The sequence below is a fragment of the Podarcis vaucheri genome (assembly GCF_965113315.1).
Source record: "Podarcis vaucheri genome assembly, chromosome: 6".
NCBI classification, from domain to species: Eukaryota; Metazoa; Chordata; class Lepidosauria; order Squamata; family Lacertidae; genus Podarcis; species Podarcis vaucheri.
In genome coordinates this window covers 54,529,913-54,651,808 of record NC_138764.1, presented here as the reverse complement: position 1 = coordinate 54,651,808, position 121,896 = coordinate 54,529,913, and the positions used below count along the sequence as shown (strand labels likewise).

The 121,896-nt window shown below is 42.5% G+C and overlaps 7 protein-coding genes and 1 long non-coding RNA gene across 14 annotated transcripts in view; 4 read left to right on the top strand and 4 right to left on the bottom strand.

The window, feature by feature from the left end:
- Positions 1 to 2,472: 2,472 nt before the first annotated feature.
- Positions 2,473 to 15,577, top strand: BEST4 (bestrophin 4). Its single transcript, XM_082226766.1, has 10 exons — positions 2,473 to 2,536; positions 4,328 to 4,512; positions 5,879 to 5,973; positions 7,869 to 8,102; positions 8,292 to 8,446; positions 8,518 to 8,595; positions 9,042 to 9,215; positions 10,558 to 10,638; positions 11,923 to 12,077; positions 12,576 to 15,577. Exons 2-10 carry the CDS (start codon positions 4,361 to 4,363, stop codon positions 12,994 to 12,996), a joined length of 1,545 nt encoding a protein of 514 aa, XP_082082892.1. The 5' UTR covers positions 2,473 to 2,536; positions 4,328 to 4,360; the 3' UTR covers positions 12,997 to 15,577.
- RPS8 (ribosomal protein S8) lies at positions 15,451 to 20,466 on the bottom strand. Its single transcript, XM_082226808.1, has 6 exons — positions 20,319 to 20,466; positions 19,726 to 19,832; positions 18,721 to 18,820; positions 17,189 to 17,364; positions 16,233 to 16,362; positions 15,451 to 15,612 (listed from the first exon to the last, which is right to left on the bottom strand). Exons 1-6 carry the CDS (start codon positions 20,320 to 20,322, stop codon positions 15,503 to 15,505), a joined length of 627 nt encoding a protein of 208 aa, XP_082082934.1. The 5' UTR covers positions 20,323 to 20,466; the 3' UTR covers positions 15,451 to 15,502.
- A 16-nt stretch (positions 20,467 to 20,482) lies between these two features.
- Positions 20,483 to 56,435, top strand: TMEM69 (transmembrane protein 69). Of its 4 annotated transcripts, XM_082226795.1 has the most exons (4): positions 20,483 to 20,724; positions 27,414 to 27,554; positions 53,902 to 53,957; positions 54,597 to 56,435. In XM_082226795.1, exons 3-4 carry the CDS (start codon positions 53,913 to 53,915, stop codon positions 55,305 to 55,307), a joined length of 756 nt encoding a protein of 251 aa, XP_082082921.1. In that variant the 5' UTR covers positions 20,483 to 20,724; positions 27,414 to 27,554; positions 53,902 to 53,912; the 3' UTR covers positions 55,308 to 56,435. The 4 variants fall into 4 exon arrangements, 3 of the variants coding, with proteins under 3 accessions (XP_082082921.1, XP_082082922.1, XP_082082920.1); XR_014220770.1 differs by lacking the exons at positions 53,902 to 53,957; positions 54,597 to 56,435 and adding an exon at positions 30,202 to 30,296; XM_082226796.1 differs by lacking the exons at positions 20,483 to 20,724; positions 27,414 to 27,554 and adding an exon at positions 48,523 to 48,576.
- On the bottom strand, positions 22,861 to 48,237 carry GPBP1L1 (GC-rich promoter binding protein 1 like 1). Of its 3 annotated transcripts, none has more exons than XM_082226770.1 (12): positions 48,102 to 48,237; positions 34,507 to 35,343; positions 33,076 to 33,191; positions 31,384 to 31,513; positions 30,140 to 30,420; positions 29,453 to 29,525; positions 28,144 to 28,337; positions 27,130 to 27,270; positions 26,795 to 26,953; positions 25,644 to 25,765; positions 24,227 to 24,329; positions 22,861 to 23,768 (listed from the first exon to the last, which is right to left on the bottom strand). In XM_082226770.1, the coding sequence occupies exons 3-12, from the start codon at positions 33,133 to 33,135 to the stop codon at positions 23,619 to 23,621; spliced, it is 1,413 nt and encodes a 470-aa protein (XP_082082896.1). In that variant the 5' UTR covers positions 33,136 to 33,191; positions 34,507 to 35,343; positions 48,102 to 48,237; the 3' UTR covers positions 22,861 to 23,618. The 3 variants fall into 3 exon arrangements, with proteins under 3 accessions (XP_082082896.1, XP_082082895.1, XP_082082897.1); XM_082226769.1 differs by lacking the exon at positions 48,102 to 48,237 and adding an exon at positions 47,833 to 48,031; XM_082226771.1 differs by lacking the exon at positions 48,102 to 48,237 and adding an exon at positions 46,793 to 47,180.
- Positions 56,436 to 58,618: 2,183 nt separating the features above from the next.
- On the bottom strand, positions 58,619 to 69,921 carry IPP (intracisternal A particle-promoted polypeptide). The gene is made up of 9 exons (XM_082226749.1): positions 69,750 to 69,921; positions 68,728 to 69,073; positions 67,600 to 68,031; positions 65,554 to 65,709; positions 65,262 to 65,429; positions 63,248 to 63,385; positions 61,985 to 62,107; positions 60,864 to 61,084; positions 58,619 to 59,361 (listed from the first exon to the last, which is right to left on the bottom strand). Exons 2-9 carry the CDS (start codon positions 69,017 to 69,019, stop codon positions 59,137 to 59,139), a joined length of 1,755 nt encoding a protein of 584 aa, XP_082082875.1. The 5' UTR covers positions 69,020 to 69,073; positions 69,750 to 69,921; the 3' UTR covers positions 58,619 to 59,136.
- A 6,265-nt stretch (positions 69,922 to 76,186) lies between these two features.
- LOC309534568 lies at positions 76,187 to 84,200 on the top strand. 2 transcript variants are annotated; one of them, XR_014220778.1, is made up of 3 exons: positions 76,187 to 76,473; positions 82,451 to 83,147; positions 83,993 to 84,200. It is a non-coding gene; the product is annotated as an uncharacterized lncRNA (long non-coding RNA). The 2 variants fall into 2 exon arrangements; XR_014220779.1 differs by having other exon boundaries at positions 82,451 to 83,596.
- Positions 77,840 to 88,490, bottom strand: LOC309534552 (riboflavin-binding protein-like). The gene is made up of 5 exons (XM_082226799.1): positions 88,308 to 88,490; positions 87,353 to 87,452; positions 85,531 to 85,659; positions 79,529 to 79,640; positions 77,840 to 78,240 (listed from the first exon to the last, which is right to left on the bottom strand). The coding sequence occupies exons 1-5, from the start codon at positions 88,447 to 88,449 to the stop codon at positions 77,995 to 77,997; spliced, it is 729 nt and encodes a 242-aa protein (XP_082082925.1). The 5' UTR covers positions 88,450 to 88,490; the 3' UTR covers positions 77,840 to 77,994.
- Positions 88,491 to 91,602: 3,112 nt separating this feature from the next.
- Positions 91,603 to 121,896, top strand: part of MAST2 (microtubule associated serine/threonine kinase 2) — a 150,027-nt gene continuing 119,733 nt past the window's right edge. Inside the window, exons 1-3 of the mRNA XM_082226711.1 lie at positions 91,603 to 91,960; positions 102,623 to 102,770; positions 103,029 to 103,171. Coding sequence (XP_082082837.1) covers positions 91,796 to 91,960; positions 102,623 to 102,770; positions 103,029 to 103,171 — 456 coding nt within the window. The 5' untranslated portion in view covers positions 91,603 to 91,795. The remainder of the gene's footprint in view (positions 91,961 to 102,622; positions 102,771 to 103,028; positions 103,172 to 121,896) is intronic.

Genomic DNA, 121,896 nt, shown 5'->3' with positions numbered 1-121,896 from the left:
AAAGATGTACAACTATGGAATATGCTCTGTCCTACCAGGCAGTTGGCACTGTGGGTTAAACCACAGAGCCTAGGACTTGCCGATCAGAAGGTCGGCAGTTCAAATCCCCGGGATGGGGTAAGCTCCCATTGCTCAGTCCCTGCTCCTGCCAACCTAGCAGTTCAAAAGCACCTCAAAGTGCAAGTAGATAAATAGGTACCGCTCTGGCGGGAAAGTAAACGGCGTTTCTGTGCGCTGCTCTAGTTCACCAGAAGCGGCTTAGTCATGCTGGCCACATGACCGGGAAGCTGTACGCCGGCTCCCTCGGTCAATAAAGTGAGATGAGTTCCGCAACCCAGAGTTGGCCACGACTGGATCTAATGGTCGGGGGTCCCTTTACCTTTTTACCAGGCAATACCACCCACCCACCACAACTTAGCCTAATGCAATCCAAACCACATTTGTGTCACAACTTTTGTGGATGTAATTTGGTCAGCTCTGCTTTAATGCTTCCTCTTACTACACTCCCCCCCCCCACACACACACCGGAACTGGCTGGGGTAAATAATTCATTGTAATTTTGAAAGGCATTACTTAAATTATCCAACAATCTTCAGATAGCTGAACTCCGAAACAAGAGGGACAGGTGGGAAACAGGTGAGTTTGCTTTAATCCTGAAGAAGAACTGATAAATTAGATTTAGATCAGCAACATTCTGCTTATGACAAATACTGCCTTGTACAGAGTCAAGCCATTTGTCTATCTAGCTCAGTACTGTCCATGCTGGCTGGCAGTGGCTTTCCATGGTTTCAGGAAAGGAACAATTGCAGCCCTACCTGGAGATGCTGTGGATTGAACCTTGGGACCTTCTGCCTGAACTCTGCTACTGAACTATGACCCTTCCCTAAAGCAAATGAGAAAGCTCTCTTGAAGGATGGATTTACAAGCAGCAATAACCATTGCCATCCAAGCCTACATCCCCGTGGGATAAATTACTTCTTTATGACACCGCAGAGCTGTAAATTCATTATCTGTGTAAAGTCCAGCAATGTTTCCCAGGGGAATTTTCACAGAGGATATATTTCATCCATTCTTCAGAGACAACTGTTAGCAACAAGTTACTATGACAGGGTGTGAAATGGGAATCAATGAACAGTGATGTAGGTCTCCTGCAGGCAGGTGTTTCTGAGCTAATGCTCCTTGCTCACTCCTGTTCTCTGTTTCTGGCACCAGGCTGTCTGAAGCAGGTTAATCCACAGCCCTTTTGTAGATGTCCAGTGAGTGAGCTGGGGATGAGGGAGGAACTGTGATCAGATCCGCTGTGTCTTCCCTTTCTGCTATTATTTTATTATGGTCCCCCCCCCATCTTTTCATCAAAACAAAAATGCCTTTAGTGCTGAAACCATAAGGAACATTAACATTCTTTGGCTGAAACCCTGGTCACTCATTAATGGAGATCCAGAAAAGCTAAGGTCACAGCAATGCACTGGCAATGCACACCTATTTATGTGGCTATGTTCTTTATACACATAGACACATGCTCATCCTGTAAAGTGTGATGAGTGCCTAAGGCTGCACCCAGAGATCAGCTTCTCACAATGACGGCTGCGTTAGTTTGGAATTGTGAAAACCTTACAAGAATGAACACAGCACATGATTGCATGATCTGTACAGACAAGAGCACACATGGCTTGGAGTAGTATTGATGTGATATACATTACAGACATACCTGGTGTCTTGAAGCATCAGTAGTCTTTAAGGTTTTCGTTTGTTTACTTATTTATTTAACATAATTCATATACTGCTTGATTGTCATAAAACATCAAGTGAGTTTACAAAAAAATAATTAAAAATTTAAGTTAAAAGCTGTTTTTTTAAAATGTTCAAAAACTACTTTAAAGCAGCAAAAACTAAACAACAATGAAAACATGTGAAACTTCTACACGTCTGCATAAGCTTGCCTAAACAAAAATGTTTTAAGCAGGCATTGGAAAGAGGACAGTGAAAGTCCCTGCCTGGTGTCAATAGTCAGGGAATTCCAAAGTGCCACACTAAAAGATCGGTTTCTTAGAGAATGAGTACTGTATGGCAGATATAGCAGTGCCAGTTCTGCAGAGCAAAGCACTCAACTGGGCATATATAGGGTAAGGTGACCCCGCAAGTAAACTAGTCCCAACTTGCTAAGTTCTAATAGTAACACATTGAACTTGGTCCGATTTAGAGGCAGGCCTGCTGTAAAAGTGGGGGAAGGGAGAAGAGAACACTCCCTTAAGCTCTTTAGAAAAAAAAGGTGAGGTGTAAATGTAATAAATAAATTAGAATGGAATTTTCATCTAAGGCTTAATTTTCACAAAAGTAAATTATAACCATGAACATCACATAGGCATTTACACAGTTCCCTGTTCTTGGGCTACTAACAGCCCCACCATCGATCATTCTGAGCAGTCTAGTTTATTTACCATAAGTAAGATATTTAAAGGAAGTGGGTAACAGCTTTTCTTCTTTCTCTGCATTAGTGAGACAGTTATAACCAGCCTCAGCTGAGCTCCCAGGACAGGTAAGAAGTTCTAGCTTCTTTTCATCAGGGAGGTATTGTCACTTTGCGGTTGCCACTCCACCCTTCCACTCTGCCCTAAGCAAAGCTCCTGTGCCTTTATTGACCAAATGGCAGTGGAAACCTAACAGTGACAGCAATAGTTTTCTCTAATGCTGCTCACGCCAAAGGTAGAGGAGCTCTCTCTCACACGCAGCAGCTCTAGCACTGGGCTGGCCATGCAAGTAGCCTTTCATCTCTCCATGTGTCCTGAAAAGCCTCTCTTGTCTCATGCAGGAGGCTCTAATTACTGCTTTCTTCTCCTCATTTCTTTTAATTGTAGTGAAATCTAGCCTCACATGGGAAGCACTCAGTTCAGTAGTGTTTTATTGACACCTTTATTGGCTGTATACTTTTTTATTGGGCACATGCCACCTCCAGGATCTGACATCCCCCCCCCCTTGCCTATGCATACCAGTTTCTGGGGAACAACCCTGAGAGAGGACTGTTGCTCTCATGTCTTGCTTCTGGGCCTCCCATGAGCATGTTTGGGAAACGGAACAGTGGACTAGATGGGCCATTTGCCTGATCCTGCAGGACTCTGATTATGTTCCTATCACAGTAAAAATACAGGTCCTTGATCTTGTTTAGTTCTTATGCCTATTATGTCTATTCTATTCTATTCTATTCTTTTTATATATACTTTTATTGTGCTTTAAACAGATAAATATAAATAACCAAAATTACAAAAGAAAAATCCTTAATAATAATAATGGAAAAAGCTAAAAAAAAACCTACAAAAAATATCAAAGTACATGGCATAAAACATAAGCTATTGTGGGAAATAAAAAAGGAAATTTCCTCTAGGAAGGGGCCACTCACATGTTGCACACATGCCAACACTCTCTGGAAAGATTGCAAAATATGTTGTGCGGTGGGACTCCTTTTCCTGTATAATTCTGCTGCTAGGCCATGGAGAACAGCCATTTATTTGGATCACCAGAAAAGAACTGTTGCCCCTCAAGCTGATGGGTAATTGTGAAAATGGAAAGATCTGTGGCTAGAAAAAGGTTAGATTATCTGGATGTAAGTAATGGGTACAGTTAGTGGCCCTTGAATAAGTCCCTTGAATAAGGCAAGCACACACTATCAAAACAGCTTGTGCACAGCCAGGGCTTTTTCAGCAGGAACTTGCCGGAACTCTGTTTCTGCACCTCTCAGGTGGGTGCCAGAAAACAAAGGAGGCAGGTGTGGTGAGTTCCAGCCACCTCTTTTTCTGGAAAAATAGCACTGTGCAAAACCATGGTGAAGTAAATGACCTTTCTGATATGTGATTGATTCTTTGTGCCGGCTACCAACTTTTAAGCAGGGCCAGCTTGACAAACTACTGTGTAAAATCACCCAAAACCTTAGATGTCTTCGAGTGATGTAAAATGCTAACTTCACTTGCCCCTGCTGTATAAAAGTGACAGCAGCACTAGGACCCACCTGGATGGCCTGTCCCACAATGCCACATTCTGAGGGAAGACCCCTTCCTCAGACTGAGGTCCAGGGTGCTCACACTGCCACCACTTTGTCAACAATGAATGGGTGAGCGAGAACCCCGCTGGCTAACCAATCATTCACAGGCAGCTCTATGGGCGGGAGATTTGGCCCACGATTCACCGCCTCTCCCAATTTGTTGCCTGAGCCCTGTGGCTCAATGCAGCTCCTGGTAGGTCCAGCCCTGCACTTAGCTTCCCATAATCAAGGTGGCAGGAGAGAAAAGGGAAGTGATATTTTCCTCCCTGGGTGTTATTTCTCTCTGTGTCTCAGCTGGTGCCTGCATGAGGCACAGACAAGGCAGCCATGACAGTCTCCTACACCTTGAAAGTGGCCAATGCTCGCTTTGGGGGCTTCTCCAAGCTACTTTTTCGTTGGAAAGGGAGCATCTACAAGCTGCTCTACAAGGAGTTCATTGTCTTCGTCTTGCTTTATGGAACACTAAGTGTCATCTACCGGTAAGTTGGCAATATCCTGTTTAATGGAATGAAACCTCTCCAGGGGGACATAGTTAAAGACGTCTGAAATGGTTGAAGAACGTAAAATTGCTGTTCTTTTTTCAGGAGCATTCAATGTTGTGGTACTTTTGCTCTCAACTTTCAGAGCTTCATTACCAATCTGCTTGCCCCCCTTTAAACCAACCTCAGAATTAGACTGTTTAGTGGGGAGGAAGGCTCCCAGGGCTGACTTTCTTGCTGGGCCTTTCTCTCCATTACAATTGCATTCCACGCAGCCCACCAGGTCATTTACATGGGGATGGCTCTCCAGGCTTTCTTCCCATCACAATCATGCTCTTTCCAGACCACCAAATGGGCTGGAAGGAGACCAAATACATGGTGCTCCCCACCCCCCTGCCAGCCCTGGAGCAAAATTTGGCAGTGTGCAAGGGGCAAATTTGGCTGTGGGAGGCAGACTGAATACCTGCAGTGGGCTGCACAGATAGCCTGCAAAGGGCTATGGGTTGCCCTCATGTGTTTTAAATATTTTGTTTTTAATATTTTGTTGGGAGCCACCCAGACTGGGCCAACCCAGTCAGATGGGAGACATATAAATAAAATAATAGTAATAGTAATGGTAATAATTCAAGTAAATAAATCAAATTGTTCTAACATTCAGGAGAATCTGTTTCCCCTGAACATCATTAGTTGGCCAGGATGGGTGAGTGGGGTATTGTTGGATTCTGCTGAGAAGGGTAGAGCTACAGAGACTGCCACATTCATGCCTAGAGTCTCATGCCTTGCAACCCATAAATGACTTAAGCCCCAAATATCTGAAAAATCACCACTGTCCCTACACTTGATGGAGTGTTTAAATCAGCAGAGTCCTCTTGGTAGGGCTTTGAGGGGTGCCACCTTCCCAAGAAGGCATTATCTGTAGCAGCCCCTAAGATGTGGAGGTCCCACCCCACAGCGGTGTGTCTGGCATGTTCTTTATATAGCTCTTAGCAAGTGCTGAAGATACACCTCTGTACCTGGTCTTTGATACCAGTGCTGTGTATTTTTGGGACCTACCCTATTCCCGTGACTGCAATTTGTTTTAGTTGTTTTTAATACAGAATTTTAAATAGTTGTAACAAGCCCTGGGACCTGCTGGTGAAATCTATTGGAGGTGGTATTAGTGTTGTGTTGTTGTTGTTGTCTTAATATTCCTTGTATCCTTGAAAGAATCCTATTGTTTGCCATAGTGACAGTTATTTTGGTACTTAACCAAGCAGAGGGATTGCTTTGGCAGGGACAGAGAAGAGCCCTGGCTCCTGTTTGATTGAAGAAGAATGTTTATACCATGAGAGAGTTCAAGCCTGTTATTCTTCCCCATCTTCTGTAGGCACCTTCTGAATGTGGATCAGAAACGTCTCTTTGCAAAGGTGGCTGAATACTGCAACCGCTCAACTGACCTCATCCCTCTGTCCTTTGTCCTAGGTATGATTATGTACCTGCTCTTGATAGGAGGCCTTGTTGCTATGGTTTCTTGATTGCTTGCTTTAATTAAGGCCAGATGCATGCATTTGGTAAAAGCCCCTTTAATCTTCCGATTGCACAGAATCCCAAATTATTTCCCATTGGGAGGTACCACAAATCAGTGGCAGAGCTCATGGTATGCATCCAGGAGTGAATGAGGAGTCAGATGATCTGAAGGACTCTTGCTATAGACCACTCTAAAAGTCTTGCTCTGAATTACTGCAGAGGCTGACCCTGATGTTTGTGTGTGTGCGTGTGTGAAAGTGAGATTGATGCAGCAAAGACCACATCACGAAAAAAGAAATGTGAGTGGTGTCACAAAACAAAAAAAGGGAAGTTAAAAAGTAGGAGGTGGATAATTCAAATGAAAAAGGAAGTGACAGCTTGACAGGTGAGAGAGTTTATGTCTAAATGACGTACAGCTAGGGCTGCAAAAATGCACAATGAACTTGCCTGATTCTCCTGAGTAAACAGACCTAGTTTTCACATTAGAAGTCTATATCAGAAATGCAGGCCTAAATAGATCTGCTTAAAAATGATTCCCTTGTGAATTTTCATTGCCTTTGCAAAACTTTACTGTAAGAAGGTCAACTGAAGTAAAATTGCAGTTCTTCCTAGCCTGAATTAGGTGTGGACTTGCTATTCCTAGAAGGAAGGCATTGGAAGGAGTAAACAATGACTCTCCACGTAGGCCATATGTTCTTTTGAGCTTCCAAGAAGCCGATATCATGCCATAGCAAGCATTGGAAGGGAAGCGTAAGATGGGATATTAGGCAGATGGGGCACCTGCCCCAGGCAGAAGATGCAGAGGTGAGGTGTTGGAAGGCAGAGATCTGTGTGTACCATGGGGCCTGCCCTGCACTTCCTAAGCTAGCCTTCAGGCATGGTTGAGGTTGCTGGCACATCAGTACTGTTGTCAACTCTGTTTCTGTACATGCAATATGCAGGTGGGGTGGGAAGAGGAAACCTTTTGTTATTTGCCTGGATGGGAAACATACCATTTTTCTCCCTCATAGGAAAGCTTCAAGAAGGGAAAATGGGAGGGCTGGCAGGAAACCCAGTGGTTTTGAATGTGTTGATCTTTTGTTAATATGTGCAAATATAGATAAGAGCAAGGGTTGGTTTTGCCTCCATGCCTGCCAGAATCCCTGAATATTGATAAATATAACTCTTTGCACTTCCCTGTTTTGTATGGCTGCTGTTTGGTTTTTTATTCAGCCACAGCCTGAAAAATGCTCTTATTTCTTTCCAAGAATGTTAACTCTTTTAAAAAGAGTGAAATTTCAGCAGATAAGATCGGTACTCAATTGAAGATTATGACAAATCCTAAGCACCCTGGCAATTTCCCAGAGAAATGGTTCCCACCATTAACATGTGTGGACTCTTTGAAGAATTTTTGTAAACAAACTGCCTCTAAATTGTGATTGCAGACTTCTGCACTAAGTATTAAAGAATTTTATTTGCCTAACAAGAAATAGCAAGCTCTGAGGTACACAGTATACTGAAACTTTTCATTACCAAATTCTAAATGTAAAAAATAATTTGACAACTTCATAAATCTTTAGTTTTGTAGCTTTCATAAATGTTTTTGCTTCTTTTGTAAAGATGACCAACCAACAAAAAGGGGAATGAAATTTTGTCTTCTGTCATACAGATAACTTCTTTAACAATTCCTTAACAAAATTATTTGACAAGTTAACCAACTCCTAGAGCTCAAATGGGTAGAATGTTTCTGCTCTCAGTGCCAATGTGCTAAAATGGCAGCAGTTCATTATGCCTGATGACCTTGCCTCATGCTCTCTCACTGTTTCCAAGTCCTCATCCCTCATCCCTCTTCCACCTCTCTCTCCTGGCAGGTTTCTATGTCACACTGATCGTGAACCGCTGGTGGGCGCAGTATACCAGCATTCCTCTGCCAGACCAGCTCATGTGCGTCATTTCCAGCAATGTGCATGGGAAGGATGACAAGGGCCGCATCTTGCGCCGCACTCTCATCCGTTACGCCAACCTCTCCTCTGTGCTCATCCTGCGCTCGGTCAGCGCTAGAGTCCTTAAGAGATTCCCCACTATGGACCACTTAGTTGAAGCTGGTGAGTTTAACTTGGGGAAATGAACAGGATGGTCTGGGAGTCTACTTTTATTAGTCTTTCTAAGGTGCCACAGGGATCAAGAGATTATTCCACCAGAACCTATTACTGACTGGTGGCCCCTGAAGCTCTTCCCAGTATCAAGGAGCAGATGGAGAGGCAGTGCTCCAACTTTCCCTTGCTCTCTTGCAGGCTTCATGACACAAGATGAGCGCAAGAAGTATGAGAGTCACCACTCAGACTTCAACAAGTATTGGATCCCTTGTGTGTGGTTCACTAATCTAGCAGCCCAAGCCAGGCGGGAAGGAAGGATCCGGGATGACGTGGCGCTCAGATTGCTCATAGATGTAAGTATTGCAGTGAAATTGCTTGACCAGCTATGCAAATGTGAAATAACCACCTGTCTTTCTCTGTCCAGGAACTGAACCTCTACCGCTCCAAATGCAGCATGCTTTTCCACTATGACTGGATAAGCATTCCCTTGGTCTACACACAGGTGAGCAAGCAGCACTCCACACCCTCTGGATACTCTTGCACGTCTCAATGCTCATCTCTCAGTAGCAGTTTTGTTCCTGCAAGTGGACTAAAGGTTACTTTTCCCATACACTTTCTCAATCTCTCTTGGTGCATCTCCACAGCACAACTCTACTTAGTTTTATTTAGCATCTCATTTTTTTATTGCACATGAAAGGAACAAGTTTCCAGCTCCAAAATATTTGATGTTCGTTGGGAAACAGCTGACTAACAAGCTAGGAAATAGATCAGTTTGTGAAAGTGCCAGTTTAATTGTTTTTGAATTGGTAGGGTGCACAGGACATGCTAGCGCATAATGTGCAGACCTCCTGTACTGTAGGAGAATGTTTTGGTTCCTGCAATGAAAAACATAGTTCCGTGATGCTCTCTTGAAACCCTGGCAAATGTTTAACAGCCACTTCTCCACAGGTGGTCACCATCGCTGTCTATTCCTTCTTTGCTTTGTGTGTGATTGGGCGTCAGTTCCTACAACCTGTGGACCCAAGTCAAAACAAAACAATGACAAAAAAAGATGAGGACCTAGATCTGTATGTTCCCTTACCCACTCTTCTACAGTTCTTCTTCTATGCTGGTTGGCTGAAGGTGAGGATGTTGGCTCCCATTTTCCATGCAGATGGCTTCATTGACTTGATCTTCAGTCTTCAAATTACAGTGGTACCTCAGGTTAAGTACTTAATTCGTTCCGGAGATCCATTCTTAACCTGAAACTGTTCTTAACCTGAGGTACCACTTTAGCTAATGGGGCCTCCCGCTGCTGCCACGCTGCCAGAGCACAATTTCTGTTCTCATCCTGAAGCAAAGTTCTTAACCCGAGGTACTATTTCTGGGTTAGCGGAGTCTGTAACCTGAAGTGTATGTAACCTGAAGCGTATGTAACTCAAGGTACCACTGTATAAGATATGGGGTGCTGAGACAGAGTTGGTGTGAGCACCAATGAGTCCCATGCATTCTTTGAACCAGATGGGAAGATTCAGGGGCTCAAGAGGCTGTCACCATCCGCAGATTCTGTCCCTTCTGGATTTTACAGTACTGTAAAGAGAAGTGGGCTGTGGGTGTTCTTCCACTCCAGCCTCGATTCCACTCTCCCTGCCATTGAGTCAGCATCCTGACTGAGCATGTGCAATCCTCGTTGGGCTGGTTTATTGTGGTTCCTCCCCTTATGGTCCCTACTCTGAAGGTCTTTTAAACCTTTGCACATTGTAAGGTTCCCCCAGCCTGCTATTACCTCTCCTTGTAGCAGGGTGGTAATGATTCGCCTACATAAACAACACTCACAGCCTAAATGCTGGAAATAAAGGGAGCAAAGACTTGCAACAGAAGGTGCAAGCCAGATGCTCACCTGAAGAAGTAAACTGTTCTGATTGTGGATGCTCAGTCCCCAGCCTTTCTGTTGAGTGCAGAAGGTTTGCAGAGGACTTCTTGTGCCCACTGGACTAGAATCCTCCATAAGACCAAGGGCCCCAGTAAATCGTAATGGGGGAGGTTTCGTGCACATGGGAATGCTAAAGGGTTGCATGTGCAACATGCCACCCACCCCATTCACAGTTTGAACATTGGTGTGTTCAGGCATGAACATGGCTAAAATACAGCAGCTTCACTGTTCTGGATTGCAAGCACTGTTTTGTGTGTGCGTGCACACTGTCATTTTGGATAGGAACCAGCACCCAAAGAACTAGCAAGCGTATTAGTATGCAACACAGCAGCTCAGCTACCTAATACTTTTTAATCACATCAAAGCAGAATGCTTTGCAATGTTTCTCAGTTTTCCAGAGAATGCCATTGGCAATGAAGACAAGCTAGATGACACTGTGTTTAGAAGGGCTGCCTGCTAAAATTTACAAAAAAGGATAGCTCTAATGGCACTCAGTTGCCTCCCAAATTCAAATATGGAATATTCATATGCTATACCTTTCTTTTCCTATAGGTGGCAGAGCAGATAATTAATCCCTTCGGAGAGGATGACGACGACTTTGAAACTAACAAATTGATAGACAGGAACCTTCAAGTGAGTCTTAAAACAAAGGCCTAGTCACACTTCACACAGGTATATCCAGCATACAACTTAGCGTCCTGGGTGTTTGGGTATTTTTAAATATGCTTAATTACCTCCATGCTGGCCTGAAGAATCTGGTAAGCTATTTGTCATCTATACTGTTCTACCTCTGTGTATACCACCTTTCCCATTTCTGCTATCCACAGTCCAAACCTTTATCTTTCTCTAAACGTTTTATGCAAAGCAATGGATGCAGAATAGACCAGTGTTTCCCAACCGGTGTTCCGCGGCACACGAGTGTGCCGTGAGACATCGGCTGGTGTGCCGCGAGATACCTGGAGGGAGGCGGGCGAGTCGGGCGGCGAGAGGTCGCGCCTCCTGCTGCTGCCTGGCGCTCCTCCTCGCAGCCGGCAGCGCTGCCTGGGCGCCTCCGCGCGACTCTGCCTCGCTGGGTTTGGTCTCCCAGCAGAGACGGGTCACACGCGCCCCTCCCTCCCTCCCTCAGCCTGCGCGGAGGGAGAGCCAGAGAGAGGCATCGCTCCTGCGCTCCGAGGCGGATTGAGCGCAGCTGAGAGGAGCTGCCGAGGGAAAAAACTTTCACTTTTGTGCGTCCCTCCCGGCGTGACGCTGCGCGCTGACGTCACGGGGCGGGGCTTTAATGGTGGTGTGCCGCGAGATTTTTTTTCAGTAAACAGGTGTGCCGTTGCCCAAAAACGTTTGGGAAACACTGGAATAGACCATATATCAAAGAATCAATTGTCTTTACTCACATGCTGAATATAGCGCCCTGAATATTCATTTGTCTATTAATGCTCCCCTTCCCACACTTTTGACAGGATACTTTCTTTGATAGTACACACGATCCCCTTGTAGGCTTGGACATAACCCAGTTCACCTTTTATTGGGACAACAAATTGCTTACTTCAAATCTCTAGTAACACACAGAAAAAGTGGCACTTTTGTGAGGCAATTTGTCCTTTTTGTAGTATCATGAAGAGCATTCTAAGATCTTGTTAATTGGATCTTCTTTCTCCCTGGTTATTAAATGATTTTTGTTTTACAGATCTGCAAGTCACTTTGAGACTTTTGTACAAAGCAATGAATAAATGTAATCAATCGATCTGAAACAGAAGCATTTTTATTTAGCTGCCTCTTATATTGCTGGTGTTCTTTGATACTTTTTCCTATTGAGAACCTTGTGTTTAACGCACAACTGTAACTAAAGCACAATTGTAATTAAAGCAATTACAAGTCTTATGCAGGTCTTTGATGAGAAATATTCCTTTGTCTGCTCAGGTGTCTTTGCTTTCAGTGGATGACATGTATCAGAACTTACCACCAACTGGAAAAGACAAATACTGGAATGAATCTACAGCTCAGCCCCCGTACACAATGGCTACAGTGGCAGAGACGTTGAAACCTTCCTTCATGGGTTCTACCTTTGACATGCGGTAAGTTCAGCTATGTTGCCATGGCAAAAGGCTGACAACCTGAGCCTGGCCACTTTGCCAGATACAATCTCTTCCATCAGCTATAAGGGATGGGACCATTTTCCTGGATTGCATTTTACCACCTCAGCCTTTACTTTATAGAGTTTTTACAATTAGCCCTGAATCCAGTGTTAAGAAAGAATATTTGCACAATGCATAATGAACACAGGATGCATCCTGTGAGCCACACAGAGCCACATCCAAAAATGGCAAAGTGGCCTAATCCAAATCCTGATTAGGTAACGGGCCCGACCACTTTTTAGAGATACAAGAACCTACAACAATATCAGATCATTTGGTATGTCATATCAGATCATTTGAATGAATGCATCCACCCCACTGTCGCATCATTTTCCTTTGAATTTCATAGTAGGAAATCTGACCATTCTGAAGGTATGGACCAATTTCAGTGCTACAATCAGGTGTGTTTACTTCACCCAGTCTGTTCCCCTTCTGCAGGATGAGTGATGATCCAGAGCAGAGCCAGCAGGTGGAAGCATCGCCCAGCATGAGCCGCATTCAGACTCCCCTGCTCAACCGCTTCCTCACTGCAGCTGCCTCTCCTGCAGTCAGCCTCAAAAATTTTGGCAAGGGCAGTCGGATTCAGCATCCCCAGCTACTGCGCCTAAGGACTGAGGGCACCTTCCCCTCTTCCAGCCCCAGCTTCTATCGCAGGGAAGATCCTGAAGCAGTTGGTCGCATCGACGAAGAAGACATGGAGGATGAAGAGACCAGGCTTAGTGAAACCTCCTCCCCTGGCTGCCACTTCAAAGTCCCCCATAAGAACACAAACGCTGAGAATTTGAGAAAAGAGCTGCCCAGCATTACAGTGGTGGAGCCCCCAGATGAGATCAGTATCAGTGACCAGCCATCTAGCTAAGGCCCAATCCTTTTAAGGCAGAATTTAGCCACACGGGTCCAGTACATACAAGAGAAACTTGCCCTATCTAAGCATGCATACATTAAGGGATAAAAACACTAACGCCAAAGATTTGCAGCTGCCCATTCGCATATTGAAAGCCAAGCACTCGATAAATAACTCGCCTATGGGTAGGAACAATCGAAGGATTTCAAATTTGTTTAGCCCAACCACATGCTGCGAAACAGTGTTTCCACACTGAAGTTACCTTGTGGGCCCTGAAATAGGAAGAAAAGTACTGACATATGCACACACATAAAAACATCATCCTTTTACCTAGCAGGGTTGTCCTTGAACAGGTAAAAAAAGCTTGAATAAACAGGTACTTGCAGTGATGCAGCTTTTTGGAATCAGCACTCAGTTGAAGATTTAATTTAGTTTAGTTTATTTATCGAACAATTCTAAGAAATGTTAATTTTACATGCTGTATAAATAGCTGAAAGGTTTTTTTCAATAGAGAAATGTGTGTGGTTAAACTGAAATATTGAAGGAAATTCTAGGGAAGCACAATGAAACAAATTCAATGCTTACTTTCAAAATGTTTATTGTAAGGCTGCAATCCTATACTTATTTACCTGAGTTAATGAACTCAAAATAATTTACTTCTGAGTAAGCATGTACAGGATTACTCTCCCCCTCCTCATATTAGTATAAATATGCATATTTATTAGTAAATAGGTCAATGGGGCTTACTTCTTGGTAAGCATATTTGAAAGTGCAGCCTGAGAAGGGGCTATGAATGAAGGCATTGAAATCTGACCATATGAGCATTCTTAGAGCTATACACACAAAATAACTTTCTTAGGATAATCTCCTGAATAAAAGTTAACTCCAACTTTGATTTTAGACTATTACTGTAAAGTTTTAGTAGTGGGATGAGCACTGTATCTAGCTGCATATGCTTTCTGTAAAGTTATGTGGAAGTCTGGAGATTTGCTATCTGTCCAAACCCATATAAGCAAGCCATTTATTTGTCTGGTATGTTCTTAAGAGATCCATGCTCCCATTCATAGAACTTGTCCTTACCCTCTCAAACTGATGAAAATGTATCTTGTTAGAAGATAGTATTGTTCCCAGCCTTCGAAAGGACCAGACTTTTGGAAAGAGGCCTGGCCCTTCTGCTAGAAGGGAGTTAATCTTGCACTGGAATGAGACCAGAATGTCACGAAGAAGACAATCTAGACACTTAGCAGTGCACCAGTTGTTTTGTCGCTAAATGTAGTAATAATAATGTAAAAAAATCAACTAACAGCTTCCAATTTGGGCAGTTCAGCTGCCAACAACAAACGCATTAATAATTTTCTCAGCTTCCATTCATTAATACCCTGTGCACATACCTAATCATTAGAAATATATGCTATGCATTGGAAGAGGATGAAGACTCTGAAAATTTGTTCTCCATGGGGCCACCAAAAACAGGATATTTTGAAGTGTACACTACAAAGCTCATGATGCAAGGGGACTGGGAGAACAAATAGAAGACAACACACCTGTGCTGCTGACATTTATAGCACCATACTGTATAATGAGAGTTCATCATACCTAAGTATAGAGCTTCAACCCTATTCAGGGAAACTTAAGTTATTAGCTTTAAGAATTGGGCAATTTAGCAAAGAAGTAAATGCAAAGCAAAACTTTACTGACATTGCTGCTGTTATACTACAGAATACTCAACAAATGAAACAGCCATGGCAGATTGATGGTCATTAAGTCCTTAGTTACTTAGTTAATATTTACTATTCTAAACAAAAGTGAGCGCACACCCCCTCAATGCATGTTGGAGGGAGTAGTATTAGTAGGCATGCCTGATGGCAGATGAAAACCACCAATTCTACACCGTGAAGTATGCGGTTCAGCAATCCTGCCTGCCAAAATCACAGCTCCAAGGGTGGCATTTTAGTATAGTGGTAAGGAAAAGCCTGACCCTACCATTAAAACAGTGTGTGCTTTTTAACGCGGATAACACTTCCAAGTCAAACAACTTTCACTCATTTTTTAAAAAAAACTTCCATACAAGCATACTTAGTGTGAATGCACTAGCTTCCAAACAGGAGGTTGCAACTGTTCCCTGGGCTTTAAATATCAATGTAGAACAGCAGCTAAGCAAATGTCTGGCTTAGTATTTTGTCCAAACCCAGAATCCTGGTTAATGTCTCTCCTCCTTAACCACAACCTGTAACCACAGGACAAACCTTGGCTACAGATCATGGTTAAGGAGAAACCCTAACCAGGATCTCAGGTTCAGAAGACATATTAAGACAAACCTTGCATTAGCTTTCATCCCATAGCACTTAAAAATCCTGGGGGAAAGCAAAGTAGGTGTGAGCTCCTCGCCAGCAACCAACACGTTCACATGGTCACAGTAAACTATACTCAAGTCTTTGCCTCACTGTCCATAAATAATCACATCAATCATTTATACAAGACTCTGTAGGTATTTATTCAGCACATTAGATACAGTGACTGTTCATTTGCCTTTCCTGGCTTTGATCTTCCTCAGGTAGAATTCTAGTTCCTTGCCTTCCAGAAGGTATCCATCTGCTCGACCACACTGCCCAGGCCGGGAGGCAATACAAGCTGCAAAACGAAATCATATTAGAAATGGGGAAGTATCAAGTAAGAAGAACTCGGCTGCTTTTCCCTGTGTAATGTACTTCTTGCCAGTCTTTCATGCCAAGACATCATCGCTAACCTCTTGAGACAAAGCAATTTAATGCTAATGAACCCATCTTTTTTCCAAATTGGGGTGGGTGGGAGGATCATACCATCTCCCCTCCCCAAGTTGCAAAGTCTAAGGAACCACCAAAACCATCCTGATGAAGTCACCTTCAGAATTTGAATTGTCACCACTTGCATTCAGCAGCAGAACTGGACAAAGTTTTCGTCACAAGGCCAACTTCAAAACACCAGGGAACACAATGTTGCCTGCCACTTGAATGACTTTACACATGTGGCAATCGTGGTTGAGAAAAGCCTGTAACACTTTTCTAGTAGAGTCTCTCAGCTTTTGCCAAGAGTTGAATGAGCAAATCAGCAATGCAAAGTCAGATTTGCTGAATTAGTACCGCAGGGTTTCCTGAAATCCAGAAGGTAATAAAATGCAATTTTATAATAACTATAAGACAAAACAGCATCCACCCACCACAGCACCTAGGCTACTGGCAAACACAGCACCCTTTTCTGTTTCAGAGTCTCACCAAGTAGCTTCCCTTGCTGGAACTGCTCCTCCAGAAGACTACTGATCTTCGCATTCTTTTTTCTTTCATCATACTTCTTCTGAATTTTCTTTGAACGCTTCTTGTTTAAGATTTCTTCTTCCTCAGGAGTCTGGAACAAGAGCAGAAGCATGTGAAGGAGTTCAACTGATAGTCAGTTCCCATAATTTCACCCATTTAATGTTTATGTAATTGGTTTTTGTAACCAACGTAGAAGTCTCATTTGGCATTAAGCAGTATATAATTTACTAACAAGTGATTGAAGGAGCTTGAATGAGCTGGGTATGTTTAGCCTGGAAAAGAGGAGACTGAGAGGACATAGCCATCTTCAAGTATTTTAAGGGCTGTCACATGGAAGGAGCATGCTTGTTTTCTCCTGCTCTGGAGAAACCAATGGCTTCAAGTTCCAAGAAAGGAGATTCTGACTAAACATTTGTAAAAGCTTTCTGGTGGACTCTCCGTCCTTGGAGGTTTTTAAAAAGAGGTTGGATGGCCATCTGTCATGGATGCTTTAGCTGAGATTCCTGCATTGCAGGGGGCTGGACGAGATGACCCTTGGGGTCCCTTCCAACTCTTAAGATTCTATGATTATAATATTGAGGATCTGAACCTGGCCAAGTGACAAGTAACAGAATGAGCCAGTACCAGCACTGTGTACATTAAGAATTCATTTAACTTTCTGCATTTTTAATTCAAAGCTTCTGTGCCCGTATCAGCGAAGAGATGCTGTAACTGGACAAGAACCAACAATGGAGGGTGGTCAGATGTCTTCTTCAGATTAATGTCTGTCATCGCTCTCCATTCAGAAGCAGAACTGGACAAAGGTATCCTCACCAGAAGACAGAAGAACCCTAAACTCTAGGGCAAAGTGGCTGAACGCTTAACAATTAAAAAGCACAGAACAATCATCTGCCTCTGCAGGCCCACTTAATACATACCAACTTAGCACCCTTTTTGCGCCCGAGTGGCAAGGCATAGTGGGCTTCATACCACTGTCGGTATGGTGTGCTGTCAATGAGGACAATGCAATTTTTGACCAGGGTCTTTGTGCGCACCAATTCATTGTTAGACGCATTGTACACTACGTCAATGATTCTGGTTTTGCGGGTACAGCCTGTAAAAACAAGAGACCATGTTACAAATTCCAAGAGCAAAATACAAATCCATGGCAAAAGAGCCTCTCATGTACATAAAAACCATAGGCCCCGAAATCCCCTTGGAGGTTGAAGTTTGCAGGATCTGTACAGCTTCTGCTTTAAAAATACAGTTGTGAAGTTTCTATTACATCTACTTTTAAAACACCCACTTAAAGATCATGAGGAAAATTGGAATTTGCGTACAATTTGGAAAGAATTTCCCCAGACCCTAGGTTAACCAACCCACTCTTTCTGCAAACCTCAACTTTTAAAAAATATAATCTGTTACAGAGCAGCACCATAGGGAAGGTGCATTTTCTGCACTTACTACTATAAGATAAAATAATAGCATAGAAGCGGTCCTAGAAATGTGCACTATTTCCCGATTTCAGTAGAACTTATCCCTTTCTGTGAAAGGCAAATGCTTTACAAACAACTCCGTGTCTGTGAATGGGTTGCGTTCTGGGCCTTCACACGTTGGCAGAGTGCACATAAGCCCACCCTGCCCCCTTCCAGGTCGAAACAACCCACGTGTTCCAGGTTCCACGTCAACTGAACGTGTGCCTGTACCTTGTTTTCAAATTTATGATTACCTTTTGCCTTTGGAAGATAGTCTGGAATATTGGTCATAAGCCAATGGTCTACAACCAATTAATGAAAAGGTGTGTTCCAATTGCCCATCTGCACAAAATTTTAATGATCAAGTTCAATATTAAATATGGAATGGTGGAAATACAGAATCTGCAATCAAGTGAATAATCTCCACCAAATTAGAAAAAAATAGTAACAAGATTGTAATCTGACACTTCCATAAAGTAAGAAACTTTGGGCAGACTAACCCAAATAGGCACTCTAAGGCACCAATAAGGAATCACACTCAATGTACACTCAGTATTTGATTTTTGCAGCAGGGGATTTTCTTTGCCTATTACTGTCTCTGTAGCCACAAAATGTTTAGACCAGGCCTCCTCCCTTCTTGTCCCTTGGCAACAGAATTGAAGTTTTTCAATCCATCTTTAACATCTCACAGCATTACTCAATGTTTAACAGCACCTGTGATTAAAATCAATTCACACAATAAAATTCTTGGGAAAATACACCTCAAATGTAGTATACAAACAATTTTGTTTCCCCTTTAAATTTACATAACTGCCCTTGAAGCAACAATGCACTCACTCAGGGTAACTATGACACTACCATCACAGAGTGTTTAGGAATTCACCAAAACTCTCTTAAGGTCAAAGTTATCATCACTGTTCTCTTGTTTTAGCTTCCAGATCACTAGTATGTACAATCCTAGCTAATGCCACACAGAGGAGCCATTTTGCACTTACATTCAGACCCCCAAGAGAAGTTTCCAACATCGAGACGCAGAGCACGGTATTTTTTATTCCCTCCACGTACCCTTACTGTGTGAATTCTCCTAGGGCCAATCTACAACAAAACAGAACAGACTAGGTCAAACCACACGCGTACACATCACTAAAATCTTCTTACAAATACTCAAACCACATGGCAACATGGTCAGTGTAACTATGACAACCCCTAGCATTGGTGAGTGCAACAATGACCAAAACGGTCTCGCACCCACCTAAGGTGTAGCTCTCATCACTCCAGTTGCCTCCCATTCCAAATATAATGGTTCAGATCTACTTATTTATGCAACTAATCCAGCACACCAGACTTTGGACTTGTGTTTAACTCCTCATACTGCACTATAGTCTAAGGGGAAATTCAGATGCAATTTGTGACATGGCACATTTGTGGTGTGCCTCAGTTGCTTGAAGTCAAGCATCCCACCAAGAGTGCCCCTGTACTTGAATGCACACAAAGGAGATTGGATCCTGGTTCATACATAGAAGTACAAGAAAGGAATCGCTGCATGCTACTCACAGTCAGAAAAATAAACTGGAGAACAGTTACTACTGGGAAATTCAAGGGCACACTTTTATTAAGTTATAATTTATGAGTTCTACTCTGAAAATAATCTAATTTTTGCACATTCATGCTGCTTCCAGGTCAAGCACTCAAAAATAGATTAATATATTTTATAACATGAACCTCCTTTACAGCATGAACCTTTGATGACTCTAAACTAGGATAATCCCATACGATCAGCATTTTAAAATGTGCTCTTTCAGGTTACTCAAGAACAAAGAACCCCTGCAACGAATACTGAGGGGTCCTGAGCAGTGCGCGGAGGTCTCAAGTACTCCAAGAAACATATATATGCTTTCTAATTTAAACAGGGATTTTGCAGTCATAAGCTGAGCATCAAAAAGACAAAGAGGCAGCTAGCTGCACAAGTAATTATCCACTAGAGAGCTACAAGCACATACTTTGGTATTGGCAGGGGGTCGCCCCAATTCATACTTCCTCTTCTTGTGGTAGGGCTTTCGCTTCCCCCCGGTCTTGCGGCGCTTGTGCCAGTTGTCCCTGGAGATACCTGAGCGGACAGAACAAAAGCCAAATGGTGAAGACGAGCGCGCGGCACAGAGCAGGGCCTTTTCACCTCAGCCGACTGCAAGAGTTCCTTATGCCCAGAGTTACTCAGCTCTCCAAGGTAAAAAATGTCTCCGCACGGCATTCTCGGTGGAAGATGCTTCATCACAGCAACACGGGGCAAAGGAACGCGAAGGGGGCCCTTGGCTCAACGCCAGTGGGAGGCCGCTTCCCGCAGACCCTTCCTCCAGGGTCGGCAGCCAACGCGTCAAAATGGCAAAGGCACGCAGGCCCAGGCACAACCTGCGGCCGAGGCGGGGCCCAACCATGAAAGCGGCAAAAAGGAGCCACCGGCCCAAATAGACCCTGCACTGAATCGTGCAAACGCCCCTGTCCCTCATTACTTGAGCTGCATCCCCGCTGGATCGACCACCTGGCCGGATGGGAACGGATGGAAGGACCTCACCCTCCAGCTTCCCAAGCTACTCACCCATCCTTCTCCGGAGGCGCCGACTGCAAAGAGAAAGCCGCAAAGCACCACGGGGCGGTTTGTTGCCCGTCAAATCTCGCGATGGCTTCTGCGTGATCTCAGCGCGTCCTCTGTGCGTCTGAACGTCATCGAAGTGAGACGCGCCTGCGCGGTCGGCGAAGGAATGCGACCGCGGCAAAGACAAGAACCGAAGTGTGTCCGATGGCAGGTGTGCGCGGAAGGGAGCGAGCTATTTGTACACAGCCATGGATGACCGCTCCACGCCGCATTAGTGCTTCAGTGCTTTGCTACTCTGCGCAGGTCTGTTACTCGCCCCATGCAATCGCGTAGGAAGGTTTCTCCACTTGCAGTAGCTGTAGAAAAGGGAGCTTCTCGCACGTTTTCCGCAGTTCTGCAGCCATGACAGGTAAGCTAAGCCTGCTAATGTTCCCTCTCCTGCATGACCGTTAAAAAGGTACACGGCTCTTGTAAAATAATCGTATCCGGTAGTTTTAAAAAATACGCACGCAACGAAACGGAAAGGCAGATTAACACAAAATTTAGGTGGTACCAACTACGCCTGTCCTTCACATATGACATTGGCGACAATGGCATACAGTGAAGGGTTGTAACTGTCTGAGAAAGATGGAAACCAGAACATTTGGAATAGGCTAGTGCTGATCTCATTATCCCCCACGACAGGTGCTAAATTAGATACGAAGGAAACATCAGTTACAACTCTTATGATAAGGGTATCTTCTATAAATTTGGGCTTTGCATAGATATGTCAAAAACCCACTGCACTCCATATATACATTCACACACACATTGAAGACAATTCTTTATACATCTAACAAATGGGCTCTAGTTTATGAAAGCATGTACCACAATAAATCTGCTTTAGACTTTAAGGTGTCAATGCAGGAAAGCCAGTATTTCAGCATAGAATCAGAGTTGGATGGGACCTTGAAGTTCAACTCTTTGCTGATGCAGAAAATCTACAAAATCCCAAATAGGAGACCAGGATTTGGTTAGGAAAAAACCCGATACCCCATTCTAATCCTCCACTGTGCATCAAAACTGACATAAGCCAGATTCTTCACAGATATCACCTGTCTTACCAAGCATAGTCATATCCCCAGCTGAGAGTCTAGTCATATCAATACAGCTCTAGGAAGGTTCCAGATTTTACTATGCAATGCTTGCAACCTAGTTGAAATTAATTTGAAAGGAGTTGATAAATGTTTAAGTACATGTGAACCTATATAGCCATCCTACAAGTTCAGCTAAGTTTATTTATTACAGTAGTTCAGAGTCACAATAAATGTTATCCTTTGGTGAGTCAGCATTCCTCTGCTGTTACCTGAACATGTGATTGAGAGTACTTGCAGCAGATGATTTCTGCATATTGGTGAGCAGATACAGTCTCCTATGCTAGCTGTGTATATATAAGTTGCCCGTAGTATGTTGATTCATAATATATTCCTGCTATTTCTGTAAATTAAATATTTTGGTTGTTCATGTTGAGTCTGATGCAAAGGCCCTCTTAGGATTACACATTCCTAGTGAGGTTTTGTTGTTGAATAGCAGGTTCCCATGCTGTATAATTCATTGCTTTTAGAAGTGATTTGCCATGTAGCAATGAGAATGTTGTTCAGGAAGCTTCAAGCCCAAGGAACTGCTGAGCATAAGGAACTAAGTTCTTTGGGTGCAATAATTGTGTCTTTGAATTTTATGAATTGAAGCTGTTTCTAGAGCCTGTGGATTATTATATTTATTTCCCACTTTCCCCCAAGGAACTCAATATAGCATATTGGAGGGGGGGTTATTGGGTTGCTTTGTATTTTGTGATTTTATATTGTAACCACCCCAAGACCTGCTGGTATAGGGCGGTATACAAATTAAATAAATTATGTGTGTGTATGCTTGGTTCCCTGCCCCGTTTTATCCTCAGAACAACTCTGTGAGTTAGTCTAGGTTGAGACTGACAATGAGTATCAAATTAAAGTATTTGAAGTCTCTATATTTTCTTCAGTGTATAAACATTAGCATTTCAACTTAGCCTCTCTCCCTCACTTTACACTCAGATGTTAATTTATGTTCAGTTCTGATAATCTGCATTGTAATGTAAAATTGCTCTGCACAGAGAGAAAGAGAAGCACAACTATTCAACTGGTAAGGTAAAGGTAAGGGGACCCCTGACCGACTCTGGGGTTGCGGTGCTCATCTCGCTTTATTGGCCGAGGGAGCTGGCGTACAGCTTCCGGGTCATGTGGCCAGCATGACTAAGCCACTTTTGGCGAACCAGAGCAGTGCACGGAAACGCCGTTTACCTTCCCGTCGGAGCAGTACCCATTTACCTACTTGCACTTTGACGTGCTTTCGAACTGCTAGGTTGGCAGGAGCAGGGACCCCTTGCTTAAAAACCAAATCAGGATTTATTCAAGTTACTCAATAGTTTTCTTTAAAGCAGGTTCTGTTATATGAAGGCCACAATAACACAAAATAAGGATAGCCAAGTTGCCTTACTTCTATAGTATTTCATGAGAAATGAGACACAGAATTGGCAAACTGATGCAAAATATTTATTCCAAGTTAGTTATCTTTGTTGCAGTAGTTTTCCCCCTCATACAGACTCAATGTGATAGTCACTTTTTTAAATCTGTAAATAATGTTATCAAAATAATCTTAATCTTTGAAGTCCCACAAAAATTTATATTTTACAATCCACCCTGAATATCAAGGTTGCAAGAACACAAACAATTCCTATATCCAAATATTTTACAGCTGTACCCCCAAAAAAGGAAAAAAAACCCCAAACACGCCTGGTTAAGTGATGAAGCTCCCCGAGCCGCCAAAAAACAAAATAAAAAAGTTCCATGTTATTAGCATTAATTTAACACAATTAGAACTTCCATAGCCATTTTGTCATTGACAATGATTGTTTTAGCACATTATTGCCGCACAGCATTTTGCTATGTGGACGGCAGTATGAGAAGCATGTGGCTGCCCAACTCAGTCCCTTACATCCTGCTGCTGATGAGACTGAAACTATGCCTTGCACCAGAAGGCCATGAGTCACCCATCTGCATGGACTGTTCTCTATGAAGCATAGAAGGGCAAAACCAAAAATAAGCCAATAGCTTTCATCTTTGGGATATAATTCTTTCCCTTGTGCATGAAGTTTTCAACAATAAAAAGAAACTGAACAGACTTGAGACAGAATAAACTCTGCTTCATTTGAACCCCAAACATTTATGTGCTGAACTACAAACTGAGTTTGCTGGGTTGTTTTGTACTGTGGGTTTTTTGTGCCTATTTTCAGGCATCATCGTCTGAAGTTTCACTGCTACTTGTTTCTGTATCTGACTCCTCAAACTCTGTCTTAAAAGTGCTTCTCCAGTGGGAGAATAGTTGACTGTTGCCACGGCCTTGAAGAAATCCATTCTTCCTAAAGCCGTTTCTTCTTAGCTGCAGGAAAGAAAGAAAAATGAATTCATTTTTGTTTCCCTTTTCCATTCAGAGCTCAAAGCAGAGTACACTCTAATACTATGTACATATAAAACAAAGTCTATATAGGCTTGTCAACATGCAAAAAAACCCTGAGTAGACGCTTTTGCAATCATCATCTCACAGGTTTTATGAAATAAAACTAAGAAACGACCAATGCTAAAAGACTGATAATAATGCAGTGGTACCTCGGGTTAAGTACTTAATTGGTTCCGGAGGTCCATACTTAACCTGAAACTGTACTTAACCTGAAGCACCACTTTAGCTAATGGGGCCTCCTGCTGCCGGAGCATGATTTCTGTTCTCATCCTGAAGCAAAGTTCTTGACCTGAAGCACTATTTTTGGGTTAGCGGAGTGTGTAACTTGAAGCGTATGTAACCCAAGGTACCACTGTATTAAGCACAAAAGCTAAACATACCTGCTCTGACTTTATTTGGAACTCTTTGAGCTCATCCTCTGTGAGGGGAAGGCAATTCTCATCATTTTCAGGGTACTCTTGCCACCCCATTGCTTTCAATAACCTAGCAATTTAAAGGAGATGGGATGGGTTGAGAAAGAGAGGTTGGATTAACAATGGAAGAAAGACCCACCCCCACATAACAATGCATACAAAATTGACACGTTTTCTATACTCACCACTGATTTTTACATGAATTAGTTAAGTTCTATTTAACAAGCATTGTTAACAATGCTTGTTAAATAATGTTAAATAATTGTTAACAATTATTTAACAAGTATTCTTCAGCTGCAAAGGAGCATGGGGTGACTTTATGAAGAAGGACCTAGGTAATGAAAGTAAATGATGTGGTTATGAGGGACTGGGGAATGAAAAAGGAATATGGCAGGAATCCTGAGGGTTAATGTGAGAAAGAACTGGACCAGTGATGGCTGGAGCTAGAAGCCAAGTGGATGGGGTTGACCCCTTTTCCCTCTCAGGTTATAACTGAGTAGAATACACCTCTTGTATTCATTATTCATTAGTAAGAAAGTAACTATTCTTGAGGAATAGTTTTTCTGTGTATGCATGCTGACATGCATGTATTAGGTGCTTGTCAGCATGTCAAAATCTGAGGGGTGATTTGACTGAAAAATAGAAAGTCCTTTATAAGCAAAATAATTGTGTCATCTGCCTCTTCCAGAGCAAATGGGAGAAAATGTCTCTTCCCCAACTCACTCTACCTTGTGGCAGCAACATCACTGCCAACAGGGACTCTGTGACAAATGATGGCAAATACACCTTGCTCCCTACTCCTGTTATGAATCATAGAACTGTAGAGTTGGAAGCTATCCCAAGGGTTATCTAGTCCAACTCCCTGCAATGCAGGAATCACAACTAAAGCATCCCTAACAGATAAGGAGCCATTACTCCTATGCCTGCTCTGAGGGAGCAGCACTGCAGCATCAGAGGTTGAGCAATTACTGGGCTGAGGTTTATGCAGGCCTGATCTAGCCGTGACATTAAGTAGCTACTGTTGTGCTCAAACAGCTGGGGTAGCGTCAGAAGACTTAATGATTTATTCCACAAAAACATTCTGGTCTTATGTGTGATAGATAGCTGTTAGGGAGTTACCCTTGCCATCACCTTTGAAATAATATGCCTCTGTGCAAAGACCCTCCCAGTATATGAGCACCCACTGCAGGATAGCAAAATGGTACACTACACTGCAAGAACAGCATGATCAAACAATAGAAGCAAAAACTGACAATATCTTGTGGTTGGTGATAGAACTTTAAGAAGTTTCAGGTTCTACTTTTACTTCTGACTCTTATTCCACTAATTTATCTACAGTGCTGGTAGAAAAAGATTTTCCTTAGCAGTCTGTCTTCCCTCTCACCTGTGTTCTGCTTCTAATGAGTGAGAAAGGTTCTCCCCTTCTTCTAAAGGCAGAGAAAGACCATTCTGGTGACAATTCTCTTCCCAGTTTTCCTTTGGTTCTGGTGTGCTGCCATCCTCCATCTGGCAAGGGAGAAAAAAATAAGTCAAATTGCCTGGTGAAGGCTGCTGAGCTATGATATACAAGGCCTACCTAGGCCTTTAGATCATAGCATCAAACAACCACTCTTGTACTGCTATCTATCCAATCAAAACCACACTTGCTATGAAATAAGCCCAGGAAGACTTCAAACATGCACAAATTGCTCTGTAAGGAGTTTACTTTTGGAAAAATAATCAATATATACCCAGCCTTCCTGGCCATAATTAATACTAACAAATTACATTGTAAAAATATTCTTTTTTTCAAGATCCCTCTATCTAGAAGCTGTAGTTTCTAGAATGTCCAGCAAAATAAAAACACATGTGCAACAGGGTGCTATGTGTGCAATTTTCGAGCCTTGATGAATCCTACAATCAGGATTGTGAATGGGTTCCCAACAAATAACTTAAGCATGTATTCTGCACACATTGGGTCTGGTCCCACAGACATCTGACAAAATGCTTAGTTATAACCTTATTGTAACCAATAAGGTCTTTTGCTTCAGTACTCTTTAATACCTCTATCACCTTTTATTTCCCAAAAGTAAAGAGACTTTAAAAGCTTTCAATTACCTTAATGTGCTAGTCCAGCACAATTATTTGGGGAGTGGGGGAATGAAAATGTCTATACTGTTTTGTGTTATGCACTTTACATTTCTAAAAAATTCAGCTTTGTTTTATTTGTTGAAAAAACTAATATATATAGATTAAAAATGAATTTCTGCAGGGGTTATTCGCTAAATGGACATACTGTGCATGAAGAGGACACATATTTTGTTTATGTGAAAACTCACTCCTTTAACTATCATTTACCACCTATCTGCACAAGTCAAAGAACAGAACAAAAATTCAAATTCCCATAAAAAGTAGGTGATTACCAGACAAGTCAAGCACTTAGAATAGTTGGAAAATACCAGCTCTGCCATACCTTTAACACAGCATTTCATTTCACACTCAAAAATCCCTATCGTTTTAATACTCTAGAAAGAAAAATCGGAGCTGCACCCTTACATCCTCCAATTTGTTGCTCTCATGGCGCTCTGGCAACTCCCCATTCCGGTCATCCTTCAAGGCCTTCAAGAACTCACTCTTCTTATCTGTGGTGCGGCGCATCAGCTTTGTCAAGCGAGAGGAGTTTATTTCAATGGGAGGGGTGATGCTGGAAGGACTCTGTAGAGAGAATAAAAGTGCTGCAAATCTTCCAGAGTTACCTTTTTACCAGAGGGATCCTGTCCTCCCTACCCCATTTCTATTTGTGTCATTTAAGCTGGGTGATCATAAGTGTATGTTCACTGATGTTCAAATACTTTCAAATCCAGTTTTTTAATTCAACCTTTCAAGCTTACCTCTTTAGAAGAGGTGAGAACAGAGCCACTGGCCAGTACAGCAGGTTTGGTTACAGACACTGGACTTGTAAAAGCAGAATCACGGCTGGAGGAGAGCGAGCCTGGTTTATGTTCACTTCTGTTAGCTTTCCATTGGCTTGGCTACCATGAGAAGAGAACAAATACAGTAACATTAGGGAGCAAGAAACTGCATAAAAGCAACATCAATAATTAACCTAGTAACTTAATTTTTTATCTTGCTTAGAACTAGTCACCTTGATTACTATTTATATTTTTGTCGGCAGGCTGAAAAAACTGGCACCAGCCCCATCACGGATCCAGGAAAAGAAAAGGAAAGGAAAGTGGTCGGAGTAATGTAGAAAGTTTCCCATCACCATTTCTACTTGTGACGGGCTTTGGCAGGCCTTGCTTATTCCTACAAAGAGGTGAGAAGGTGCAACAGTGGGCAATTAGAATTCCCCTGAATGTGTGCAAATAGAGGGGGCTGCATTTATCCTACGACACATGTTGTGCATGGTGACTATATGGTAACACCCTGTGTGAAACATTTAAACTGGAGACGAAGCACTAAGAGTTGAAGACAGGGAATGCAAAAGTAGAAGCCAGGAACAGCTGGGGAGAAAGCATGCAGAACTGGAGTAACGAGGGAACCTGGCACGTGTCCCTAAGTCACAAGTAAATAGAGATTGTTGAGAGCTTAATACCAAATGTTCCTGTGTCTACTGGTTGTCATAATGCAGCCCTTCTCAGCAAAGGAGAGAGGGCACACCCTCACATTGGGGAGCAGGAAGAAAAGAGAAAAGGAGGGAAGTGCACCAACTCAAGAAAACCAGTTTTTTTAAAAAAAAAACTCTTAACCTTCAACATGAACCCTTTATTTCCATTTACATTGTAATAGTATTTTATAGGTTTAGTACAGCACAATTTAATATTTCCTTTAGGTTAGTCAACAGAATGTTAAAACTTCCCCTGCAGTGGTACCTTTACCTTTTATCTGAGTGAACCTATGCATACCTTGGAAGGGGGTGTTGCAGGCTTGGGAACCAGATTTTTGTAGACACTTGGGACAATGGTAGTTGCCTTGTTGCCATTTGAAAGCTGAGGCCCTGGTGACGTAAATGCAGCTGAGAAGGCAGCAGCAGGATCTTCTTTTGAAACCTTTTTGATGACCAGCATCTTGGTAGGTTGCTTGGCACTAGGAGGGTTTTCTAGTAAAAGGGGTGGGGAAGAGAAACACACCAAATTTTCATTAAAAATGCAGTTCATCCCTAGTTCAAATGGGAATAGATGGTTTTACAGACACTACTTGTTACAGGAAGGCAGAAACAGTCCTCTTTTCTACAAAATTCACTCTTTTCTCAGCCCAGTTATTTTAGCACCTGCTCAAACGGGAAATATTTGGAGACAGCTCATCATATAGGACAGAATCTGAGAAGGACTAGTCTGGAAATGTAGTTAACAAATAGATTTATTTTAGGTTTTCAACCAAAATGGATATTCAGTTCAAATAAAGCCCAATTCTAAAGGACAACGCTTTATATAATTGCAATCTGATGAAACAAGTTATATTCACTATTCTTCCATGAGCGTCTTTGGAGGAAACAAACCTGGACCAGTAGGAATTATCAGTTGTGCTGATATTGTTACAAGCTCATCTTTAGGCCCAATATAGTTTAGATGAGCACTAAGATGCAAATAGCTATGCTTATCTTAGGCCTCTCACAAAAAGTCTTGATTTTCAATTAGTATGTTCCATTCTGGCTATATATCTGTAACCTGTGGTATGCATAGGGCCTAACAATCTTAAGGACTACTTTGGATGTTACATGGCTGAACATTGGTACAGTAGATGTGTGATTAATGGTTAGTAGATAACATGGGCTGCTTTGGGCATTAAAAAGGATCCATAACTCATTGAATCAAGTCCTTCCTTTACTATGTGGCTTCTTAAGGCTCAGGGCTCAAGCACCAATCTCTTGCTTGAGCCATGGGTCTGGTGGTTTGGATGAGGGATGGGAAACACAGCACTTTCCACATTGCTGGAAAGAATTGGAGAAGTGCTCTAGATACTGAATGGGCAAAATTTAAATGTCTAGGATGCTGAATGTCAAATATGATGGGGGTGGGGGGAGAAGAGAAGAGAACACAGACATTTCTTGGTGAGACCCAAGGACTCTACAACTCTACCACTAAATATCCAAGGCATCTTTGAAAATACTAAGATTCAGCTCAATCTGCTTCAGAATTCTTGGGATTGAAAATGGAAAGACAATTTATATCTATTTCTAAGAAGATGGATGTTCCATGATGCCTCAATACCTACCCCAAACACCAGATGGCGTCCCAACTGGTTTACTCTGGCTGTTCTGTTTTCCAGCTTCTGGATTCAATGATGGCTAGAAAACAAAAAGAAAAACGTATGTCTTACTATGATACAAAATTTTATTAACTCCATTTTCAAGTTACTTAGCTAGGACTAAGTTTTAAAAACTTAATAATTGTATTTAAATTCAACATTATTCTCTCACAATTTATATACCAACATCTTGACAATGTTCCTTTGCTGTTGTACTTAATTACTCTGCAAACCAGTGTGAGCAAATAGCAAGTTTATTAAAGAGCTAGGTTGAAGATACAAATAGGTTTAAGTGAAGCAGATGTACTGCATGAAAAGAAGATTTAATTTTTTATATAGTCTAAACATGGAATAATCAGTATGTCTAATCAGCATCTAGCCTTAGGGAAAGCTGTGAGTTGGAAGGAGGAAGAAACTAAAATGATACTGGTTGCCCAACTGGCACATGGTAGGAACTTCCCATTTATATCCAAAGAAAGGAGTTTTCCTTTGAACATGTAAGTGGACACATGTTCTGGATACATCTCTGGGGGCAGAGCCTTCACACATTATGCAGTTTGGGGAAACACAGAGATGCATGAAAGCATAGAAGAAACCAGTGCTTGTGAAAAATCAGCAGGAAACCTTGTTGAAAACACAATACTGTACACTTACAAAGTCTTCCTCCTCAAATTGCAGTTTCTCCTTTTCTTCCTTTTCCTCCCTCGTCTCAGCAGGTGGCTTTTCCTGAAAGGCCGAACCCTTTCGGGAGTGGAAATTGCCATTCCAGTGGCGATGGGATCCAGTTCCTCCTCCTCCTCTTTGATTCATGCCATCATGGCCTCGTGAAGAACCATACCAGCCAGGCTGATTGCCAGCTAGCCCAACATGAACTCCTTTAGAAGCACCAGAGTCCACAGAATCATGACGGTGCAGGGAAGGCTGATGCCAGCAGTCTGCATGAGAGGAAGATTGTTGTATGAATAAAAATAGTCAGTACCTAAAATATCTGCCATAGTACAGATCTCTAATGAAGCCAGCATGCAGCAACAATGCACTTTGTCAGGGGTTGGGAACCTCTGGTGCAGCAGCCAATTTGGACCTACAATGCACCCCAGCTATTTCTGGCAAATCACACCTATCTATTCCCCTCCCCCCAATGCCATATGCAGCTATTGAAGTGGCTTCAAAGGAACAACTGGAAGCAAGCTCATCATTGTTCCCTTGCTGAAGCAGGGCACACTCTAATCATCCATCAGTTGATTTTTATGGAAACAACTGCTCAAAAGGAGGGAAAATTCTTCACTTTAGCAGGGCAGTCAGTGCAAACACCATAGCAATCCTAGAGCAAACCTCTTTGAAGGCATACTGGGAGTGCTCTTTTATAGAGGCACATCACCTCATTGTGATATTGGGTGATTGACAGGTGGAAGACTCTGCCTAAATTTGGCCTGAAAAGTGTAGGGCAGAAACAGATTTGGCCCACCTGGGGGAAAAGTCCCCCATCCCTGCTCTATGTCAGTTCAGAATATCATCTTTACTACTCCAACCAGATCTTGGGATTACAGCCTTTATTGTGAAGCCCAAGTGAACAATATACCCTAACCATTCTCCGTTACAAGCAATGACATTATAGTCTTCTATCACAGCTGTCTTCTTGACGTTTGCTTAAGTATGCCAACAGACTCCTAGCACATCATGAAAAATCAGAATACCACCTACTTTTTATAAGGTGGGGTGCTCACAATTTACTCTCTCATAGGAAACAATTGTTACAAAGCCCTGGGTAAGTTGAAAACCTCCACACTTTTATCTCAGACAATCAGGTTTTTCAAGCATTTAAATGTTTGCAGCATCTAACTGAGTAATAAAACCTAAGACCAGTGTGTACAAGTTCTAGTATGAGCCTTTTTATATACCTCCTGCAGTTCTGAGGGGACCATTATTAAAAAAGCCATCAGAAGAGTTGTGGCGTCTCCGGCTTACGCCAAAGCGGCCCTCTCCCCGAGGAAGATGCTCTCCGTGCTTCTCAAGAGTGGTTCCAGGGGCCTATTAAGGAAAAAATAATAATCAAAACATGCAAAGGCTCTGGAATTATGAGCTCCGCATGAGTTTTCAGGAGTTTATCAACAGATTGTTTCCTACTTTGTTCAAAAGTGATATTCCAGTGACCACCAGAACCAACCAACAAAGCTATATTTAGTATATATGTACCAGCTTCAGCCACACGTTTGCAATTGTGTAGAATCTGTTCCTTCCTTGACTCCTTTTAAATACACTGTGACAGCAAGTTGTCTTGCTATTATTTCAGGGTAACAGACTGATCAACTGTCAAACAGTTTAGGACCCATATTGGAAAATGGCATTTAGATTCTTCATTTATAAGAAGCCACTGAAAGTGCACATTGAGTGCATTATAATAGTTCTATGCATTATGATAATCCAATCTGGATATTGTCGTTAATTATTGCTACCAGGTCTGTCCTAACCAGGAACGGGAACTGCTGGTGCACCTATCAAAACTAGCAAAAAGCACTTCTGGCTATAGCTGCTACTGGGCACACAGGAGCAATGCCACACCCCCATGCTGCACATTTGAATCTTAATGGTAAATACAACCCTATCCAAATTATATATACAGTGGTACCTCTAGATACGAACGGGATCCGTTCCGGAGCCTCGTTCGTATCTAGAAGTAAACGTAACAAGCGACAGCGCCTCTGCGCATGCCGCTTTTCGCCACTTCTGCGCATGCACGTGATGTCATTTTGAGCGTCTGCGCAAGCGGCGAAACCCGGAAGTAACGCGCTCCGTTACTTCTGGGTTGCCGAGGAGCGCAACTCGAACACGCTCAACTGGAAGCGTCTTCAACCCGAGGTATGACTGTATACTCTTACAAGGGGCTCCCAGTAGTCTGGCTTCCAGGACAACAACAGCTTAGCTTCAGTCATATTGTAGCATTTGTTGTTCCCAGAACATCCACTTTGTCTCTCAGGGCACATACTTTGCCCACATATTAATTAACAATTTTGTGTGTTACTGTAATGGTAAATGTTTATATTTTCTCTGTGCATGACTTTGAGAGACTGGCTGTTCCAAACCAGGGGTAGAGAACCTTTTTCAACCCGAGGTCAACATTCCCTGGGAACCTTCCAGGAGATGCATGCCAGTGGTGGGAGGGGCCAGAGGCAAAAGTGCATGGATCAATTAATGTAACTAGAATAGGCTACATTGCAGCCACACAAAGCGCAAGAGTTTAAACCAACCCTTCCCAATGAAGCAAAAAACAGTTTGAAGAGGGCACTGGTTACATTTAAGTTTTGCAGCTTTTTCCATGTCATGACAACACATCATTAGTGACAAATTGTCCAAAAATGCAATTTGTATGTTAGTTTTGTTAATGCAAGCATTAGTTTGACAAATGGGCTATCAATTCTGGTAGCGATGTCCTACCATTTTATTGTTGATGCACTTTTAATGCGGGCTCAATATGGCCAATATAACTTAACTGTTTTACAAAGCCATGTATGCATTTCATAATCAAATAGGCAACCTGGCCATAACTTGTCTAAATGTTATTGAAGAGTTTGATCCAAGATTCAGTCGTTTACCTTAGCAGACTGTGGTGTAGAGAAGTTAAGCCAGGCAGGAACAAAGTCATGCTGCGCCATTTAGGTCCAGTGTCTCTCCTTCAATAAAGCGAGGCATCAAACCTCATGGCCAGGATCTAAGACAAGATGAACAACACACATCCACTGTCAGCCCTCCCCAGAGCAAAGACAACACAGCAAAGACAGGACTAGGCCAGCCCCCAGCAGCTTGGACAGCAACTCAGTATCTTTCCAAGAGCTAATTGAAGGATATACAACTTGACATAGATCCATTCTGAACTATTGTAGTTCAATGGCTCCTGTTGATTTCCACCCTCCATGCTCAATTCAAACCAATAAAACTAGAAACTGAGCTCCATCAACCTCTATAGTTTCTGCTGGGAACTAGAAAAAGTTGATGAAGAATTCAGTATTAATTTCCCCTCCAGCCTATTAGTATTTCACTCTGGACACTATAAATCACAGGTAGGCAAACTAAGGCCCGGGGGCTGGATCCGGCCCAATCGCCTTCTAAATCCGGCCCGCGGACGGTCCAGGAATCAGCATATTTTTACATGAGTAGAATGTGTGCTTTTATTTAAAATGGGTTATTTGTGGGGCATAGGAATTCATCCCCCCAAAAAAATTATAGTCTGGCCCCCCACAAAGTTTGAGGGACAGTGGACTGGCCCCCTGATGAAAAAGTTTGCTGACCCCTGCTATAAATCTTTCACAATAAGCATGTTTGAACGGTATCATGGCTTTTCCATGAGCACATAACAAGAAATCCACAGTCAACATCCCATTTCCCATTTTGTCTGAACTGGGAAACTCTTTAAACTTCTTCAGTTATCTAAAGGACTGTCACGTGGAAGATGGAGCAAGCTTGTTTTCTCCTGTCCCAGAGGCTAGGACCCAAACCAAAGAATTCAAGTTACAAGAAAGGTGATACTGACTAAACATCAGGAAGAACTTTCTGACAGTAGGGCTCTTCAACAGTGGAAAAGACTCTCTTGTAAGGTGGTGCATTCTCCTTCATTGGAGGTTTTTAAGCAGAGGTTGGATGGTCTTCTGTCATGCTTTACTTAAGATTCCTGCACTGCAGGGGGTTGAACTTTATGACTCTTGGGCCCCTTCCAACTTATGATTCTATGCTTCTAGACACCATCTGAAGGCAACCTCAAGCCATGGCTTCAAATACCAGTTCCAAAGCTACTAAACAGGATATTATTTTTAACTAAAGACTTCCCTGTTCTTTGCCACCTCATGCAAAGACAGGAAAGGAGCAGCTGCATGTGGGTGCACAAGACTTCTTATTTCTTCTTATTAAATCAAGATATGATCATTTGAACATACCTGTTGTGAAATATCACAAACAGAGATGGAAATGAAGGCGCAAAGGTTGTGTATTTTCATATAGCAGTAAACAAAGGAAGTCCCACAATGACTTACCTAGTCCGGCCTCTGCAGTCCACCACTCTCACTTTTAGCACTTCTCTTGGTTCTCCAGATTTCTTCCTTCTCCAGGGTGCACCTATGCCAGCTTTGCGGCAAGGGTGAGTCCCAAAGGAAGCACGAGAAGCCGCACTTCGTGCCGACTGCACCCCTCACCCCTCTAGCTGCTCATCTTAATTGCTCTCTGCACTTATATGAGAAAAAAAATACCTAAAAGGGAGTGTGCATTTTTGAAAAGCCACAACTACATTCACCTCATTAATTTTGCTGTTGTTGTTACAATGCTATGCAACTCAGCTTTTACATTACAACAGTACTTATCAGATATGCACAGCATTCAGAAAGACACCATGATTAATGGTGAACTCCACAAATCCACTCTGTTCATCTTCTGCAACAACTTGATTTGGAATGGGGGCGGGGAGGTGGGTGGCAGGACCATGAAGGATCCTGCAAATTCTGAAAATGTGTGTTAAAACGTATATTTGTAGAAGTTCTAAAATGCAAGACTCATCCTCACCACTTTTATAGTTGCTTAAAAAGTTGTTAGCATTCTTAAAACTATCTTGAAAGGATTTTCACATAATGTAACTTAAATTTCCTTGCTGAGGAACTAAAAGCAACTTGATGAAGAGGTAAGATTCACAATGATTTCTGTCCTATTGTTGCTATGAATGCATTCAATTAAAGCTAAAAGTAAGGGGCTAAGCCAGAAAATAATCTCTCCCTGAACTAATTTAGTTGAGTTGTTGCTTTAAAAAAAGAGAAAGTTGGTGTATTATAATGAATTTGGGTGACGATCTTCTGAAAAGTGTAGAATTCACGAAGTATTCTCTGAAAGAAAGACAGTATTACCTATCAGTAAATGAAGCAAAAAGGATCTAAAAGCTCAATAATATATAAGTTTTCCATGTCTTCTTCAGTTTCTACTGAAATCATGAAGCAAGCCAGTTTTTAAGTTACCTGTGATTATTTTCAATCAACACCCTATTTCAGCATTTTTACCTTGAAAGTTATCCTATTTGTACCCCATCCATCCATGTATTACCTTATTTTGTCTTCATAAAATAGCTTCATGAAGTAGGTTAGGCTGAGAGACTTTACCACCCACGGTGGCTGGGGCAACCCAGTCAGATAAGCGGGGTACAAATTATTATTATTATTATTATTATTATTATTATTATTATTATTATTATTATTACCACCATCAAAGCTACCTTGTGAGCTTCATGAATAAGGATTTGAACTCCAACACTCCACACATACCTACTTTGCAGGTGCCGCCATGTTCAAACACAGGTCTGCCAACATGCACTATCAACAGAGGATACAAATAACACTCTCTAATTGCAAATTCACTGAATACCGACAAAAGCCCCCCAAAAGGGCCAGAAATAAACAAAAGGAAAGTTGTCTGCCTGCTCAGAGGGAACCTTGATGCTTGCAGATATATATAAAAACACTTTACAAGGCGGCAAAACCCCCAAAGTCAACCAAAAGAGGACTGAGCACAGTCAATACTATGCAATGCTGAATATGTAAATGTAGCTAAGAAAAACTCTTATGAAAGGTTTAGATTTTATTACCTACCAAACAACCCTCACTAATACTGTGTCTATAATTAATCAACCCTAACAACTACTAAGCTATGACTTATTTGAAATTGGACACACACACCACAGAACACTAGCACATCACTAAGGATGCTATGCATTTTAGAATTTAAAAATTCCACGTTCCATTGATTTATCACCATGGCAGAAATTATAGGCCTAGAATCACGAAAGGTAAATTATGGAAGGTTTCCTACTGGTCAAAAAGAAACCCCAGAACAGCAGCATTTAAGGAATTCTGCAAGGCATTCATTTCTTTAAGTCCTGAATTTCTCTTTGATACATACTTCCTGTAAAGTTATATTTGACTGGAGAACTGGGCCCAGGCTAACAAAATGAACTTCAATAGGGACAAATCTAAGGTTCTGCACTTAGGCAGGAAGAACCAGATGCACAAATATAGGATGGGGGACACCTGGACTACTAGTAGTAACTGTGAAAAGGATCTAGGGGTCTTGGTGGACCACAAGCTTAACATGAGTCATCAGCTAACACTATTCTAGGCTGCATCAACAAGTACAGTGTCCAAGTGAAGTAATAGTACCATTCTATTCTGCCTTGGCCAGACCACACCTGGAATACTGTGTCCAAATTCTGGGCACCACAATTTAAGAAGGAAGTTGACAAGCTGGAACATGTGCAGAGGGCAACCAAGATGATTAAGGATCTGGAAACTAAGGCTTACAAGGAGCGCTTGAAGGAGCTGGGTATGTTTAGCCCGGAAAAGAGGATAGGAGATATGGTAGCCATCCTCAAATATCTTAAAGACTGTCACATGGAAGAGGGAACATGCTTGTTTTCTCCCTCTCTGGAGGGTAGGACTTGAACCAATGCCTTCAAGTTGTCAGGAGATTCCGAATAAACATTTGGAAAAAACTTTCTGATAGTAAGAGCTATTCGGCAGTGGAACAGACTCCCACAAGAGCTAGTGGACTCTCCTTCCTTGGAGGTTTTTAAGCAGAGGTTGAATGGCCACCTGTCCTGGGTGCTTTAGCTGAGATTCCTGCATTGCAGGGGTTAGACTAGATGACCCTTGCATCCCTTCCAACTCTAAGATTCTATGATCTCATAAAGCTCAATGTGGAACTATAATCCTGGCAAAGAAGTTTATATTCTCTAGTCCAGCCTTTTCCAGCCTGATGCTCTCACGACATTTTGGTCTACAATTGCCATCATCCCTAATCATTAGCTATGCTAGCTGGAGCTGTAGTTGGGGGTGGAGGGGGCTCCAAGTCAGGGAAAGCTGCTCTACCCTGATTCAAAAAGTTCTATGTCAAGATTGGTACATTATTTTTAAAAGAATCACCGATTTAATATACTGGCCCCATAATTACTATGCTGGGAATGGGAAATCTCTGGTTCTCCAGATTTTACTGAACTCCAACTCCCATCAGTGCAGCCAGCATGGCCAGGAACTGTGGTCCTCTAGCAACACCTGCTCATGCAAGTCCCCAGTGAAGTGATAATGTTTCTTTTCCTTTTTGGGGCAGGGAGGGAGGTTAATGATCCATTCACAACCTGGAAATTGAACTCCATATCTCCTAGATGAGAATTCAACATTATTTGGCAAGAGACATTAACACACACACAAAAGCCTTCTCAAGATTCAACTCAAACCAGAAATGCTGATTTCCTGGAACATATCCTGATGCCCTAAGTTGAATAGATTCCAATTTAACATTTCTGACTTATTAAAGTAAACAAAACTAAAAAGATAGGTTACTTTTACCTAATGAAGTATCTCAAAAAATAATAATAATAAAGAAGATGAACCCTGCTGAATGAGACCAAAGGTTCATCTACACACCATTCTGCTCCCAAGAGTATTTGAACTTAAATAGATGATGGGGTTAGAGGGAATCAAAACACTAAATGTGATTTCAATGTTATATCCAAACAAATGCAAAGCTTTTCAGATTTTTGTTACAATACTTATATTTTTGATATGACAGCACACTGTAGTTCACACATCACACTGCATACTTAATGTTTTATTGTGAACATGTTTTGCTGGGCTGTTGTGTTCTCTCTGCTAGCACAAGTAGAAACAAAGCATAATTCACAAACCATGGTCTGTTTGGAAGTGAAATAAATAATAATTCCCAATTCAGATGCAATACTAAGCCAGGGATCATAATTTGCTTCCACTGTGCCCTAGAAGGGAAATGGTAACAGCCCAGAAAGCTATACTCACAGTAAATCATTAAGTATACCATTAAGTATGCCATTTACCAAGGCAAGAACATAAGGCCAGCAGCACTTCCCTTATACCAGGCATCCCCAGACTTGGCCCTGCAGCTGTTTTGGGACTACAATTCCCATCATCCCTAGCTAACAGAACCAGTGGTCAAGGATGATGGGAACTGTAGTTCCAAAACAGCTGAAGGGCCAAGTTTGGGGATGCCTGCCTTATACAGTTTAAATTTTAATTAAAAAATGAACTGAACATGTAACTTGATTTTAGCATACTCAAAAGCCTGTGGATGGAACTCAGTTATATTTTACTCACAGTAGACCTGTTTGGCTAAGTAGTTCTGCTAGCTAGCAGGAGCCAACACAAGGGTTTCTGCTAGTGCAATGAGGCTTACCCACTCTCATCCACCTGCACCACCCTTACAATCATTCAATCATGGAAGCAGAGATGCCCATTACTCTGCATTTAGAATAACTAGTCACAGTTGCTATATTACCTCAGCATCAGAGGCAGAATGCCTCTAAAAACCAGTTGGGTGGATCACAAGTGGGAGTGCATCATAGCACTCGTGTCCTGTTGGCCACTTTGAGAACACAAAGCTGGATTAGATAGACCCCTGGTCTGATCCGACAGGGCTCCTCCTATGGTTTAAATGTGCTGCGTAGAGCAAAGCATTTGGTGTCAAGACTAGGACCCAGCTGAAAGCCCGGATTGGAATGTTGGATTTGGTATGCAAGGAGTGGGTGAGCTACAAGACGCAGCAAACTTTTAAATTGTTTGAAAAAAATACAGAACCCTTTTCTAGATTCTGATTAGTCATCTCCTGATCTATGTTACACATAAGCATCTCCCCCACCTCTTTTTCCCATACTGAGTGTAGCTTAAGTGCCGCAAGATAAGGTTTTATCCCAACTTCAACTTTTCCTTCAGAAGTGAGGATCCTTTGAAGGAGAACAAAGACAAGTAGAATGTATACCATGTATCTTTAGATTCGATTATACCATACTTTTTTCTTGCTTCCATTCCTAAAGTTAGGTTGTTTTTGTACTATTGTTCAATTATTGTGTTTCTGGGTGTGTACTTGTATTTTAGTTGTTCAAAAATGTCAGTATTATTAATAGAAAAGCACATTGCAGGGCTGTGGCATCTATCACTACAGCTCTCCAGCAGAAACAGATGCATGGTGTCAGCTGGGTGCTCATCCATGGATAACTAGTATTTACGCTTCTAGCAAGTAACAATTGAGAATGAATGGCGTAATATACTTGTCTAAACTAAAAGTGAAAGTTAATACACAGTATAATTCAGGAATTTAACATTACAACTCTTGGGAGGAAAAGTTATTCACTTAACTCAAATACTAAAATTATTTTCGTTTCAGCAAAGTTGTAACTGGGTTCTATTTTGGGATAAAAGTTCAAAACTATTGCTCAGCTTACTAGAGGTTTACCTAAGAAGCAAAGCAGAGAAGGGTTGAATTAACACAATGCAGTTACATGTAAATCTGCAAATACCTGTGTATTTATTAAAGACCTAACAGATGTTACCATAGACACTGAATAACCAATAGAATTGAGAACAAAAAAAAGGGTAATCTCCATAGAAGAGCCCTTACTTGTAATGTTTTTAGTACTGTTCCTTTCTAAAGAGTTTTAAAATGGCTATTTGCATGTCTGGCGGCTTTGCAATTTATATCTAGTGAAACACTATGAAATCATGTCCCCTTCAAAAACATAAACATATATAATATTGCAAGTTTGTGTGCCACATCCATATTATAGTGGTCAAAATCTTGTATGTAAATGTTTAAATCAAAGGAACCTACTGTCCCAGGGAGCCTCTCAACAATCTGATGGATAACAATTCATCTATCTCATTACCTCCTCAAGTGTCTTACTTCAATGCTTCAAAGGTTTGTCAAACCACAACTTCACAGGAAACTGTGACTTAAGTGCAACTAATAAACCAATATGGCAAACAGCTGAGTGTGCAGAAGAGCCTAGTTTACTCTAGAAAACTGCATGTTTTATGCATTCAGCTTTCTAATCACTGATGCATACAGTTACAGCTCAATGTTTGTTAGGTATAGGTACGGTATACACAAATTACTGAGTGATTCACATGGGATTTACTATCTAACCTTAAACAGAAATCTGCAAAAAAACAACAACACAGTCCAGATTCCATTAATTCTACCCAATCATGATTAGTTACTATGTTCTCAATTAAAAACATAGTTCATCCTACTTCTTCCGAAACCTAATTTGCTCCATACATCTCTTGATTGCATAACTTCCAACGCCATGTGTAGTAGTTCTTTGCTAGTTGGTGCTACATTGCATTTTCCCATATAAATGCATTTTGAGCAATGGAATTCTGTATTGGAAGACACTGGTAGGCAAAAACACTTGGATGGCTGTTCAGCCACATACTAAGACTTACTGGCCCATAGGTCACAAGCAGCACTAGCATCTGGACCCTCAGAACTTGAAGGATTGAACTTATTCCCACACCAAAGAAAACATCTTCATATATTAAAATTTTGAATTTGATCTTTCGGTTTAGTATGGCAGAATGTATTTATGATGAACCAGTATAATCAACTAACACTGCTTCAGTCTAAAAACTAGTCTATTTTCAAGCACAGAAAAAGGAGCAACAGCAGTCTGGCCCAACTCATGTAGAACAGAGTACAAACATTTCACACCACATCTTTTCACCCTTCTACAAAAGCGAACAACAGCCCTTACTTCCATCCTTAGGATGACAAAATTCAAACTGGTATGGTCAACCCTGATCAATAAAAATTTCAAAAAGTATGTGATTAATATAACCTGCAGAGCAGAGGCAGTGACTGAAGGCCAAACTAAATGTTAGGAGGGGAATATAGGATTCATCAGATCATTATGCGATTGTTCGCCTAATGAGTGATTTTCTAGGAACGCATTATGTTCAGATAATGGGATCTGCATGTATTACTTCTGAGAAAGCTTCAAATCAAGTAACTGTCATGTTAAATCTGAAATTTGAAGCCATGTACTGGAGGAGATGGTTCTTCCACCTTCATTTCCTTCCACCGAAACCTTGAATATGGTTGATTAGATGGAAGAAGGTGATTTGGCAGGATGTTCTTAGGCGGTTCAGACAACTGCTGCAGTGCTTATGATTTACACCAGTGGTTTTCAGATTTTTATTTTATGGGACCTCATTCTGCACCAACTTATCTGCTGAGGAACTCCTGTGTCCTATAAAGGGTTATGGGGCTTTTGACACCCAGCTCTGTCAATTCCTGATGAAGCACTGCTGTCTTGGTACTTGGCAGAGAACCAATAAATTGTAACTAGATGGAAGTGCTGTTGGTGGGCGGTTCATCTGCCCAGGAAGGTGCTGTTCAACCAGTTCTGAAAAGGATTTCACTCTCCCTGAAGGATCAGGTGTGCATCCTGTGGGTGCTTATGGATTCAACTTTGCCATTTCAACATGTGATTGCTTCAGTGGCATGTAGTGCATTTTATCAGCTATGCCTGATATGCTGACTGCAACCTTTTCTTGACAAGAGACAGCCTGGCCATGGCTGGTTAATTTCTAGACTGGAATAATGCAATGAGCTTTTCAAGGGGTTGTTTTTGAAGACATTTTGGAAACTGCAGTTTAGACTATTGCAGCTAGACTGCCAACAAGAATGCTATGCAATCATATCTTGCTTGTGTTATTGGTATTGGTATTAACCTTTTAAATGGGAGTGAGAAAGGTCTCAGCCAAAGGGCTGCAGAAGGGGCCAGGTACAAGAGTGGACAGAATATCAAATACAAGTCTTACCTTCCAGTGTCTGAAACAGATTTGAAAGCTAGGAGCTAAATGGCACCTTAAACCTAGGTTATGGGTGCAACAACGGAATGCTTTTTAAGTAACAAGAATACAAAGCTGAAAATGAGTGAACTGCAGCTAAAATATTATGTTCATTTTTCACATGGTCTAGTCCTTCCCTTGCCCACCCCCTAATATTCTTAAGAGGGTCTCTTCAGTCTTCAGAGAGTAGCTGGAAGTGGGGAGTCAGAAAAGGTCCTCCCTTCCTTCCACTGCAATTTTAATCTGAAATCTTAGGCGTAGTACTGCACCCAAAGCTCAGAAACTGCTCACACTAATAAAATTTCTTGTCGCACAATGCGCCTAAAACAATGGGAGTTTCGAACACTGTTACCTTCGTACAGTAGGCTACATTGTGTCCAAAAAATCATATATTTCCATTCACGCAAGAGGGTGTATTTCTATATACAAACCGCAGGTGCCCCTGGAAAGTGTGTAGTGTATACGGTATCTCCACACATGTGGGTTTATACACACACACACACACAATGTCCATCAAAACAACAAGTATTTCACTAGTAGCTTAATATGTCCCACATTAATCTACTAAAACTTTTGTGAAACCGTTGAAAATCAGAACTACAGGTTAACATACGAAGAATTTACCCTTTGTACACTGAAACAAGATAGGCATCACTACTGATATCATTGTGAAGTGGGCCATTACTAGACTATTATTATTTTTGCCGTCCATAACGCCACACATATAAGCCATGGCTCAACTGAAATTTGATTACTGAGTTGCTTCATCCAAGTCAACATATTGGTTGCTGAACCCATATTAATTTGTGCATACTTTATACATGGGTGATGTTCAGAGGATAATCTTGGCTTAGTAAATCAAGACTTACACAAGTTTCAGGCACTCACATGCAACCATTTCACCTCTTCCTTTGCACAAATGAGCAAACCAGGAAGCTGCAGCCGACAGCTTCTTGATGCATTCACACTTGGAACTAGTTAATGCAGTGACCACCTTAATACCATGGTTTCATAATGTGGTTTGTTTGAAAGCCATAACTATGGCTCCTGGTCTGGATGCAGCTTCCTGGCTGCTTCACTCTGGTGAAGGAAGGAGTGAAATGGCTATGTGTGGATGCTGACTCTTGTTTGTATCTCAGATTAATACAGATGTCTATCAACATCAAATGGTGATGACCATCACAACACATATATTTATCCATAAACAAAGTCTAAGGTGAACAGTTCCACTGCCACACTATTTAAAACTTCCCAAGCTTTAAAATGTTCTGGGTTGTATCCGAAAACATCATTGCACAAGTGGAATGGCTTTCATTCATGTACTTCTCCTCCCCCCTCCATGCACCCCCACCTCCCCAACCCACTACCTCAGATTTGGGGGTCATGGGGAGGAGACGTACCACTGCAGGAGCAGAAGTCGTTCCATTTATCCAATGGTTGCTGGATTCAACCCATAATAGGCTGCAAGTAAGCTCCAATTTTGGTATGGGCAAGTTTAAATGCCTGTACAAATACATAGCTATTTTGGTGATGAAATTATTTGGGTATAAACACTATACATTGTTAAATAAGTGGTCTTGAGTCTCCCCCTTTTAAAACAAATAATGTATTATATTTCTAAAATGAAAGCAGTCTGTTTCAATATATTCTTTAAAAAGTCATGTCAGACAAACTGAAGACAAGTCAGCCATTTTACACACCTAACCATTTTTTTTTGTAATTCAGTTACACATGAACCTGAATTACTACTTTCCATATTTCCACACACACAGCTGTAAAATATCTGTGTACACTCCAGAAATTAAGCCAATGAAAGATCTGCATTAATTGTCCGTAGCATCTATTACATACTTTTAAAATCTTTTTTTTAAGTGTGCTATGAGTGAATCCCGTGTTTGATTAAATACATAGTGGAATTCACCCTTCACAAAGTTTCTCTTTATTATCTAGAACAGAATTTTCTTTCCACCATGAATCAAACATATTACAGTCTTTCAAAAAGAAAGCTTAGATTTTAAGACCATCACAATTTAATTTTTTTGCATTTCTTCTTCTGACTTAATACGGTACTTGAAACTATGTTACAAGGTCATATTTATACCATTTTACAAAAAATGTGATAGGCCCCATATGCACAGTACACATGTCTATTTCAGAAATCTTTCTCCTTTTTTAAATAGAGCTTGTTCTATTTATGTTCTAGATACAGGATGGCAGTTTATGCTTTGGTTTAGGACTGCCATTGGGGAAAACAAGGCTGTTGTGCCTTTGACATTAGTACCTCCACAGCTGATTTCCCATGGTAAACATGAGGGTGCTCAGGGGCAGAAAATGTATCTTCACTTTCTCTAATTTTGTGCCATGCCATTCCCCCATGGCTGCCATATTGTAACTGGCATCATCAGCATTCTCTCAACATTCAAAATGGTCCAAAAACGTTGGCGACCTCTGATATATGGTTATGCTACAAGTGCCTGAGCTTAACATTATTAATGGCAAATTAGTAACATGCTGCAGCCTACTGTAGGAGACTTGTTAGGAGCCAGGAAAAGAATAAAAATTAGGCATCAGTCTCATCACCTTTTTGAAGAAATGTGTGCCCTAGAAATGCATTACATTGGTCTCAATCTAGCTTGACTTTACTATATATTACTCAACTATTTTTACAACTAAAGGAGTAGGGAAAGGGGAAGTGGAGAGGTGGGAAGTATCAAAACCTCTTATCTTTCAAAGTACAGTGTTCTTTCTAAAATACAGAGGTTGCAGCAAAAGAGCGAACTAACATATTTCTTTCACAATAGTCATTCCTTCCCCCTTAACAGTTGTCCATAAGTCAGTAAAGGCTACCAAATACTATGCAAATCAACTGGTGAGGCAATACTAGCTTCTCTTTCAGTACTTGCTTTGAATGCAACACAGCAAACAACAAAATTCTAGAAACTTAAATGGAAACCTATCCTCTTTGGGAATTATATTCCAGTTCTGTTGTTTCTTCTAATACTAAATGTTTTTGCACTGCTACTCTTGTGTACAGAAATATTGACAATTTGTTACTAGGGCAAAGTTTCTGGTGCAAGGAAATCTTCCAGAATGGTGAGGCTTACACTCTTCTCTTAATTTACAGAGGCAGAAAAACTAGCAAGCACCAGAATGCCTAAGTGATAAACGAGTTTCTGTATAAGCTTCACTATGTACAAAGCACTTGAGTTTAACTCAGGTATCTAAAACAAAACTGTACAATAAACCACATGTTAGCTCAGAAGTTCCACTACACTTAATGCAGCTTGAAGTTAGTGTGAATAGGAATGCAGACTATTAACTGGGTGGACATATTTTGAAGAGCATTTAGCATAATGATGTTAATATTTTGCAGGATTTAAGAAAATTTCTAATCTTATTTCCATTTCTCATTACAGTAGGGTATATGACAACAGCAGCAGAAATTTGACAACACAACTCAAAATATAATTAAAAAATCCCCACCCACAGTCGTATCTGTCTACTACTATTAGCAGAAGTGTTAATGTAGCATTCGGTACGTGGACTGTAGGGTTAAATTTCACTTATGCTTGTTGTATAGAAAGGGAGAATTGCAAATGGTAAATAGACTAAAAAGTATTAGCTGACATACAAATAATCCCAAACCCACTAATCTCTTTGAGATACATCTAAAAAAGAACAACATGTGACTCATGCAAAAGTGTGTACAAGTTTATATAAATGAAGTACCTATCAAAATGATTGCAAAATTCTGTTATCCTTTCATAATATATTTAGTTCTCATCCTTACCCTGACAATGATCACCCAAGACAGGGGTGCAGAGATTGGGGATTTAATGGAAGATCTATGTGATTTTCAGGAGGTTGGCAACGATTTCTATCAATTGCTTAATAATAGCAAGATGCACAAATCAGATTGCTGAAATGAAGAAAATAGGGTGGCATAGAGCAACAAGGAGTGGATATGTGTGTGGAAGAACTGTCAGCTCAGTTCAGGTCTGGTACTAAAAACAAATTCTTGGGCTCAGAATTCTTTAATTTTAAGTATGCCTTTTGCACCCAACTCTGGTTGATGGATCTTGGGGGTTCCAGAAAAAAACAAAAGTAGATCCTTTAAGTCTGGCCTCTTCCCCCACCCCTAAGAAAACACTGGTCACTGGAACTCTTTTTCTATTGCATCTAAAAGTCAAACTAATTACTAAAGTATTGATAGATCTCTAGATGCAAATTCTTACTGTTAAGGTTATCGGGCTGAAGTACTACTTTAGTACATTCTCTTTAAAAGTTAATAATTTTTCAGTTTCCTTCAGACTATCTTCTACATAGAAGGCATATAGACAAATTGTCCTATTTCCCAAGAAATGTTGGTGCAGAACAGGCAAAGCAACTATCCTTTTAAGACACACAACAACTTCCACATTTGCACTAGATTCTATTTAACATTTATATTTTAACTCAGCCACCCAAATTTTAAAGGAAAATGTTTTTACACCCCCACACACCCAAATAATTTCAAGCAGTATCTAGAGTAATATAGCCATCAGGAAAGACACAAGAAGTGCACATTCCATTCAAGCATTAAAAAAATCTACCAGTAACTGCCAGAATCTGACACTCTACTCCTTACCTTGAGTCATATGCAGCAAAGAAGTATTACACAAGTATAATACTGTATGCCTTCCTTCTGCCTTAATATTCAAAATACTCTATTTGTACCTCCCTACAAACACACCCACAAGTCAACTCCCTCCTTCTCAGCCTGCTCAGCAAGAACAACAATGCTAGATTTTACAAGGCAGTCTGCATGGAAGGCAGGATATAATTATCCATTCCTGACACTTGTATATTTGTTCCTGAACACAGAGTCGCTGTTGTTGTTTGGGGCGGGTGTGTGTGAAAAAGAAAACGAAAACAGTTCCATAGGGAAACTACGTCAAGCCAAGCATTCTTACTTAAATATTCCTAGTTTTGACCCACCACACTTGGCTGTCTCGAGTTGTCCAACAAGCTGTCTACAAGTTGTCCAACAAGCCAGCATTTGCCCCCTTTCCACTAAAGAATAACTCATCGCATTTTATAAAATCCTGTGCCCTACTCGACAGCCCGCCCCCTACCTTAGCCTAGTCTCACAACTGCTTTGATCTGCTTCTCCCTCCCTTCCTATACCCACGCTGGAACCCCTAATCCATTTCACCCCCATGCCAACAAATAACAAAACAAAAAACCCTCTCCCACCTGCCCTGAAAATCACATGCCACCGACTGCCTGTCCTGGCCACTCCGCACCTCCTGCTCAACTTTGCACTCCAGAGGCCTACCGTAGCCTCCTCCTTCCGCTATTCACTCTTTACTCCAGCTGATCCTTCCTCGCACACCTCCAGTCTCCACCCCGCCCCCCAATTGCTCGCGCGGACACCTCCAAGCAGGTCCCCCATTACCCTCTTCTTAGCTATCGCCGCCCCCCCGCCCCTTGCCAAGCACCTCTCCGCGATGCCCCTTGTCCCGAGCGCTTCCGCAAACCAACAACTGCCCCGAGCAACTCTCCCGGCCGCCAAGCGACCCCGCAGGGCCTCCGCCGCCCCCTCGGCTCTTTCCTGCAACAGAACCTCCACTTGTTTATGCTCCCGCCCCCTCGCCTGCTCTGGGCTTCCCCCTGCCCGCTCCCTACCTTACTCTCTCCCCAAAGGCCGCTGGCTGCCGCTCAGCGCCGCCTCAAGTCCAGCTCCTCTTCCCTTCTCTCCACACAAGGCCGTGCTTACGGGACCAGGCCCCACTCGCCCCCTCCCGCCTCACTCTCTGTGTCGCTTGAGTTCCCCACACCGAACCATAACAAAGCTCTGCCCAAAATGGCTGCCCGGCCCAGCCCGCCCGGGGGCCGGAGGGGGCGGGGCTACTCACGCGTGCGAAGAGGGGGGGAAGAGGGGGAAACACACCCACCTGGGCCCAGCCCGTGCCAAAAGACCGGGGCGCACGCGCACTCGCTTTCCGCCGCTCGTGCTCTGGCTCGTCCGAGCCAGGCGAAGTAGTCTTTCGCGTGCCGCCCACCAAAGCTCAGGGCTCTCGCGCGCCTTCCATTTCTTCTCTGCGCATGCGTGAGCGTGTATCCTCCTGGTTGTGTTATCGGAGGCTGCAGGCAAACCAGCCTTTCACAGCTACTTCCGTGATGCTGTGCGCTTTCCCCGCACGCTAACGTCCTGCTACCCGAATATATTATGGACTTCACTTCTTCCTCGTTCGCCCTTATCCCCAGCCATGGCTCTGAAGTCTCTTCATTCTTAAAGCGCCAGGCACTCATTTATTCTCCCAAAGAATTTAAGCCGGTGGAACAAGCAGGCTTTCTGCCACCGAGAAACACGCAGGCCTGCCTAATATTGCTGATAGGAATTAAAAGAAAAAGCTTTCCGAAACATTTGTATGTCTGTAGTTTTCTCTTTATCAGCGACCGCGAGCCCAGTGGTGCAAACAGCCCCACCACAGGCTACTTAAATTTTAATAATTATTCTCAGGAATTCATTAGCAACTTTATCTAACCAGACTTTTATGTTCGTGTGCATAAACCAGGCCTAAAGAAATGTAGCCAAAGCAATTTATGCATTCTTCTACAGCAAAATCTAGGTAACTGGGCCAAGCAAACTACCGTATTTTTCGCTCTATAACACAGCACCCGACCATAACACGCACGTAGTTTTTAGAGGAGGAAAATCCGTAGGCATGCCACCCGTGGGCATTCCCTCCATAACACGCACAGACATTTCCCCTTACTTTCTAGGAGGAAAAAAGTGAGTGTTGTGGTGCAAAAAATACGGTAATTTGCAGTGACAGACTCCAGAAAGGCTGCAGTCTTCTGATTCCACCATGCTTTCCCTGATTAAAGTGGGTCAACTTTATAGAGTAAATAATTAGGTATTGTCATGTAAACCTTTATGTAAACCTTACATGACAATAGCTAACTATCAAGAAGTAAATGAGACAAACCAGTCGTGCCCTCCAAAACAGATTTAGTATTAGAATAAATAGCATTACAGCAAATAATTTTGAACGAGGAAAGAAAAAAAGACAGATAAACTTTGCCTAATCTTTGTTTGCAAATGCAGAAAACCGAAATTGCAAAAACAGCAGCAGCTGCCAGATCCGGTGCTTTATACTCCTTTATGTTGACACAATGCTGACTACATGCGGTTGGCTTTCTTTTGCCATAGAGACAGGCAAAAGATGCTAGCTCTTTGGTTACTCCTGTACATTTCTCCCTGTTATTCTGATTCCTGGTGTGTTGTGCAGAGCTAATTAATTTCAGTGGTGTACAATCCATAAAGCTATGAAACATGGGGTGGGAAAATTAGGTTACTGAAAGTAAAGGAGAAATTAATGGGGAAAAGAACTAATATATTATGGCTGCCTGATTAATACAAATATTATACATACAGTCACAAACCATAAAGATCAAATGAAGCTAAAAAGAGTGTAATGTGAGATATGCTGTGAAACATGAATTTACAGTATGTGTAGAAGTTAATATAATGTTGCCCCTGCCCCCCCCCCAAAAAATGTTCAGCACTTTCTACAGTACTTTCAGCACTCAAAAGTATCTTTCATTGACAGAAATAGCTGTATAATGTAACTGTTCCCTTCAAATGTGGAATCTCCCTTCCTCTCTTTCACACTTCCTTATTCATTGCAAGGCAGGATGAGACAGCAGCAACAAGACTCAGCATGAAGAGCAAACCAGAGAATTAGCATAGCAGAAATGATATATAACTTAATTAATATCATTTTGATATCTACTGTATCTTATTTATGGTATATACAGTGTATATGAATTGATACATAACAACTTGTGTGTAAAAATATCAAGTAGGTACGTAAGAAGAGCTGTTCAGGTTGAGACTCAAGGCCAATCTAATCCAGCAATATTTTTCCACACTGGCTAACCAGATGTCAGTGGGAAACTAATCTGTGGTACAAATTTTAGCTGATCTTCTATTATTGTGGCTTTGAGTATGTTCTGTAAATATTTGACCTCCTTGACCAAGGTTGGGGAACCAAAAGCCTATTCGCAGGCTCTGGGACCTCCCTGTCAGGCCACCGCATTACCACTGACTGCCTTTTTAATAGCCTATTTGCAGGGAGTGGGGGATAAGTGTGTATGCTGTGCACATGTGTGCTGTGTACTGTGGGCAGTGCTTTTTTCTGGGGGAGGAAACGAAGGGGTACATATACCCCTAAACATTTTGTGAATCTTTGTACTTTTGTCCATTTACTGTATTTATTTTTCCCCGATTTGAACTATAGAATGGTAATTTTATTGAGTCCAAATGAGAGCACCCCTAAACATTTTTTTTAAAAAAAGCACTGGCTGTAGGTAATGAAAAATTAAATCAGTGTGACTCTTACCTCTCAGGCTTCTGCCTATTTCTAGTCCCCTTATCTCAAACATTTCCAGAAATTGGAAGGGACTCAGGCATACAGCCTACCATCACCAGCCTCAACTCACAAGGGTACTGTGGTCACCATTTATAGTCAGTTTAATAACACCAGCTATGCCTGAGCATCACTTGGGGTTAACTTCTGGAATGCCTTCCTTCCCATTGGCTTAATGACCACCTGCTCTGACTTATAGGAGACAGTAGTTAAAGAGTATTTAGAATTTTTAGCTCCTCGGTGTAACTGGAGCATAGACTCATGTCTGTGTAAGCAGATCAGATTAGTATTTATCTTTGAGTAACAGGCTGCAGTTCTTACAGCTGTGAAAAGACTGTGCAATTGCCACCTACTGAGTGGAGGATTCCCTGGGAATATTTTTCAGACCTACCTTTTATAAAGGTAAAGGTAAAGGGACCCCTGACCATTAGGTCCAGTCGTGACCGACTCTGGGGTTGCGCGCTCATCTCGCTCTATAGGCCGAGGGAGCCAGCATTTGTCCGCAGACAGCTTCCGGGTCATGTGACCAGCATGACTAAGCCGCTTCTGGTGAACCAGAGCAGCACATGGAAACGCCGTTTACCTTCCCACCAGAGTGGTCCCTATTTATCCACTTGCACTTTGACATGCTTTCGAACTGCTAGGTTGGCAGGAGCAGGGACCGAGCAACGGGAGCTCACCCCGTTGCGGGGATTCGAACCGCCAACCTTCTGATTGGCAAGTCCTAGGCTCTGTGGTTTAACCCACAGCGCCACCCGCGTCCCCTACCTTTTATATGTGTCCTTAAATTCTATTTGTTCTATGCGTTAGCCTAAGGTTAACAGATTTTTTTCAATGAATCTGGGGACACTTTTCAACTTCAAATCCGGGGACTGTCCCTGAGAAATGGGGACATATTGTAACCTTATGTTAACCTCAAATATTTGGAGCCCAGACCTAAGCAGAGTCAGGGAGTGCCACCAAAGACTTCTACATAGGAGCAATCTGCCACTTTCCATTCCCAAAATGTTTGCAGAGTTCTACCCAAGTACATTGCAATTCTCAGGGAAGACATGCCTTGAGCAGATGGAGGTGCCAGTTAAATTAAGAAGGGAAGACTGGATCTTCATCTTGTCAGGTTTTGAGGTGCTCCAAGACATAACAAGTTTGGCCTTGAGATAAGGAGTTGGAATGTTCAGTTTACTGGCTCATGGCCAGGAATGTGCAGGTGTCTGGTATAGTTTGTGTAAATGGAACTTGCCCTTGTAGGGATTATTTATGTTTCTTTGAAAGCTAGAGGGAGTAGTTATGGTTATACTGTGGGAACTCTGGTGAAAGGATGGTTATTTTGAGGACTGTAGAGATGTAGTTGGATGTGGATTATTTTTCTTATGGAGAAGTTGAGTTGGATCTAGCTCATGGGTAGGCAAACTAAGGCCGGAGGGCCGAATCCGGCCCAATCGTCTTCTAAATCCGGCCTGCAGACGATCTGGGAATCAGCGTGTTTTTACATGAGTAGAATGTGTCCTTTTATTTAAAATGCATCTCTGGGTAATTTTTGGGGTCTGCCTGGTGTTTTTACATGAGTAGAATGTGTGCTTTTATTTAAAATGCATCTCTGGGTTATTTGTGGGGCATAGGAATTCAGTCATATATTTTTTCCCCAAAATATAGTCCGGCCCTCCACAAGGTCCGAGGGACAGTGGACCGGCCGCCTGCTGAAAAAGTTTGCTGACCCCTGATCTAGCTAGTACTGTACGAGGATTTATGGAAAAGTGTAAGAAAGTGCAATAATGCTGTTGCCTGTAGATGGCGGCAATAGGGCCTTTCATTTTGGCCTTGCAACGCCATTAAACGCGAGGAGGAGGATCCGCTCGTGCGTTGTTTCTTTTAGTACGCAAGGGCGGCAGTTTCGCCTCTGTCCCAAGCCGAGAGACTAAGCGCGACGCACGCGCACCCGGCGGAATTAAAGCAGGGGACAGGAAACGCCCCTTCTCCAGGCGGAGTGTGGATTGAGTTTAGGTTACTGTGAAGAGTGGCTGATTTTGGAGCAAAGCTAGGAAAACGCGAATTGCGCTGGGAAGGCAGAGTCAGTTTCCGCACCCGGGACAATTTTACCAAGCACGTTTTTGTAACGAAACAAAACAAATCCAAAGGCTTTGGATTGTGGGAAGGCTTTCTGTAAGAATCTACAAAGGCTGCGAGTCGCGTTTACTATGTCTGCCGCTTAGAGGTGAAGATTAATGAGCAACTAGGTTGATACTACAGCCCAAAGTGCCCACCGGGAGCCCCTTGCAACGCCCTCGATTTCCCCCTGCTACTAAAGGGTGAGGCTCTATGGGTTTGTGACAGGCGCGGGTGAGGCTCTATGGGTTTGTGACAGGGTTGCATTAACTAATGAGATGTTGCAATAACTTTGTATTGCCTCCGGCATTGCCTTTACCTTGGAGCAACTTGGGTGGGAGGGAAATGGGCACGTGCAACTATATCGTATATTATCTGTTTTGTTTTGAATGTCGTTGCTTGTCTGACTTATATCCAGTGCAGCACTAAGCAAGCAGCACATCAGCGCAAGATTCCTGCTTGTACAATGGGATTCCCCCTGCATGCCCCTTCATTTGTTCTGGGGTTTCCCAAACCCTTCAGGGCAGATTTGGGCAAGGTTGAGGCAGATGCAGGGGAAGGAAAGGGAGAGAGATTTCCATTCACACTGATGGGATGTTCACTCAGCACTGCACTGGATACAACCCTGTGTTAGCTTCTGTGCCACTTTAATCTTGTTTTAATAGGTCTGTGGTGCTATCCATTGTTGCTGACATCATCCACCAACCTACACAACCAAGGTCCAGCAAATCCCAAACATAACGGGAGCAAAGATAGTGCAACTGCTGCAGGGCTTGCAAGCCCACAGTACCATGTGGTTCCCATTACTGGCTTGGTATGGCTGGAAATGATTTCATATGTTCACACCTCAAACAGCAGCTTTGACTGCTGGACTGTTTGGGACTTGACCTCCCAAATGTCTGGGATATTCTGAATTTAATCCACCAGTTCTAGTGCTGGATGAAAATTGAATCAGCATAGCATGCCACAACAATGTGGTGGATTGCACCCTTATCCATGTATCAGCTACTTTAAAACGAGGCTGCATTTTAAATTGCATTTTAACCTGTATTTTAAATTGGGTTTTTTTTTAACCTTTTTCTCCCCCCCCCCTTTCCCCCCTATTATGTTTTTACTGTGATTTTATTGGTGTTAGCCGCCCTGAGCCTGGCTCTGGCCGGGGAGGGCGGGGTATAAATAAAAATTATTATTATTATTATTAATCCCTATCTTTCAGAATCTCTGAAAATGTTTCACCTTCTACAGCGATGTTGTTTCCAAGTTCCTTCCAAGGTAAAAGTTTCCAAAACAGTTGCATCTTTGTTTGCTTTTAAGTCCTGTCTATATATTGAAACTCTCATTGCTCACTGAAGTGAAAGAAGGCTGCCTTAATATATGTCTGTGGGAATAAATGTTACTTTGCAGCCTTTTAGAGGTGCAAAATTTAAAGATTATACAAGTCTTGCCTAGATGAGTTTCTCATATGTTGGTTCGATTTAACTAGAGATACTGGGTAGTGTTCAGCTAAGTTTTACTCAGAGTCGACCCACTGAAACTAATGAACATGATTAAGTCAATTACTTTAAATGGATTTGTTCTGAGTAAAACGTAGCTGAATCCCTCCCAATATGCATGTGGTGGTGGGGAACCCTACTCCCTTGGACAAATGGATAAAAAAATGGAAATATAAATCGCTGTTCATTGCTAACCCTTAGCTGTGGCAGAGGCCCCAATTAAGAACTGAAGCAAAAACAATGAAAAGTCTAATGGCACCTTAAAGACTAAATACATTTTTAATGATACAAGCTTTTATGGACTATGGTCCACTTTATTAGATGCATGAAGCATCCTTCTGAAAAGTATCAAGTACTGTAGTTGGTTCTTTAAGCTACCGCAAGGCTGAGTAATGTCTTTTTGCATTTGTAATTGCAGATGATGTATCTTCAAAGACTTCTGCAACCTGGAAGGAGTAAGGTAGTTGGCTCTCCTGTCCCTTTGGCTGTGCTGCCAAAATCACAGCTGCTTAGGCAGGCATCTGCCAGCATAACCAAGGCACAGGGTTTCCATTCTTCCTGCTGCAGCTGGAAGAAGAAACAACCTCCGGAACCTGAGCCGCGACAGCTGGATTTGTTGCGATATGACATGCCCTCCCTCAAGGACTCTCCAAAGCCTGCTCTGTATTTGGGCATTGCAGGATTAATTCCCTTTGTTTCAGTGCCATTGTTAATGGCTATCCAGAAGGTCTCCTACCCAGAGTTGGTGTTTGCTCAGATTGCATATGGTGCATCTATACTATCTTTCCTAGGAGGGATCAGATGGGGATTTGCTTTGCCAGAAGGCAGCCCTGCCAGTCCTGATTGGATTAATCTGGCTAACAGTGTTGTTCCTTCACTACTTGCCTGGTTTACTTTGCTTTTCAAAGATGACCTCACTCAAGCTGGACTCATGCTTATAATAGGGTTAGGGATAGCCTTGCATTATGATCTTAGCCTTCTTCCCACCTATCCCAAATGGTTTAAAGCCATGAGGGCAGTCCTGACTATAGTAGCCACAGTTTCTCTGATTACCACACTATGTCTTGCAAACATGTATCCAGAGAAACGACTAAGTCGTGATGCAAGTGAAACGAAAGTATTGAAATAAACAACCAAAAATGCATTGGCCTGTCCAATGAGAGGGGACCTCTCTCCTTAACCATTTTCATAATCTGTTTTACATGTTTTCCCCTCTGAAGACTACTGTGAGGGAATGAGAAAAAGTTGGTTGACTTCTCTGCTTATGAACTTATGGCTGAATTTATGGACTGAAAGAAGAACAAGCTCCATGGAAGGGTGGATACTGAAGACCTAAGATGAATTTGCTAATTACAATTTAGTAGAGATGTATAACGTATCTGCTCTAATGTGCAAAGATGAGTTAGGGCATCTTCTTCCATGGGTAGGTGGCTGAACCACTGCTGTGGAGCACATCTCTCTTCCTGTACAAGAAAACTACTCCTTTGAATGTTATACCAGAGATAAGACTTGTGGAGACTTCTTGATAATGTGAAATGTTCTGATACACACTGAATATTGAAAGAACACCACAAATGTCCAGTTTCACTGAGAAACGTCAATAGGCATCAAATTCTTGTGGTTTTAAATACTTCTAGGACGCTCAGCTAGAAGGTGTACTAACTGCATTGCTTTTTCCACAGGCTGTTCAACTGCCATCCATCCATTGCTTTTTAGGTTACAAGTTGTATGCTGCTGTTTCTTTATATAGGCTAATTCTTAGTAATTTTTTTCCCTTTTCACAATTTTTAAAAACTGCTGTGGGTGAATTATTACTAGCCATAGACAATTATGTTATTTGATTAATACTACAGTTGATAAATGGCAGTAAATCTCTTGTTTTAATGGAACTTGCTTTCTGCTAAATCCTGATCAGTGGGCTGCTAACGCGGAAGCCTGAAATAGCAACCACTAGCTGGTAGTAAGTGTTCAGCCTCTGTGGAAATGTATTGGGATGGATGTTCAGTAAACAGCCAGTCTGGAAGCTCCCCATATTTAGTACTACATAAATGGGACTTCTAGTTAAGGATGGTTAGACTATGATAAAAGTACACACAAGTCCTGCTTTCCAACACAGTGCATTCCCAGGAAATTGTTAGGCGAGGGTTTGCATAACAAGCTGGTTTTTATTATTTCCTACAGGAATGTTTCTAATCTGTGATTTGTCCAAACTCCCTTCCTGGTTTCTCCCCCAAACTGCTGTAGCCAGCCAGCAAAAGTCAAACAAAGGAAAAAATGATTTGTCTGATTTCTCCTGCTCCAATTTGTCCAATTTCTCCTTAGAAATTAGACAAACAATGGCTTTTTGGATATCTGAATCAGCTGTTTATATAACAAGGTTTGGGTATAGTTCTTTGGGTTCTGATAACTCAGATTTTGGATAATTAGTGTCCCAATAGCGGGACCTGCATGTATTTTATTTATTTGTTTGTTTGTTTATTAGATTTATATGCCACCCTTCATCATAAGATCTCAGGGCAGTTGACAGGATAAAATACAAGGTATAAATTGATGTAAATATTTAAAATAAAACAATCCCTCCTTCCCACAAACACATTTAAAAGGCTATAGAATATTAATCAACCAAAAGCCTGGTTGAAGAGTTAAGTTTGGTCCGGCGTCTAAAGATGAAGGTGCCAGGTGAAGCTCTGTAGGGAGAGCATTCTACAAATGGGAAGCTACTGCGGAAAAGGCCTGTTCTTGTGTTGCCACCCTCCGAACCCCATGTGGAGGCACACAGAGAAAGGCCTCAGATGAACGCGGAGTCTGGGACAGTACAGTCGAACCTCTACTTACCACCGCCTCTTACGATTGTTCCAAGTCGCAACCGCGGCAAACCTGGAAGTAACCAGTGGGTTTGCTGCTGTTTGTGCATGTGCAGGAGCGACAATCGCTATTTGCACATGTGCAGAAGTGGGCAATCGCCTGCGCACAACGGCACCTCTCCCAGCAACCTGTTTCAACCTCCAGATGGACCTTCGGAACAGATTTTGGTCGCAAATAGAGGTTCCACTGTATATGGGAAGCAGTCCTTCATGTATTTTGTGGTCCTGAGCCGTTTAGAAGAAGAAGAAGAAGAAGAAGAAGAAGAGTTTGGATTTGATATCCCGCCTTTCACTCCCCTTCAGGAGTCTCAAAGCGGCTAACATTCTCCTTTCCCTTCCTCCCCCACAACAAACACTCTGTGAGGTGAGTGGGGCTGAGAGACTTCACAGAAGTGTGACTGGCCCAAGGTCACCCAGCAGCTGCATGTGGAGGAGCGGAGACGCGAACCCGGTTACCCAGATTACGTGACTACCGCTCTTAACCACTACACCACACTGGCTCTATAGGTCAAAACCAGCACTCTGAATTGGGACCAGAAGCTAACTGACAGCCAAAGCAGTTGGACTAGGATCTGTGTAATATACCCCAGTGAGCAACCTGGCCGCCAAATTCTGCACCAGCTGAATTCGTCTTCAGAGGCAGCCCTATGTATCAGGCATTGCAGTAATCTAACATAGAGGTTACCAAAGTATAGACAACAGAAGTTGGGAGCGCAGATAGGGGTGCAGCTGAGCCACCAGCCAAAGCTGATGGAAGGCACACTGTGCCATCAAGGCCTCTTGAGCCTCAAGTAACAGCAAAGGATCCAGGAGTACCCGCAAGCTATGTACCTGCTCCTTCAGAGGGAGTGTAACCCCACCCTCTCAGCCTTCTTTGGATTGAGCTTCAGTTTGTTGGCTGTCATCCAGTGCATTACTGGGGCAAGACATCGGTCCAGCACATCCAGTGCCTCACTTGCAGATGCAAAGGAGAAGTAGAGTTGTGTGTCATAAGGCAGGGAACTGTTTTCCACTGACATGGTAATAGTACTCCGCCATAAATAGTGATGCTTCTCCACAGATGTAACTGTGTATGGGGTAAGGCGCTACAAAGATGGAAAAGGCATTTATGATATAACAAATGAACTGGTAGGCTACCATCTGATGTTAGATCATTTTGCTACTGCCATTTCCCTCTCTCATCCAATTTCTTTATTGTGCTTGTTTTTATTACTTGTAACTACTTGCTTTACCATGGAAGCACAGGGCATGATGTGGATCCTTTGGAAGTGACACAGGGCAGTCTGTAAGGAAATGTGAAGACAGATTTGTTTTTGGTTTTTAATATTCCAGTTGCCTCCTATCTTAAACAGCTAAGTTATGCATATGTGGAACAAAAGCCCAAAGCCAAGGGCAGATTCTTAATACCCAACATGAGCCAGGGAATGGAATATTCTTATCTGTAAGCTGTCTTGAGTCCCATCAGGGAAAGAGGTGGCATATGAATGAATGTATGTATGTATGTATGTATAAATATATGTATGTATGTATAAATAATACATAAATATATGTATGTATGTATAAATAAATAAGAGTAAGATGTAAACTACTTTCATTTTGTAAGCAAGTTTGACTTGAACAAGTTTGGCAATGAACATCTAAAACAAAAGTCCCAAACAAGTATGTAAATAATAGCTCCATCATTTTGTTGCATTTCTCCAAGTAAACTAATTTAGGCTATGGAAAGCCAATGTCTGCTCATAAATAAATAATGTAATGGATTTTCATGAGAATAAAACTATTGCTTAGGATCCCCGTTAAGAAGTAATGTGGTTAGGACAATTTCAACCTTCTCCACTTCAAATACAGCAAGTCCAACTGCATTCTGATTGTGTCTTGGCATGTGACGAACAGCAGACGGTTTCCCAAGTGTCAAGGGCAGCAATCAACCATCAACAAACTGGCAGAATCACCCATGAAATTTATGTTCTACATGGAGAAGCATACGGTTTCGGTAGAGCCTGTGGACAGAAGTCTCTTGGCCAAACTGTCACCATTCTGAGAACGCTTGAAAATCCACTCCCCAATCTTAGTTGTTTTTAAGTGTTCTGTTCTTCAGAGCACCGCCACACCTCCCTCACAGCGGCTGGTGATCATATTAGCAATTTCAGTCCAAGTATCCAAATGTGGATTATAAACTTCCACAGAATCTGATGTTACTGGGGCAGATGAATCATAACTGGCAGTCCTTCCTCCAATGGCGTAAAGGAGGCCATTCACAGCTACAACACATACTCCAGCTCTTGGGACCTTCATTGAAGCAACTTCTACCCATTTCTCCTAATGAATGAAACAAATAATAAAAAAAATGTTTTCTATGTAGTATGTTCCTCTCCAGAGATGTGCTTTAAATCTACAGTTAGCAGGTGTAAATAAACTGTAGGAAGGTCTGTGTTAAACTGACCATTCACCATATTCTTAGTAGTGGAATTCCAATTCATCATCATCATGATTTTATTTATTGATATACTGCCCTGTACCAGGCATCCCCAAACTCAGCCTTCCAGCTGTTTTGGGACTACAACTCCCATCATATTTAGCCTGGAGAAGAGGAGGTTAAGGGGTGATTTGATAGCCATGTTCAAATATATAAAAGGATGTCACATAGAGGAGGGAGAAAGGTTGTTTTCTGCTGCTCCAGAGAAGCAGACACGGAGTAATGGATCCAAACTACAAGAAAGAAGATTCCACCTAAACATTAGGAAGAACTTCCTGACAGTAAGAGCTGTTCGACAGTGGAATTTGCTGCCAAGGAGTGTGGTAGAGTCTCCTTCTTTGGAGGTCTTTAAGCAGAGGCTTGACAACCATATGTCAGGAGTGCTCTGATGGTGTTTCCTGCTTGGCAGGGGCTTGGACTCGACGGCCCTTGTGGTCTCTTCCAACTCTATGATTCTATGATTCTATCCCTAGCTAACAGGACCAGTGGTCAGGAATGATGGGAATTGTAGTCCCAAAACAGCTAGAGGGCTGAGTTTGGGGGTGCCTGCCCTATACCCATGGGTTTACTACTACTTTTTACTATTATTGCTGTTGCATTTCTTTTCTATCCTTCCCTCCAAATGAGCCTAAGTACAGAGCCAGGGGGTGGCAATTATTCAAATTAATTCTGAGTAAAAACGAGATGGGCGGGAAAGGAATATTTGCACATTCAAAAGCAAGTGTATCATGGTGTCACAACAGGAAAACGGAAGGACTGTAACCCCCATTAGTTACTACTTGGCATAGTGGCATGAGATTTTATAGTTACTAGCCTACTTATTACCTGGGAAGTAGGACCCTTAGGCTATATATAGACATAAGAACCTCCAGCAGCAGGTGAAAGTTTCTGCTGTGGGAGGAGCTCTACTTCCCCCTCTCTCCCTGCTTAGTATGTTTATCTATTTAAACACCCCCCCCCCCGGAAGCAATCTGGTTTTCTCAGACTTAAAATATTGCTCTGGACACTTTGCACAGATGAGTGGCTTCATGGCTGCCACAAGAACCAGTCAATTAATACGCTACCTAGTTGGCTTCTTATGAAAACAGTGAAAACTGGATATTCCTGAACGTCATTCAGTTGAGAAGTCTAAGTATAGGCCGACATCAGGTTCATTGCTTTAACTATGTGCATCTGAACATAACCTTACACACACACACACACACGACTTCAGCTGAATTGGGGGACTGGTGAACACATTACTGACAACTTCATTTCTTTGTACCTATCAATGAGACAAACTACTGCAAACCAACATAAACAACGAATACACCTTGGAATCTGATTTGTGGGAACTGAAACCTACCTCTTCAAAGGAGTATTTCTCAACACTTGGAAGAGCATCTTCAGACTCATTTAATCCTCCAATAGCATAGATACAGTCATTCAGAGCAGCCACACCCAGATATGCCCTTCTGGTGCCCATTTCAGGGAGTGCAGACCAGCGCTTAGATATTGGATCATAGGCATCGACAGAACACAGTTCTATTCCTTCATTACTGATGCCCCCAAGAATATAAATTAAACCTGGAAATGCAAGGAATTTCTATTATACCTATGCCACACCAGCGCTGTTGGTATTCAAGGATTTCTAGAAAACATGCACTGTGGACTGTAATCTGCAGCCTAGTAATTCCCAAGAATTTCAATGGTCTTCCTTATTAGGACTGTTCTTGAATGAGTGGGTTGTGGATTGCAGTTTGAAGTTGCTTTCTAAACTATCAGCTCTTTTGCACAATGCAACAAAATTGTTGCACATAGTTTGCTCAATGCCCTTCAAGATAACACACCACTTGTTAGGTTATCAGTTTTTCCAAATGCTCACCTCAATTCTATGCATGCCTACTCAGAAGTAAGTTAAATTCAAATGGGACTTGAGGTAAGTGTGTATACCACAAGCAGCCTTCCATGTCTCTCTACCTGGCCCCTAGAACACTCCACAAGCCTTGAAGTATCCTGGAACCAATTTAAGGGCCTTGTAAATTAATACAAGAACCATGAACATGACCTGATAGCCTATGGGCTAGCTAGTGCAAGCTTTTGAGCACCTGAGTTACGTGCTGCCGATAGTCTGTCCCCATCCGCAATCTAGCTGCAAGGTTTACCACAAGTTGGAGTGCCAAACCAGCCCAAGGGTAGTCTGTGACAGTATTAACAATAAGCAACAATTATTCAAATAAAGTGGTACCTCTGGATATGAACGGGATCCGTTCCGGATCCCCATTTGCATCCTGAAGTGAACGCAGGTCGCGATTCGCTGCTTCCACGCATGCGCGTGACGTCATTTTGACCGTCTGCGCATGCGCGAGCGGCAAAACCTGGACGTAACTGGTTCCGTTACTTCCGGGTCACCGCAGAGCGCAACCTGAAAGAGCTCAACCTGAAGCATATTTAACCTGAGGTATGACTGTATCCAAGTCCACTCACCTTGCATTTCACAGCACCCAAAATTGTAGCGCGGCACAGCCATGCTGCCCACCACTTCCCAGCTATTCTCTTCAGGATCAAAACGTTCAATCGAGGTGCCAATCTCTGCTCCAACCCAGCCTCCTGAAAACCAGAGTACGTTTGAAGGCAAGGAATAGAAAACATTGTTAATATTTCTATCTCCTTGAAGCAGCTACAATGGCAGCTGAGCCAAAAAGGCTGTCTAATGTAAAGGTGGCTAGGGCTGATGAAGTTGGAACCCAACATCTGGAAGGCCAGATTGCTAGAGCAACATAAATGTTTTCTATTTGTACATATCTCTATCTACAAAGCCTACAGGCTGTCCGGGGCTGTATTACTGAAGCCTGATTTTCTGCAGCAGTAAACTATTTTGGACCATAAGCTGCCTCTGTGTGGTGACAGTAACTGGGGGCAACTTCTGCTGCATGAGTTATCTCACTATCTCTGTTAGCAGCAGCTAGCGTTGAACCCCCCCAAATGCGGAAGGGGCTGAGCCAGCATGGGATCCATTGGATCCTGAGCCAACCCTGCTGCTATCACATGATAACAATTTGCCCAATCCAGGCATCTTCACTGAGCCAAGATTTATTCTTGCACATTTTCCCTTGTCCCCTCAGGGCTTTTTTTCCTGCATTTCTACTTTCCAGGGCTATAGATGTAGCACTGGCTGCACCACCCCATCAAGCCCTGCTGCTGCAAGCCAGAGGACAGGATTGCAGCTTAATTTATCTGCAAACTTTCTGGAGACTCCAACAGGACAGCAAGCAAGTTGTAGGCAAGGCAGCTCTCAGCTACGTCACCAACAAATTTCCAGGCTTTGGAATCTTCAAGAATTTACTGAATTTGCGTTTGACTACTGAAAAACCTAGCAGTTCGAAAGCACGAAGTGTAAGTAGATAAATAGGTACCACTCCGGCGGGAAGGTAAACAGCGTTTCCGTGCGCTGCTCTGGTTCACCAGAAGCAGCTTAGTCATGCTGGCCACATGACCTGGAAGCTGTACGCCGGCTCCCTTGGCCAATAAAGCGAGATGAGCGCCGCAACCCCAGAGTTGGTCACGACTGGACCTAATGGTCAGGGGTCCCTTTACCTTTTTACTGAAAAAAGGATACTTTACCAGAGAAGCTACTAGTTAGTTGCTACCATACACGTTTGGGAGTTATTCCTATTTTCTACAGTATACTAATGAAACTCTGCCCCTAGCTTAAGGAGGTAATGGATTCTGTAGAGTCAAAGGACTTGCCAAAAGCATAGATGGTACCATAACAAGCACACACTCCAAGTCCACAGCGAGGATGGTTCATAGATGCTACAGCTGCCCACTGTTTAGTAATAGGATCGTAACGTTCGGTACAATCAAATATCATAGAGTCTTTTTCACCTTAGAAGAGAGACGAGAACATAGAGAAGTTAAAACATCTTTTGTATGCTATCTCTTCAATATATTGATCAACTAATAGCAGAATAGTTCATCCATTGAGCATCTTAGCATAGTTGCAAGATGCAATGCTTCATTTCTGAAGCCAAAGTTCTTCTCCTTCCCCCAATGTCCAATTTCTAAATGAGTTCTCTGATGCACAGATTCCACCAGTCAAAACTGGTATGACTTTATCTCCAAAATACAAGTTATCCGGCATAAAGGAAAATGTAAATCATATCATCTTCTTTAAGTAATATGCAATAATTACATTTCTGCAAAATTCTAACTACCGAAAGGTTTGAGGGGTTAAATGGCAAAAGGAAGAAAAGCATGCAGCAGGAACAGCAATGGCAGGATGTTAATTAATAGGACAGTGAGTATCCTGCAAGCACAGGATGGAATGCTTCAACAGTTAACAGTATTTACAAAACTTTTCATTTCACACAGCAGAAGTCTGTATACTACAGATGCACTTAAGAGTTTTCACTTTTGGCAGGAACTTTACCACATCCTTAACAAGTATAACTAAGATAAGGCACAGCTCCACTTTTGGATGCAATGCCTCCTATGAGTGCCTGGTGTTCCAGTTTATAAATGAAAACACTGGTACCTCCTGTTGAAATGATGAGGTAGCAGGTGATGTGAAAGACCTCTCTCCACCTGAAAGTCTGGAGAACTAGAGTGGAACTGGAATAGGTGGACAAATAGTCTGACCTAGTATGTAAGGCAGCTCCCTACATTTCCTTAAACCTCCAAAAAACAGCTGCCATTGAATGACCACAAGCAATTGTATTTTTAGTAGTAGTGGCTGTAGAACAGGAAAGAAGATCATTTGAAGCATCTACGTTTATTTGGCAACACAGAAAGTTCTGGTAGGTTTCATAGTTGTTTATATGCATATATAAATAAAACAGGGACCATTTAATGCAAAACAGTAAACCATTTAATGCAAAACTATGGTTTAGTGCTTTGTGGATCAGAATGAAGGAGCTGAGAACCAGCTCACACACTCAGCAGCCTCCACCCCCAATGCAGTAAGGATATGTTTAGTTTAACTTTTACAGAATCCTGTCTTAGTGTAATGTCTGAATCAGGGATCCTGATTTAAAACAAACTTAAGATTTGTAATATGCTAATTCCAAACCACACTTACAAAACCAGATAATTAGAATTTGTTTTAAGCCAGGATCTAAACGCCATGGGAGAAGCACTCAAGCTCGATGCATCACTCAAGCTCATCCATATAGCACTAAACCATGGTTTGTGTGTGTACTATGCAAGTGTGAGAGATGATAATACAAAAATATGTAGGCTTCAGGAAGGTGAAAGCAAATGTGATCAAAGTTTTTTCTTCCTCTTCCTCCTGCCACCCTGAAAGAAGTAAAGGGGCTCACTCAGCCTCATCCAGAAAAAAGAGATCTTCAGTGGTGGAAGGTACAATGGGATACTGAGAAAAGTCATTGATCATTTTACTTTGATAACCCTATATGTGAGTGGAACTACATCTGTGTGTTTGACTACATACCTATGAATGTCTGCAATATGTTAGCAAGACAATGAATGGGTTTATGTCTGCATGGTGCAAGGACTGGAGAAGTCTGAGGAAATGGACTGTACCAGAGTCCCCAAACCCCGGGAATCCCAAACGGCAAGGCCCAGATATTCTCCCTGTCAAACTTAGGACGTCATTGTAAACTTTTGTATACTGTGGCTTTAGAATGCTACATCTTGTCTCTGGCCGAGTTCCTTCCACTAAGTGAATAATAAGAAAGACCTGTGGCAAGTACTAAAGAACAGCCTATCCCCCACCCCCAGAAATGCAATTCTTTGCCCTTACCTCCAATAGCATAGATCATTCCTCCGACTACTGCAACTCCCAGCCCATTTCGAGCCTGGTGCAAAGAAGACACAGTAGTCCAGTACTGACTGAAAGTGTCAAAACGCTCCACACAACTGAGAGCTCTGCTGTCACTCCAACGGCCTCCCTGCAAGCGAGTATATCCACCTATTCAAAAAACAGAGATGGCAGGCACCATTAGCAGCTCCACAGGCTCTTCTCGTGCAGCATTTCTCCAGCAGTTCAGGTTCTGAAGAGACATGAAATGCTAATGAGGAGACAGGATTCTTACCTACTGCATACAGGTACTTCCTGGCTTTCCTCCTGGGACGCGCCTTTGCCGCCTGCAGGAAACTGCTAACCTTGCTCTCCTTTGGAGATTTACACACTTCGCAGTATTCTTTTAACAGGGTTTGAAGGGCCACTCGAAGGCTGAAATCAGGAACCCCTTGAGAAGACAAAAGCGTGGAACAATCAGTGATAGTCAATCTACAGATAAACCAGGTGGATGTGTAGTTTTTAGCAATTACATTGTTATTGATTTATTGCAGGGCTTGGAAACCTCAGGTCGGGGGCCAAATGCAGTCCTGCCTGCCTGACCCTTGGGACTCTCCCCAGACCATCTATTCTTCCCCAGACCCACCATCTCTCCAGGACACATCCCTCACTGCCTTTGAATCACACTCTCTTTAGGTGCTTTTGAGTGGCTAGAATGTGTCTTTGAACTCTGATAATGACTCATGCTTACCTGGATGGAAGACAGAGAGATGTTTAAGTGTGTGTGTGTAGAAACTAGGTGTGTAGAAAAGGTAAAATTGAAATTCCTTGTTCCACCAACTTTTTCCTCCAGCCCCATCTATCACTGGTATGTGGACCCCAGAAGGGAATGTGGCAATGTGGCCCTTGGGCAGAAAAATGTTTCCCGCTACTGATTTATTGGATTTGCAGTTTGCCCCCAGGCAAAGAGCTCAGCATAGGTCACAGCACATTTTTTAAAAAATCAATAACCTCATATACTAAAATACATCATTTTCCTCCTGTTTCCTTAACCCCAACCATTAAGAGTCAATATAGGTACAGCAAAATGCCTCGAAGCCCTGCTGGGAAATATCCAGGCTCAGATTTTGTTCAATCTATAGGGCAGAAAGAAGTTCCCCAGACTCCTAATGCTGTCTACATTAATGGTTCTCATTAACAGCCTTTGTGAATACAAGCCAGTCCAGATTAAAAAGTATAAAGGCTCTATGTTGAACTACAGTCTTCACCCGTTCCTTTGATACATAAACCACTTCTTCACCTAGAAGTATGGACACCTGAAGTTAGGCACGTACTCATCCGCACCCCATCCTGCAGAAGTTTTCAGCCTTACCCCTCACACTGACCAAACTGTCAGTATTTGGGGTTTTCCGGGAGATGGGAGCATATTTTGTGGGAATGAGGGAGTTTGTTGCTGTTGTTTCTTTGTATAGTTATTTTATATCTTTTCATGATTTATGTGGAAATTGTTCTGTTTGGTTGTGTACTTTCTAATGTTTTATGACTACTTTTGTTATGTTGTAGTTATTTCCCCCCCCCATGTTTTTAGCTGCCTTGAACATGGTTTGAACTGTGAAAAGGCGGCATACAAATAAAATTATGTGTGTGTGTGTGTGTGTGTATGTATGTGTCCAATGTTTCCCTGCCTGTTAGAAGTGAAATGCCACCATGTTCTGCCTCATGTTGCAGGTCTTTTTAATGGATCTTAAACCAGAGCCTAGGGCTTGCTGATCAGAAGGTCGGCGTTTCGAATCCCTGTGACAGGGTGAGCTCCCATTGCTCGGTCCCTGCTCCTGCCCACCTAGCAGTTCGAAAGCACGTCAAAGTGCAAGTAGATAAATAGGTACCACTCCGGCAGGAAGGTAAATGGCATTTCCGTGTGCTGCTCTGGTTCACCAGAAGCAGCTTAGTCATGCTGGCCACATGACCTGGAAGCTGTACTCCGGCTCCCTCGGCCAGTAAAGCGAGATGAGCGCTGCAACCCCAGAGTCATCTGCGACTGGACCTAAAGGTCAGGGGTCTCTTTACCTTACCCAGTATTACCCACAGCTGCAAACTTCCAAAACGATTTTCAGCTTTATCACAGGCCCCAATCTGGCAGGTGCTATATGTAATAGTGATTCCAGGCCTAAATGCTAATGAGAGGTTTTGGAGCTCTGCTGGGATGCCAGTGTTTCTAGTTGTTAGGGCTTCACAAAATTACTCCAAAGAGCCCACAATGGGTCACTGAGTGATGTGAAAAGATATACAGATTTAGATACAGAGTTGTAGTACAGACACACACTACCCTACTCTGAGTTACCTTCTATGTATTTCAAGAGTCTTTGTGGGGGTAACAGCGGAAATCGAACTGTATCCAGTATTTCCACCACGTGTTTCTTTCTTCTCCCCAGGTCCTTCAGAATCCATTGCATTGCAGCTATGAAAACCTGGTACTCATCTTCTATGCTCAGTTCCTCACTTCGCAAGATCTTAATGAGCTGGTCCTTTGTCAGAGCCAGGAATTCCTCTCCGTCCTGGATGTCCAGGAAATGGGCATGGATGTAATTCTCTGTGAATTCTAGCAGATCGTGACAGGCAATTTGCTCGGAGAACTGGAAGAGTCCAATGCAGTTTGAAGGATCAATCTGCCCCTTCAGAAATTCACAGCAAAGGTCTACAACTTCTGTGAGTTGGAACATGTCTGCTGCCACAATCAACTCCTGGACATTACTTTCACCAATGCTGACTATGCCTAAACGAACAACAGATAACTATTTCAGCTGGTACGAAATCTTGCCAATACAATAGCATACAATTTGACCACAAATTTGTGAATGTCCCTTGAATGATACTACTGGAGTACATTATTGCCACGTTATTAATATCTTAGGGGGAGTATCATCAGCCATTAAAATAATTAACTGATCAGGAAACGTTACAGCACAGGCACCCTTTTTAGCAACCCAAATAGCACAGATTGAATGTTTTCCCCCACCCCACTAAACGGATGATAAAACAGCTAATGCTATGGTAATTAGCTGGCTCTGTTCATAAAGAATTGCAAATGTGTCTCAATTATAACTTCAGACTGAGAACATAGACATTGACAAGACTAAATGTTCCTCCTTAACCCTCCCCAAATCCCAGCACATAGTCAGCATGACAGAGAAAACTAGATTAGAAGCCCTCTACCTCACATTTTATTTTTTCATGCAGAGTGAACTTTTCTTATGGATGAACATTCAGTCAAGGGAGCTCCTCATATGAACTCTGAAGTGTTACAATTCAGACCAATGAAGACCCTGTGACATAATTTGGGGGATGCCTGTGATGTAGTCAGTGACAAGTTATAAAACAGTACATACATTTGATTCACAAGCTCCAGGATACTATGGCATTGTCAAGAAGCATAACAAGGTCTTAAAAATGTTTTAGAAATGGAGTCTACCTGTGTAAATAAAGTCCAGCAGGATCTGAAAGATGTCAGCCTCCACACCTAGGATCCGTACAACATCCTTTGAAGACTCTTTCATCCCTCCTGCAAACAGAGCTGCAAAATAAGGACTGCTTGCAGCCAAGACAAGCCGGTGGACTTTAAATACTTCTTCACCAACCTGGAGCTGCACATCACAGAAGTGCTGCCCACATCTCATCTTGTTGATCTGAGCCAGTATAAGACGAGCATGCCTATCTGCCAAGAAGGGGAATTCGCTGGTGTTGGAACAAGGCACACAAGCCATGGCAGGATCACAGAGAAATGGAGTGAGTGATGCCCATCATCCCCCAATGACGATCTAGGAAGGACAAGAAACCCTTTGAAAATTAAATATCTAATGACAGGGTTAGTAATGAACCTAATTTTGAGTGACAATAACATTTCCCCCTTTAATAAACTAAGGATGATTCCAGGTCTGATCAGCCCGGATTTCAGTTTTGGTCCCCACAGGTAATAAATCCTGTTGATTTCAATCAGATTTATTTCCAAATAAGCCTGTTTTAGGGGTGCAACCCTAATTTAATTTCACCAAAAGGAACATGACAGGCACAACACAAACAACCATATCTGTTGAGGTACAGTACTAAGAAGGCCTGAGAATGAAATCTCTATTCATTTTACCTGCATCACTTCAGGAAAATAGATTGAACAGGAATACGGAATTAGGAAAAGAAGAAGCGGTCTGGGTGGCATTACTGAAACGGACGCTCGGTAATATTAATGGAATTGGCACTTTGCACACGCTCAGAGACAAGCTTCTGTTTCTATGTCCCTATGCTCAACTACAGTTCGAATTAAGCTAATCGGCACTCAGGTCTAAAACAAGGGAAGGCTGATGCAGCGCGAGAACTTAATAAATCTATTGCATCCAATACTTAAAATTAACAGTCGGGGCGGGAGGCGGGGACTGTGAGCTATCAAAACACGGGATTGCCTCGCCTGTTCATTTGCGCGCAACGGACTCTAGACACTACCTTCTTCTTCTTTTCCACTCAGCCATTCATGGTCCTTCCCCGATTTCCCAACAACTTTTGCGTCCGCCCGCCCCGCCGCCCCTCCCGGCCTTTCCGGCACCAGAGAAAGCTGGGAAGCAGCGTCCATTCAACGCTCTCCGGGACGGGAGGTACCACTGCGCATGTCTCGGAGAGCCGGAGAAGGGGAGGAGAAGGAAGGCGACTCTTGGCGCTTGCGCATTATAGACTGTGAAGGCCTTTGCCCATAATAGAAGGAGAGGGTCGAAGAGAGAATGCGCGGGAGAGAACGCTGCGCGCGCGAAAGAGAGACACCCATTCGTTAGCGAGGCAGGATGAGCCTCTCAGAGCAGGCAGGATGGAGCAAAGCCGGGCTCGCTGCTGCCGCTGCCCGCCGTTCAGCCGCAGGAATTTGGGCGGAGGGGCGGCCTCCCTACTGGCTGGGACCGGGAAAGCTGAGTGACAGCCATCAAATCAGGCGCAGCAGATCGAGGCGCAAGAGAAGCGGGGGTTTTTTATGGTCGTGGTGCTGAAAGTCATAGGGTAGGGTTACTCTGCCCTCCCCAAGTCCAAGATATCCCATAATAGCAGAACAGTAGCGTGGGCGGGGCGAGGGGGGCGATTGCCCGCGGCGCACACTTCTGAGGGGCGCAACCAGGTGCCCCCCATGACACCATCGTTTAGGACTCCTGAGTGGCAGTCCCATGCCTCGCCCACTCAGCTTCAGAGCAGAGTTCTGCCTCATTTTGTCAACCCCTTTCTCTATCTTAAAATGAGAGCTCTTTTTGGACACCAAAGAATCCCCGTGTTTCTCAAGGGATGTTAGCTTTGCCCCCACCCCCTTTATTTTTGGCCTTCCCATTCTCCTAGCATTTGGTATGCATTTTTCCTGTGGTATGCTTGCCTGAGAACAATGCACACACCAATATATTTTCTGCATATACTGCACCACAAGTGGCAATCCTTATTTTTCTTCATTGTGGAATTGGTGCTGCTTGTGCACGTGCTCACACATTTTTCTCATGTTCCACATGTCACCATCATAATGCCAGCCCATACTACTATTTTTTTTTTTAACATTTAGTCTGGATTTCCACTTGCAGAAAATTCAGGAAGTAAAAATATATGATATATCTGCAGTTACTAATGGTGCGAAAGTTCAATGGTTTTGGGGGTGTATATGGATGATTTGTCATGCTTTCACCTCACCTGATTCCTGTGGCTAACTATGCACCTTGACTGGAGTGAGTGAGCGTTGTTTGCTGTTACACCTGGCAGTAATACTACTTCACTCATGATACACCAGACCTGCTGCCAAGCAATCTGGTCACTTCAGGAGTCATGATGCTGAAGAGAAGAAACATTTGCATTTTTAAAATGAAAAATGAGATAAATTTGTATACTGTATAATTTAACCTATTTAGAAGACAGGGCTTGCAGGAAAATGGCAGCTCTTGTAAGCCTTACAAGTGTTAAGAGAGGGTAAAGTTCCCTTACTTATAATGGCTTCAACTTCGTACTTGAAATAATGTTGCACCACTGTTTCTATAGTTGGCCTCTGTCCTAACTAGCAAATACAAACATTATCATATGCAGAAATGCACTCTTAAATACTGAAATACTATTAGATTAAGATTTATTTTTTCACACGTCACCACAGATGTTCATATCACTTGGACAGTGCTGTTTAATAGAGAGATCAGTAACGTGTGGCTCTCCAGATTTTGTTGGACAACAGTTCCCATAATATCTTACCATTGGCCATGCTGGCTGGGGCTAGGTGGGGTCCAAAATCACCTGGAGGGCCACAGATTCCCCCGCCCCTGGTTTAAAGTAAGTGGTTTAACCAGTTTTGAAATGCACAAGATCATGCTCCTTTGAAATGCACTTGGATCAGTTGCAATAGAGTCTGATTGCAACTGTTTGAAACTTGACTCTCAAGGTTTTGATAACCTAACACCACGTTTACAGTTCCTGGGGTTTGATAATGGAGACCACAAATCATCCCTGTAGGAGGGAATCCTTAACATTTCTCCAAGTAATACAACAGGAGGTGGATACTTCCAGCAGGGGGCACAGCTGTAACATGTTTTAAATACAGTGATTAATATAGGAGGAGGGTTAACAATTGTGGAAGTGGCCCGTAATGATATTTGCTTTCATTATTAAGATTTTGTAGCTAATCTACTAAAAAAAACCTATTCCAATTATTTAGCTTTGTAGCATAATAGGTCAGAATACCGGGAACAATGTCACAGCAGAATAGAAGGGGTGGGGACTCTTCTGTTTAGTTCCTACTAGTATGAGGTTCATAAGACAGGATTTATAAAATTGGTCAGTGCAAAAACATACCAGGTGAATGACAGGCTGCACCTAATGCAGTTTTTTGCTCCAGATTTACATGCTGATACCAGAAACACTTTTACTATTCATTTATAACAATTTTTGCTTAACAATTCCTGCCTTTAAATCCTTTGTTTTCCCTCTTCTGAAAATTTTACTTATTGGAATGTTCAATATTTCTCTCACTAATTTTCTCAAAGGGACATAGGCAACTCTTAAAGCATACAATGGTTTTCCAGTGACATCATTTGTTTAGAATTTGAGTCACCAGTAAAAAGATTTGCTGATGTACTGAGGTTTCCAGATTGCCTCTCTGAAATTAAAGTTCTCAAAAGTTGCAGACTATACAGAAAACGTAGCTCCATGTTTTACATTTTGAAGTTTTCTGTGCAGGGGTGACCAGTTTCTTTGTTGTTGGGAGCTACTGTCACACACAAGTGTATTTTGCCACACACACTGACTTCATCACATGTTATCAAGCAATAAGAGGGGTTTGCAGTTGCAGGCTCATGGCTGGGGCACCCCTTACAAGGAGAGATGTAGTATTACAATGTGGATACTTTCTTTGTTAGAATGTTTTAAGAACAACTTTAGTTTCGATCAGAAAACTTTTTACCATACCTTTATTTGGCAGGATTGCCAGAAGATAAATAAATTGATTTGGGAACCAAGTGGCCTATGACTTGGTTAATAGCCATCCCTGATAAAATTATTAAAGACTGAAAGAACAGTGAGTGTTTCTGATTTCTGCAGCAATGTTACATAGGCTGCATCTACTAAAATTATATCTTTTACAGAAGGAGTGGGGAACCTGTAGCCCTCCAGATGTTGTTGGTCTACAACTGCCACCATTCCTGATCTTTGGCTATGCAGGTTGGAGTCGATGAGAGTTGGAGTCTAGCAGCATCTGGAAGCTGCAGATTCCCTATCCCCGTTATAGAGAATCTGGGGTGGGGCATTACTGTTAGGACAAGAACAGTGAAATGGGGTATGTCTAACCCAACGCTAAAACTGCACATGGGAGCATAATTGTACAACAAAACTACAGAGGGAAACGAGGCACCACATGCAGCTTTTCCAGCTCCTGTAGGACTGTGACATAAAAGCTGTGCTTGCCAGAGCCCCTACAAAATCTTCCTCCTATGTTATAGGAGTTTTACATTTGATATGTATAGCTGAGAACAGTGTTGTTTAAACTCTTAAGCCTGGATACAATCCACTGAGGCAGCTTGTTTTTATGAGTAAACATCCCAAGCGCTGCTTGTAAAACCTCAGTGTTACATTATGCTAGTTACAATACATTTCATTTCCCCCTTGGGGACAATCACCTTCTTGAGAAGGAAAATGGCTTAACAAGGAAATTAACTCTAGAGTCTGTGTAATTAATTGATCACAGCTGTGTTGAGTGAGAGGAGACTCAAAAGCTTAATTTGCCAAGGATTCAATGTGTCCGTTCCAGAGTTGGGGTAAACCAGGGACACAGCAAGGCTCAGGAGTTAAAGGGTGTGGTCCCCCACTGCAAGAGCTGCAGAGGAGTGAAAGAAAAAAATAGGCACACACACATATTTATCTTCTCAGGATTCACGCTGCTTGTAACTGTAGTAACTGTTTAGTCAGCACACACAAAAAGGAGAGGAAACTGTACTGATTCGTTGGGAAAACAATCAAAATCCACAATTGAGCAATGCCTTCACTGGGACCAGCTTTAGTGTCACAAAATAGCCAGCAAGATTTGACAGAAGTTTTGTCAATGTTTCCCTCAGAACAAAAATATTTTCTCCAATAGTTAAGAGTCAGTTATTTCATTATGGCCATCAGTTGAAGCTACTAAACCCGGTTCCACATACCTGTAGTTCTAAGTACAGTAGTGCCCCGCAAGACGAATGCCTCGCAAGACAAAAAACTCGCTAGACGAAAGGTTTTTTCGTCCGCGATTTGCCTCGCAAGACGAATTCCCCTATGGGCTTGCTTCGCAAGACGAAAGCCCATAGGGAAATCTCCGGGGACCTCTTTTAAATGCTAGCGGTGGGGAGCAAAGCCTTTCCCCCCCCTCCGGCCTTCAGAAGAGGTCCAGGAAGGCTGGCGGGGGCCAAAAGGCTTTGCTCCCCAGCGCCAGCATTTTAAAAGCAGTCCGGGATAGCAGGGAAGCGCTTCCTGCTATCCCGGACGGCTTTTGAAGGCAGGAGAGATCCGCGAAGCCTGGGCGCGCTGCGCGCAGGCTTCGGCATGCCGGCAAGTCTCCGCCAGCAGCGGCAGAGCTGCCGCTGCTGGCAGAGAGATCCGCGAAGCCTGGGCGCGCTGCGCGCAGGCTTCGGCATGCCGGCAAGTCTCCGCCAGCAGCGGCAGAGAGATCCACGAAGCCTGGGCGCGCTGCGCGCAGGCTTCGGCATGCCGGCAAGTCTCCGCCAGCAGCGGCAGAGCTGCCGCTGCTGGCAGAGAGATCCGCGAACCCTGGGCGCGCTGCGCGCAGGCTTCGGCATGCCGGCAAGTCTCCGCCAGCAGCGGCAGCGCTGCCGCTGCTGGCGGAAAAGTCCGGGATGCCTGGGCCGGACAGCTTTTGAAGGCAGGCGGGGGGAGCAAAGACTTTCGCCCCCGCCAGCCTTCAGAAGAGGTCCAGGACCTGTTCCGAAGTGGGGAGGGGGGGCGGGACACCTGGCCCCGCCGCCCCACTTCGGAAAGCTGTTCCGAAGTGGGGCGGGGGGGGCGGGGACACCTGGCCCCACCGCCCCACTTCGGAAAGGTGTTCCGAAGTGGGGAGGTGGGGCGGGGACACCTGGCCCCGCCGCCCCACTTCGGAAAGCTGTTCCGAAGTGGGGAGGGGGGGGCGGGGACACCTGGCCCCGCCGCCCCACTTCGGAAAGCTGTTCCGAAGTGGGGAGGTGGGGCGGGGACACCTGGCCCCGCCGCCCCACTTCGGAAAGCTGTTCCGAAGTGGGGCGGGGGGGGCGGGGACACCTGGCCCCGCCGCCCCACTTCGGAAAGGTGTTCCGAAGAGGGGAGGGGGGGCGGGGACACCTGGCCCCGCCGCCCCACTTCGGAAAGCTGTTCCGAAGTGGGGAGGTGGGGCGGGGACACCTGGCCCCGTCGCCCCACTTTGGAAAGCTGTTCCGAAGTGGGGCGGGGGGGCGGGGACACCTGGCCCCGCCGCCCCACTTCAGAAAGCTGTTCCGAAGTGGGGCGGGGGGGCGGGGACACCTGGCCCCGCCGCCCCACTTCGGAAAGCTGTTCCGAAGTGGGGCGGGGGGGGCGGGGACACCTTCTGAAGGCGGGCAGGGGGCGAAAGTCTTTGTCCCCCCTGCCTGCCTTCCCAGGGGCTTTTAAATCGCCCCGGACAGCGGAGAAGTCCTCCGCTGTCCGGAGCGATTTTAAAATGCCGCCCGCCAGCATTTTAAGATCGCCCCGCACAGCGGAGAAGTCCTCCGCTGTCCCAGGGTTTTTTAAAATGCTGGGGGTGGGAAGAAAAGCCCTTGTCCCCCCCCCCCCCAGCCTTCAGAAGAGGTCCGGGGACAGACACCCATCACACATCCATTGTTGCCTGGGGCTGCAATGGTGCAAAAACGTGGTTACAAAGCATGGATCCACATGGATCCTCAGGATCTTTGCATTGGGTCAGCCAAAATTCCCCATCAGAGCACATAGCATGTCCATGACTACAGCCTGTCCCCCCCCCAAAAAAAACCACGCACCCACTGTTGCCTGGGGCTGCAATGGTGCAAAAATGTGGTTAAAAAGTATGGGTCCACATGGATCCTCAGGATCTTTGCATTGGGTCAGCCAAAATTCACCATCAGAGCACATAGCATGTCCATGGCTACAGCCTGCCCCCCCAAAAAAAAATCATGCACCCACTGTTGCCTGGGGCTGCAATGGTGCAAAAACGTGGTTACAAAGCATGGATCCACAGGGATTCTCAGGATTTTTGCATTGGGTCACCCCAAATTCACCATCAGATCACATGTCTGTGGCCACAGCATGAAGCACAAAAATGATACGTCCACTGTTTCATTCAGAATATTTTTTCCCTTGTTTTCCTCCTCTAAAAACGATGTGCGTGTTATGGTCAGGTGCGTGTTATAGAGCGAAAAATACGGTAATTCTGGAGCAGGAAGGTTTTTAGAAGACACCCAGCAGGTTCTAAAATTGTCCATGGTCAAAGCTAGAGAGACCCGATATCCTTTTTCACAAATATTAATAGAGGTGCATGTAATACTGGGCTTCTCATATTGCCTTTTGGAAGGGTACTGTTACCTAAGGTTTTTGACTTATCTCATGCTTAGTTAAATCTTCAATTGCTCTTCTATTTTCTTGTTTTTATCTAAGGAACTAGAGGGCCATCATTACTTCATCCATTCCACCCCTTGCAGACCTAAGAGCAGCCATTATGGTAATGTTGAATTCCACACTCATTTTTCCTGGTTTTCTCCCTCCCTCCCTTCTGTATCCTTATCCTTATTATTATTATTATTTACAATTATTTTCACTGCTTATGTCCTTCTATTGTGAAAAATGACAATATAACGTTTTTTAAACTATGTTAGTCAGAGGTCATGTTTTGTAATTTGTTAATAGTGCTGGGAATTTAGCTCTTGGGGGGGTCATCATCATCAACACCCAACAAACTGCAGTTCCCAGGGGTCTTTGGGATAAATGTATGGTGTGGGTTTGACTTCAGTTGTTGCTAAGTATCTAATCAATGAAGGCAAGCAGAACTCCAGAGTTCAAATCAAGTGACATATGCCAAAGGTAACAGGCAGGAATTGTTAAAACTGCTGATATCTCCAGCCTGGAGCTTTATCCCACTTCCTTTTGTAGAGCTGCTAGGAGGCTGAGACCAGATTAGTGAAGAGTGCAGTTAGGTCTGGTTGCCATGGAAACCCGCTCAGTACGGATACAGCTAAACAGAGCTGGAAGTGGATTCTGAAAGAACCTAATAAAACAATTCTGCAATTCATTAGGATTTGCAGGTGCACTGCTTCCTTGCTCACTTGTGTATTCATTAACTGGCTTTGTAATTCTATTATGCACTGTGTAAGTAAATGAGTGAAGGGATTAAGCCAGCAGCTGATTTATGTTGCCTTTCAGCATGATGTAACCTTGTATCCCGATGTTGTTGGACTTAAGCTTCCATATCCCCAGCCAGCTTAACCAATGGTCAGGGATGATGGGAGTTAGAAGTCCAACAACATCTGTGGACCCTAGGCTGAAGAACACTGATTAAGTGGCCTACTCTCCCAAATGGAGAGAGCAGGACGAACTGAAATAATCACACTAGAGTCAGCACCCAACTAGCTACAGCAGTGGCTTCAGCAACTATCTACAACAGTCAACATGGTGCCCTCCAAATGTTGTTGGACCACAATTTTTATCACCCCAGGCAGCTTGGGCAATAGTCAGTAATGATGGGAGTTGTAGTCCAGCAACATCTAGACAATTCAAAGTGTTATTACAAATGAAGCCCTAAATGACTCAGGCCCAGGATGCCTATGGACTGCCACCCTCCCATGCCATTTTGCCCGCACTCTGAGATCTGGTGAAAAGGCCCCTTTGTGGATCCTGACATTGACTGATGATGTACAACAGGGTCTTTTCTGTGCCAGCCCCCTGTGATGGAACTCTCTCCTGTGGAGGTTTGTTTGACTCCCTCTCCTTTTAGCTTCTGCCACCAAGTGAAGGCCATTTTCTTGAGGTAGGCTTTCGGTTAGCCATGGCATTTTTAATGGTGGTTGATGCTTTCATTATCTGCCACACTGTTTACTTTTCAGGCTTTTAATTTTTTTAAGCTATTTTAATTATTCAGTCACTTTATTGTATTTTTGTGTGTGTGGCTGATGGCCACTCTGAGTATCGTTTTAATAGTGGAAAGGTGCAACATACATCACTTTAAAACCTAAAGAAACCCTGGCACTTAGAATGTCTCCACACCTTCGTCTTTCGGCTCCTTCAGCTTCTTTATTTTGTCCAACTTGAGGCGACAGAACTGCTCTTCATCACTTCTGCTGCTACTGCTACTATTACCGGTGGCCCTCTCCTCCAAGAGCTTGACGACCTTACTATCCATCTCATCCATTTGCAGGCACAGGCAGGGGGAGTCACTTACCTTCAGTGAATCTCCCCACATGCTCTCGCACATGTCTGTCCCATTGCCATACATCTAGGAGTCAGAGAAACAAAACTGTCTAAATTTACAACATCCAATGCAATAGACACAAAATGAAATGGCTCTTGATGACACACAAGCTTTGCAAAATTGGGCCACATGTTCCTCCTGCTCTAGATCTTTCTACTACGGCATGCTTGGAAAAGCTTGGTCCAAGATTAACAACAGCCCATGTAGGGCACATAGCACTCGCCCTCCACTGCTCCTTTCTGCCATTTGTACAAATGGGGGGGGGGCAGCTGATTGCTTTACTGTATGAACTAAAAGCAATGGAAATAAAAAGACAAATCCTCTTCCCTCAGTGCGCTGTCCAGCTCTATTCCTTTCGGATCTTAGTCACTTTTATTTTCAGCTATGAGCCAACTCAAATAGAAATCTCAATTTTCTTTGCTTCCACAAGAACATAGGAAGCTGGCTTATACAGTGTTTCCATCTTGCCCATTTTTTAAACCTGCTCTGACTGGCAATTGCTCTCTAGGCCAGGGGTCAACAAACTTTTTTAGCAGGGGGCCGGTCCACTATCCCTCAGACCTTGTCGGGGGCCGGACTATATTTTGAAAAAAAATATGAACGAATTCCTATGCCCCACAAATAACCCAGAGATGCGTTTTAAATAAAAACACACATTCTACTCATGTAAAAACAACAGGCAGGCCCCACAAATAACCCAGAGATGCATTTTAAATAAAAAGACACATTCTACTCATGTAAAAACGCGCTGATTCCGATTTTGAAGGCGATTAGGCTGGATTTGGCCCCCGGGCATTAGTTTGCCTACCCATGCTCTAGGCTCTCAGAGGTTTTTCCTATCACTAGTTAGCCTGATCCTTTTAACCAGGAACTGAAGTATGGACATTTTTGCATGCGAAGCATGGTCGCATCCACACCATACATTTAAAGCACACTTTAAATAAAGAATCGTGGGAACTGTAGTTTACCCCTCACATAATTTTGATTCTCACCACACTTAAACTACAATTCCCAAGATTCTTTGGGGGAAGCCATGTTCTTTAAGTGTATGGTGTGGATGTCACCCAAGTCATCTCCAGCTGAGATACACGGCCCCTTTCCGTCTTGCCAAATGTTAATCTTTACTACTCTACTACTGTGTACAAGTTCTACTAAAGGACATTGGAATACCGGTGGGGTTTGAGTAGGTGAGTTTTTTCTTGTTGAAGGAACATCTACTAGACTAGATCCCTGGTGTTAAATGCAGAGCTATATGTAGCCTTCTGGCTTCTTCACATAGGTGCACTGTTTGTGGATCATTATGATACACTACCTCGTGGTAGGGGATGCACGCGTTCTTACAGTGGTTTTCTCCTTTTTCATCAATTGCCCAGTCTGTCAGCCAGTTGCTAACACAAGTGAAGTCATTTTTACAAGCTTCATACCTGCAAGGTAAAGAAAGCATAGATGACTGATTTATGTGCCATCTCTCATAAATCAACACAGAGGAAGGTGTGTAGGCTGGGCTGATAGCATTTGCTTCCATTCCATTAGCTCAAAGCTGTTGCATCACACTGTTGACTCATGCTAAGCTTGTGGTTTACTAAGACCCCTAGATTGTTTTCACATGTACCACTGGAAAGCCAGGTGTCCCCCATCTTATATCTGTGCATCTGGTTCTTCCTGCCTAAGTGTAAAACCTTGTATAGTCACTTGTGAGAGCCAGTGTGGTGTAGTGGTTAAGAGCAGTAGTCTTATAATCTGGGGAACCGGGTTTGTGTCTCCGCTCCTCCACATGCAGCTGCTGGGTGACCTTGGGCCAGTCACACTTTTCTGAAGTCTCTCAGCCCCACTCACCTCACAGAGTGTTTGTTGTGGGGGAAGAAGGGAAAGGAGAATGTTAGCCGCTTTGAGGCTCCTTAAAGGGAGTGAAAGGCGGGATATCAAATCCAAACTCCTCCTCTTCTTCTTCTTTTTGTATGGTGAACGTGAATGTGGGAAATTTGTAACTGTGAAAATTATTAACAAAATATAGAACATTGTATTTATTCCTATTGAAATTCATTTTGTTAGTTTGGGCCCAGTTCTCCAATCTGTTAAGGTCAGTAACAGGATCCTACACACCTCACACACACAATCCCTCTCCTTTCCACCTCAGTAAATGCCAGCTGATCTAACAGTAGAAGTGAATGAGCCTGTATTCCTCACAGCGTTGTGGCATCCCACTTTAGTGCAACCTTATCCCCTTAAAAAAAGATTATAAAGTTGATAGTGGAGTCTCCTTTCATGGAGGTTTTAAAGCAGAGGTTTAGCTGAGATTCCTGCATTGCAGGGGGTTGGACTAGATGACCCTTGGGTCCCTTCTAACTCTAAGATTCTATGATTCTATGTGACTGTTGTGCTAAAAGTTCAGTTGTTTCCACTAAAACGGCATCAATAGGAAGTATGTGAAAGTAGTGACATCACCAAGAAGCAAATTTAAGTCTGTGCATTGCCAGAGTAGCCGAGCACTGCAGTACTATAAATGTTGGATTAAAAAACACCTAGAACATTTGTGATCTGAAAAGGAACGTTTGGGTGGTAGGGAAGCTATGGGCCACGCAAAACTCATAACAGATGCTGTGTGATCCTTAGTGTTTTGATGGTGTGAACTGCCCTGAATGCAAGATCACATATGACCATCCTGATACCCACAAGAGCACAAATCACCTTGAATACAGACTAAAATTCCTGTCTGCGGGGGCCCTCAGTAACAGGAGACCAGTTCCTTTGACCTTGTTTTCAGCTAGAAAATGCTTAAAGAATAACATGTTTGCATAAACTGGACTTTGAAGCATGATTTCTTGTTTGGCAAGAGATTGTATCTAAATTTTAACAGAATTAAGCACAGTTCTTTCTTATGTACTCAGCATATTACAGTGGTACCTCGGGTTAAGAACTTAATTCGTTCTGGAGGTCCGTTCTTAACCTGAAACTGTTCTTAACCTGATGTACCACTTTAGCTAATGGGACCTCCCGCTGCTGCTGCGCCGCGATTTCTGTTCTCATCCTGAAGCAAAGTTCTTAACCCGAGGTACTATTTCTGGGTTAGCGGAGTCTGTACCCTGAAGAGTCTTTAACCTGAGGTACCACTGGGACGCGGGTGGCGCTGTGGGCTAAAGCCTCAGCGCCTAGGGCTTGCCGATCGAAAGGTCGGCGGTTCGAATCCCCGCGGCGGGGTGCGCTCCCACTGCTCGGTCCCAGCGCCTGCCCACCTAGCAGTTCGAAAGCACCCCCGGGGGCAAGTAGATAAATAGGTACCGCTTACCAGCGGGAAGGTAAACGGCGTTCCGTGTGCGGCTCTGGCTCGCCAGATGCAGCTTTGTCACGCTGGCCACGTGACCCGGAAGTGTCTTCGGACAGCGCTGGCCCCCGGCCAATAGATGTGAGATGGGCGCACAAACCCCAGAGTCTGCCAAGACTGGCCCGTTCGGGCAGGGGTACCTTTACCTTTACCTTACCACTGTATTAGTTTACAAATACCAGGTCAATAAGTTCGTATTTGGCTTTAGTCACACCATTTATATGAATGCAATCTGTGCTTAAAAATAAAGGCGTGACATGAACACACTTTTAAAATTCTGTGTCTTTTATAGCATTTTTTTTTCAAAAGCTGACACTGTATGATGGTTATGTTGCCATGGAAATTAATGAAAAAATATGTTTGAGTCATAATAACACTAGCAACATTGGCTCCCCTCCTCCTTTCATCTTTTGCCAGCCTTTTTAGTCTGTATCTTGTAGAAGTTTGCCTTCGCAAAACTCAAGCAACCCCCCCCCCAACTTCTGACTGGGATCAAAGAGTCCATTTTGTATAATCACATTAATATTATAAATAAGAAGCATGCCTTAGTTTAAATATGGTTAGCGGAAAGATTAGTTCCTGTCAGTAAGGTAATAGTTTTAAAATGAATATTGTTTAAAGAGGTTAATTACAAATTAATCTTAAAGAACTACAAATTAAAAGGGGACGACGACATAAAACCACCTTAGATCATGGTTTGCTAGAAGAATTTATTGTTTAAAATGCTATAAAGGCATCTCTTCAGTTTATTATTTCTGTCTGGTCATGAAAATATATAAATATAATAGAAACTCCAAGAACTGCAGGCTCCTATGAGCATCTCAGTTGACTCTTCTGGGCAATTTTTTGCAGATGTAGTAAGATCTTGAAATTAAGATTAGCTCCTAAAGGTAACGTTTTCATTTCTTACAGGTGTAAAAAACTGCCTATAAGCAGTGCCTGCGATAATGTGCTAATGCCAGGGTGAACGTTCATCTTCTCAAAGCAGGTTTGCTATTTAGATGTGACTTGTGTGACGACTTTGAAATTTACACTGCAGCTTTAAAGCAGACATGGGGAAGCTGTGGGCCTCCAGAAGTTGTTGAACTCCAGCTCCCATCAGCCTAGCCAGGAAGGGCAGACGTGGTTTGACTCCAGCTTCCCCACCTTTTCTCTAAAGCCACTGAGAAAGCAACAAAATAAGTTGCCACACTTATTTCTTCTTTGGCCTCTCTGTCTGTGTCTCCACTGCTTGCTGCATGGCCTGCTCATGGGAGTTGGCGGTGGGCAGAGTAGGTGAAAGGACTAACAAAGGAAAGGACAAAAGAAGTCTCTATTGCTTCTCCGTGTTGCAGCCTGGCAATATTGTTTGCGACATGTGTGTCATTGCTGAATTTTGTATTGCCTAAAGTTCTGCTTTTCAAGGCTATGTACTGTCAACACAAGTAGAGATGATATAACTCCTGTTTTGATTAATATTCTAGCTCAGGTTTTTTAAAGGACATTTCAACAATTACAAAGGGAGAGAAGGTTAAAGGAAAGGAGAAGGCAGCATGTCCCTGATCCTTTTCTCAAGTGGGAACAGCATCAGAGACTAATCGCCTGCTCCCTTCCACAGCCCTCACCATAGGTAATATAATGACTTGTCTTTCATTTCCAGCTCAGAGCGACAGGATAGTGAATTAGCAGCACACTTTCTCTTTCCCCAGTGCTTCTTTGAAGGCTTGGGCAGGGCAGGATATGAACACAGCTGTCTCTTCCTTCTGCAGCTCCTTCCCCTTTTCAAGAGCTCTCAAGAGCATTGGCTTTCCAGGATGGTTATTTTGCAGCTGTGATCGTCAGATCCAACAGGGAACTACTTTAATTACTGTACAGGAGGGGGATATGTCACAAGCACAGCTTCTCCTTTCATTCTAGCACTATGACAGGAAAAGCTCTGTTTAATCTCTGCCTGGTCAAACTATTGAAAAGTCTGGAGGCCCACCTTGTACTGGATCTGACAAACTTACTTCCATGCTGCCAACAAATGATAAAATAGTCACTAGATTGCAGCCCACTAAAATGCATTCACACTCAGAAGTTAGTCCCATTTATTTCAGTTGGATTTACTTCCAAATAAGAGTGTAGAAAAGTAGAGACTTTATCAGTTACAGTGGTGCCTCGCAAGACGAAAATAATCCGTTCCGCGAGTCTCTTCGTCTAGCGGTTTTTTCGTCTTGCGAAGCAACCCTATTAGCGGCTTAGCGGATTAGTGCTATTAGCGGTTTAGCGGCTATTAAAGGCTTAGCGGCTTAGCGGAAACAAATTGGAACACTCACAAGACGTTTTCGTCTTGCGAAGCAAGCCCATAGGGAAATTCGTCTTGCGAAGCAGCTCAAAAACGGAAAACCCTTTCGTCTAGCGGGTTTTCCGTCTTGCGAGGCATTCGTCTTGCGGGGCACCACTGTACTTGGTTTGCCTTTTATTTTTTTTAAGTGCTTTATGATGACCCAGCTTTAAAGTATACTGAGGGCTGGAGAAAAGGATATCTGGAGAAAAACCATATGGTGTACAGTGTCAAAGAAATGAAATAACAACACAAAAGCAATGTACTTTCCCAAAGTATGATTCACCAGAGAGATCTGTTTTCATTTAAAACAAATCCTTATGTCAGTGCTGAGAATTATTAAATGTGTCAAGTTCACCATTTCCTCTGTAATTGTCCAAGGACTCTTTGGCAGGTGGGTTGGAAAGGGAAGCTACCCCTAAGGGCTCTCCAAAGTCCACATATATACTGAAAAATGAGCTTTTGGTGCAGGAAATTCCAAGCCATTAGAAAGAAAGAGGAAAGCTTGAAGTAAGATTCCTTATGTCCCTTAAAGTCAAGTTCTTGTTTCTTCTGAACACTGTGAAAATTACCCTTTACAACAAAGGTACAGAGGATTTTGAAATAAGGATCTCTGTAGGATGTGGGGAATGGGGATATCCTTAGCAGCCATGCAGTATGTTAAACAGATTCTACTGTCTATATAACAAAAGAGTTCTGCAGATTCCGCCTTGGGTATACAGGAGAAGTAGAAACATTGTTCAAAGCTTTCCCAGCATATAGCTTGAAGCAGACTCATTTGTGGGTCAATAACTTGAGCACCCTAGGTCAAATCCAGCAGTTTGAAGACTGCTACTTGGTCCCCCAGTTGTCAACCTAGAGTTTAAAGTGTTGTGGATAAGTGGTATCTGGGGTGCCAGAGCAGTGTTAGAAGTGCTGCTCACTATTCCTCACTCTCTTTTCAAAGTGTTCCTCAGTGAATTAGATGGTGGCCAGAGATAGGTGCAATATATTGTCCATAGTGTGAGGAACTACTAATATTTTAGCATTTGGGAACAAGTCTGCTCAAATGAACACCACCCCCAGAGAGCAGACATCAATCCAGAAAGCTGCATCTAAGGTCTTGAACATTCCCCGTGGGATCTGTAACTCTGTTATTTGAACAGAAGTCTATCAGCAACCTCTGCTTCTTGTCAAGAAACAGAAGTTCAAATCTCCACTGTACATGTGGAGCTTGTTGTGTGGTTCTCTAGATTATTGCAAGATGTTCAGGAATTTTGTCATCAGTTATACAGAGCTGAAGTGTTGTAGAATAAAGTTGTCCATCAGTAGAACTGGCATGTGTGTTGTATTGTTTGCCTTTATCTTAAAATAAGGGGCATGTTGTAAAACAGGCACAGGGATGTAATGGGGTGGTGGGAATGTCAGGGTTGTGTTCAAAATAGCGCTAAGGCGAATGTTCTGTCAGTGCAAGGTTTTGTGCATACCCGATTCAAGGTGTTAGTACTAGCATACAAAGCCCTAAATATCTTGGGACCCAAGAATCAAGAGTGCCTGCTTCAATATCAACCACACTGAGGTGTGTCTGTCACCCTAATTGTTAACTGTCAAGAGGAATTTTATAACTTCCCTGTTTACCTGGGCATTTTATGGCTGAAAGATACTGTTTTATTAAAATGAGAAGCATAACCCCCAACTTCCAACTTACCAGTCATCACAGAAGTTTTGGCACATGGGAACAGACACAATAGCAGCTGCGTAGTGGGGATGTGCCCAATGTGCAATATATGGTGAACACCTGTAAAAGCATTCTATCTTCTTCAAATAGCTCTGACATCTGTTGCATGAGAAAAAAACCATTGTTATTACATGAAAAACAACTAGCATTGCATATGCGGCTGCCTCTGTGCTCTGAGAGATCAGCCTGCATTTTTCTTTATTGGAATGCAACACTTTAGGCTAGGCTAGGGTACCAAGGCAAAATTATTTATTATTTTTATTATTCATTTCATTTCTATACCACTTTATAGTTTAAAGAAAAAATCTCAAAGTGGTTTACAATAAAATTAGAGTTCTGCCGTTCAGTCCCTTGCACTCACATATTTCAAGACCTGCATGTATTTATGGTATACAATACACAGGAGAATAATGTGCCATTACTTTATCCTAACACCTTTGTAATAGAACTTATTTGGTTATGGAACACATACTATCCACAGGCATCTGTTCCACTTCTATGGCGATTCTGCCATTGTACCTTATCAGGCAAGTGTTATTTGCAACAGTCTTGCACTGTTCAGTGTTCCTACTTAGGGTTTCAACCAGCCAGCTTTGTCCTTTCCCAGGATACTCTATTCCATTTCACCTTCCCCCCTCAGTTTTCCAACCTCCATCCCAAACAATAGTTGGTCAACATTCCTAAGAGCTATTGAACTTTTGCAAACTTCAGGGATCCCCAAGCCTCTAAATATTTCCATCTAGTGCATGGATAGTAACATTTTGTCTACACAAGGGTCCACATTTGAAGAATAGGTTTTACTCAAAATACCGTATTTTTCGCCCTATAGGACGCACTTTTTCCCCTCCAAAAATGAAGGGGAAGTGTGTGTGCGTCGTATGGGGCGAATGCAGGCCTTCGCTGAAGCCTGGAGAGCGAGAGGGGTCGGTGCGCACCAACCCCTCTCACTGTCCAGGCTTCAGGAAGCTCTCCGCAAGCAGTGGGAGAGCTGCACGACTTCGCTCAGCGCCCCCCAGGCTTCGGGCAGCTCTCGGCAAGCAGTGGGAGAGCTGCGCGAAGTCGCGCAGCTCTCCCACCGCTTTGCGGAGAGCTGCCTGTTCTGGGGGCTGGGGTCAGGGGAAGCTCGGGTTTCCCCCGCCCCCACCCCGTGCCTTTATTTCCCCCCTTATTTCCCCCCTTATTTCCCCCCAAAAAACTAGGTGCGTCCTATGGGCCGGTGCGCCCTATGGGACGAAAAATACGGTAGGCTCACTTAATTAATGACCTAACTTAGTCATACTTATTAGTTTTAATAGATTTGTTCTGATTAAAATTTAGTTGAATGCCACTCTGAGTTTGATAGGATGATGGGGGTAGTTGTGAACAGTGTACTCTACAAAAATAAATAGGTTTTATGCAAAAATGCTTTTTATTCTGCAGTGAGCCTCTACTTCTTCCCCTGTGTATACCTGCTCTGCACTGATAATAATACAATATATTAAAGTCAATGAAATGTAAGTGCTCAGTCTAAAAAGAGGGGATGCTTCTGGCATATAGAAGTAGGGTTTCCAACTTTTTTCCTGCAATGGCTCCTGTTTTCAACAGTTCAACTGCACTTTCATGAAACGCATAACTGAACCCAATGCATTTCTGTATGCAATGCTACTGTTAAAGGTACACAAGCCATACCCCAAAAAAGGGTCGCAGCCTTATACTGTGCTTTTCACAAAGTTATGCTTCATTCAAGAACCCTTGAATGAAGGGGAAAAAATTGAATGCACTTGGAGAAAAAGAACAAGGGTAAGTCACTTACAATTTACTGTTATTGCCACATCGGTTCCAATAGGTGGTATTTACTTTAATCACTGGTGAATCAGCTAGTTCCTTTGTAATGTCTTCAGAGCAACAAGAGGCTGTGGGGAATTAAAAACAAACATATCTCATTCTGAAGATTTACTTTGTAACATAATCACAACTTTGAAGACATAGAATTTTGTTAAGTCCCCACAGTGGACCCTTAGTTAAAAATGGGAAGTGAGTTCCATCATTATTTTTCATGTGCTTTTGTAAAATGAAAAACATGCTACTAAAAACATGTTTTAAAACCAAAAGAATACTGGGAAGTTAAAATTTACAAAGGAAATATCTTAATTAAATACTTCAAACTCAAATTTGATATTGGAAATGATAATTTAACATTATACAGATTTAAAATTATACAGTAATGCAGATTTCTTTTCATACAAAAGAATGTGAGCTTCATTCCTTCAGTGCACTTATCATCTCTATACTGTATTAAAAAAAAAGACTTGGGGGGACCCTTTGGAAATCATGATCATAAGCTGAAATTGTTGATACTGACAAATTCACAAGCAGCATGTCTAAAGACAGTTCTTACCCCACTCCACCCAGTGCATGCCCCATTTAGAAGCAAAACCCTGATGCATAAAGCTCAGGCATAAACAGGATATCACACATTGTTAATTACAACAACCCAACATCATGGAGCAAGTGATAATAAGATTTCACATATGGGCCAAAACACACACATTCACTAAGATCCAATGGATGCAAATAACCAATTGGGCAGCTGACTTTTCTTGTGCCATTGGATATTTTGGTTATATTTTGATATATCAATATAAAAACTCAACTTCAATAAATTCTTCAGGGTATCAAATTAATATGGGTGGCATCAGAGCTGGTTAGTTAATGTAAAGGCTAACTTAAATAGTTTGCAAATATTTCACAGGTTTCACAGGACTTACATTTGGAATATAGGGTGCATTCGTGCAAGTTATTCTCCTGGCTGGGTCTGTGCTTGTGAGCTGCTCCTTGCAGACATTGCCTCTTTCCGCTGATTGACACTGCCGAGATAGCGAAGAACAGGAGCACTGAAAACCTTAGCATATTCTCGTTGCCGTTGTCCTGTATGGAAATAGTACATTATGGTCAAAGAATTTGGGGGCGGTGGGGAGCAAGCTCCATTAAATTTTCAGAAATAAATGTAGGGCATAACAAACCTCTTTTGCTTCTTTCGTCTCTGAGATAGGCTGGAACACAAAATGCTGCTGCTCTTTCTTTCCTCTCTCTCTATATGCATTGCCCGTCAGCAGTAACCCATAGTTTGTTTGCCAAGAAAAGTTCCCTGACCCTTTGCAAAGCTAACAGACTTATCTCAGGGTCAGTTGAAGCAAAGACATAATAACTTAGTTTAGGCATAGTTTAGGATCCTGTCTCCAACAATAGTCTGTCAGAAGACTCTAGTACAGACTGCACAATGTGACCCAATGCTGCTCAGGGAAGATAAATTGAAGTTTAAGGTTCAGAAGCAGCTAGACCATATTGTACCACACATTAACCTAAGAAGTTAGAGCAGGGCCTTTATAGGGCCTAGTTAATTTTTGGCATGTCTGGTCAAGGGCTATGAGATTAATTGGGTAAGTTGGAAGTCAATGAGTGCCATTATTTTTTGTCATTTTGTATAGGCTTCATTGTATGATTTTTTTGGGGTCTCATTGTTTGATTTAAGTGATGTTTATTCATCACTTCTGCTGCTTTGAGCATGTGGAAAAACATATTTTAAGTCAGTTTTTTGCCTTGACAGATGCTTAAGAACACACACCCCTTTTTTAAACATGTGGATGCTAAAAGCTTGATTTTGCAGTCCTAGCCAGACAGCAAAACCAGGAGATTTATCAAGCCAATGGTAGTATGCTCTTGACTCAAGACGCAGGCCTGTTATGGGAAGCTGTCTGATACTGAATCAGACCACTGGTACATCCAAATCATCTGGAGTGACTGGCAGTAGCTTTCCAGGATTCCAGATGGTGAATCTTTCCCAGCTCCCCCTCCCCCGCCATCATCCTGGATATTATTATTAACTGTATTAATAATTATCACTACCTGTCAATAACATTTGACCATTGCACTGCTCATTTTAGTTTTTAAAAAGTCTGCTTGAATTTAAGTTCCAGCTTTTCCAAAAGGTAAAGCTGCCCAAGATTCTAAGAGCTTGCAAATGTTTGCCCTGGAAACCCATTTCAAACGTTAGAATTAGAGTAGAGTCCAATTTCCTCACTGTGCCCTGACCAACTACAAGTTAGGATGACTTTAAAAACCAGGTCAAGCTGCTAATATTTGACAGGGAAGCACTGCTTCCTAATATCTGAGGGATGGTTTTGCTTAGCTTTTAAGTTTTAGTACATATATATGTGTGTGTGTGTGTGTGTGTGTGTGTGTCATTCCAGAAAAAAACCCCAAATCCAAGACACTTTGAGCTACACAAGAGCCAAACATGGTGTCCAAATAATTTAAACAGAAGGCGATTATGCAAGCACACAATATAAGATTTCATATCTGCTCTTTGTTTTACCCCATGCTTGGGGAGAACAGCCTGATTCAAAAGGATGGCAAATCTGGAAGAGCATGAAGAGGCACTGAGTCCGATCCTGAAGCTTCTAAAGGAGCCAAGGCTTGGTTATAGTACTTAAGCTTGAGTTCCTGACAATCCTATTGCTCCAACAGGAGGTCTGAGAATAACAATGAAAGAAACTTTGGTAGTATCTACCTTCCGGCAGCAATTTGTACCTTGGTGCTACAAACTGTGAAAATCACTGCAATTTTTATTAGATTTTCATTTAAATATAGCTACAGGGAAAAGAAGGGAGTTTCACTTCCCTCCTAGAAACTCAGTTTTTATTTTACTCCAGTTATGTATGGCCATATCATGCCATTGATGCTTTAGTTGAGATTTCTGCATTGCAGGGGGTTGAACTAGATGGTCCAACTCCACAATTCTATGAGTATGTTTACTTGGTACTAGTAAACCACGCTGAAGGTTCAATTGGGCTTATTTCCTATTTAAAGTTACAAATTGCATTGAGTGGCCAGAGTGGGCAGTGATATGTTGTTGTTTAGTCGTTTAGTCGTGTCCGATTCTTCGTGACCCCATGGACCAGAGCACGCCAGGCCCTGCTGTCTTCCACTGCCTCCCGCAGTTTGGTCAGGCTCATGTTTGTAGCTTCGAGAACACTGTCCAACCATCTCATCCTCTGCCGTCCCCTTCTCCTTGTTCCCTCCATCTTTCCCAACATCAGGGTCTTTTCCAGGGAGTCTTCTCTTCTCATGAGGTGGCCAAAGTATTGGAGCCTCAACTTCACGATCTGTCCTTCCAGTGAGCGCTCAGGGCTAATTTCCTTAAGAATGGTTACGTTTGATCTTCTTGCAGTCCATGGGACTCTCAAGAGTCTCCTCCAGCACCATAATTCAAAAGCATCAATTCTTCGGCAATCAGCCTTCTTGATGGTCCAGCTCTCACTTCCATACAGTGATATGGAACCAAGTGAAGCTGCTGCAATCTGTTCTGAATCTAGAGTGCTTTGCATTTTCATATAACATTTAAAAATGTAGTTAAAGAGTCTAGGGAATGGAGTCTTTCTGGATGTACCTTTGTGACAGATTGGCACCAGTGCTCAATAGCCAAAAGCCAGCTGTTGTATCAGAAACAGGCAACATGTCATCTTAATAAAGCAGCATAAACACTGATAGCACTCTGTGTATAGCTGCTGAAGTCACAAATATCAGTTGGGAAATGTTAATAGGCTGCCCATAATTATTTCCATAATTTATAACCAGTTAAGTAATCCAGATTAGAATTGGATTTAAAACCAATTAGCTACCACCATTTAGCCAGGCACATGGGGGCACCCCTCTTTAGCAGGGCTGCCCTACTGGGGAAGGCAAGTTGAGCTGGGCAAAGGTGATGGATGAAGACACGAGATCATTCTGCACCATTACGGAGCCGCACACAGAAAAGGCTTCTGCGCCGCCTTGCACTTATACAGCACTGCTCCATGTACCCCATCATGCATTGCGCGCCGCCCCCGCCCCTCGCCTTCCAAGCTGTTCCGCGACGCGTCTTCCCTCGCCTTTCCGTCTCCCCGCCCCCTGCCGTGTGGCTCCTCCCACCTCGCGCCGAACTTCGCTTCTTCGTCTCCGACGCGCCGCCGGCCCCTTAGAACGCCCTCGCGCACCGGTGGCCCCACCTCTCGCGATACGTGGCTGAGGGGGCGGGATTGCCGCAGTGCCCGGCGTGCTTGCCTCTGGCAGGAGAGTGGAGATGTCCGCGCGGGAGGCAGGTTGCGCTGCCTGAGGTGCTTCCCAGCGCCAACCCCGCCGCCCCCCTCCGCAGCCATGGCCGGCTGCTTAGGCTGCGAGCCCCCGCGCTGAGGAAGTGCCGCCGCCGCCGCCCATCATGAGGAAGGGCCGCTCCCGGGGGGACAAAGCGGGGCCCTCGGCTCTTCAGGTCCCCAGGAGGATGGAGCAGCCCATCCGGGGCCCCGTAGACGCGGCGGGTCCTAGGAAGGAGGCGGAAGAAGCGGGTCGGGCTGGCGCAGCCTGCAGGGAACCGCCCGAGAAGGTACTGCGGTTGCAGTGTGTGCTTCTGTCTCCTGGTCTGTTTAAACTGGAGGTCCGCGAAAAGGGGAGTCCAGAGGCGCCTTTTGCGGTTTTGCTTTCGGAGGCATGTTCAGACAGCGGGGTTTGGGGGCGGGCGGGCAGGGGATGCTCACAGCCCTGGCACTTGGTCGCTGCAAGAGAATTGGGGAGAGGAGGGTCACGTTGTGGACGATGAGCGGTTCTGTGTTGTGGGAGGGTATGCTATTCTAGGCACAGCCTTCCAGAGGGTTGGGGGGGAGGGGTATTTCCTAAACTGTACTTTGGGCAGCGGGAGAGTCAGCGAAGATCGTCTGTGCTACTGGTGTCGAGCAATCATTCCTGATGCTCCAGTAAAAAGTGAAAAGATCTCTTAAATCTTTATGGTCTTTGTTGCTTTGCCAGGCTAATATTACTCATATGGTAAAGGGATTCTGTCTTTGGTAGCCTGGACCTTTGGTTATTCCTTTGGATGGCCTACTTGCCATAAGTCTGTATTTGTGCCTATTTTCTTGATTGCATGTAGGTACCATTTTGGTCAAGGGGCAGCCAGGCATGTTCAATTCCATCCTGGTATCCTTCAGTTTGCTACTCTGCATCTTTTGTTGTAATAAGAATATGTGAGAATATGTGAACATGGGATGTTGCCTCTAGTAGTTAAAGAGATCTGGAGCTTTCCTGAGGAAGTTTATATAATTCATTACTTTGCCAAATGTGATCTAATCACCTGTTGCTGTTAGTGGACTGGTGAGAAGGAGGGTGCAGACTGCATATAAATGGTCTTGTTATGGGGTAGGAGTTTCAATTAGATCTTTTAGCTATGTGCTTATATGTACAGCATATGCAGTTTATATGCTGCATTTTTACAGCATTGGCCCTGCCTGTCTATCATTTCTTCGGTATGGTCCAATGCCAAACACCACCAAATACCTTGTGGCAGACTGGCAGTTAGGCTAGTGTGTGAATCCAGCTATGGTTCATAGCTTATTCCTAATTAGTAACATCTGATGAGAGGCAGCATACAAAGGGGGCAATAGGGATTAGCATGGTAGCGACTGGACCTAACGTTCAGGGGTCCCTTTACCTTAATTCCCCCCATCAATATATCTATCTATCTATCTATATCTATATATATCTATATCTATCTATATATATATATATATATCTCATCAGGGACGCGGACTTATAAAAAATATTGGGGGGCCCCCCGGGAAAGCTCATGAATAATAAATAAGCTCATGAATATGCAAATAAAGTGGTGCCGCCTCCTCGTGAGCGAATAGGGGAGAGCGTGCTGCGCCTATTAATCAGCTCCGGAACAGCTGATATGCGGGAAACGTGGGGCTAGCCGGAAAAGAGAGGGCGAGCCCCCTCCACTCCGGCCCTAAACCGCTGAAACCGCCAGGAGGAAGGAAATTCCCCCCGGCAGTGCCTTGGCAGTGGCGATGGTGCTGCGAAGCAGCGAGGCAGGAGCCCCCGCCCCCGGGGATTCCCTAATCTCACGGGGGACGGCCGGGGCTCTACGACTAGGGCGCGCGGCTGGCTGGCGAGGGAGCAGGTGGGGAGGAGGCGGGGGACGGCGGCGGCACTCTGCTGGAAGGGCACCTGAGATTATTGGGGGGGCTGAGCCCCCCCAAAAATTTTTTTGAGGGGGCTCGAGACCCCTCAGGCCCCATGAAGTCGGCGCCTATGTATCTCATCCAATATGTGGAGGGCAACTTTATAAAGCAGAGAGTACTTGTGGAAGCTCCCTGTGTGTGCGTGTGCGCAGTAAAGCACTGGAAAGTTGGATTTTCAAAATGCTCAGGGGCTTTTAAGAGTACAGTGGTACCTCAGGTTATATACGCTTCAGGTTACAGACTCTGCTAACCCAGAAATATGACCTCAGGTTAAGAACTTTGCTTCAGGATGAGAACAGAAATCGTGCTCTGGTGGCACAGCGGCAGCAGGAGGCCCCATTAGCTAAAGTGGTGCTTCAGGTTAAGAACAGTTTCAGGTTAAGAACGGACCTCCGGAACGAATTAAGTTCTTTACCCGAGGTACCACTGTATACAGTACAGTGGTACCTCGGGTTACATATGCTTCAGGTTACAGACTCCGCTAACCCAGAAATAGTGCTTCAGGTTAAGAACTTTGCTTCAGGATGAAGCAATTCATCCTGAAATTGTGCTTTGGTGGCGCGGCAGCAGCGGGAGGCCCCATTAGCTAAAGTGGTGCTTCAGGTTAAGAATAGTTTCAGGTTATGAACAGACCTCCAGAATGAATTAAGTACGTAACCAAAGGTACCACTGTACAAAAGATAGCCTGCTTCCCAAGGTTGCCCTCCAAGGTGATGAAGAGTGTTGAATGGTGATAAGGGAGGTGGAGATAGGACATCACCAATGCACCTTTTACATGATTTTCACATGATTGTCTTTTTAGGTTGTCTACCACCTGGTGATATTTTATATGAAAGTGCATCCTGTAAATATTTAAATAAATAAATGTTAACTTCTCCCTAATTAACAATGTCTGAAGGCGAGTACTATCATGCCTTATCACCGAGCTGCCTACCCTGTTATAGGTGACTACTGCTGAATGTGTTAAAGAGTGGCTTAGAGACAACTGTAGTTAAGCAGTATATAAATTGCTTAGATAAAAATAAAAGAAACAAGATCTCCTTTTTGGAAATGTCACTGGCTGTATACTTGCCAGTTTTTGAACTCAATTAATTAGCTATTTCATAGGGTTCTTTCATTTCCATAGCACAATGACTATTCCTTTCCTCTTAATGACTGCAGGGAAGACGATGTACAAAAATACAGAATGTTCATGTCTAAAGGTTTCAAGGACCACATCTTCCAGATGCACATTCCCAACATATTTGCTTATATGCACCCCCCCTTTGGGAATTATAGTAAGAAAATGATTGAAGTGTTGTGGAAGAGCAGGTCTGTCATTCCTGTAATTAATGGGCACCATCAGATTTATTTTGAAAAACTGCTTTTATCTGCTTTGTTTCTTGTATTTTTTATTGTTGTGTGATATTTTGCATTGAAGTTTTGTATGATATTTGCAAATGTCTAGCCGCCTATACATTTTCCAAATAAATAGCATCTGAAAATTTTTAGTAATTTCATTGAATCTGTTGCTCATTATCTGTTTTGGTAGATGGGTAGCTGTGCAAGCAGTGTGCAACTTGAGTATTAGTATGAGAGGAAGCAACTGGTACTGATATGAAAATGGAAAGGAGAGGTGGCAAAATATAAAAAATGAGAGAACGAAGCCCAAAATGTTAACTGCAGGGGGAAAACCTATCCTTTCTACAGCTTCTAGGGCCTCTGAAAAAACTCTGCATTGGTATAATGACTGACACAGTTGGATTAATTGGCAAAGAATCAGACTTCCTGATAGGTCCAGCTGGATTTTATAAGAGTGGTTTGGCTGGTGATACTCACTTTTAAAAAATAGGAAACTATGTAGTTCAAACTATCTGTAGGTTTTTTTTTTTTGGTGAATACTAGCTCTCATGAAGTGCGGTAGATCTTTTTTCACATAGCCTGTATGCCTAATTAGTAAACCACAAGAGCTAGGGGAGTTAGATGAGAGCTAGATTTATGTTCTGTACTGCCCTGAGATCTATGGTTAAAGGGTGGTATACAATTTTAAATACCAACAACAACAATATAAATATAATAGATAATCTGCTACTTATAATTAAAATACATATAAACCCTTCTGGCCTGTTCTGAGATCAATAATAATATACTAAAAAGTTTGGAATATATATCTAAATTGTTGTATCAAAAATGATAACCTGCACATCTTGCTTGCAGGAGTTGCATCTGGCCAAAGGGGGATAATAACATTTGGAAGCATGAGTGCATTCATGTAACTTGCTTTCTATACAGCCCTGACTGGATCAGATCAAAGGTTATTCTAGTTCTGCTTCCTGTTTCTCACAGTGGCCAACCAGTTGTCTATGAGAAGCCCACAAGCAGGACATAAGGACTTTGAGTCCTTCCTGCTGTTCCCCAGGATCTGGTATCCAGAGACATGCTGCCTCTGGTCTTTGAGATAGCATATAGTCATCCATTGATTGGTACTGTGTGTTACCTTGTGTGAAGCCACCCTGAGAACTTTAAGAATTAGAAGTGGAAAGCAGGAAGCCTCTTATTTGGTGTATGCGATAAGACTACTTTTAAGTTAAGGTTTTGCAAAGTCACTTAACACTACAGCTGCACACAAAAGCAATAATCTGTGACGAACAAGCAGCTGAAAGTCTTTCAGTAGCATTTGGCTTTAGGCAAGTTATCACTAATGGTGCATGTGGACATGTGCCCCTGTTGAATAGGACCATCTCCCCCACCCACCCTGCTCCGGTTGTAGTGTGGTAAATGAACCTGCAAATTAATTCCAAACAAAACTGAGCAAAAGTATTTACTCTTTTCTTAAGTAGATCAGTATTGAAGGAGAACAAATGGGCTTTGGAATGGTTAATATGGATAGAGTAACTGCAAAGTTCTTTTAGAAATTGGCTGATGAGCTGCACATTAATTGTACTGCTGCATATGATTGCAGAAACCACAGGGACATAGTGATGCAGAAGCTGCCTTATACTGAGTCAGAACACTGGCCCATCTGGCTTAGTATTGTCTGCATGGACTAGCAGTGGCTCTCTAGGGCAGAGCTTTCCAAACTGTGTGTAGCGACACATTAGTGTGTCAGCTGCAGCATGTAGGTGTAACGTGCAAATGCTCCTCCCAGGGCTGGAAAGGGGTTAGTTTAACCTCCTGTTTGCTAGCAAAACTGAATTACTGTGTCACAAAATGATGCATGTCTAAAAAGTGTGTCACCAACATGAAAAGTTTGGAAAGCTCTGCTCTAGCGGTTCAGACAGGCTTCTCTCTCAGCCCTACCTGGGACGTTCTGCATGTAAGGCACTCTAGTCCTTTCCCTAAGAAGTAGGGTTGAATCCAGATGAGGGGGCCTTGCAAAGGGGCTCTGAGTTTTAGTGATATTTGGGGGCAGCACGAGGGAAGGGAATGTTACTTCATTTGCTGCAGATGTTTTTGGAGTGCTTCTTCATTCTGCAGTGAGATCCACCTCTTCTCTTGCCAAGAAAGGACATAGCTTGTGTTCTGTATGTCTTGGGGTGGGGGTCGTTTCCCTTACAGCAGCTGCAGCAGCCATTTTAAATAAGGGGAATAGCAGTAATAAGCGGGGGCCAGCAAGATCTTCCTTTTCTTTTTGCAAGTGCTTTGCCAAGGCTAGGGAGGTTCCCAATTTCCCTTGTTCCCTCTTAGAGTACGCTGCTTTTTTGGAAAAAAAACCGCTCATGAAATGTCATTTCTAGCTTTGAAAAATGAAGCTCACAAAAATCCTGTTTAGTCCTAAATAGAAATGGCTGTGATGACAGTTAATAGTTCTGGGTATTTTGTCATTTTGCATGCTAAGCGGAAAATGCCCTCTCTTCTCAAGCGAATCATAGGTTTGGCATGTTTTCATGTTTCTTCACAACCAAGAAGTCTAGAACTCAAGAATTTGAAATGAACTATTAGTTGGGGCTAGAAAATTGAAGGCTTAAGGGGTTTTTGTGTGTGTAATAGAATATACTAACATTCTTAAGCCATTTTCAGCATCTTAAATGTGCATACAGTACTGTTTTGCACTTTGAAGTTAATTTGAGTTGCATTAAATATAGAGCTACAGTTGTATTTGCAGAGTTTTACTTACCTGGTTCTTGAGGGGTTTTTATTTTTTGGCAGAAACTGTTGTCACAACCACACTAAAGTAAGTATTTCTGCTTAGAAAGGTTTTAAAAATGTTGTGTGTTATAATTTGACCAGAAAAAAAGCATGTATCAATAGGACCTATAATTTTGAGCCTCTGAAATTTCTCGAAAGGGTCTCTGTGAATCCTCAGGTCTATTGAGATTGATTCTCAGTGTTGGGACAGCAAATGCCATTGGCACTTCTGCACTGGTACTGTTCACACTCTTGGATTTCACAACTGTGAAATGAATGGGTGTTATGCAACTCCAGTGGAGTATTGGGTTGGAAATGAGAATCTGATCTTGTAGCCCTTTAAGTGCTAGATTGAGGGTTATCAGTATGGAGCCAAGTGCTTCCCATTGGTGCTTTGTTCTAATTTTGGGGCAGTTTAAGATTGTTGGGGAATTTGACTAGTAAGGGTGAGAATCAACTGGTGCTGTTCCATATGGCAAGTTCAGGATGCCATTTTAGTTTAGTCTTGCAAGTAAAATAGTTAGGAGTGGTTGAGTCCTGCCTGTCAGATTCCTCTTCTGTGTTCTCACCTTTGCGACTAGCTCCTCTCTTCCTTGAAAAGGTGACTAAGGTTGCACCATCCAGGTCCCTGCTAGGATGTGGGACAGATGCACAGTGTCAGCTGACGTAATTATGAAATTTTGTTACAATGATGTGCTTTCCTAAAGTGTAGTTCTTGTAACTGTTCTATCCTTAAAGAGCTACTTTGCAGCTTTGCTTGCACAGCATAGACTGATAGTTTGCCCACTCAAATCCTCTGCTGGTACAATTGCTATCCGCTCCAGCCAAACAGATTGGGCGGCTGTAAGGCTGGCCCCCTTTCTTGTCTACTCCTGCTGTTATATTTTCAAAAGATCTACTCTAGGGGCCTGATTTTACTAACTAGAGGCGGTGTAATTTAGTGGCTGTGAAACTCTGCTACAAATCAAGAGGCTCCTGGTTCAATTACCTTGCAAATTAAGGTAAACAGAAATGGAAAATATATGCACCTTACCTTTCTTTGCACAGTGATTGAGGAACCATGTATAACACACTGCACCTGGAACACTACTTATGGGGAAGTCAAAATTCCACCCTTATGGATCCCTTGGGACTCCTTCAGAGATTTTACATTCCAGAAGCAGTTATCTCAGTAATAGCCAGAGAAGTGGGCTCTCTGGAAAGGAGTCAATCAAGGGAGATATTCTGCTGTTAATTTGCTTAGGGGGGAAATTGCACCTGGGGGTACAAAAGCCTATCCCGCCAAGGGACACTTGGAGCAAGATGGTTCCCTTTGAATGGGTACTTTTGCCCCACAGCAGCAGTTTTCCTTTCTACCAGGATATCATTTAGGACCCTCCTGCCTGCTATCCCATCTCCACTTCCCAATGTGATGGCTGTGTGTGTGTCATGTAAGTTACTGTAGATAAAATACTACACCAGACTTTGATTTAACAGGTGGTATCCAGTTCACACATACTGTTAGTGCAAGGATTTTGCAATGAATCTACCCCAGGGGTGTCTAACTCAAATTCATCGGGGGCTGCATCAGCAGTTTGGTCACCCTCAAAGGGCCGGTTGTATCTGTAGGACTTACAGTACAGGAGAGAAGGGTTCAGGCAGCTGTTGTATCTGTCACATCACAGGATGGCATGCGCGCAATATAAAAACAAGTGGAGGTTTCCTGAATGCATGTAAAGTGGAGGTTTCCTGTGTAGAACGGCCGGCGCCGCTAGAGGGCAGACGTTCTCTGGCTTGTAGGCTGCTGCGCATGCGCTGAAGAGGCGTCTTTCTTGTGTCAAAAAAGAAAGAAAGAAAAGCGAGAATAAAAGGTGAAGGCTGGTGGCCGCCGCCGGCTACACGGGCCACATGACTAGGTCTGGCGGGCCGGATTCGGCCTGCGGGCCTTGTGTTTGACACCCATGATCTACCCTCTCCTCCTCCTGTGTGCACCCTTCATTCTCCCCAGAATTGTTCTGGAAGGGTGGGAAAATGCCTGGGGGTGTGGGAGAAGGAGAGAATGCAATGTTGTGCAATAAGATATCCTTGCACTGATGCAACCTCTACAAAGCACTACTTTGGATACAACTTTATTTTTCTTAAATTATCTGCCTCAGTGTATTCTTGTTTTAGCATGGCAAAAACTAAATAATACAGACAGAATATGTTATTAAAATGCACAGAATTACAACTCTCATTATGTGCTGTGGAGGAAGATTTGGAAGCATCTATATTCTAACATGTGCTTCAAAAGAGACTGTACCTTACAATTTTTTTTAATGGACAGATTGTGAACTTACAGGCAGTGGTGTATTTATGGTCTGTGTGCCCTTTGCTATGGCCCTATTTGTTTACCGAAATAAGTGTGACTATATCTGAAAATATGATGGAACTAAATATATAAGAGTGAGTTAATAACACCCCCCCCCAATTTTATTAACTTATATATTATTGAACAGTATTTTTTATTTCTAATTAATTATATACATATTTAAAAGAACGAATGAAAATTCAAAGCTTTTGATAAAATATTCATAGATTTTAAATCCTCCTGAGATATAGTAGAAGCTAAACAATTATTTACTCTTCTAAGGGTGCATGCAATATTCTATTCAGTCTAGGAATGACTTATACTAAGTGGTTTAAATTGAGCAGGGGTAGACATAATTCAGAATTGTGAGCTTCAGAAATAAATGTCATCAGCATGCACAGAGTGTTTCTGCCTTCCCAAAGAGGTATCTCTGTTTACATTTAATAAGCAGATTTCACAGTTTAAGTCTGAAATATAAATTTATTGGGTTGTATTCAATGCTAGTCCTACTCAAAGTAGACCAGTTTAAATTGGTGAACATGGCTGACTTAGGTCCATTGATTTAAATGAGTCTACTCTGAGTAGGAGTAGCATTGGATAGAACTCTCCATTGCTAGTCAGCCACATGATACATGGAATCACTGCCATTATTTTACCAAAATGGGAGGCATGTGGCTGTAGCATTAACAGATATTAATCACTGTAATGTTAAGTACATCTGATGTTAAGTACATTTGTGTATCTGAAGAAGTGTGCATGCACACGAAAGCTCATACCAAGAACTAACTTAGTTGGTCTTTAAGGTGCTACTGGAAGGAATTTTTTTATTTTGACTATGGCAGACCAACACGGCTACCTATCTGTAACTGTAATGTTAAGAAATCCATTAGTGTCTTCTGTGTTCTACTTCACCACAGCCTAGAGTCTAGGTTTTACACAAAAAGAGTTACAAGGCACACTGCTCTCATTGTTGGCCACCAAATATTTGTTCCGGTATTTCATTGAAGAAAGCCTGCCTGCCTGCCTGCCTTTTCTCTTGTCTTCCCTTGTCTTTTAGCATAATTATGCTATCAGTTTGATTCTATCAACTTTTAATGAGGGTGAATTGCTACAGGTCCCTGGTGTATACATACTGTAATAGATTTAGATTTCACTTGGAAAGTAGGTAGGCATTTTAGTGCCACTTTTACCTTCCTTTTCCTTTCTGAATATATTTGAAATGCCTAGTGCTCATGACAGTTGACATTGTCATATGGGGTATTTGATTGATGGAAGTTGTAATGTTTGTAGTATGGTGGCGGTGGCGGGGGGGGGGACATGGCTCATGTCAGCTGTTATTATTTGGGATAAGAGTTAAGCTTGTTATATCAAATTGATTTTCCTAGAGAAACGTGTGGCAGCCACTGGTGGTGGTATCAGAGAACATGTCTATATACAGTGGATTTAAAAGAGTCCATGATACTTATCTACTACACCTATAGGTATCTGCACTGGTGTCTGTTATCATCTAGGCTGCTTTCTGTTATGCAGTGTTCTATGCATGCCTTAGTTGCTTATTTGTCATGAAATCAGTCTACTACTTCATGCTGTACCGTTGCAGTATTTGTAAGCGTGTGTGCTGTCCCTTTGGCTGAAATATGCTATATGGTATATTTTTAAATTCCCTTTAACCTTTATTGGCCATTTATAATATGAATGGATGTTTACTGTTTTCTCTAAAATGGTAGGGTACTAACTGGATTTGTTTATTGCTTTTTATGAATCTATCTTAATGAATTTATGGCAAGAATATATTTATAGCATAATGTGACTGTGATTGTACCTTGCTTCTAATAAGGTTGCTGGTGTGAAATTAGCATGAAAATACCTTGGAATTCTAACTTTGTTTCCCTTAATCGGTTTCAGTTTTTTGGGTTTTTTTCTAAATCGAGCAAGTAGAATATTTTGCTATTAGAAAGTAGATTGAAACCTTTCTTGTAGTAAACACAGGGAATTTGATGCAGACCATTCTCACCAGAGTGTTGCTCGGCCAATGATCCTGCTGGTGAAGAACACAAGGAGCTGGTTTTTGCAGATTCCTGTCCCAGTAGCCTTCAGGGCCACCTCACACGCTCTTCCAGAGTGTATGGGGGCCCCCATTGGAACAGTTTGGGAGCCTTCTCCACCAACAGGATTCCTCTGCTAGGTTAAAAGCCTGCCATGGACGGAAGAATCCTTTTCTGTATATAGAAGGTGAAGTCTGGATCCAACCCATGAAATTTTTTGAATCTAGAGATTTCTTGAAAAGTCTTTGCAGATCATAGCTTGTCTGTGAGTGATGAGGGAACAGTTTTTTAAAATTGTCTAATTAAGCAATAAATATGACATCTTTCAAATTAAGGAAATTTGGCCATAATTTGTCTTGCAATAATAACTTTAACATTTTATGGCTGCAGCCCTGAGCATTTTTATTAGGAAGTAAGTTGCACTAAACTTAGGACTTCTCCTTCAGGGTAAACAACCAAGATAAGTCTGAAGTTATATATCAAGAAGTTAGTGCATAAGTAATTTACCCATCAAAATTTATCCTGTTCTCTTTTGGCTTTTGTTTCAGAATCTCGCAGCGGAACCAATTTCTTTGCGCTGCAGGAAGCTTAGTAACCCTGATATAGCTGGTTCAGCTGGCAAAAGTAAGATCCATCGTCAACTGAGTCAAGATGACTGCAAGCTTCAGAGAGGTAGTTTGGCCAGCTCATTGTCAGGTAAAGTTTTGTGCAATTCATCAAATTGCTTAGAGGTTTCTTCACAGTTAAGCAAATTAATGGTACAGAGAAGTTCAAACTGTATATTTACCTGGGCAAGAATTTCTTTGTTTTGGTTGTGGCTAAAGATTGTTAAAATTGTATTATCTAAGGCTGTTGCATAAAAAGTATTTTTGATCGCTCTGTGTGAAAAGTATTGTATAATGAACTAATGAGCCACCAATTGAAGAAGGTTTTGCTTTGCTTTTTTCGTTAAAGGAAAGCAGTTGCTTCCTTTATCCACTAGTATGCACAGCGGAGTGGGCCAGGCAGCATGGCAGCCATCTGGAGAATCATCCAATTTGGTCCGCATGAGGAACCAGTCATTGGGACAGTCTGCTCCTTCACTTACAGCTGGATTGGTAAGTTTTGATGCACTTTACAATTTCATTAGCAAAGTTTTTGTTTTTGTTTTTAAGAAGAGGATGACTTGCTTTTATATCTTTGTCACCATTTTGATTGTTCTTCTCATCTTTTCATTATCAAATTTATACTTGATTTATATACATCTTGTGTTGCTACCCATGGACTAGCCCCAAGATTCCCAAGAGTGGTCAGTCCGCTCTCAGCCATGAAGCTCATTGGTTGACCTTGGGCCAATCGCTGTCTCTTAGCCTAACATACTTCACAGAATTGCTGTGAAGTCAAAATTGGGGTGGGGGGGGAGACCATGTATGCCACCTTGAATTCCTGGATGTAACATGGAATATAAATTAAATCAATAAAATAAACTGCTTTTGTAGGATGGGGCTTGTAGGGATGAACAATCTCCATACCAGATGCAGATTACATTTTACAATCATTGTCCTTAGACACCCGTTGGATCTTGGAAGAATTGTTCTGGTCCTCACATTAAATCTGGATTAGGCTCTTGGGCAGTCCAGGATTTAAGAGGCCTATACTTTTGTGCAAGGCGGTGGCAATAGTCTGGCCATTTTGCAGTGAATAATTCCCTCCCTGGCATGCCTCTTCCCACTTCTTTCTTTCTTTTTAATATACAACCTCTAAGTGCGGCTTACAACAATTAAAACTGTAAAATACAATAATATTTCAGATATAAAATATAAAGAAAATAGATATAAGTACAGCACATGAAACAGGAATCATTTTTAAAAGAAAATTATCCAGTAAAACACAAGCTTGTCCAAACAGTAAAATAAAAGCTTTGCCATAGGGTAAAACACTATAAGAGAGGGGGTGAAGAGCTCCGCCATTTAGGTTACTTACCAGATGTCTAAGAGCATGTCATTCACATGGATGTGTTCACAACATGAATGATATTTTTGTGATGGCTAGACTTCATGGAAAATTTAGGTTTGAGACAGCAATTAGACTGATTTGTGAGGCTAGTTTTGCCCTGGTGTGTAATATTATGTGCACCAGGTTTGCTTGCCTAATTCTGATAGAAACAATATTGGTGCTGCTGCAGACCCCGAAAGGATCTGTTTGGAACAGGTTTAATTTTGGTGGACCCACTAGCATGCTGGAAAATATATAATGTATTTAGTTTGCTGACACTTATTTGTGCGCTCATGATGCATTCTGTTAAATAATGCATGTCTCACTGGTGGCTATTAAACTTAATGATAATAATTTTGGGAATTTAGGTATGATTTAGCCATTTAAGATAGGTAAATTGACAGTAACAGTATAAGGGGCTGTACTTCTTGGAACCATGGATGGACTAGTGTTAAATAATTGGGGCTATAAGGAAGAATCAAACATTGCATGAACGGACTTCTGCTTTTGCAGTGAGTCTTCAAATCCTCTTGTATCCTAATTCTCTGGATCATATTTGGAGGGGGTGCAGTTGGAAGGGAAGTTCCATTGTGCTTGTGGAAGTTGTTTTGTGTGCACAATGATTTAGTGCTAAAAATGTATGCATAGCACAGGATACAATTCTGGCACATTTAATGCTTTTGAAAACAGGTTGAGTTTAATTCTTATGAAAAATGTTGCGTACTCTCAGTTCTTTTAAAAACATTTTTCACCTATATGCATTATTAAAAGACATTTTAAAGTATGAACATGGCAATTCACCACAAGTTGTCGATTATGCTATGGTGCCATCTACTGGGGGAGATTTGCCAATTTAAAGTCCAAAGACTGAAGAACATCAGAATGTTTGTCATAGAATCATTCTGAGGGTCATCTAATCCAACCCCCGGCTAGATCATACATGAGAGAGCCATGCAAACTCTGCTTAAAATCCTCCAAGGAAGGAGAGTCCACCACCTTTTGCGGGCGTCTTCTCCACTGTCAAACAGCTCTTCCTGTCAGAAAGAAAGAGGAAATGCAGTGGCGAAGGAGAGAAACATACTTTCACTTGCTAAGTTTATTTTAAAATTCCTCTTCTGTCCTTCTTAATGACTTGGGCTGATAAGCAGTTAAAAACTGGAATGCTTAGATAATATTAAATTGATTTTGGGTGGGCTGCCTGTTTTATTATTTCCTTATGTCTTCTAATATATAATTTGAGAACCTATGTGTTTTATTAGAACAGGCATCCCCAACCTTCGGCCCTCCAGATGTTTTGGACTACAATTCCAATAATCCCTGACCACTGGTCCTGTTAGCTAGGGATCATGGGAGTTGTAGGCCAAAACATCTGGAGGGCCGCAGTTTGGGGATGCCTGTATTAGAAGCTGCCTTGAATAGTCACAGTCTCACTGCAGCCCTGCCCACACAGCATCTCAGTCAGCAACAATGTCATTGGTGTTGTGGGAGAAGCAGTGTGGCACTAGCTGCTGCTGCTGCTGAGTTGACCTTACTGTGAGGATGGTACAAAGGACAAAAGGTGGTCATGTATGTGCTGTATGAGGTTGTAGGTTACAGCCAGCATCTTGACTTATGCCTGGAAAATAATAGGGAGGTGGCACAGCCTGTAGGGCATCGGTGGTGTGTGATCTCTCTATGATAAATTTTCACAAGGAGGGAAGCTGCTGCATTCTGCTCCAGCCGAAGCTTCCAGACAACTGAGGACAATCCATGGTAGAACACATGATAGTAGCCTATCCTTGAGATTATGAAAGTGTAAATGACAGTCTAATTAAGTCTTGGTTGAATAGAAAGGATTCCATCACTTGCTTTGGGAGTCCCTTTCATTTTAATAAGGAATATTTTTCCTTCGTTGCAAATTATTTTTCCTGCCTTCTAAACTACCCTGTAGGCTTTTTGTTTTCTACTAAACTCTAACAAAGCAGCTGAAGGAAATAATGGTGTATCAGACCTAGTGTGCAGTCCACCACTGAACAGTGTTTGTCTTGGCCATGGTGGGGTGACTGTGGTCTGTACAAAATCCTCTGACTTGTTTGTTTTCCTTCTTTAATATTTCTCTTGCATGCTTTTTTCACATGAAACCCTTAACATAATAAAGACCCATTTATTTCTCACCTATTTGAAATTGCGAAATTGCACGCATTCCACTTAACCAATGCCCTTAGCATCAGCTAAAACTGGCCACTTCACAAGCCAGGAACATGGCAACCACACAATTTGATTTTACGGTTTCCCTCACTCTTTTTTATAACATTTCAAAGCAAAAATGAAATCAAATTCATTGGTTCCGGGAGGAAGAAACCTGTGTGAAAGGCAACATTTGTTCCCTTTGTATATAATGGTGAGCTGTGGTAAGAAACAAACCTTGACTTACTGAGATCAAACAGCATTTGGTACATACTGCTCAAATCACACCTACCCTGCTTCTCCCATTTCCAAGTTAGGAGGAAACAAACCACAGCACTCGCTAAGTGTTACCTATGAACCAGTGCTTGTGGCTTGTTTCTCTCATAACAAATCAGAAGCTAAAGCCAAGATTTTGAAATGGAGGAGATTTTCTGGTCATGTAAACATTGGCTTTGAGTTAGAGAGACGCTGGTTTTGATCACATAGTTGACAATCTGGGTTCGGCTTTCTTAAGTCACTAGGTTTTGAATGCAGCAAGACCTTTCATTAAAGAAAGTCATTTCTCAGCATAGACAAACCTTGCAGCTTCTTCAATAGGTAATGTACAAGGTGATATTCCCCATTGCTTAATTTAAAATGAACTTGCTTTGAAAGTTTTAGGAAGTGATGGCTGTAACTACAAGCTCCCAAATACCTTCAGTTTCTCCTTCCACCCTCCACCCCGTTTCTCTTAAGAAGTGCCAACTAGTGGTGGCAGAGAATTCACCCTCAATTCCATAGGTGGTGCTTTATGACCTCGACCCAGATATCTTATTGACAGCTTTGTATGGATATATGTTTGTTGAGAATCAGAGTAGGTCACCTGAATTACCAGGTGAAAATACCTCTATTCTGTTGTACTTCTCTTCTGTTGAGATATAATACAGTGGAACCTCTACTCACGACCACAGTCCATTCCACAGGCCCGTCCTTATAGCGAAACAGGTCGCTGGGAGAGGCACCGTTGTGCTCAGGTGCAGGCGGTGATTGCCCGTTTCTGCGCAGGTGCGAATGGCGGCAAATCCGCCGGTTACTTCCGGGTTTGCCGTGGTCACAGCTTGAAAGCCAGTGTGGTGTTAGTGGTTAAGAGTGATAGACTTGTAATCTGGGGAACTGGGTTCGTGTCTCCACTCCTCCACATGCAGCTGCTGGGTGACCTTGGGCCAGTCACACTTCTCTGAAGTCTCTCAGCCACACTTACCTCACAGAGTGTTTGTTGTGGGAGAGGAAGGGAAAGGAGAATGTTAGCCACTTTGAGACTCCTTCGGGTAGTGATAAAGTGGGATATCAAATCCAAACTCTTCTTGAAATGTCCGCAAGTGGAGGTGGTTGTAAGTAGAGGTTCTACTGTAGAGGTTTCTTATATCATGTTGCCTGTCCTGTCCTGGCAAGAAATTTTTTTTAATATGGCGGGTTCTTTGACCTTCTCTTAGTACTTACCTGGTATTCCCAGATTATATAAGAATGTTCAAAGTTAATTGAAACTTCTGTTAGTAATTCAATTGCTTCTCCTTCAAGAAGCTGTAAGAATTGAGAATGCTTGTCTTAGAGGCGCTTAAGGTGAGCTGTATTCCACACCATGTTAAGCCTTTTCAGAGGGTGGTATGTGTTGGAAAAAGAATATCATGACTCATCTAAATATAGCTTAAATCGACTTACTGTGACTATAGTTCTTTGATGCACAGTTACTTCTTTAAAAAGCAAAACTACAACCATCCTGGTTCAAAATGTTGTCCAGTTGTATCCCAGCATAGACAATCACCTGCTCCTTGATTGAAACTATCATGCAAAATGATGGTTAGGTATCTTTAGAGTTACTCTATGCGTAGTGTTTCTATGCATAGAGAACAAACACAACTACAAAATAAACAGTAGATAGTAGATGGTTCAATATTAAAATTTTCATATTCTTCAGCACAGGGCAGTTGTTGCTATATGACAAAATAATTAAAATTAACTTAAAATAAAATGCTGGCTATTAGTTCTAATAAAACACAGTCTCAGCAGACAGATTGTAAAGCTTGTACTCCAGATAGATAGATAGATAGATGGGGGTGACAGACAATTTGAGGGAAACTGGATACGGAGGCAGTATTCTCAACTCTGTGTTACAGTTTTAAGGCACAACTGCATCTCTGGTAGAAATATTTGAGCCAAATTTACTGTTTTACAAGGACATCCTCAGCTCTTTGTGATGAGCAATGGTTATGGAAGGGTAATTATCTTGAGTACAAAAAAAGTAAATTACTCTTCAATGCCTTTTAGTACAAATGTTTAAAATGAATATACTTTAAGAGGCGATTCTGCACACAGTTATTTGTATGATGATAATTATAGGGAAGATAATTATGCACAGTAGCAGGCTATACCCAGAGTGTGGCAGTAGCTGATAGTTTATTATTCTGTGTTAACTAGTAAATAGCTCTGGAAGGAATAGTAATTTGCAGGAGGCATCCACCTTGTATACACATGCAGAATGCTTGTACATTCGGTTGATTATTAAGCAGTTAGATTTGGTGAAAGATGTTATGTTGGCACACATTCCATTTAGCACAGTATTCATCACTGCCTTGTTTTGTGGTAGAAATGTTAACTTCTTTTGCAAAGAGTTGTTTAGTCTTTAAATAAGCTTCTCTCGCTTCTGGATGTCCTCAACAGCTAACACGAAATTTCTAAAAGAACTTGAATGCTTGCCATATATTTTGAAGCATGTCAGGTTAGGGGCTGCTCAACCAAATGTAAATGCATGGAACTTGCCTTATGATAATTGGTAGTCATCTGCTGTCAGCTGGAATGATTGCAGTTCTCATTATCCTCAAATGCTGTGTTTTTTGTTTTTTTATCCAAGAGCTTGTTGAATTGATTTTGGCACGCAGACTCTGCTTTCTTTCTGACAGCAGCCCTATTGTGAGTGTAAAGTGAGAAACTGCTGGAGAGTGCTTGGCAAGCATGATTCTTATTATTCTAACTTGAAAGTATTTCATAAAGGAGGATTCAGAATGTTAGGTCAGTGGGTTGCAATCCGTCCCCTCAAAGCATGAGTATCTTGTGAGCCTGATTTCAGCTTGCTCTTTTTTTATATTGGAAGCTTTAATCTTTCGCCCTTGATGTCCTGTTGAACAGCTTTTTTAAAAGAGCCTATTCCACTCCTGACATTCTGGTTTGCTGTGTTAGAGAAATTCAATATTCTTTTTGCTATTCTGAAGAATTAATATGGAAACATCAGGAAGCACTTCGGAAAAGTTAAGGTCCCTGTTGACTCTTAAATTCCTTCTTTCTCTGAAACGAGTTCTAACTTATGTAAGTAATATAAAATGAACTGATTCTGCATTGCTAGTTTCTGAGGCCTAATTCAAATTTTAGGGCACTTGCCCTTGAACTCATTGTTGACCAAATATGTGGACCAAATATCAGTTGGGGAATTTCATTTTGGGTGTGCAACAGTGCTTTCCTATGCATATTAGTGTTCACTGGGGCTTACTCCCCTAGTAGGTGTATTTAAGATTGAAACCTAAAAATAAAAATAACTTTTGGAACTCAAAATTTATTAGTAGTTTTAGTGGACCTCAATAGATTTAGATTAGTACAGTGGTGCCTCGCAAGACGAAATTAATTCGTTCTGCGAATTTTTTCATCTAGCGAATTTTTCGTCTTGCGAAGCACGGTTTCCCATAGGAATGCATTGAAAATCAATTAATGCGTTCCTATGGTCAAAGAAAAGTCCAAACAAAGCCAAATTTGGTACAACAAGAGTTTATTAAGTGCTCTTTAAAGTCACACATACTGTAAAGAGCATTTCAAAATTCAAACCCAGATTTTTTTTTTTTAAAAAAAACAGCAGAGTGGCCCAATGGTCACAGAAAATCATAAAAATGCAGAAAAAAACCCACAACCTTCCAGATTCTTGCAAACCCCTCCCCAACTGTTCCCCCAGCCACCCAGCACACAGAAATTCAAATCCAGAATTTTTTTTAAAAAACAGCAGAGTGGCCCAATGGTCACAGAAAATCATAAAAATGCAGGGGAAAAAACACAAGCTTCCAGATTCTTGCAAACCCCTCCCCAACTGTTCTCCCAGCCACCCAGCACACAGAAATTCAAATCCAGATTTTTTAAAAAAAAACAGCAGAGTGGCCCAATGGTCACAGAAAATCATAAAAATGCAGAAAAAAACACACAAGCTTCCAGATTCTTGCAAACCCCTTCCCAACACCAAGTCCTTGAATTCCAAACACCCCAACCCAAAATCCAAAAACCCCCCAAAAAGTTTTAACTTACCAAATGGCTGCAAAAGAAGTTTTGGAAAAGCTTCAAAAATCACCAAAGTCTTTAAAAACCTCAAAAAAGGCTACTATGTACACTGCGTTCTATGAGTTGCTCCTCGAAGTCAAGTCGCAACTGTATTAACGGTGTTAAGAAAAAGGAAACAAACTTGCAAGACGTTTTCGTCTTGCGAAGCAAGCCCATAGGGAAATTCGTCTTGCGAAGCAGCTAAAAAACGGAAAACCCTTTCGTCTAGCGAGTTTTCCGTCTTGCGAGGCATTCGTCTTGCAGGGCACCACTGTATAACTCATTGCTGTGTTTAGTTCTGAAAAGTATAGTGATATTTTATTATTAAGTCACAATAGCCTTCTTCAAGCATCCATATAATCAAAAACCTCCAAGGAAGGAGAGTTCACTACCTTCCAAGGGATGGTTGTGAGGATAAAAGCAATAGGCTTGGATTTCTTAGCCTGTGAACACTTACATTCATTCAAAGCATTCATACTCTGCCCTTCATTTGGAAGGATTCCCAGAGCAGCTTACAGATTATTAAAAACAATACAGTTCCTTTCTCTCAGAACAGAAATGACACAAAAGGAAAAGGGGATGGGGAAGAAAGAGGGAAACATGGGCATCAAATTTTTGATGTTACAAAGTTTTTTATAATGATCAGCTTGTGGGCTGCTCATAGTTCCACTCCTTTCAAAAACAGGTTTTCGTGGTTCCTGAGTAATAGAACAGTGAGCTTTAACTTTCCAGGAAATGGCTGTAATGCAGCCATACATGGCAGATCTTACAGAGTTGGGGTTTGACCTCCTAGGCCCAGAGGTGTAGGAAAGGGGAGTGGGGGCGGCGGCGATCCACCCCAGGTGCCATCATGGAGCGGGGTGACAAATTATCAAGGGACAATTACTGCCGTACTAGGGCAGTTCATAAAAAAACTTTTTTTTTGAAAACGCCTGCTCCAAAGGTCTAAACTTACTACACTAGGGATTATATAGCTATATATGAAATTTCATGCATATCAGTTAATATATTGTCCCTCCTCCACAAAAATAGCTGTTTACTTGCCCGTTTTCCGGTGTCGTGAAGGCTGAAATTTCAATTCAGTGGAGCAGGGTCAAAATTTATCTTTTCCCCCACCTCCAGGGAAAAACAGAAGACTGATGGCCATTGGTCAGGGATGGTCTAGTTGAGATTCCTGCATTGCCCCAGGGGTTGAGCTAGATGACCCTCAGGGGTCCCTTCCAACTCTACAATTCTCTAATGCAGGCTTGTGCAGAGTTTTAAGTGCAAGTTGGATGCAAGGGGTGCATCCCATCTTATGCACCATCGGCTCGGGAATAAGTCCCACTATTCATGATGAGCCTAGATTGCTGCTGTGCAGTCCTGTTTTTTAAATAAATGTTTTCCTTTTCAGATAATACAGAGCATGGTGAAATCACAGTAAATAAAACCTCCCCTTCAGTAGTTTCAAGCACTACTACAGGTTCCACATAATATCTGTACTGCATTGTTTACTGTAATAGCGCCTGCACTTTGGAACTCCCCGCCTATTGCAACAAAGCACCTGCCTTTGCTAGACTGTTTTCGGGCACCTGCTAAAAGCATTCTTCTTTAGGCAAGCATACCTAGATGTTTTGGAAGTTGAAGTAATATTAATCTTAATATTTTAGCTTTTGAATGTTTTAAAGTAGGATTGTTAATTTTTCTTGATTTTACTGCTGTGGTTTTTTTTGTTTTTTGTTTGGGTAAACCGCTTTGCAGGTTTTTTGAAATAAATTTTATTCAATACACAAACAATAAATATTGTATAAATAAAATAACACAAGCCAAAACACAATCCATTCTGTAGATTTAAGTAGCTGTCCATAGTCGCCTGCTTGTTATCAGAGGCCCAGCATCCACATTCCTTTGTAAGAAAATATGAAATAACGTAAAACCATTTTTGCAGGCAAATTAAAAACAAAAAAACCCCCAATGTGTGTGTGTTGGAGGGGGTATGACAAGAAATTTTCTGCACCGGTTACCACCTGACCTTCCTACGCCTCTGCCTAGGCCTAGCTGGAATCTGCTAGTTTCTTCCTAGTCGCACTCTTGTCAGATCGGCTCAAGGGAGCCCATTGCCCACATCCCCACCCCACCCCAAGCATATGTTGTTGTTTTTAAAGCACAGTTCCTGCCCTGTATTCCCTTTCCTATAGTGAGATGAAAATTTCTTGTCAGTGGAGCATTTTTTTGTTAAGATATCAAATGATGCAATTATAAATGAATACCCTTTTCACTAGAGCTGCAGCTGTGCCGTTGAATCCTGGGTCTTTACTTGGAAGTAAGTTCCACTCTATTTAATGGGGCCATACTCCTAGGCAAGTGTGCATAAGATTGCAGCTTTAGTTGATTACAGCTGAATGCAGAATGAAAGCTAAATATATTCTTCCATTTTTGGTAGTATTTATTTTTTTCTGATGCTATAAAAATCTTTAAAAGCAGCTGTCCTTTCCCCCGCTGAAAAATATGCCTAAATACATTTCTGCTGAAATCCTTGATTCTTGTGCAAATTTAATCAGTACACTGATGTAGTCTTCAGTCCTTAGACAGGAGTAAGCATCTTTGAACTGTATAGTTTTACTTTTGAGTAAACATACATAGGATTGCAATAATTCTTTGATTATTTTTTTCTTAAATTGTAGTGCTAGTTTGCTGTCTTTTAAGTATACCCTAGTATACAATTTACAGGCCCAGCAATCCAGAATAAAAAGCCATTGTCTGAAGCGGGTTTGCAGACCATTATTTGATGTGATGTCTGAATTGACAGACCATAGTTATAACATTTGCTTAGCATCCAGACACCGAGTTGAGTTTATGGAACAGAACGCTGTGAGAACTCTGCTTGGTATTTTCAGACCTCTTGAAAGTTGTTAAAGATTTAGCAAATGCTGCCAGTGCAGCCTATATGCTACTTAAGGCTGCCGCCCTATACTTATACCAAAATCAGGGGGGCTTTCGTCTGAGTGGACATGTATAGGACTGCACTGTTAATATATATTTATAGGTACAGTCATACCTCGGGTTACAGACACTTCAGGTTGTGGGCTTTCAGGTTGTGCACTGCGCCAAACCCGGAAGTACCAGAACAGGTTACCTCCGGGTTTCAGCTCTCACGCATGCGCAGAAGCACTAAATCACACTTTTCGCATGTGCAGAAGTGCCGAATTGCGACCCGCACGTATGCAGACGCTGCGGGTTGCAAACGTGCCTCCCGCATGGATCATGTTCGCAACCCCAGTGTCCACTGTATTTAGTTATGCCTTAGGATCTCTGCCATTATTGAATAATGCTGAGCATTTTCAGCTAGCTCTTAAGATTAAAGATCAATATTAGCTGAAAATTGACAGCACTGCCAATTTGGTAATTACCTGACTACTTTTAACTTTCAGATTTTTTTTGTTTTGTTTTCATGAAACTCTGCCAAGAAGCTTTCAAATGTATTCCCCCCACCTGCCTCAGCAAAAAATAATCAGTTGCTTTACTTTAAGCTTCATACTGAATAAATGTGGAATAAGGTCTGGCATATTCTTAAACAAATTAATATTTATATTAAATTAATATTTGTATTATATTATAGTTTTATTTTGTTTGTCTTGACAGTTCTTGCTTCAAATATTTTATCAAAATGGTTTTGAATTACACATTGCATTCAAAATGTGCAGGGAACAAAATGACAGGTTTCTTATATGTTTTGGAAATAAATAAAATGGAACATACACTTTTTTAAAAAAAATGTCAGTGCTGACTGAGTTCATTGCATACAATGACATCTCGGAATACCATTTTTTATCATTCAACTAAGCCGCTATATGGACAGTGTGTTCGATTCAATTTGTTCATGTTTGGTGTAGGAATACACAAAAAAAGAACATGGGAAGATATAATAACTTAAAGAGGAATTCAGTGTTGTGGTCTTATGATTATTCTGTCAGTGCAAACATTTCTGCTTGCCAGATGAAACAATCTCTTCTCTCACCAGAGCTTATTTGGGTGGGGAGCTGGGACGGGGCGGGGGACAGCAGGACTTGTTGTGCTGACTGTGTTTAGTTGAATTCTTTTAGCTCCTTACATTGGATTTTAAAATTTTGTATTTTTGCAGTGCCTGCAGAATTTTGGAATTGATTAGCGGACACAGAACATATTAGTACAACTCACAGTGTGAAGGACACATTGGCAGTTTGCAGTGAGCTGGAGGCCACAGTTCATTTGCATAAGTTATTAATGTAATTGGGAAAGTTACAGCATGCTGGGATTTGTCACAAATCCTCTCTTGCCAGCAGAATCTTTAAGACAGCTGGAGTGATCAAGTCCTTGTACTACTAGCTGCATATGTTCAACAAAGCAAGAATCAGTACCTATAAAGCAAAATGTTGATTTTAAATAATAAAAAACCAAGCATTTTCTTCAAGCTTCTCTGACTAGAAATGTTGCTAAAGTTCTCTAAGGAAAAATATTAACTCTTGTTTTTTTCATCATTTTGCAGGTAAATACTGCCCTACTGTACTGTTGGCACTTTTCAGCAATGTGTCACTGTGTAAATAATATTTTAATTTTGTAGCATATGTGCCTATACACAATGTCTAATTTTTAAATGGAAAAAATGAAAATCTTTACCCCAACACATCCCTTTGCTTTTCAAAATCCTCTGTAGACAGAATCATAAAGCTGTAATCAGAGGAGATGTACCAAATGATTGCATTTCCTGTTCAGTTGCCCTTTGAGTCTTAATTGATCATTTGGGAACCACTGCTTTTATTTTGATTTGACACACAACTTATAGTACTTAGGTCAGCGTAGAGCTTTGCCTGTCACTTGTGAACATTTGTTGGGCTAGTGTCCTATCAGCAGGACTGTTTCTAACATAGGAAAAAAGGTGTGTGTATAAGCATGTCAACATGTCACAAGTTCCATGTTCTTTCTAACAGCTTTTTTATTTATTTTACTTTTTCCTATCCCACCTAGTTCTCCAAAGAGACTCTAGGCTGCTAAGAAGCAGTAATGAAAACAGAATAAAACAAGCATAATCTCTTTAAAAAATGTCTAGTATACACTCAGATTAATAAATTAACAATAACCAACCAGCTTAACAGTTCCAGCAGCACAGAAATAACGTAGAACTGAGGCAGCAAAAATAACATTATTAACTGAAGGCTCCCCCCACCCCCAAAGCCAGGTCTTCAACAACTACCTGATGGACCCTTGTTGGCAAGGAATTCCATAGGGTTGGTGTCACAGCAGAAAAGATACTACTCCTAGTTGGCACCAGCCTTGCCTCTTGAGGTCAAGGGATTTAAAGCAGGGCCCCAGATAATGATTGGAGTGTGCACAGAGGACATACAGGAAAAGGCAGCTCCTGTGCTGCCACGCCCAAGCCATTAAGGGCTTTAATGGATAGTACAAAAGCAGTCAGAGGAGGTACAACTGTGGAGGTGTACAGTGGGTGTGGGCTGACTTTTGACCTGCTTGTAGTTGGGCTTTAACTACAGGTTACAGCAGGATGACAAACATGTTCGAATGTGTAGGTTGTGCTGAATTCCTGTGAAGCAGGAGTATGATTTGAAACAGAGAATGGCGGGCTGCTGGAGCGGTTGCTGAACTCTTTCTTTCCACACCCAATCCCTGTTCCTTCCCAACCTGTTCCTCCCCAGCCGTTTCCCCTTTTGATGGAACTTCAAAAATGGGGTGGGGGTGGGACTGCTTTTGTGGGGAGGGTGGAAGTTCAGATGACATCCACTTGTTCAGCACTGTCAATTGTTCCTATCCCATTCCCCAGCTTTGTTGGATTTTCCAACACAGGGGCTTGTGCTTTTCTGTTTCATTTGCCTCTGAGATAGCTGAGATGTGACTTGCTGCTGCCTCAGCATGGATGTCTGCATATTTGGATGCCCACTATTGCTATAGATGTTGATCCCAGGCAGTGAGAGTTGCAAAAGACGTGAGGTAATCTATTCTTGGATAAGCAAGTTTTACTTTATAATAGAGCATAATAATATAAGAGCAGCCAAAGGCCTGGTTCAGCACCCTGAACCAATGTGGCCAGCCACATGCCTGTGGGCAGCCGGCAACAGCCCTCTTCCAACTTGTCTTCCCCAGCAACTGGTACTCAGAGACACAGTGCTTCTGATGCTGCAGATGCTGCCTTGGCCATCATGACTAGTAACCATTGGTAGACTTATTGGATTTTATCTAATCTCATTTTAAAGCTGTCCAAGTTTGTTACCATCACGACATCTTGTGATAGCAGATTCCATAGTTTAATTGTGCACTGTGTGTAGAAGTGCCTTTTTCTGTCCTGAATCTTCCAACAATCAGCTTCATTGGATGGCTCCAAGCTCTCTAGTATCATGTTCTCCCCCTGCGTTTCTAGACTAAAATCCCCATGTGTCCCAGACCCAGACCCACAATCAGTTTTGTTGTGTGTTTCTGCACCTGTTCAATCTGTTATATAATATAATAGTCCTTCATTGCACATCCTTTTTTCCTTGCATCTCCAGTTAAAAGGATCTGGGCAAGCAGGATTGGGAAATGTTTCTCTTTCCGGAATCCTGGGGAGTTCCTCCAATCAATGTAGGTTTTAATGGACTTTGTGGATCATAGGTCGATCTTAATACAATTTTAATATATGACAATCCTGAATGTTACAAATCTTCTTGAATCTGAATTCTCAGTTCTATGTAGAACAGTTTTTACATTTTGTGTGGCTGACCCTGATAAGATAGTGGCCTAATTGTAATAACATAACAGCCTGGCCATGTATGAATTTGGTTACAGCAAGGAGTCACTTAGATTTTTTCTTTTGGATGTTTTGGGTCCATAGTAAGGAAAAACCAGCCTAAATACCTGTGATTTATTGATTTGCTTTAAAGTACTAAAGCTGTTAAATTACTATTCTACAAGCTGAAAAATTCCATTATCTAATTGGCTTTTGGTTAGGATGATGCTGATTTCTAGGTCAACGTAAAACACATGAGCATTTAAATTGGTGAGAAGCAGCTGTTCTAGAGTCCCTTTCCACATTGCCTAGCTTTAAGGATAAATATGTCACATTTTAAATTATGATAGGCTTGATAATTGAGCTTTACCTTGTTACATATACTGATGTGCAGTGCTTTGTCTGTGAGACAGATTGTTCTATCATGGTAGCAGAAATATCCATATAGACATTGATTTGATTTTTCCAGACCATTTGGCTCTAAGATGTTAATCAGAGTGGGAAGGAATGATACTCTTGAAAGTAGAATGTACATTTAACAATATGTTTTTTTAAGTTCTTAAACACACTTGTAGTAGTATTAAAGATGTTTCTAATCATATACTGTTAAAAATATTAATGCAAAAATATTCTTCTTAATAGCTCCAAAAAGAACAGGTTTTGTACTTAATAGCTGTACCGTCTCTTGGCTGCAGAGAAGGAATTCTGTGGATTGAACCCTACTTGTTTCAATTAGCACATTTTGTTACCTGCCAGTTAAATGTACTCTCAGGTGCCTTTTCACTTGCTACATCATTTGTCTATCTGCTGTTGCTTACTATTGATTTCTAACTCCCATCATTTATAAATTTTAAGCAGTGAATGTTACCAAGTGTCTTTTGCAGTCTTTCTGCCTTTTGTTAGGAAGATGAGAGTATTTCCTTCAGTCACTTAATATCTTATTCTATGTTTGTGTAACAAACTTCTGTTTTGTTTTACTTTATTATTATTCTGCATAGTAATAACCACAGTCTGTATATAAACATAACCAGAGTTTGTTTATATATATATATATATATATATATATATATATATATATATATATATATGCTTTCGTAGATTTTCACGGGTACAGGAATGCAGGTTTTGGTGTCTTCGGGTGTCTTCCCGTGTAAGAGTCGGGGTGTCTGTGCGACGTTTCGACGAGGTCTCACTCGTCATCTTCAGGCTGGTGCTTTCGGCTTCTTGTTACTGGAACAGAGCAGAATCTGGTGTTTGAGTTCCTATAAATACTGTTGAGGGGTGTGGTGTATAGCCTCCAACGTTCTGGGCAGAGAGGAAGTTCCTAGATTAGTGTGCCTTTTCTTCTTTTGTTCCTTAATTACTTGAGGGATATCTTGGGTGATTTCATGAGTGATATTCTGAATACCACTGGGTGGGTCATTAAGTGTAGATTAGTTGCTAAAGCTTTCGTGTCTTGACCTCTTGAGCTTGTGAAGAGTTTTTCTGAGAAGATGGCTGTGCTGCATTTAGTTGTGCTCTGGCTTGGCTTCGTGTATAGGGGCGAGCTGTGGTTTTGTGCCTTGTGCCAGCCAGATCTGTGTAGGGATTGCAGGGGGGTGCAGCATCCGGAGGTGCCACTATAGTTTGGCTACTGGATGGAGTCTGTAATATGTCTGTGGAGAGGGTCTGGGTTTGGGTCTGGTGTGGTTGATTGGTGACGGCGTTCTGTGTGCCTCTGGTTCTGGTGTCGGTTTTTGTGGGGAGGGCTAATTTCCAGATGTCTGGCAGGCGGGACGTGTCGTCACGCTTGTTCATGTTGTGAGGGTGCACAAGGCACAAAACCACAGCTCGCCCCTATACACGAAGCCAAGCCAGAGCACAACTAAATGCAGCACAGCCATCTTCTCAGAAAAACTCTTCACAAGCTCAAGAGGTCAAGACACGAAAGCTTTAGCAACTAATCTACACTTAATGACCCACCCAGTGGTATTCAGAATATCACTCATGAAATCACCCAAGATATCCCTCAAGTAATTAAGGAACAAAAGAAGAAAAGGCACACTAATCTAGGAACTTCCTCTCTGCCCAGAACGTTGGAGGCTATACACCACACCCCTCAACAGTATTTATAGGAACTCAAACACCAGATTCTGCTCTGTTCCAGTAACAAGAAGCCGAAAGCACCAGCCTGAAGATGACGAGTGAGACCTCGTCGAAACGTCGCACAGACACCCCGACTCTTACACGGGAAGACACCCGAAGACACCAAAACCTGCATATATATATATATATATATGCTGTTTGCTTACAATAGTAGTTGTATTTTATGTATTATTTATTCTCACATATATATTCATCCCTTCACCACATGGTCCCAGGGTGTGGTACATATAAAATAATACAACCTAAAATGCAACATGTAAGGTCCTTAAAATAAAAAAGAGTAGGCACATGACTAAACAGTACATAGTTTGTTTACCTAGGAGGAAATAGAGGTGTCGAAACAAGGCCTAAGGCTGCTGCTGGAGATAAGAGCCGGGTTGGAGAGTAGCCGGAAGGCGTTGCGCGCCTTCCCGCTGCCCCCCATCCTCTGGGGCTGGCGATGGGGGAAGCATTGCTTTCCCCGACCGCCAGCCTCAAAGAGCAGACTCTCCTGGCTTCAGCGGAAGCAACGTGAAGCCTCCGGAGTGCAGGCTTCGGAGGCTTTGCGTTGCTATCGCTGAAGCCAAGGAGCCTGCATTCGCCCCATAAGACGCACACACATTTCCCCTTCATTTTTAGAGGGGAAAAAGTGCGTCTTATAGGGCGAAAAATACGGTAGCTAAAGAATTTTACTCTGCTGGAAAGGGTTTCCAGCATAGGCTATAAACATGAGAGTCCCTGCACTCAGGTTTACTGTCTGAGAAAAATGCAACACAAAAGGTAAAAGGACTTTGTAGGGAGGAGACAAAAAAGAAACTCAGTCCCTAGTTACAAAGTTGAGCTATTGTAAACACAATGAAGGAGTTTGGATTCTTCTCCCTCTAGTATTCAGTGATGGTAGCTGGGGGGAGGGGCTCTTGGATGAAGCTGTATCCGTGCATGATGGAGGTTGCCTGACTCCTGCTACTCTGCAACCCTCCTCCCGGACGATTGCAGTGCTTCCACACTTTGTGTTAAAGCAGGAACTGTTATTAATGGACTTAGGGTAGGGAGGGTGGTCACAAATAGCAGATTGCAAGCTTGGCTGAAGAGTTCTTTTCTATTTGCAAAGTTGCATGGAATACAGATCTTTGATTTGCTAGTAGAAACTGAATAAATTGTTTGTGGGTTACCTAGATCAGAAGCTCAGGCTAAGGAAGGAGCGTGCCCAAGAAATACTCTGGACATTTTTTTCACATGGGCATGTTTGATTTTGTGTCTATGCAGATGCAAAGCAACTTGAGTTGTTGGCTGCTGCTTACTGATTTGGGAAGCATTTGTTGATATTAAGGTCTAGATGAACTGAAGTAACATTAAAGGTCTATGGTAAAGATCTACATTAGTATAGGAAGAGAATAACAGGTAAAGACCGAAGGGTTACTTCCAGAACTTAAACGAAGTCAATTTTCTTCAAACAAACTACCGTATTTTTCGCCCTATAGGATGCACTTTTTCCCCTCCAAAAATGAAGGGGAAATGTGTGTGCATCCTATGGGGCGAATGCAGGCTTTCGCTGAAGCCTGGAGAGCGAGAGGGGTCGGTGCGCACCGACCCCTCTCGCTCTCCAGGCTTTAGGAAGCTCTGCGCAACCCTCGGGAGACTGGCTCCAAGAGTTGCGCAGAGCTGCCTGCAGTCCCGGGCTCAGCACAGCTCTGCGCGGCCATCAGGATTGGGGCGCGAAGCCCCGCCCAGCTTCCGATGGCCGCGCGGAGCTGCCTGCAGTCCCGGGCTCAGCGCACTTCTCCCCATCGCCAGCCCCACAAGCTCGGGGGACAGCGCCTTCCCGCTGTTCGCCGACCTGGTTCTTCCAGCCCTGCACCTGGGGGGGAAATAATTTTTTTTTCTTTATTCCCCCCCAAAATACTATGTGCGTCCTATGGGCCGGTGCGTCCTATGGGGCGCAAAATACGGTATATTCAGCATTAACCACAGTGTCTCAGTTTGGGAAACACACAAACTGTATTGATGCAAATGTGGAAGCAAAGATTTCCAGACTCTTGGCAACATGGGGGAGGAGCATGAGAATCTACTCTAAGACACCATATTTACTTGAGTCTAATGCTCACCTTTTTTGGCCAAATTGCAAAAATTAAGGTGTGCATTAGATTTGATGGTGCATTACTCGAGTACATATGGTACATTTGGTCTCAGAGGCCTGGCTCCATATACTCTCTGGAACAAGAGCTCTTGTTGCAAAAGTTCCCTCTCTGGTTGCAATAAGTATCTGATCCTGAGGCCAGCTGAAGTGATATTGAGCTAGAATGGGAGAAAGGAATCTGTGTCTGCTAGTCACTAGGTAACAAATCTATGGCAAAGTGAAAGTTTTTATTGAAGTTACAGGTAGGTAGCCGTATTGGTCTGCCGTAGTCGAAGTGTGCATGAACACGGAAGCTCATACAAATAACAAACGTAGCTGCTCTCTAGGGTGCTACTGGAAGGATTTTTTTTTTTTAATTG

Bases quoted from the DNA above. Each gene is read 5' to 3' on its own strand.
- BEST4 (XM_082226766.1), top strand. From the start codon at position 4,361: ATGACAGTCTCCTACACCTTGAAAGTGGCCAATGCTCGCTTTGGGGGC. The intron at 8,103-8,291 runs GTGAGTTTAACT...GCTCTCTTGCAG, and splicing joins GGACCACTTAGTTGAAGCTG to GCTTCATGACACAAGATGAG. The intron at 12,078-12,575 runs GTAAGTTCAGCT...CCCCTTCTGCAG, and splicing joins GGTTCTACCTTTGACATGCG to GATGAGTGATGATCCAGAGC.
- RPS8 (XM_082226808.1), bottom strand. The intron at 16,363-17,188 runs GTATGTATTAAG...CTCTTGTTCCAG, and splicing joins GCAAAAAGGGTGCTAAGTTG to ACTCCTGAGGAAGAAGAAAT. The intron at 15,613-16,232 runs GTGAGACTCTGA...TTCGTTTTGCAG, and splicing joins CCAGCAAGGGAAGCTACTTG to CTTGTATTGCCTCCCGGCCT.
- GPBP1L1 (XM_082226770.1), bottom strand. From the start codon at position 33,135: ATGGCGCAGCATGACTTTGTTCCTGCCTGGCTTAACTTCTCTACACCA. The intron at 26,954-27,129 runs GTAAGCTTGAAA...TTCTCTCTACAG, and splicing joins TTCTCACCTCTTCTAAAGAG to AGTCCTTCCAGCATCACCCC. The intron at 24,330-25,643 runs GTGAGAGGGAAG...TTAAATTGCTAG, and splicing joins TCATTAGAAGCAGAACACAG to GTTATTGAAAGCAATGGGGT.
- TMEM69 (XM_082226795.1), top strand. From the start codon at position 53,913: ATGTTTCACCTTCTACAGCGATGTTGTTTCCAAGTTCCTTCCAAG. The intron at 53,958-54,596 runs GTAAAAGTTTCC...TTGTAATTGCAG, and splicing joins GTTTCCAAGTTCCTTCCAAG to ATGATGTATCTTCAAAGACT.
- IPP (XM_082226749.1), bottom strand. From the start codon at position 69,019: ATGGCTTGTGTGCCTTGTTCCAACACCAGCGAATTCCCCTTCTTGGCA. The intron at 68,032-68,727 runs GTAGACTCCATT...TTGTTCGTTTAG, and splicing joins GCTGGACTTTATTTACACAG to GCATAGTCAGCATTGGTGAA. The intron at 65,430-65,553 runs GTAAGAATCCTG...TTTTTTGAATAG, and splicing joins GAAGTACCTGTATGCAGTAG to GTGGATATACTCGCTTGCAG.
- LOC309534552 (XM_082226799.1), bottom strand. From the start codon at position 88,449: ATGCTAAGGTTTTCAGTGCTCCTGTTCTTCGCTATCTCGGCAGTGTCA. The intron at 87,453-88,307 runs GTAAGTCCTGTG...AATTCCCCACAG, and splicing joins ATGCACCCTATATTCCAAAT to CCTCTTGTTGCTCTGAAGAC. The intron at 85,660-87,352 runs GTAAGTGACTTA...CTCATGCAACAG, and splicing joins TGTGGCAATAACAGTAAATT to ATGTCAGAGCTATTTGAAGA.